Raw genomic sequence first — 102,615 nt, forward strand, 5'->3', positions numbered from 1 at the left:
TATAAATATAGATATACAGATATGAAAGTGCATGTGTTTGTGAATATATACATACATATATATATATACATACAGGTATATAGATATACATACATACAATATATACATACAGGTATATAGATATACCTACATACACACACACACACACACACACACACACACACACACACACGCATATTTCAAAACAAAAGTTGTGATTGATAAGGATTCTAACAGGGGAAATGGAAGGTAAGAGAAAGACCAGGCACAGGCAAGGAAAAGAAAGCACAGAGGCAATGGAACCTTCCAGAAAGAGTATGAGCTAAACAGGACTGGATTCAAATCCTGCCTCTGCTTCCATGGAAACATAAGCAAGTTACTTAATCATGCTGAACCTCAGTTTCCTCATGTGTAAAATGGGGATAATAATATTTACTCGATGGAGCTGTTTTAACGATCACTTGAGTACATTAAGTACGTAGCAGTGTGCCCAGAGAATGGGAGGCGCTGAGCGTGTGCTGCTGTTGTACAGCAGGCTGTTTGGGTAGCTGCATGTGGTGCTGCTTGTTTCTGATGTAAGATACTTGCAGGTGAGAGGGAGGCCAGGGACACTCTCTCACTATAGCTCAGGGATCACAAGGATTCCAGACCCCAGCTAAAGGAAAGAGCGAACTGCCCTTAAGCAACAACTCTCCCAATTTCAGGAGAAATCATGATCTGTGCGGGGCACTTAATGCTTAGCCATCTCATGGCCTGTCATTTCCCTCTAATCAGACATACTGTACTAGGCGACAGGCCAAGGTTATGAGGTCACTTTTTCTACAGTTATTTTAATACTCATCATTCTAGAAACTCTTCTGACTCTCATAAAACAAAGTAGCAGAAGGACTTTGATGGCTAGCACTTGTCTGCTGATTCACTGAGTGAACTTGGGTCAGGCACATAATCTTCCTTTTCCGGGTTTTCCAGAAACAGGATAGGCGGGTTCCTGTCCCCGAGCAAAAGCATCAGCACAGGGACGGTAATTCAGGGCCACCAATTTGGGTGAAGTGTCTGTCTGCATAATCCATTTTTCTCTCAGAGTTATAGAAGTAATTGTCCATCCATCTCTGGCAAAGGAGACCATTATCCTGTCCTTACTGAGATATGGATCTCATTTAGATGTCAGCTACGTTTATGAGCTCTCAATTCATTAAGCCATCAAGACAAACAGATGGTGCCTCACAATCAGTGTCACAGCAAAATGACGTGGAGGGCTTGGAGATGTCAACAGAAACCTATTTGCAGTGCCATTGAGTATGGCAGTGCCTTCCATAAGAGGCACCTCATTCTCAGAGAATTAGCAGGCTGTAAAAATAGCCCTAAATCATTGTTGGGAGAGACAGGGTGGGGGGAAGCAGAGAGGCCATCAGTATCCAAGGCAGTGGGGGAGAGGAGAGGAGGGTTCTGAAAGGGAGACTGTCAATGGTGGGTGATCACGAGAATTAAGAAGCCACAGGAGCCCACAGTCCCTGCCCAGCTACTGCAGCCCCAGTAGCTGAAATGCAGCTAGAGTCCCTGAACTCAGGTACTCACCTCTGCAGAGAGATAGTCTTGAGTCAACAAGTATCTTCCATGTGCAGCACACCATCAGGTGCTGTGGGCGAAAATGTTTAACAGAGGTTCTGATGCCAGGGTGCTTGTAACCCAACGTTCATGCATAACCACGGTACTCTCCATCATACCAAGTACCAGGAGCCAGCTGCGGAGCCCAGGTGGAAAATCGTGTTTATCCTTTCTGGTGGAAAGAGCCGTTCACCTGTGGTGAACAGAAAGCTTTTGCTTCCAGTGATCGATTCTTTCTTTGCGCAATCTAGTCAAATTACCTGTACAAATACAGATTATAAAAATAAGTCAATCTTTTCAGTTATATAGCTTATATAAGATTACAAATTTTCTAATTTTTAAAATCAGTATATAAACTACATAAAACTAAAAGACCAAGACCATCAAGGATTTACCCAATTCTGCTTACTCATTCTCTACTAAAAGGCACATTTAATAAATTATATAGGATATAAAATTATATAAATTTTTTTGTCATTGTATGATTTGCATTACCTTTTTCTTTTTTTTAATTTTTATTGGAGTATAGTTGATTTACAATGTCGTGTTAGTTTCAGGTATACATAAAATTACATAAATTTTTAAGACGAGATGGTTGTGTTGTTAATTCCAAATCCAATTATCTCCAAAGCAAGGGAATGAGGCAGGAGGGCTTCAGCTCAGTTAGAGAAGTTCCGTGCCCACCCCCACAACCAAATAACTAACAGGAAGAACAAAAAGGAATTCTGAGGAGCTTCAGTGAATCCAAGATCCATTTTTTAGTGACAACCGCAGTTTTTTGTTGGAAAATATTATCAGTGAAAACAGTCTTGCATCAACGGTAAAATGATGCAAATGTATTTCCTTATTTAATCTGTTTAAGTGCTTTCCTGTATAAATGATCCTCTGAACATCGCTGGGCCAGTTTGGTCAGAGCACAGTACTATGAGAGGGAAGGCACAGTCTCACCTCTGCCACCAATCTTCAGAAGGCTTGCCCCTTGTCATTCAGTTATCTGCCCACATGTCACTGGCTACATGTGCACAAAAGTAGGAGTAGCATCAAGGATTTACCCAGGTTTCATGTTCAGTTAGTGGGATGGAAAGCAGTTCTACCAACCAAGTCAGGGAATTTAAAGAGAAAGTACAGGATTAGGAGGAAGGGGTGTCCAGAGCAGGGGGAAGGAGAAGAGAGAGATAATTATGTTCAGTTACGGACGTGCTATGGAGTCTGAAATTTTATGATAGCCCTGACCCTAGTCAATTCTCCCTGGAGACTGGACTGTATGGACTATTGCTACTTTAAAGCAGCAGGCCTTGTCAAGGTGGTAGAGGGGTGACACTACAGCATGTAGCAGCCTTCCCTATCCTTAAGACCCAGGATATGGCTTCAATATAAAGAATATAATAAGCTACATACTGAATAGTCTTGTTTTCTGGCAGAGAAATGCTAATAGTCCTTTTCTAATGCATTCAACTTCACTACCAAGTACCTCAAATTCACTCAGCTCTTGAAACATCCTGCTCCAAAACCTTCAAGGGCCACCTAATATAATATTGTCCAAGTTCTTTGATTAGCGTTTAAGGTCCTCCCCAGTAAGCTTAGGCCTACTTTCCATTATTCTCTGACTCTGCTTCAGTCACAGATTTTTGCCTTTTCCCCACTCACTGTCCTCCATGCCAGAGCTACAATCCCATAGTCTACCTCTATTCCTCTGCCCACTGTTTCCTTTTTCTGGAATATTCTTTCAACTTATTTACATGCTAGTCATCCTTCAAAGCCCACTCATTCAAGCCCCTGTCCCAAGAAGCCTTCTTTGAAACTGCTCGCTCACTATGATATCTGCCTGGATTTCCATTCAAAGCACTTATCACAGACTGTTTTTGATAATTTTCTATACCTGTTCCTTTGACCTAATCAGATGATAAATTATTTCAGGGAAGGAACTGAGTCTAATTTCTGAGTCCTGTACAGGGCACAATATACATGTCCAGTATTTGCTGACTGTGACTCTCAACTGTAGTTTGAAAATAGTCATAGATATTACCCATTTTCTCAGAAGTTTTAATATTTGTTTTAGACAAAATTCCACAAAGATCACACAGTATTTTTTTTAAGGATGTCAAAAAACAGATAGTATAGCTTTAAGCTGAGCCTTAGCCCAAATCTGAGTTTAGAAGCCCATTTCTCTTATAGTGCATATGATCATGTGCGGACAGCTACCTGGAGCATGAGAAGTTACAGAGGCTCCCTAAAGAGGGGAAATTAGCAAAGCTGTCAGAGACTTCTTGTGCTGCCTTCCTATAAATTACAGGTGGATTAATTTAATACATGAGAACCCAAATAATTTTTTAAAGTCTTTTGCATCAATATTATACTTTGAAATAACACAAAGTAAGAAGAATGGAATAATATATGTTGTTCATTTGTCACCAATGTCTTATGAAAAATTATTATGAAAATTTTAATAGTTTAATCAGCTGTCACCGTTGTTTTCTTTTAACATGATACTGAATAAAGTAGCGAACAATCTTTAAAAAAAACTTCTGCACCATCTGATACAGATAGGCATCATCACCATTTACCAAGATTTTTGTTTCTACATATATCATTTCTTAAACAAATACGACAGGGTCTGCATCTTTCTGCACAATGCATGGCATAAGAATTTTTAAACTAATAGTTAACACTCTACATTTATTTCCCCATTAACCACCACTACTTTTATTCCCCACTTTACAAAGGAAGAAAGTGAAGCCCAAGGTCATGGCTAGTATGTGGCTAAGTTGGGACCAGCACTGGTCTGCCTGACCCCAAATCTCATTCTCTGGAAATTAGCAAATTAGTGAACATTATTTTGATTCATATAAATCCTCTTCAGGAATGAACATGCTGTGGTCACTGCTGCAGTTAGCCTTTGTTTTTCCAGAATCAAAGGACTTGACTTCTACTTTACTTTTTTTTTAATTTAATTAATTAATTAATTAATTTTTGGCTGCGTTGGATCTTCGTTGCTGTGCGCGGGCTTTCTCTAGCTGTGGCGAGCGGGGGCTACTCTTCCTTGTGGTGCCTCGGCTTCTCATTGAGATGGCTTCTCTTTGTTTTGGAGCACAGGCTCTAGGCGCGTGGGCTTCAACAGCTGTGGCACGCGGGCTCAGTACGTGTGGCGCACGGGCTTAGTTGCTCTGTGGCATGTGGGATCTTCCCAGACCAGGGCTCAAACCCATATCCCCTGCATTGGCAGGAGGATTCTTAACCACTGCGCCACCAGGGAAGCCCTTGCTTTACTTATGCATGACTTTCATATTCAAATCTGTCAAGCTCTTTTATCGCTTTAATTACCCTAAATGAGTTCCTGATCTTCCTACTTCCTTTTTTTTCCAAAAATTTTTTTGGTTGCACTGCCCGGCATGCAGGCATGCAGGATCTTAGCTCCTCGACCAGGGATCGACCCGTGCCCCCTGAAATGGAAGCGTGGAGTCCTAACCACTGAACCGCCAAGGAATTGCCCCCTACTTATCTTTTAAGCCCTCCAGCTACTGCATCAGTTGTCACTTCTTTTTTTTTTAATAAATTCATTTATTTTGTTTATTTATTTTATTTTTGGCTGCGTTGGGTCTTCGTTGCGGTGCGCGGGCTTCTCATTGCGGTGGCTTCTCTTGTGGAGCACGGACTCTAGGAGAACGGGCTCAGTAGTTGTGGCTCGCGGGCTCCAGAGCACAGGCTCAGCAGTTATGGCGCACGGGCTTAGTTGCTCTGAGGCATGTGGGATCTTCCCGGACCAGGGCTCAAACCCGTGTCCCCTGCACTGGCAAGCGGATTCTTAACCGCTGTTCCACCAGGGAAGCCCCTGTCACTTCTTTTTTTAACATTATTGAGGCCCTACTGAGCTCAAAGACTGTGTTCAAGGAGATGCCTGCATAAACCAGACAAAATACGTGCCCTCAAGCAGCTGAAAGTACTCCACATGACCAAAGTAAAGGGTTTTTAATTTATCGCCAGGGCTTGGGAGCGGCTCCAGCGCCCCACCGCCGCCGGCGCCCCCGAAGGCAGGAACATGCTCCCTCCTCACCGCAGCACCCCAAGGACCTGCCGCGGTTGAACCCCCTGATCCGCGGCCCCGCCCGGCCGGCGCTCGGGACACCGCCTTCGCGGTGCTCGCTGCCGCCGCCGCGTCCCAAGAGGAAAAGGGCGAGAGTAATCTCAAGTACCGCCGGGCCAAGAGTCCTCCAGCGTCCTCAGCGGAACCCCGGTCGCCGACCTCTCACCTCTGACGCGATCGCTACGTGACAGCCGGGTACGCGGAGTCACCGCCCACGCACGTCGCCCCAGCCAATCCGGAGCTCGCTCCGGGCCGCCCGACCCACCGCGTACAGGCCCGCACTCACCCGCCGGCACCGACACTGGCGTACCAGCCACTGGCTTCTGATTGGCTGAGGCCGGCTGTGGGCGAAACCGGGAAAAGCCGGGCAGACTGCTGGTGCGCGAGGTGGGTCAGCAGCTGGTAGGAGCCGGTAGGAACCTGCGACGTCGTGCAGTTGTAAGTGATGCATGCCGGGGTTTTGGAGCGGGGGACGCCGGGCAGTGGGATGGGAAGAAGTGAGGCCGCGCTGGGCCAGGCTGAGAGCACCTTGGGAGGGTTGGGGATCGCAGGACTGGGAGTGGGGGCGATGCCTGGGCTGAAGGGGGCGAAGTCTGGTTGGCGGGGCTCAGGCCCCACCTCGCGGTGCAGGGGAGGCTGGTGAGGGCGTACGGAGCCTATGAGGGGATGCAGCAAAGGCTTGAGGAGCGAAGCCTCGCGGATGGAGCTGGGGAGGGACGGGGCTGGGGCCGACTTCGGGGAACTCGTAGAGCGGGGTGGGTGAGGAGGGATTGAGAGGGCGGGCGCTCAGGCCATGGAGTCCTGACAAGGTCACAAGAAGAGAGAGGGGAGGAAAGTTGAAGGGTTGAGAGGAGGGCGTAAAACCAAACGACCTTCCTGCCATCGGCTTCATCTTCTCCCCGGGCCGCTATTCCGTTCCACGTTTGGCGACCTTCTTCGGCCCTAGGAAGGTTAAGAAGGACCCGGGCATGTATCAAGCATCTCTGCCGTAATTTACATTTCTCCCGAAAAAGTAAACCTGCCAGATTAGAAATTACAAAACATAGCAGGGGATTAGTATTGGGAGCAGCCGAAATGATTCGGCAGGTTTATTCGCCTCTTTTGTTTTACCTGTGCGGGAAGCAGTTATTTCCTTCTTCGGGGTAATCCCTATGGAAGGAATCTCTGCTTTCGGAAGTACCCAGACCGGTTTGGATGAAAAGTTATGATGGATTGAAGCGGTACCAGGCCCCAGCATGATAATCGTATTTGAGTTCTGTATACCAGGGGTTCTCTTGCTTCCCTGTGCACCAGAATCTCTTGAAGGGGTCTTCTTAAGATACAGATTCCTTGGGCCCTGCCCCAGACCATCTGAATCAGAATCTTCCGGGGTGGCGCCTTGCAGCTATTTTAAACAGGCTGACAGGTAACGGATGCAAAATCAAAATTTGAAACCATGGTTGTTAGATAGTAGTTCCAGTGACCAAAATGACGGGCTGTGAAGATCCTTAAGTCTTTTACATCACGTGATGCTGGGCAGCTCCAGTTCCCTTATGCCTCTTCTAGGTTTCCATGCATTTGGAAAGGTCTTCAGTAGTATCTTACCAAGTTTACAGACTACTTCGTGTTTTCCAAACTGGCTTTGAGTATCTGGTTATAGGTGCCTCTTTTTGTACCTGTTCAACTTTCCGACAGAGATCTGGGTCAGCTGCTGCAGGTGGATGAGAAAATTATAATAAAGGAAAATTCAGAAGTGGCGCTAGGGAAAAAGAAAAATCTTCAAATCACACTTGAAATCGTTAGATGAATTAAGTCACTGGGAAAGAAGGTTCCATTTAATTTTAGGCATGACTGACATTTTTTACAATTCAAAGAAAGAGATGTGGGCTCCTGTTAAGGAGTGGATTTTAAATGTTTTTCAGATTAAATACATACCAGCATTATAAGACAGATGATTTGGCAATATATTGTCAATCAAAAGAACCCACAACTGTGTATCAGGAGAGCTGGGTTCTAATCCTACCCTGCCAGAGATGTATTCCTGTTGTTGAGCAGTTCATTTTACCCTTCATAACTTTTTTTTTTTTTTTTTTTTGCTTCTGTAAAATAAGCCTATTGGCATGGATTAATAATCTGGGTTTTTAATCTGGGTTTTTACTCTCAAGTTTACTCTCAAGTTATATGATCTGTACTTACCCTGATATTTTAAAAGTGAACCATGGTGGCTATAAATCATGAATACTTGGGAAACTTCTAGGTGGTCATTAGGAAGAGAATTATCAAAATCTTTTACTCAGGGAGTGTTACAGATATATATTATGCTAGATATATAATTTGAACCACAGAGTAACAAATAACTTTGTGATATACTGGACTTCTAATATTCCCCTTTATTTTATCCTGAAATGTGCACACAAGGTGTTCTGGATCAGAGACAGATTATCATTAGTCACTTGAGACATAATGACCACATGGTTCCCTCACACCCTGATTCTTTCCCCAGGGACTACTTTCTGAAAGCCAGATCTAATGTCCTGTTCATACAAACTGCTGAAAGGTGATCCGCCTCCCTCCTGAAAGGAAAGAGAAGGGAACTTTTGCACCATTGACCTGTTGGACAGTTAAAGTTATCCAGATGTGAGAGATTAAAGGAAAAACTACCAACTTTCTTGCTTTTAAAGACAATTCCCAAATGACTTCTTAGTTTAGGAATAATTAAGGCAGAGGAAGAAAACATGCTTTTATATATGTAAAAGAAGGTGTTGGTTTTTAAAAGTAGATTGTGGTATATAATGGTTTTGTCTCTTGTGGTTGCAAGGCTCCAAGACCTACTCAGGTTATCATGTGTTCTTTCATAGATACAATATAAGAATTAAAAGAAAAATAAGCACTTGTGTACATACAGCTTGACATTTTTATTACTGACTCTACAAATGTGTATAATTGTTAGTTTTCACTAAATTTTCCTAATTACCTGAGAATAATTTTAATTGTTGAAAATATTACTTTACAATTTATTCAACAAACATTTTGTGGTCTACTTTATGTAATAAGCATCATGCCAGGCTATGGTATAGACACAAGCAGGACAGGTGTAACCTCCTGACTTCAAGGAATCTAGTGAGAAAAACAGTTAGACTTGCATTTATAAGAAAGAGTTATTATAGAGAAAGCATCGGGTCCTATGGGACTGCGTAACCAAAGCACTTATCATAAACTGGGAGAGTCAGAGAAGACTTTCCAGAGCAGGTCAGTTAAGGCAAGAAACCGAAAAATGGGAGGTCTTAGCCCAGAAAGAGTACCTGAAGGAAATGAAAAGGGAAGAAACGTTTTAGGCAGAGGAAGTAGCTTGTGCAAAGGCTTGGAGGTTTAGAGAGCATCTATAAGAAGTTTAATGTGATTAGAATGTGGGGTTGGTGAGGGAGGTTGAAGGAGGATTTGTGATAAAAACAGAAAAGTTTTTGAAACTATTGCCTTTGGGAAGTTTAGATTGGTTATGAAGGAAACTAATAAACATACTGGCCTAAAATAAATACAGTATTTAATCTTACCATCTAATACATTTATATAGTATCTTGTTGATGGTTTGTTTTGTTTTGTTTTGTTTACTGCACAGCGTAGAGGATCTTAGTTCCCTGGCGGGGGATTGAACTCATGCCCCCTGCAGTGGAAGTGTAGAGACTTAACCACTGGACCGCCAGGGAAGTCACCATTTATGTAGTATCTTGAAAGCCAATCTCAAATATTTCTCTGAAACTTCCCAAACTTTTTTATCCAAAAGACATCACACTCTAAATTCTCATTGTCTCTGCTGGCAAAGTGATCACACTCTGGCATGTCTATTTTAAAGAATCTAATTTGTGAAACATTATTTCAGTGTTTACATTCTATCTCTTCAAATATATAGTGAGCATCCTGAACCTTGAGCTTGTTGAACCTTGTATATAATAAAAGCTCAGAGAAAGTAAGGGTTTATTCAATTAGCAGGTAATGGAGCACAAAAAAGAAGAGAAAGTCTAGTCCTAATTTCTTCTATCTAGCTGTGTGATACTGTACAACTCATTGGGATTAAGGTTTTCTTCTCTGTCAGATGACAGAATTGGACTCTTCCCAATGAGGATGGGGGCTTGGAGGGACAATCTCACTTTTCAAACTAAGCACTAAGCCTCCCCTCTAGAGTTGGATTTTCTTTGAGGACCTTGACTACTACTAAACCCCTTGAATAGCAGAGTGTTGAATGAGAGCTGTTATTACTGAAGGGAGTGTTATGCACATGAAAAACCCAGAAGCTAAGGTAAGACTGTATGGGTAATGGCAGTTCACTTTTGAGTTTATTGTAATTGACGTCAATCAGAGTCTTGTGCAGTTATATACTATGTTTGACTCCCTTTTTTATCTATGGGTAAAGTTTATAGTCTGTTCAGCTCAGTCAGAAGGAAGTATGTACATAGTTACTGTGACTAAGGTGAAATTGAATTTGTTATTACTTTATTGTGATGAAATGCCTACTAGCGTCCTGTGTAAAAAAACTGACCAAAAAAGGAGAATGGAGCCTTGGTGCCTTTGTGATAGAAATGAATCTTTTTTTCTGCCCTCTAGTTCATATAATCAGGCCAGTATCTTGCCTTTTTTGGTACCACTTAAAGGAATAGTCTTATAAAAGAAGTATGCTTTTAACTGCAGAACCTCATGGAAATTCTATTTCAGGAAGATTCTTCAATCACCATGTCAAGTGACACAGATGTTTCTCTTTCTTCATATGATGAAGGTCAGGGATCTAAACTTATCCGAAAAGCTAGAGAGGCACCATTTGTCCCCATTGGTAAGTTTGAGTTTGATGGTCTAATAAGCTATTGTAAGCTTTAACACAGTAGAAGTGTGGTAAACTTGTTTGGTTCATCAAGAATTTCCTGAAAGCATTTTTTTTTGAATATTTTTTCATATCTTGAAATATGCTTAGATTGGTATGATGTAGCTCTTATTATAAAAATTCTTCTCTGTGTAGTCAGACTTCTTGTTTTAGTGACTTATTTCAGTGAATGTGTTGGGACCTCAAGACTACCATCAGTCTCAATGATTTGCTGGAAGGACTCACAAGACTAAGAGTTGTTATACTCACAGTTGTGGTTCATTACAGTCTCTACTATATTAACTGATTGCCTTTGGGGATGGAAGTAAGACAGAGAAGAGTTCCCCTGGCACTCTTAAAGGAATTTATTTACTGGCTTCACAAGCCCACATTTTAAAGATGATCTTAACTTTCTGGATCTGCTACTGTTTGCTTCCAGTTGTGGATTTTTAGTTCTGAGGGGGGAAAATTAAAAATTCAATTTGTATGTTAGCTGGTTAATGGTCTCCTAAAGCATCCTTATAAAAAAAAATAGAACGTTGATTGATGACAAAATCATCTTGATTCCCTGCCCGCATGCATCTGACATACTTGTGACTGTCTGTTTTACAGGAATGGCAGGTTTTGCAGCAATCGTTGCATATGGATTATATAAACTGAAGAGCAGGGGCAATACTAAAATGTCTGTTCACCTGATCCACATGCGCGTGGCAGCCCAAGGCTTTGTTGTGGGAGCAATGACTCTTGGTAGGTTCCTACAGGACATTTCAAATTTGTGGCTCCCCATTAATGGATTTCTTTGTAAATAAAACAAGGTAGATACTTTTAGCTGACTTTGAAGCAGTTTGCAAATATCACTTACATTCATTTTCACATAAAAACTGAATTAATAGAAATAGTTCAAGTAGTGACATAGTTTTACTGTCTATGATATAATCTTACTAAGGTTTTAAAGAAAGAAAGAAAAGATAGTACTGCCCATCACTGAGTTTATAATTTCTTTGACGAGTCTAGATATGCAAATAGGGTTGGTAATAAGATCCATCATCTGGGAGAGACATGATTGCTGTTTTATTGAGTTTTTGAAGGTGGAAAAGATATTACATGCTTTTATAGGCTTTATAATTAATTGACTTTATCTGGTATTATATAGCAAGAGTAACTCCTTTTAAGGTTGCCAGATAAATATTGATATTTTAACAGTCTGAGCTAGTCACACTGGCCTTGAGATACTTGGGAACTTGTGTAAAAAGAATTTTAGAAATTTGAATTGTTTAAGAAAGCAAGAATGTAAGCAGCCTGGTGCCTGGTTCCCCTTGTAAATATTGTATGCTAGCAAGGGTGCTACTTTTAGCTATTTTATGAACTGTTTTTAACTTTTTAACACTGAAGAAAATATTTAAATGCTTAACTAGCATTCTTTTTCTTTAGGTATGGGCTATTCCATGTATCAAGAATTCTGGGCAAAACCTAAACCTTAGAAGAGGAGATGCTGTCTTGGTCTCGGTGGTGCTTGCTTTAGTTAGACATCTCATATTGAGGTTATATGTTTATGTTGAAAATAAATTCTGTGGGTCAGACAATAACTTTGTAATTTGAATATTGGCTTCCTTTCTTGCAGGCTTGATTTGCCTGGTGACTAGTTCACTAGCTAAGTCATTCAGGGGAGTCAGATGAGCACAAAAACATGTCACTTTTAAATGCACTCGATATTGGTACAGTGTCCACCTTCTTAAACTCTTCTGATAAAATTAGTTGTAAAGAGGACAACATGCCAAACCTGAAAATGCTCCCAGTTGCTGCAGAATATCATACGCTTTTGATGTAATGTAGGAATCCTATTTACCCCAGTTAATTTAACTCTTTCTGACTGCCTTGTGGACTGAGTACTGTTTTTAAGGTCTGGCTGGCTCTTGAAGAACCCTTTCAGAACAGTGCACGGAATACAACATTATAAACCTCCCAGCAACTATGTGTGTGTTTTTAAACCAAACCTAAAGAGCTGGTAACAGCTGCTTTGAAGTAGTATCTGTTTCAGAATCATAGTTGTAAACATGAGAATAACTTAACTGTAGATCCCCGTTTAGCTGTTTTGTAATTGCAGAACTATAGTTTGCTGCTGTTATATTAGAATAATTTTTAAATGGCATTTTGAAATAGAAGTGTGTATTTTAAGTGCTAATGCAAAGGTAAATGAAAAATACTTTTTAAATGTGTGCAGTCTGTTTATTTCCTCTGAAAGAATCATAAATGTTAAACTAAATAAATCGCCTGTAATGGAAGAGATTTATGAGCAAGCTGGTTTGGTCAGACATTATACAAACTTTGGTATACTACAGAATGCTTTGTTGTACTTGTGAAATTCTCTTGTCTAACCTGAATTTACCTTCCATGGTGATAACATGGTAAATGTAATGTTATTAAAGTAAGTGAACACATCAAATGTCTTGTATTTATTTCAATTTGGAAAAAACTATCATTCTTCAAAGTAGCACAAGTAGTTCCAAGAAAAGAGGGAGAACATTTTATGCCTTTTGTAGGAGCCATAGTTAAAGACTATTTAACGAACAGGAATAATAGCTAACGTTTATTGAGCATTTACTGCGTGCCACACACTGCTCTAAGCACTTTTCATGTAAAATGTCATTTAAGTTTCCTAACAACCCTAAGAAGTAGGAGCTATAATCCTCATTTCATGGAGGAGGAGACTGAGGTATGAATAGTTTTAAGTAATTAACCCAAGGTCACATAAGCTAGAGAAGGTTGTAGGTTTGGGACTGGAACCTGGGCAGTCAAGCAGTAGATGCCAACAGAGACTTGAAATGTTGGCCTTTGTGAAGTTAATGCTGCGTGGCAGTGGTTACCATAAGTTAGTACTGTTAGACAAGAGGGTACGGCATGGTCTTGGCTCACTGCTCCACTGACTATATAACCTGGACCAACCAAGGTTTTCTCAGTTTTCTGCTAGTTAGAAATGAGAGACTGGACTATCTAATTTCTATAGTCCTATCTAGTTTATAGATCATTACATGGGTCTATGGGAAATGTGCTTTAAAAATATAAGCTATTACAAGGAACTCTTCTCAGCCTCCAGTAGACATTATAGGAGTTGATTGTAGCCAGTCCTAACAATTATTTCATGAAGGATAAGCCTATAGAAGAACAAATTTGTGAACAAGTTTCAGAAACTTTCTAATGGATGAGTACATTATTGATTTTGTTAAATAAATACTAATTGAGAGAAGCTGATCTAGACAAATGCCAGAGGATAGAAGAACAGGAGCAAAATGTTGAGACTGTAGTGAGCATATTAAGTGATCAGGAGACAATAAGTAAGGGTGCTTGCCTGAAGAAGACAGTGGTAAATTAGGGTGGATGAATAGGCTGGCATCAGATTATGGAAGTTCTTAAAAGTGGCTCAAGTGGATGTAACACTACTTTTTACTGAGTCAGACCTGGGTTCATGGTTTTGCCACTTAGGAGCCGAGCAGCCATGGTTTCCTCATCTGTAAAGTGGGGACAATGTCAGTGGCCTAGGGTTGCTGGGAAGATAAAATGCAATGGTGAACATAACAGGGCTTAGCATAGCACCTGATGCATTAGTAATCTCTGAATGGCTGCTGTTACCATTGTTACTGTTAGGCTTGGGAATGTGGCAGCACAGAAGGTGTGTGGGCCCTCCACTCACAACTTACAGTCTAGCGCAGAAGGCTGGCATTAGATCAGTGATTTCAAAAACCATGATAAATACTAGGTACAGGATGCAGCAGACTGGGGGACCTAACCCAGGGCTGGAGTCAGAGAAGGTATCCCCAAGGAAGTGGTGTTCTAACTTAAGATGATTTTTCGTCTTAAGTTAGAACATCACCTTAAGACACTGATGAAAGAAATTAAAGATGATACAAACATGGAGAGATATACCATGTTCTTGGATTGGAATAATCAACATTGTGAAAATGACTATACCACCCAAAGCAATCTACAGATTCAATGCAATCCCTATCGAATTACCAATGGCAGTTTTTACAGAACTAGAACAAAAAATCTTAAAATTTGTATGGAGACACAAAAGACCCCGTATAGCCAAAGCAGTCTCGAGGGAAAAAAATGGAGCTGGAAGAATCAGACTCCCTGACTTCAGACTATACTACAAAGCTACAGTAATCAAGACAATATGGTACTGGCACAAAAACAGAAATACAGATCAGTGGAACAGGATAGAAAGCCCAGAGACAAACCCAGGCACCTATGGTCAACTAATCTATGAAAAAGGAGGCAAGGATATACAATGGAGAAGACAGTCTCTTTAATAAGTGGTGCTGGGAAAGCTGGACAGCTACATGTAAAAGAATGAAATTAGAACACTCCCTAACACCATACACAAAAATAAACTCAAAATGGATTAGAAACCTAAATGTAAGACCGGACACTATAAAACTGTTAGAGGAAAACATAGGAAGAACACTCTTTGCCATAAATCACAGCAAGATCTTTTATGATCCACCTCCTAGAGTAATGGAAATAACAAAAATAAACAAATGGGACCTAATGAAACTTCAAAGCTTTTGCACAGCAAAGGAAACTACAACCAAAACGAAAAGAGAACCCTCAGAATGGGAGAAAATGTTTGCAAATGAATCAATGGACAAAGGATTAATCTCCAAAATATATAAACAGCTCATGCAGCTCAATATTAAAAAAAGAAACAACCCAATCTAAAACTGGGCAGAAGACCTAAATAGACATTTCTCCAAAGAAGACAAACAGATGGTGAAGAAGCACATGAAAAGCTGCTCAACATCACTAATTATTAGAGAAATGCAAATCAAAACTACAATGAGGTATCACCTCACACCAGTTAGAATGGGCATCAGAAAATCTACAAACAACAAATGCTGGAGAGGGTGTGGAGAAAAGGGAACCCTCTTGCACTGTTGGTGGGAATGTAAATTGATACAGCCACTATGGAGAACAGTATGGAGGTTCCTTAAAAAACTAAGAATTACCATATGATCCAGCAGTCCCACTACTGGGCATATACCCAGAGAAAACCATAATTCAAAAAAACACATGCATCCCAATGTTCATTGCAGCACTATTTACAATAGCCAGGACATGGAAGCAACCTAAATGCCCATCGACAGACGAATGGATAAAGATGATGTGGTACATATACACAATGGAATATTAGCCATGAAAAGGAACGAAATTAGGTCATTTGTAGAGACATGGATGGATCTAGAGGCTGTCATACAGAGTGAATTAAGTCAGAAAGAGAAAAACAAATATCGTATATTAAGGCATATATGTGGAACCTAGAAAAATGGTACAGATGAACCGGTTTGCAGAGCAGAAACTAAGACACAGATGTAGAGAACAAACGTATGGACACCAAGGGGGGAAAGCGGCTGGGGGTGATGGGATGAATTGGGAGATTGGGATTGACATGTATACACTAACATGTATAAAATGGATAACTAATAAGAACCTGATGTATAAAAAATAAATAAAATTCAAAACTTCAAAATAAAAAAAGTAAGTAGGTTTTTGTATTTTTATATTCAGGATCCTGCTATTCCGGGCAAAAAGTTATCAGCCTATTTCTAGTTAACGAGCAATAGTGACATCTGGTGGTGACAGCTGGAATTTGACTCCACACAGAAATCCCCAAAGTAGCCTCTGCTTCTGTACCACGGAGTCAGAACTTTGGAGTAGAGGACTGGTCATGCAGACCACGCCTCTTGCCTCACCGATGAGGAAACACTGCTCAGAGTTTCAGGAACTTGAAATTTAGGCTCTACCCCCATTAAATTTACAGCCCATCAAAACAAAGGCCAGAACAAAGCTGAATGAACAAAGTATTTTAAAGTTCTCATGTGTCAAATAGTGGAACTGCCAATTATTTATATACCTAATCCTGTTTGAAAGCTCTTCAAATTGAACGGGAAGTTGGAGAAAGGAAACCAAACATGCACCAACCATGACTTGATTGCCACTTTCTTAGTGAGTGATTTACCTGCTGTAAGTTCATGTAAGAGCCACTACTACTCATGTGTCCTGGCTTTATTCTTAGATAAAGAGAGCTTACTTTCCCCTTAGTCACTGAAATGGGGCAAAATAATTTGTTTTTAGCAAGACAAAAGTTAGGAAATTTTCTCCTAAATTCAGCAGTGATAAATAGTTCCAGAGTGGAGGCCAGCATCCAGTTGGTCCCCGCACAGGAACCCAGGAACAGGTCCCCTCTGTAGTATCCTGAGCTGCTTATAACATTGGTGTTAGGTCTTTTTCCTGTCCCCAGTGTAACTCTGAAGTGTCACACAGAGTAACTAAAAGTTTACAACGTGAGGTAGAAATGCCATCATCGTACCTTTCAGCTAGAGCCCTATGACCTAAACTCAGCTTATCTGCAGCTATACTTACTGCCTTCCCTACTGGTGCTCCTGAGATCACCCGTTCCTGTCAGGGATCTCCATCTCACACTGTCACACCCTGGGCTCAAACTCAGAAGTGTCTTTCCTTCCTCCTGTTCATTTATCACTATAAAGCCAGTCACCAAGTTCTGCCATTTTTCATAAGCAGAGTCCTTCATCACTCGGATTTGTTCTTTTCTTTTCCTTGTTGCCTAGGCCCTTCATCTCCTGTCCTGCCACCTAGCTCCAGCAGAGCCACTGATGCAAAAGCCCTGTGCTCACCACTGCCCCTGACACCTCTGCTTGGACTCTAGTCCTTTCCTGAATGCTCCCCCTTCCTGACAATTCAGTGCACTCCTTAAAGACCCAACCCAATTCTACTTTTGGTAAACTCTGAACCCTCCCAGGCCATGGTGAACTTTACCTTTTTACAAATCTTGCTATATTTGAGTTTAAAACACAATGCATGTTCCACTATGGTAACACTTTGTATAGTGCTTTGCTGTACATAAAGTGCTTTACTACTCTTTAAAGTCCCTCACAAAAAATGAAGTATGTATTATCCTGACTTTTTCCATGTGGAAAGCTGTAATTTACTCAAGTCCACACAACTGAAAAGTGAGAGAGCTGGGACCCAAATCCAGAACTTGAGACCCCTGGTCTCATGGAAAGACTCCATGATGGAACAGAAGGCAGGTACATAAAATAATGCCTGTCCAAGAAATACTTGTTCTTCCCTTCCCTTCATTTCCACCTTCCACTGCACACACATGCACACTTACTCCCCACTGAGGTCCCAAACCCAATACCTTTTTCCAATATACCGTAGCTGCTTTATCCTCAGGTGTTTTCATATATAAAAATCCTCAGTCAGTATTTGTTTTGGTCTTTATATAAGAAGGAAGCTGAGTGGAAGCAACTAGAGATTATCATACTAAGTAAAGTCAGAAAGAGAAAGACAAATACCATATGATATCACTTATATGTGGAATCTAAGATATGACACAAATGAACCTATGAAACAGAAACAGACTCACAGAGAGAACAGACTGGTGGTTGCCAAGGAGAAGGGGTTTGAGGGAGGGATAGAGTGGGAGGTTGGGGTCAGCAGATGTAAACCTTTGTATATAGAATGGATAAACAAGGTCATATTGTATAGCACAGAGAACTATATGCAATATCCTATGATAAACCATAATGGAAAAGAATATTTAAAAAATGTATATATAAATGAATCACTTTTCTGTACAGCAGTAATTAACAGAACATTGTAAATCAACTATACTTCAACTAAAAAAAAAAAAAGGAAGCTGCGGAGATTCCCACATAAGATTCCACTTACTGTGGAATAAGATAAGATTCCACTTACTGTGGAGGCAGTAAATTAAAAACTAGTAAGTACACAAGGCATTGGAGACCTAATCACCAGGGGAGAAACCAGGTATCACTGAGACAAGATGACTTTCATCCAAGTGTTTTGAAAGACGATGATGTGAACCAAGAGTGAAACTGAGAAATCTGGGGGGGAAATAGAAAATATATTACAAATCCATTATGCTTGGAGGAGAGCCACGGTAGATCTCAGCCATCAGAGAGGTCCCTTGGAACTAAGGACTAATGAATCTTGGCAGAACATTGAGTCTTCTAATAAAGTCAACATATGATGAATGACATCACCATATATACAAACACATCTTAGACAAAATTGCTCCATGGATAAAATAGGACTTGACTATAGCCAAAATGGTATTAAGTTAAAAGGCAGAGTGTGCGGGGAGCAGGGGACTCTGAGAGGCTGGCAGCCAAAAAAGAAACCCCAAATTCATGGGGAGATGAAGAGGCAGAACTGGCAGTGTGTATCCAGCACCTTTTAGCGAGAAGGAACTTGAACCTGGAGACCATGGACAATTTTTATCTATGGGTGCTTCTGACGGTGAAGTAGAATGTTTAATAAGGCTTAACCCTGGGTCAGAAATATTTCAACGCAGTTGGCTTCTGTTTGCTCTGAATCGCTCACAGTATCTTTCTGATGACTCTTGGCTTCATGGGTGTCTGATTCTGGGAAAGGAGCAGCTCTGGATATGGGTGACAAATCCTCTAGTGTAAACTAGTGCCTCAGTGTTCTTGTTTACACGTTAATCACTTAATACCATGGCTGGCATAAGTCTGGTCCCAAGAGACACTCCTGGTTTAATGACCAAATTAGATGTTGGACCTGTAAAGCTGAGGTCCATTAAGAGGAGAGCCCTGAAATGGGGAGAGCCAAATGGAGCCTTGGTTTTAAGCTGGAGCAAAGCTTACTCCCATTCTGAGGCAAAACAGCTAAGTCTGTATAACGCATGACAGCTGAAGAGCATTTCAGTTTACAAAGCACTTTCGTGACCTATTTGTTATCACAGGAATAAATTTACTATTGCTATTTTAAGAAGAAAGTTGGGACTTGGGACTTGACTAATGTCAGAGAGCTAAAGCCTAGGTATTCTTACTTCTGACAGACTTTAGTCAATTCAATTTTGCTTCTCATAGTAAGAGGAGAATCACTAACTGCTTATGTTATATTTACTTATCTGTGGGAGAGAAAATATTATTTCAGTGAAGGGAAATCTATTTGGTGATCTTATCATCTAAAAAAAGATAAAGATCCCAGTTTAAAGTTGGAGCTACATTGAACTGTGGGAAGGACGTAATTTAGCGATTAGGAAAAAGAGCATTTAGACCCAAACAAATATGCTCAACTGATTTAAAAAAAATTTTTACTATAAAACATACATAGCAATTTACTATTTTAAGCATTTTTAAGTGTACAGTTCAGTGGCACTAAGTATATTTAAAATGCTATGCAGAGTCCACCCTCGGGGCCCCGCGCTTGTCTGAGCCGTGTGGATGACAGGCTCTTGGTGCTCCAGCCAGGAGTCAAGGCTGTGCCTCTGAGGTGGGAGAGCGAATTTCAGGACATTGGTCCACCAGAGACCTCCCAGCTCCACGTAATATCAAATGGCGAAAATCTCCCACAGATCTCCATCTGAATGCCAAGACCCAGCTCCACTCAACGACCAGCAAGCTACAGTGCTGGACACCCCATGCCAAACAACTAGCAAGACAGGAACACAACCCCACCCATTAACAGAGAGGCTGCCTAAAATCTTAATAAGGTCACAGACACCCCAAAACACACCAGCAGACGCGGTCCTGCCCACCAGAAAGACAAGATCCAGCCTCATCCACCAGAACACAGGCACTAGTCCCCTCCACCAGGAAGCCTACACAACCCAATGAACCAACTGTAGCCACTGGGGGAGACACCAAAAACAATGGGAACTACGAACCTGCTGCCTGCGAAAAGGAGATCCCAAACACAGTAAGATAAGCAAAATGAGAGGACACAAAAACACACAGCAGATGAAGGAGCAAGGTAAAAACCCACCAGACCTAACAAATGAAGAGGAAATAGGCAGTCTACCTGAAAAAGAATTCAGAATAATGATAATAAAGATGATCCAAAATCTTGGAAATAGAATGGAGAAAATAAACGAAACGTTTAACAAGGACCTAGAAGAACTAGACAGCAAACAAACAATCATGAACAACACAATAAATGAAATTAAAAATTCTCTAGAAGGGATGAATAGCAGAATAACTGAGGCAGAAGAACAGATAAGTGACCTAGAAGATAAAATAGTGCAAATAACTACTGCAGAGCAGAATAAAGGAAAAAGAATGAAAAGAATTGAGGACAGTCTCAGAGACCTCTGGGACAATATTAAACGCACCAACATTCGAATTATAGGGGTCCCAGAAGAAGAGAAAAAGAAAGGGACTGAGAAAATATTTGAAGACATTATAGTTGAAAACTTCCCTAATATGGGTAAGGAAATAGTTAATCAAGTCCAGGAAGCACAGAGACTCCCGTACAGGATAAATCCAAGGAGAAACACACCAAGACACATTTAATCAAACTATCAAAAATTAAATACAAAGAAAACATATTAAAAGCAGCAAGGGAGGGCTTCCCTGGTGGCGCAGTGGCTGAGAGTCCGCCTGCCAATGCAGGGGACACGGGTTTATGCCCCAGTCCGGGAAGATCCCACATGCCGCAGAGCGGCGGGGCCCGTGAGCCATGGCCACTGAGACTGGGCGTCCGGAGCCTGTGCTCCACAAGGGGAAAGGCCACAACAGTGAGAAGCCCGCGTACCACACACACACAAAAAAGCAGCAAGGGAAAAACAACAAATAACATACAAGGTAATCCCCATAAGGTTAACAGCTGATCTTTCAGCAGAAACTCTGCAAGCCATAAGGGAGAGGCAGTACATATTTAAAGTGATGAAGGAGAAAAACCTACAACCAAGATTACTCTACCCAGCAAGGATCTCATTCAGATTTGATGGAGAAATTAAAACCTTTACAGACAAGCAAAAGCTAAGAGAATTCAGCACAACCAAACCAGCTTTACAACAAATGCTAAAGGAACTTCTCTAGGCAGGAAACACAAAGAAGGGAAAGACAATAACAAACCCAAAACAATTAAGAAAATGGTAATAGGAACATACATATCGATAATTACCTTGAATGTAAATGGATTAAATTCTCCAACCAAAAGACATAGACTGGCTGAATGGATACAAAAACAAAACCCGTATATATGCTGTCTACAAGAGACCCAGTTCAGACCTAGGGACACATACAGACTGAAAGTGAGGGGATGGAAAAGATATTCCATGCAAATGGAAATCAAAAGGAAGCTGGAGTAGCAATTGTCATATCAGACAAAATACACTTTAAAATAAAGACTAATACAAGAGACAAAGAAGAACACTACATAATGATCAAGGGATCAATCCAAGAAGAAGATATAACAATTGTAAATATTTATGCACCCAACATAGGAGCACATCAATATATAAGGCAAATACTAACAGCCATAAAAGGGGAAATCGACAGTAACAATCATAGTAGGGGACTTTAACACCCCACTTTCACCAATGGACAGATCATCCAAAATGAAAATAAATAAGGAAACACAAGCTTTAAATGATACATTAAACAAGAGGGACTTAATTGATATTTATAGGACATTCCATCCAAAACAACAGAATACACTTTCTTATCAAGTGCTCATAGAACATTCTCCAGGATAGATCATATCTCGGGTCACAAGTCAAACCTTGGTAAATTTAAGAAAATTGAAATCGTATCAAGTATCTTTTCTGACCACAATGCTATGAGACTAGATATCAGTTACAGAAAAAAATCTGTAAAAAATACAAACACATGGAGGCTAAACAATACACTACTTAATAACCAAGAGATCACTGAAGAAATCAAAGAGGAAATCAAAAAATACCTAGAAACAAATGACAATGGAGACAGGATGACCCAAAACCTATGGGATGTAGCAAAAGCAGTTCTAAGAGGGAAGTTTATAGCAATACAATCCTACCTTAAGAAACTGGAAACATCTCGAATAAACAACCTAACCTTGCACCTAAAGCAATTAGAGAAAGAAGAACAAAAAAACCCCAAAGTTAGCAGAAGGAAAGAAATCATAAAGATCAGATCAGAAATAAATGAAAAAGAAATGAAGGAAACGATAGCAAAGATCAGTAAAACTAAAAGCTGGTTCTTTGAAAAGATAAACAAAGCAGGAACCACCTTACAGCAAAAAAACACATTACAAAGGGATGAACAACCCAGCAGGAACAAACTCACACCAAGGGCCCACATCACAAAGGGGATGAGGAACCCATCAGGAACCACCTCACACCAAAAGCCCACATCAGAAAGGGGATGAGGAACCCAGCAGGAACCACCTCGCATCAACGGGCCCACATCACAAATGGGACGAGGAACCAAGCAGGAACCACCTTACAGCAAAAAACCACATTACAAAGGGGATGAGGAACCCCGCAGGAATCACCTCACACCAAAATCCCATATTACAAAGGGGATGAGGAACCCAGCAGTGACCACCTCACACCAAAGGGTCCACATCACAAAGGGGATGAAGAACCCAGCAGGAACCACTTCACACCAAAGGGCCACATCACAACGGGATGCGGAACCCAGCAGGAACCACATCACACCAAAAGCTCACATCACAAAGGGGATGAACAACCCAGCAGGAACAAACTCACACCAAAGGGCCCATATCACAAAGGAAATGAGGAACCCAGCAGGAACCACCTCACACCAAGGGTCCCACAACACAAAGGGGATGAGGAACCCAGCAGGAACCACCTCACACTAAATGCCCACATCACAAAGAGGATGGGGAACCCAGCAGGAATCACGTCACACTAAAAGCCCACATCACATAGATAATAAGGAGCACAGCAGGAACAACCTTACACCAAAGGTCCACATCAAAAATGGGATGAGGGGCTTCCCCGGTGGCGCAGTGGTTGAGAGTCCGCCTCCCGATGCAGGGGACTTGGGTTCGTGCCCAGTTCCAGGAAGATCCCACATGCTGCGGAGCGGCTGGCCCGTGAGCCGTGGCCACTGAGTCTGCGGGTCCGGAGCCTGAGCTCCGCAAACGGAGAGGCCACAACAGTGGGAGGCCTGCGTACCACAAAAAAAAAAAAAAATGGATGAGGAACCAAGCAGGAACCATCTCACACCAAAGGTCCCACATCACAAAGGGGATGAGAAACCCAGCAGGAACAACCTCACAACGAAGGGCCAACATAACAAAGGGGGTGAAGAACCCAGCAGGAACCACCTCACACCAAAGGGCCCACATCACAAAGGGGATGAGGAACCCAGCAAGAACCACCTCACGGCAAAAGCCCACATCACTAAGGGGATGAGGAACCCAGCAGGAACCACTTCAAACCAAAGGGCCAACAGAAAGAGGATGAGGAACCAAACAAGAACAACCTCACACCAAAGGGCCCACATCACAAATGGGATGATTAACCAAGCAGGAACCAGCTCACACATAAGGCCCCACATAGAGGAGTTGAGGAAAATGGCAGAAGCGTAAGGCGCGGAGATCACCTTCCTCCCCACAGATACATCCGAAATACATCTACTTGTGGAACTGCTCCTACAGAACACCCACTGAACGCTGGCAGAAGACCTCAGACCTCCCAATACGCAAGAAATTCCCCACGTACCTGGGTAGGGCAAAAGTAAAAAGGATAAACAGAGACAAAAGAATAGGGCCAGGACCTGCACCAGTGGGAGGGAGCTGTGAAGGAGGAAAGCTTTCCACACACTAGGAAGCCCCTTCGTGGGCGGAGACTGCGGGTGGCGGAGGAGAGCACAGCAACAGGGGTGCGGAGGGCAAAGCGGGGAGATTCCCGCACAGAGAATCGGTGCCGACCGGCACTCACCGGCCCGAGAGGCTTGTCTGCTCACCCACCGGGGCGGCGGGGGCTGGGAGCTGAGGCTCGGGCTTCGGTCAGATCCCAGGGAGAGGACTGGCGGCGTGAACACAGCCTGAAGGGGTTAGTGCACCATGGCTACCCTGGAGGGCGTCCGGGGAAACGTCTGGAGCTGGCAAAGAGACAAGAGACGTTTTCTTACCTCTTTGTTTCCTGGTGCGCGAGGAGAGGGGATTAAGAGCGCTGCTTAAAGAAGCTCCAGAGACGGGCGCGAGCTGCGACTAAGAACGCGGACCCCAGAGACGGGCATGAGACGCTAAGGCTGCTGCTGCTGCCGCCAACAAGAAGCCTGTGTGCGAGCCTAGGTCACTGTCCACATCGCCCCTCCTGGGAGCCTGTGCAGCCCGCCACTGCCAGGGTCCCGTGATCCAGGGACAACTTCCCCGGGAGAACGCACGGCGCGCCTCAGGCTGGTGCAACGTCACGCAGGCCTCTGCCGCCGAAGGCTCGCCCCGCACTCCGTGCCCATCCCTCACCCGGCCTGAGTGAGCCAGAGTCCCCGAAGCAGCTGCTCCGTTAACCCCATACTGTCTGAGCGAAGAACAGACGCCCTCAGGCGACCTACACGCAGAGGCGGAACCAAACCCAAAGCTGAACCCCAGGAGCTGTGCGAACAAAGAAGAGAAACGGAAATTTCTCCCAACAGCCTCAGATGCAGCGGATTAAATCTCCACAATCAACTTGATATACCCTGCATCTGTGGAGTACCTGAATAGACAATGAATCATTCCAAATTGAGGAGGTGGACTTTGAGAGCAAGATATATTATTTTTTCCCCTTTTCCTCTTTTTGTGAGTATGTGTATGCTTCTGTGAGAGATTTTGTCTGTATAGCTTTTCTTCCACCATGTGTCCTAGGGTTCTGTCCGTCCGTTTTTAAATTATTTTTGTTTTTTAAATCTTTTTCTTACTAACTATTTTTTATTTTAATAACTTTATTTTATTTTATCTTACTTTATTTTATTTTATCTTTTATCGTTCTTTCTTTCTACTTTTTCTCCCTTTTATTCTGAGCCATGTTGATGAAAGGCTCTTGGTGCTCCAGCCAGGAGTCAGTGCTGTGCCTCTGAGGTGGGAGAGACAACTTCAGGACACTGGTCCACAAGAGACCTCCCAGCTCTACGTAATATCAAACGGCAAAAATCTCCCAGAGGTCTCCATCTCAACACCAAGACCCAGCTTCACTCAACGACCAGTAAGCTACAGTGCTGGACACTCTATGCCAAACAACTAGCAAGACAGGAACACAGCCCCACCCATTAGCACAGAGGCTGCCTAAAATCGTAAAAAGGCCACAGAAACCCCAAAACACACCACCAGATGTGGACCTGCCCACCAGAAACACAAGATCCAGCCTCATCCACCAAAACACAGACACTACTCCCCTCCACCAGGAAGCCTACACAACCCACTGAACCAACTGTAGCCACAGGGGACAGACACCAAAAACAACGGGAACTATGAACCTGCAGCCTGCAAAAAGGAGACGCCAAACACAGTAAGATAAGCAAAATGAGAAGACAGAAAAACACACAGCAGATGAAGGAGCAAGGTAAAAACCCACCAGACCTAACAAATGAAGAGGAAATAGGCAGTCTACCTGAAAAAGAATTCAGAATAATGATAGTAAAGATGATCCTAAATCTTGGAAATAGAATAGAGAAAATGCAAGAAACATTTAACAAGGACCTACAAGAACTAAAGAGGAAACAAGCAATGATGAAAAACACAATAAATGAAATTTAAAATACTCTAGAAGGGATTAATAGCAGAATAACTGAGGCAGAAGAACGGATAAGTGGCCTGGAAGATAAAATAGTGGAAATAACTACTGCAGAGCAGAATAAAGAAAAAAGAATGAAAAGAACTGAGGAGAGTCTCAGAGACCTCTGGGACAATATTAAACTCACCAACATTTGAATTAAATTGTTCCCAGAAAAAGAAGAGTAAAAGAAAGGGACTGAGAAAATATTTGAAGAGATTATAGTTGAAAACTTCCCTTATATGGGAAAGGAAATAGTTAATCAAGTCCAGGAAGCACAGAGACTCCCATACAGAATTAATCCAAGAAGAAACATGCCAAGACACATATTAATCAAACTATCAAAAATTAAATACAAAGAAAACATATTAAAAGCAGCAAGGGAAAAATAACACACAAGGGAATCCCCATAAGGTTATCTTTCAGCAGAAACTGCAAGCCAGAAGGGAGTAGCAGCACATATTTAAAGTGATGAAGGAGAAAAACCTACAACCAAGATTACCCAGCAAGGATCTCATTCAGATTTGTTGGAGAATTAAAAATCTTTACAGACAAGCAAAAGCTGCGAGAGTTCAGCACCACCAAACCAGCTTTACAACAAATGCTAAAGGAACTTCTCTAGGCAAGAAACACAAGAGAAGGAAAAGACCTACAATAACAAGCCCAAAACAATTAAGAAAATGGGAATGGGAAGATACATATCGATAATTACCTTAAATGTAAATGGATTAAATGCTCCCACTAAAAGATACAGACTGGCTGAATGGATACAAAAACAAGACCCATATATGTGCTGTCTACAAGAGACACACTTCAGACCTAGGGACACATACAGACTGAAAGTGAGGGGATGGAAAAAGATATTCCATGCAAGTGGAAATCAAAAGAAAGCTGGAGTAACAATTCTCATATCAGACAAAATAGACTTTAAAATAAAGATTATTACAAGAGACAAAGAAGGACACTATATAATGATCAAGGGATCAATCCAAGAAGATATAACAACTGTAAATATTTATGAACCCAACATAGGAGCACCTCAATACATAAGTAAAATACTAACAGCCATAAAAGGAGAAATTGGCAGTAACACAATCATAGTAGGGGACTTTAACACCCCACTTTCACCAATGGACACATCATCCAAAATGAAATTAAATAAGGAAACACAAGCTTTAAATGATACATTAAACAAGATGGACTTAATTGATATTTATAGGATATGCCATCCAAAAACAACAGAATACAAATTTTTCTCAAGTGCTCATGGAACGTTCTCCAGGATAGATCCTATCTTGGGTCACAAATCAAGCCTTTGTAAATTTAAGAAAATTGAAATTGTATCAAGTATCTTTTCTGACCACAAGGCTATGAGACTAGATGTCAATTACAGGAAAAGATCAGTAAAAAAATACAAACACATGGAGGCTAAACAATACACTACTTAATAACAAAGTGATCACTGAAGAAATCAAAGAGGAAATCAAAAAATACCTAGGAACAAATGACAATGAAAACACGACAACCTAAAACCTATGTGATGCAGCAAAAGCAGTTCTAAGAAGGAAGTTTATAGCAATACAATCCTACCTTAAGAAACAATAAACATCTCAAATAAACAACCTAACCTTACACCTAAAGCAATTAGAGAAAGAAGAACAAAAAACCCCCAAAGTTAGCAGAAGGAAAGAAATCATAAAGATCAGATCAGAAATAAATGAAAAAGAAATGAAGGAAACGATAGCAAAGATCAGTAAAACTAAAAGCTGGTTCTTTGAAAAGATAAACCATTAGACAGACTCATCAAGAAAAAAAGGGAGAAGACTCAAATCAATAGAATTAGAAATGAAAAAGGGGAAGTAACAACTGACACTGCAGAAATACAAAAGTTCATCGACATTACTACAAGCAGCTCTATGCCAATAAAATGGACAACCTGGAAGAAATGGACAAATTCTTAGAAATGTACAACCTGCCAAGACTGAATCAGGAAGAAATAGAAAATATGAACAGACCAATCACAAGCACTGAAATTGGAACTGTGATTAAAAATCTTCCAACAAACCAAAGCCCAGGACCAGATGGCTTCACAGGCGAATTCTATCAACATTTAGAGAAGAGATAACACCTATCCTTCTCAAACTCTTCCAAAATACAGCAGAGGGAGGAACGCTTCCAAATTCATTCTATGAGGCCACCATCACCCTAATACCAAAACCAGACAAAGATGTCACAAAAAAAGAAAACTATAGACCAATATCACTGATGAACATAGATGCAAAAATCCTCAACAAAATACTAGCAAACGGAATCCAACAGCACATTAAAAGGATCATACACCATGATCAAGTGGGGTTTATCCCAGGAATGCAAGGATTCTTCAATATACGCAAGTCAATCAATGTGATACACCATATTAACAAATTGAAGGAGAAAAACCATATGATCATCTCAATAGATGCGGAGAAAGCTTTTGACAAAATTCAGCACCCATTTATGATAAAAACCCTCCAGTAAGTAGGCATAGAGGGAACTTACCTCAACATAATAAAGGCCATATATGACAAACCCACAGCCAACATTGTCCTCAATGGTGAAAAACTGAAACCATTTCCACTAAGATCAGGAACAAGACAAGGTTGTGCACTCTCACCACTCTTATTCAACATCGTTTTGGAAGTTTTAGCCACAGAAATCAGAGAAGAAAAAGAAATAAAAGGAATCCAAATCGGAAAAGAAAAAGTAAAGCTGTCACTGTTTGCAGATGACATGATACTATACATAAAGAATCCTAAAGATGCTACCAGAAAACGACTAGAGCTAATCAATGAATTTGGTAAAGTAGCAGGATACAAAATTAATGCACAGAAGTCTCTTGCATTCCTATACACTAATGATGAAAAATCTGAAAGTGAAATTAAGAAAACACTTCCATTTACCATTGCAACAAAAAGAATAAAATACCTAGGAATAAACCTACCTAAGGAGACAAAAGACCTGTATGCAGAGAATTATAAGACACTAATGAAAGAAATTAAAGATGAGACAAATAGACGGAGAGATATACCATGTTCTTGGATTGGAAGAATAAACATTGTGAAAATGACTATACTAACCAAAGCAATCTACAGATTCAATGCAATCCCTATCAAACTACCACTGGGATTTTTCACAGAACTAGAACAAAAAATTTCACAATTTGTGTGCAAACACAAAAACCCTGAATAGCCAAAGCAATCTTGAGAAAGAAAAACGGAGCTGGGGGAATCAGGCTCCTGGACTTCAGACTATACTACAAAGCTACAGTAATCAAGACAATATGGTACTGGCACAAAAACGGAAACATAGATCAATGGAACAGGATAGAAAGCCCAGAGATAAATGCACGCCCATATCGTCACCTTATCTTTGATAAAGGAGGCAAGAATATACAATGGAGAAAAGAGAGACTCTTCAATAAGTAGTGCTGGGAAAACTGGACAGCTACATGTAAAAGAATGAAATTAGAACACTCCATAACACCATACACAAAAATAAACTCAAAATGGATTAAAGACCTAAATGTAAGGCCAGACACTATAAAACTCTCAGAGGAAAACATAGGCAGAACTCTCTATGACATAAATCACAGCAAGATCCTTTTTGACCCACCTCCTAGAGAAATGGAAATAAAAACAAAAATAAACAAATGGGACCTAATGAAACTTAAAAGCTTTTGCACAGCAATGGAAACCATAAACAAGATGAAAAGACAACCGTCAGAATGGGAGAAAATATTTGCAAATGAAGCAACTGACAAAGGATTAATCTCCAAAATTTACCAGCAGCTCATGCAGCTCAATATCAAAAAAACAAACAACCCAATCCAAAAATGGGCAGAAAACTTAGCCATTTCTCCGAAGAAGATATACAGATTGCCACAAACACATGAAAGGTTGGTCAACATCATTAATCATTAGAGAAATGCAAATCAAACTACAGTGCGATATCATCTCACACCAGTCAGAATGGCCATCATCAAAAAATCTTCAAACAATAAATGCTGGAGAGGGTGTGGAGAAAAGGGAACCCTCATACACTGTTGGCAGGAATGTAAATTGATACAGTCACTATGGAGAACAGTATGGAGGTTCCTTAAAAATCTAAAAATAGGGCTTCCGTGTTGGCGCAGTGGTTGAGAGTCAGCCTGACGACGCAGGGGACACGGGCTCGTGCCCCGGTCCAGGAAGATCCCACATGCCATGGAGCGGCTGGGCCCGTGAGCCATGGCTGCTGAGCCTGCGCGTCTGGAGCCTGTGCTCCACAACGGGAGAGGCCACAACAGTGAGAGGCCCACGTACCGCAAAAAAAAACCCCCAAAAACAACAAAAAAACCCAAAAATGCTATGCAACCATTACCATCATCTGCCTCTAGAACCTTTTCATCATTCCAAACAGAAACTTCATAGTCTTTAATAATAACTACCCATTTCCCTCTTCTCCTGCTCCCTGGCAATCTCTATTCTAGGAACCTAATATAAGTGGAATCATACAATAGTTGTCCTTTTGTGTCTGGCTTATTTCACTTGGCATAATGTTTTCAAGGTTCATCCATGTTGTAGCATGTATCGGTACTTCATTCCTTTTTATGGCTGAATAATATTCCATTTAATGGATAATACCACATTTTGTTTATCCATTCATCTACAGATGGACATTTGGATTGTTTCCACCTTTTGGCTATTGTAAATAGTGCTACTATGGACATTGGTGTACAAGTATCTGTTTGCTTCCATATTTTGGGAATATACTCAGAAGTGAATTTCTGGATCGTACTCTATGTTTAAATTTTTGAGGAACTGCCAAACTTTTCTACAGCAGCTGCACCATTTTACACTCTCACCAGCAATGCATAAGGGTTCCAATTTTTCTACATCTTGGACAACACTTTTTATTTTCCATTTTTTTAATAACAGCCATCCTAATGGGTATGGAGTGTTATCCCACTGTGGCTTTGATTTGCATTTCCTTAATGGCTAGTAATGTTGAGCCTCTTTACATGTGCTTATTAGCTATATGTATATCTTCTTTGGAGGAATCTCTTCAAGTCCTTTGCCCATTTTTGAATTGGGTTGTTTTTTGTTGCTGTTTCTGAATTTACACAACTGATTTTTGACAAACGTTCAAAAGCAATTCAGTTGAGGAAGGATACCTTTCAATAACTACTGCTGAAGCAATTGGACAGCCATAGGTCAAAAAAAAAAAAGAATCTCAATCTAAACCTCACATCTTACATAAAAATTATGCCAAAATAAATCATGAACATAAAACTCTAATGCTTTTAGAATATCACAGGGGGAAATCTTTGGGATCGAGGGCTAGGCAAGGAGTTCTTATACTTGACACCGAAAGAAAGGAATTGGTAAATTGGACCTAGTCAAAATTTAAAATTTTTGTTCGGTGAAAACCCATGTGAAGAGAAAAGGCAAGCTACAGCATGGGAGAAAATATTTGCAAACTACAATCCAACAAACGATTAATATCTAGAATGTATAAAGAATTCTCAAAAGTCAACAGTTAGAAATTGGGCAAAAGACATAAACAGACACTGCACCAAAGAGGATATACAGATTGCAAATAAGCACCTGAAAAAAATGTTCAATATCATTATCCATCACGCACATTATAACCACAATTAGAAGTCACTACACACCTATTAGAATGGCTAAAATAAAAAATAGTGACATCAAACACTGGCAAAGATACGGAGAAAGTAGATAACTCATACACTGCTGGTAGAAATGTAAAATTGTACAGCCACACTACAAAATAGGTTGACGGTTTCTTACAAAGCTAAGCATGTTATTATCATACAACTGGACTCTTGGGCATCTATCCCAGAAAAATGAAAAGTTAAGTTCCCACAAAAACCTGTACATGAATGTTTATATCAGCTTTATCTGTAATAACCCCAAACTAGAAACAGCCCTGATGTCCTTTGACCGGCAAATGGTTAAACAATTTGTGGTACATCCATACCATAGAAAACTACTCAGCAATAAAAAGGAACAAACTGACACATACAACAACTTGGATGAAGCTCTGGAAAATTATTCTGAGTAAAAAAGTCAGTCCCCAAAGGTTATATATTATATGATTCCATTTATATAACATTTCTGACATGACAAAATTTTAGAAATGGAGAACAGATTGGTGGTCACAGGGATTAGGGCCTTTGGGGGTGGGGAGGGAGGGAAGTGGGTGTGGCTACAAAAGCCCAAGAAGAAGAATCCTTGTGGCGATTTAAGTGTTCAATATCTGAGGATGGTGGTGAATATGCAAGCCTAAGCATGATAAAACTGTATAGAACTAAACACACACACAAATGAATACAAGTAAAATTACCAACGTCAATATTCTGGTTGTGATATTGCATTAGAGTTCTGCAAAATGTGAACTGGTGCCCCACCTTCATGCACGTCTGTGGGTGGATGCCTTATGAGGAAAAAAAGAAAGAAAAACAACCGTGAGATATCTGAAGACTTTCTAATTATAAAGACCTGGATATAGCAGTGACTTAAATTGGTAAGTGTCTTTTTAAAAAACCCAAACATACAAGTGTTTTCCACTTTGAAAATAAACCATGTTCACTATATTTTAAATCCTCTAAAATGCAAAAATAAAAACACAGCACTGCAATTCCAGCATACGAATACAACCATTTTTAACTTTAACATTTCTATGCATTCCTCCGCAGTCTTGTTTCTGTTTCTAGAGGTTTTTAATTTTGTTTTTTGTTTGTTTTGGTCGCGCCATGCAGGGCATGCGGGATCTTAGTTCCCCGACTGGGGATCGAACTCGTGCCCTGCAGTGGAAGCGCGGAGCCTTAACCATTGGACCGCCAGGGAATTCCCTCCGTTCTTAGTTTTTAAAAACACAACTTCATTTACTTAGCAATTACTATTTCGTGTCCTGCCTTTTTCACTCACCGTCACAAAATAACCTTTCCCCCCACACTTCCACATTTTCCAAAGACATTCTGAATGGCTACGTTAAATTTCTTGGTAGGATCATTCACCTTAATTTCTCCCAGCAGGACTGCGGGATGCGTATCTCTGCGCAGAACGTTTGGCCCACAAAACTTTTAAAATATGTTCCAGAAGCGGACCACTGGGCCAACTTTCAAGTCTCATACACAAGACGCCCTCATCCGTCAGCCCACCTCGCCTATTTACTTACCGCCTCAACCCGGACCATCTGCGCCTCTGTCCCTTTCCGAACTCCCGGCGACCTCTTGGTTGCCGTAGACTCGTGAGGACGTCACGCAGCGGCGTGGCTGGTTTCCCTGGTGACGGTTGCCGGGGCAGCGCAAGAAGGCGTCTGATAGAGGTGCCCGAGCTGCTGCAGCCCAAGAAAGCAGCAGCGGAGTGACCACTGTAAGTGCGGGGGGTAAAGGTACAGAAGGGCCCGGGCTGGAGCTGGGGGAGCCGGCAGCCACCGGGGCCCTGGCCGGAGCCAGGGCTGCATACCTGTGTAAAGATTTATTAAGCTGTACACTCAGGACTTATGCACTTTACTATGTGTAAATTATAATTCAACCTCAAATTATACCTTAGTTAAAAACAATAATGATGTCTGAGCCCCATTCCTAGGAATTAAGATTTTAAATGGTCCAGGGATGTGCCCCAGCATTGCTATATTTTAGGAACTCCTAGAAGATTCTAATGGTCAGCCAGAGTTGAGAGCCACTGTTTTTAGGGACAGGAAGGAGCCAACTGTTGAATCTGAGTGATGGGGGGGAGTATTCTGATGCCATTCGAGGTCTGGTGGCACATTTAGGCATGGGAGGGTGTGTACAGAGCTGACGCTTAGCTCGGCTCAGCTTTGGCTTTCAGGGGACCTGAAGTGAGGGTGGGTCTTCCAAGCTTCCTCATGGACACATGCAAAGATAAGGAGCCAACTCCAGGCTTGGGGGTTGTAGACAGGGCTGACTAAGTGCTGAGCACTCTTGGGAAAGGAGCAGTTTGTGGAGTTTGCTTAGGCTCAGGCTTCTTTTCCTACTCCAAGGGCAAGATGGCAGAGGATGAAGGCTCACAGGACACCTTGAGGCTCCAGTTCAGGGCCATGCAGGAGATGCAGCACAGAAGGTTACAGAAGCAGATGGAGAAACGGAAGGAAAAAGAACTTAGCTTCCAAAGCAGAGCTGATGACCAAAAAGAGCACGTGGAGATCTCTGATGGCCTCAGCGTCCTCCAAGCCGGGGAGCAGAACTCAAAAACCAGCTTTGAGCAGAGGTAAATGCAAGTTTGGACTCTCCCAGGAGCACTACAGGGAGGTAGGGAAGGTGGGGGAGAATGATTGCAGACAGTTCGACAGGCAGGTTGACCAGATGTGTGTTTATCAGCTGAGACCCAGAAGTTTTGACACAGAGATTGTTATTGAAGACTCCTGCATCGGATAAAGGGACATAATTTGACATGAAGTGTATTCAAAAACCACTTAAAGTCAAATGGAAATTTTGAAACTCATCAAGGTGTAGTTTATTCACTTGAATTTTCTTACGTAGTCTCTCTTTCATGAAAAATGTGTTTTGGTTTTTGAGGAGCTGGTTGGCTGGTTCTGATGATTCACAGCTGATCGCTACTCCAAACCTCATCGGTGACTGTTCTGTGTCAATTTCCCTTCCCTGACACATAAAGACACATAAACATACCCGTCCTAAAGAAGCAGTTTATGGATTCCTTGCTTTTATATGGTTGGTGAAACAGTTGAAAGGAGTCCAGAATCTTCTCATTTTGCTTTAAATTTGCCAATGTCACACAGATGCATTGATTTATATTGGTTGTTAGAAGCAGGAGTCTGGATTGAAACAAAATTGTTTTCTAGTCATTTTGCACACACATAAAAAAAAAAATCACAGCAGTTGTTGAGCTATCTCTTTGCTTCTGGTTTCACCCAGAATCTGTCTTCTCCATCTGCAAATTCTACTTTTCATGGTTTCTCGATTTTCACAATGTTCTACTGAAAAATGCTAATTAGGAAAAGATAAAGATTTCTCAATAACTGAAAAAATTCATACGGCTCCTAAATATTAGCTCTAAGTTAACCCCAGACCTATTCCCAAATGATCTTTCCCCAAGTCAGAGAAACTGGAATTTGTGGAGACTTGAGCTGTTGGTAGAATAACACCAACAATAATAATAGCTGTTAGTTAATAATTACTGTTATCTATAATTTCCGTAACTTATTTACTTCCTGAGCAACTGCCTCTATGGAGCTGGCTCCATGCCTAATGGTAGAAGTGATCACAGACCCACCAGTCACATGTTCCTCATGCTTTAAAGTTCTAAAAAAATGACTTGCAAGACAATTGTAATATACAAAACTAGCCACCTATTCTGATCTCCTATTGGGTTTACCTGAGAGACCCAGAGACCTGGTCTCAACTTAAGGCTTAGACAATTCCTCTTTTGTCTTCTAATATACATGTGCAATTAAGGCTATAAATTTCCTTCTACGTATCACTTTAGCTGCTGTTCCCAAGTTTTCATACATATTGCTTCTACAGTCAATCTGTTCTAAATGCTTCATAATACACATTATGATTTCTACTTAACCCATAAATAATTTAGGAGTGTGTGTATGTGTGTGGTTTTTTTTTTCAGTTCCAAGCATATGATGGGTTTGGAGTTCTGTGTTTTATTTTATTTTTGTTCTCTGTTTAGGATTGATTTCTAATTTTAGTCAATTCCCATTAAGAAAATGGTCTGTATAACGTCCATTATTTGGAATTTGCTAAGGTTGCCTTTGAAGTCTAAATTATAATACATCTTTATGCATGTTCCATGGATGCTGGAAAGGAGCATGAATTCTCTGGGTGGGGTTTTATATAGCTCTGTTGAATCCGTAGTAAACCATGTTACTGAAAACTTCTTTCTCGGGCTTCCCTGGTGGCGCAGTGGTTGGGAGTCCGCCTGCCGATGCAGGGGACACGGGTTCGTGCCCCGGTCCGGGAAGATCCCACATGCCGCGGAGCGACTGGGCCCGTGAGCCATGGCCGCTGAGCCTACGCATCCGGAGCCTGTGCTCTGCACGGGAGAGGCCACAACAGTGACAGGCCCGCGTACCGCAAAAAATAAATAAATAAATAAAAAATAAAATAAAATAAAATAAAAATTGGCACATTAAAAAAAAACTTTTCTCCTTTCACTTGTGCGTGTGTCCTTAATCGTTCAGTTTTGAGAACAGCGTGTTAAAAATCTGCTCACTGAGATTCCCTTAATTTCTCATTCCTATTTTGTACAGACCAGTTCTTATCTCCACCCAGTGCCCAACCAGTACAATAAACCTGGGCTGTGGAGGCCTGACCCCTGCCCATCGGTTCCTGTGATTCTGCCTTTGCCTTGCAGGATGCTTGAAGACGAGATCGAACGGCTTCGGGATCAACTCAGGGAAACGGTGGATGAGAACGGGCGGTTGTATAAGTTGCTGAAGGAGAGGGACTTTGAAATCAAACACCTCAAAAAGAAAATAGAAGAGGACAGATTTGCCTTCACAGGTAGCTCCACCGCTGTTGCGACAGTTTCTGCTCTGAAGTCCAGGTGGGCTGGCCCAGCTGCCATGGAGGCAGCATGGGTGACCCCGCTGGGACTCATGACAAGAGTTCTCCGTGATGCTCGCTACATGTTCCGTGGGCCAACGGCACCCATTGTATCTGGATGCTCTGGCTCAAACACTGTATCATGGACGCAAAAAAGCCCCAGTGGAAGTAGGCATTTACTCTACACCACTTGCTGTTGCTGCTCCAGAAGGGTGGACAAGACAGGGGAGTTCGCTGTTCGGGGAGGATTTTCTGGGATCCAGCAACATGTACAGTGGACCTTGGCCCTTCAGATCGGAGTTGGACCTTGGTTCTGTTGCTGGAGACCTTGACCCTGTGGGTCTGTTAGGGACCTTGGCTTTGTGGGCCTGGAGATGACCTTAGCCCTGTGGGTGTGAGCTGGACATTGACCACTGACCCTGTGGTTATGAGCTAGACCTTGTTCTTACAGATCTGGTGGGGACCTTGGCCCTGACTGTCCTCTGCTCGATGTATGCCCGTTGAGCAATTCCCAGGCGGCTGACTGAGAAAGCACAAAGTCAGTGTCAGCAATCACAGAGGGCATGATGCCTCGCCTGGCCTCTGCCAGAGCGTCTCTCTCTGCCTTTGCTAGGAAATGACTTTAAGAGTAGGTGCACCCAGAGGACCAGTGCTGAATTGAAAAGCAAGGGGAATCTGGTATCTTAAAGGCTGTTGTGCTTCCCTCCATTCTTTGGCCTCTTCTGTCTAAAACAAAACCACACTGAACAGATGATAACACCTAACCTGGCTCGGGGTTCAGATGCGAAGGGGCAGCTTTTGCAAGGGTGTCGAGAAGTTGATGGGCTCCGGGGAGAGCGGGAGATGCCTCCTCACCCCAGGAGACCTGGGAGACAGGGCCTGCTCCCTCTTCTCCAGCCTGCCCCACATCCTGTCTTCTGCCGCTTCTGCTGGTGTGCTCATGGCCTCATCCGATTGCCGGCCCCGAGCCTCCCTCAAGACCTCTTAAATCCAGTCCTCACTCAGAAGTCCGCATTTCTTATTTCCAACTTCACGTTTTGAAGAGAAAAGTCTGACAGTATCAGTTCACGTTTTTAAACCAGGCCACAGTGACAGGCTGCTGACAGCTGAAGAACTGGTTTTCCTTTGGGTGGACTTTTAGTGTTTGCTTTAGTTTAGTTTTTCTATTTCTTTGTACAATTTTTTTAGTGATTGCGCTAGTGCTTACAACACACATAACTTTTCACGGTCTACTTAGAATTAATATCTTACCACTTCAAGTGGAATGAAGAAACTTGACCACCATATAAGTCCCTGTACCCTCCCCCCTTATATTACAGCTTTTACATGTATTATGTCTGTATATGTTGAACATCCCGTCGGACTATGCTATCATATTTGCTTTCAACCATTATACGTTTTAAAAAACTGAAGGTTGCAAAATAGTCTATTATATTTACCCAGATATTTTAGCATTTCTGTGCTTGCCCATTCGCTGATGCCCCAATTATCGTGGGGTTGCAGCTTCAAGAGTGAGGCTTGTCTGGAGACAGAGTTGGGAGAGAGCCCTGGCTTGCTCTCAGCCCCACTTCCTGCCCTTCGGACTAGAGAGGGCTTCTCGTAGACTTCTTTCTGATGTCTAGTTCCAGGATTTGTAATGCGTTGGGGTCCTGGGAGGAAAACATAACCAGAGAACTCACCACTGGACCATTTGTATTTCTAGGTTTGGTTTCCTTCCCCAGGTTCTTCCTCCTTTTCTCCTGATGTGTCCTAATCCTCTTCAACAGACACGAGGTGGCCGAGGGCAGCTACTCATTGTTGCCCAAATCGCTGCTGAAGGCTGTTCGATGTGTGGCCTGTGTTTTTAATTGACCTTACCATTTCCCTTCATTTTAGGGACGGCTGGTGTGGTTGGGGATGTGACTGCCACCAAGATCGTTGAGCTGTCCAAAAAGAACCGGGTGCTGATGGCAGAGTCCGAGGGTGCGAAGACCAGAGCGAGGCAGCTGAGCAACCGCATCCGGGAGCTGGAGCAAGAGGTGAGGGGCCTCAGGCGCCCCTGCCCCGGGCTCCCTGTACCCCGCGCCACTCCTCCAGAGAGGGAGCACACTTAGATGCTGTAGGTCCTTCCCAAGGACTGGTGGGTCAGTGTTTGCAATGAGTCCCTCAGTCTCTGTCATATCCTGAGAGGGGAGAGTGTCGGGAAGCAAGGAGGACGCAGGCGGTGGAGAGATAGCCCGACATAGCAAGGAGGACGCAAGCCTGGAGCCTGACCACCTGGGTGTGAATCTCAGCTCCACTACTGACTTGTGTTGTGACTTGGAGCCAGGTATAAGCTCTCCGTGCCTCAGTTTCCTCCACCTGTCACGTGGCAGTCATAACGGCACTCACCCCAAGGTTTTCTGAGGATTAAATGACTTAACACTGTAAAATGCTTAGAACAGTGCCTAGCAGGTAGTTAGCTCCAGAAAGGCATTGTTGAATAAATTAACAGGGATCCTTGCTAATCTGAAGCTAGAGCCAGGAGCGTTCCACCAGTTCGTCTCACTTTTGTCCACCTTCCTCTTTCTGCTGCCCCTACCTTCCCACAGCTGATGACAAACCCCTCCAGTCAAGAGAGGGCACAAGACCCAGCGGTTCATGGGCCCTCAGGAGCTAGAGTGAACCTACGCAGCTTCTCCTTATGTGGCTGGAGGAGCAGAGGCTGGCAGAGGTTAAGAGGTTTTCTCAAGTCACACAGCACGTGGTGGAGCCAGATTTCAAATCCAGTTCTGTTGCTCTCCAAAGTCCTCCACAGTCACTACACTTGGCATTGAATTAGACCTTCTTTATTCTATAACGTATTTTTTGAGAACCATCGCAGGCTCTGGGCCAGGCCCTGGGGCGACTGTGGGGAGCAAAATAGTCCTGGTCCTTGCCCTCCTGGAGACAGACCAGCATCGAGGGCCCCTTAGAGGGGGGAGTATGCACAGTGGGTCCCTGGAGGATGAGAAGGGGCCAGACTCGGAGGGGTGGGGGAGAGGCCTTCATGCAGAGGACCCAGCAGGTACAAAGGCCCTGAATAGGAATAAAGGCCTGAAAGGGGACCAATGTGGCCGAGCTTGGAGCAGGATGAGGTCAGAGAGGTGGGAGGGCGGGTCGTGCCCAGCCTTGTCGGACAGGGATGGTCTTTGTGTGAAGGACAACTGGGAAACCCTTAAAGGGTTGGTTGGCTGTCTGTATACGGCAGTGGTCTTGGCCACCAGGCCGTGAGCCTGAGTGGCAGGTTTCTCAGTGTCTCTGACCTTGTCTCCTCAACTGTAATGTGAAGTCCGTAGTTCCTTTTCTCTCCGCCTCCCAAGGCTGTTGTTAGATGCAGACCACGGTTGCAGAATCATTATTTACTAAGCTGTTCGTGAATCCTAGGCTGCGACTGGGGAGTGGGGCAGACAATCAGTTAAACCCTCTCCCATCGCAGAGTGCCTTGTGAAGGAGAGTTCTTCCATTCATGGGCCTTAAAATGAGCTGAAGGGACGGACTGCTGCGATCCGTGAGCACACATCCGACGGCAGCACCAGAGCCCTTCACTCAGGCGCCGCAACTGCTGAGCAGAATTAAATATTAAGTGCCAGGTTTGCTTTTTCAGCTGCAGATGGCCCTGGCCAGGCTGCCAGCCAAGGGGGCCACCGACGCAGGAGCCAAGCTGCTGAAGGCCCAGATGGGAGACAGAGCCTTGGTATGAATTCTCTTCTGTGCTGGGGAGTGTGTGAGGCAGTCATGGGTTTGGGCCTCCCCTCTTCCATGGGGGCGTAGGTGCCTCTGTCCGGCATCCACCCCATTGCTGAGCCAGTGCCACCATTGCAGCATCCTCAGAATAGCCATCAGGGGACAGTGACCAAGTCTACTGTCTGAGGCCAAGAATGCCCCAGTGAAGGCTGGTGAGGGGTTAACTCTGATTTAGTCCCCAGAGAGGGAGGTCAGGAGGGGCCTGAGGACCCGGAATCCTAGAATTTCACGACCAGGAGGGAAGGAAGACCTGATCCAATTAGCCTCCTGCTCTCAGCCCAGCTGTAAAGGATGTCCGTTACAGCATCCTTACTGGAGAGACATCCAGCCTCTCTACCTTAACCCGGGGACGGGGAGCTCACTCCTCAACGGAACCCTGGTTTTTGCTGGGGCAATCCATATTGTAAGAAGTCTTCCCTTTGTGGAACTCCAAACCTACAGTGTAAAAGTGACTGTTGGGAATGGGGCTGTTCCCAAGATTCCAGTTTTTCTGAGCCAATGAGCCTCCATGAAACTCAGGGTGTGGGAATTGCAGCTCCGTGAAAGGTGGCACCAGTGGGCCACCGGGGAGGAGCACGGAGCCCAAGCCAGACAATAAATAGCTCAGAGTCTCAAGAACATCCCAGGAGGCCTCCCCTTGGTCTTCTTTTTTTTTTTTTTGGCCACACCTCACGGCTTATGGGATTTTAGTTCCCCCACCAGGGATTGAACCTGGGGCCTCGGCAGTGAGAGCACCAAGTCCTAACCACTGGACCACCAAGGAATTCCCCCCATGGTTTTCTTAAGAAGCCAAATGAGTGGGTGGAACGGAATCCAAGCCTCAGGACTCCTAGTTCAGTGCCCCTTTTCCACCCAATCTTCGCTGTTGTCTATGACTCAAGATCAGGCCGTCTTGAGGAGAATACTGCCCTCGAGGGATGGGCCCCTCAGCTTCCAGGTCAGGAGTGAACATGTCTCCTGAAGGCTAGTCTTGTGTAGATCTGTCTCATTGCTGGGGAGGCAATGGAGGGGCTCCGCCCTCAGCAGACGCTAGACTGAGTGTCATTCAGTGCCTTTCCCAGCTCTGAGGGACGCTTCTAAGCTGCCCCTTGTTTATCCATACCTCTGACTGGGGCTGTCCTAAATGGGGAACTACTTGTTCAGTCACTTGTTGAGCCTGACAGAATGTTCTGAGCCCTGGAACACAGAGAATCAAAGACAGGCCCACTGTCCACAGGGGGTTCAAGAGGGGAGATGAGTAGGCATATTAAAGGAAGGAGGGGGACAGGGCCTTCAGAGAAAGCCCCTAGGCCCTGAGTTCACAGAGGGAGCACACGCTCCACCTGAGGCAGCCAGGAGGCGGGATGGATGAGGGCTTCCTCAGGTGGCCTTGCTGGAGCAGGAAGATGGGGGTGGCCCTTCCAGCAGAAGCAGTACAAGCTCAGAGCAGGAAAGCATCAATATTCCTATTCTGTTTGTTAGCTGGGCATCAGCTGGATAACGTCTGGCTGCAGCCCAGGGGCCCTGACGAGGAAAAGGGGAACATATCAAAACAAAACAAAGTCACCTGTGGATGGAGGCCTTGACGGTAGCTGGAGTAGGAATTCCAACTTCATTCTGTGGCTGCAGGGAGCCTGGGAGGTTTCTGACGGAAGAATGCGTGGCGGGTTGCAGTCTCCATTCCTCAGGACACGTGTTTTCCCGGGCATCTTCTGATCAGAGAGAGGACAATAGCCATGTCCCCCTCGTTAGACTGTTCAGGGCGACCCAAGCCTGGGCCATACTCCGGAGCCTGCAGGCTCACCCCAACATCCCAGTCCAGAGCTCCAAGCACATTCCAGAGTGGAGCTGAACGCCCTCACTCTGCGTGGGGCCTCACGAAGCTGTGGTGTGAGTGGCCTTGGCGCTATCTGCTCCCGTGGACACCATTTCCGGTATCGCCTGAGAGGAAACAGCCCGGGGTGGGGGAGGGGCGTGCCCAGGCCCAAGACACCCACAAAGCCCGTGAAATCTCACTCTGGGCAGAAACAGCTCTGAAATGTCAGGAAGGTAGGGTTGGCTCAGTTTCCTGGGAGGGGAGGTCTGGGGCCTGGCAGCGCAGAGGGGGTGATGCCGTCACCAGAACACCATATGGCCCTCAGCCGCCTTTGCCAGCTGCCCACCCAAGCCAGGCTATGCCCCCCAGCATCGACCCCCGTCAGAATCTGCCCCAGAGGCCACCCTTTACGTGCGTTATCCCATCAACACTCACATGTACCCCGGAGGCTGGCATAACGCGCCCCCATTTCACACAAGAGAAAACGACGCTCGGAGACAGTCGTTGCCGCCCGGGTCTCAGATCCGGATCCAACCGGTGTGCGCTTCCGTGCCCTCAGGCTCCCAAATGCTCTCACGGCTCCTGCACCGCCAACCACCAGAGCCAGCAGGGGGCTCATGGCGCGGAAGATCTGACAGGCAGGGAATGTTGCTTCCCAACCCAGGGCAGATTCAAAGCAGCACCTTAGCAGGGGAGCAGACAGGCTCCCAACAGCAGTGGAGAGGAATGGCATACAGCCAGGCGGCGGAAGGATACGCAAAAATATAGATGAAAGATGCGGCTTCCCTGGTGGTGCAGTGGTTGAGAGTCCGCCTGCCGATGCAGGGGATACGGGTTCGTGCCCCGGTTGGGGAAGATCCCACATGCCGCGGAGCGGCTGGGTCCGTGAGCTATGGCCGCTGAGCCTGCGCGTCCGGAGCCTGTGCTCCACAACGCGAAAGGCAACAACAGTGAGAGACCTGCGTACGGCAAAAAAAAATATATATATATATAAAGAAAGATGCATGTATGTTTTATGTAAATTCCCAATTTGCAAATTCTGCTCACACTGGTTACTCTGTTTAGCCTCCTGGGGGTGCTATGAAAAAGCAGCCGTTTCCTAGATGAGAAGACCGGATGAGTCCAGGTCTTCTGGGGCCTGTGTGCAGGTCTAGTTTCCTTGACCAGTGGTTTTCAGCGGGGCTGCCCAGGGCCTCTGGGGTCCATGGAACTCCCCAGACCCAGTCTTCTAGGATCTTTCACACTAGCGTTCACAGGAGGTTTTGTCTGTGGCTACTAAGGAAAGTTCAGAAAGCCACTGCAGTACCCATCCTGTTTCCCAGCAGTCTAGTCCACCTGATCTGTTGGGACAGGAGCAGATGGTCTTAGGGTCATTGCCTGATGGGACACACAACCCACCAACCAATGTTTCTGTCACCACGATGCCCTGGCATCAGCAAAAGCTTATATTGGGAGAATCAGCCAGTGCAAAGGAAGGACCAGGCCTGTAATGCCACTTCTGTCACCCCAACCAGCTGTGTGCCTGTGAGGCCATGTTATTTCCCTTCTCTGGAACTTATCTGCGTCACCTATGGAAAGGGTTTGAATGGGCTGACCTTGGAGTCCCTTTAATGCCAAAGTTCTGAGGATTTCAGGAACTTCTATTTAAGTCATAAATGGGGAACACATTTGAGAAAAGTTTCATCCAAATAGTTTAAATGAAATATTGTTTTAAAAAAAGACTTTGCTAAGAGTTCCAGCAGGCAGAGTTTTCACGGTTCCTGCAGTTCTTCAAGCCACAGAAATGGAGCATTTGGGGATTAAACTGGGTCCTTATTTCTATTCAGTGAGCTCATTGCCAGGAAAGGGAGCCCAAGGCCCAGTCTGACAATTCTAGGAGAGGAAGGCCCCAAGTTGGGATGGTCATGGCCCTCCTGCCAAGCTGGGGCCGCCTTCGCTAAAGGAGCCAGCGCCCCTCTTCATCCTGAGTGAGGATGGATTTGCTATGATGCCAGTCTCTGAGCACAGCAGGGCCCACAGCCTGGGAGTGTCTGGGAGTTGGGAAGCAGCTTCATCCAGATGCTCCCTGTCTGCGGTCACCACCCACGTCCACCCCTGTGCGCCACCCTCGGGGCACAGGGCTCAGCCCCCAAAGCTGGGCTGCCGGGATCCACATCCACGCTCCCCCTTACCTACCAGGTCCCCCAAGCCGAGGGGTCACCCCCCTCCAGCCTCTGCTCTGCATCGGTAACGGAACCTGCCTCAAAGGGGTCGTGAGGATGAAATGAGTTCCTCCTTGTCAAGCACCTCGTGTGGTACCTGCGCATACCTGGGTAAACGGGGGCTGTGATTATTGTTACTATCTAGGCCTCAAATGACTGCTCTCCCTCCTGTCTTTCCCAACTAGCAGGACAGCCCAGAGGTGAAGCTCTTGCAGGACAGGCTGGCGGCCACAAACCTGAAGATGAGTGACCTCCGCAACCAGATCCGGGCTGTGAAGCAGGAGCTCCGGGTGGCCCAGAAGGTATTTCCCGGCCAGGGTTCGGGTCCTCGTGGGTGGGCCTGGGACTGGGAAGGTCATGGCTGGGACAATGGCTTCCATTCAGGAGCTGGGCCCCGTGAGCACCATGCTGCTTGTTCTGGGTCAGGCTCAGATCCAGTAACTTCCTTCCAGCCCTTGAAACAGACCCATCAGGTGAGGGTGGTTGCCGGCTGCCTGCATGACCCTGCATAGAGGCCCTTGTGGTGCCCGCCCAGCCCTGGATGGAGGAGGACAGTGCTGTCCACCCTGGAGAGGCCCTTCCACCTTCCCTGTGCTACGTGCACCCCAATAGATCCTGGGCATCTCCTTAATAAGCCACCTTGGACTTGGAAGCCTACCGAGACCCGTCTCCTGCCCTCTGCTGTCTATGATATGAGAAAATGTTAAGGTTGTTTGTGTGTTAAAGGCCCCTTTCAAAGGAAAACGCTCCGACTTGGGAGGCAGGCCCAGCTGGTTCATTATTTATTTTTATTTACATAGTGAATTCTCTGGCATTTGTACCACCAGCAGTGGTTCCTGCTGGAACCACTCAGACCAGCCAAGATTTCCAAAACAGAGTTCTATTGTGGAAACAAGCACCAGAGACTTGGTACGCTAGATGGGTTTCCGTGACAGGCTGCAGAGGGGCCCAGGGCACAAGCTGGGGTGTACTGTTTCCACCTCAAAGCCTCGAAGTTGGGCCCGAACACCTCTCTGCAACAGCCACAAAGCTGGGCCCTTCTGGAACCAAACATCCCCAGGTGACATTCGGTAGCCCCCCACTCCTTGCTGCACTCAGACATGGCCCCTTGTCAATGGCTTTGCACGGAGGGCGAGGCCCTGTGGCCGTGTCCTCCCTGGAGCCATCCAGAATGATGTCCGTTCTGGGTGACGGGTGAACAAATTTGGAGCAGGTCTTGGTCAACTTTGTGGTTCACTCATCCCAGAATGTGTCAAGGACAAGGGGCCCCACCTGGGCATTGACAGCAGTTCCTTGTCTGCCCTAAGCATCACCAAGAAGTGCTGGGGATGATGGGTTCAATGCTTTCCCAGGGAGAGCTGCTCGTGGAGCGTGGTCAATTGGCCTTTGAGGCGGGGAGCGGGGGAAGGGGGAAGGCTGTGCAGGTGGAGGCCGGGCCTTCGGGGAGCCCCACGCACCCAGCACTGTTTCTGCACGTGCAGCAGCTTTAGGGCTGTGGCAGAGCCCTCTCTCCCCGCCATACGGAAGGCCTCACCTTTCTCAGGTTTTAACCAATGAGATTGGGGAAGATGTGAACATCCAGCAGCTCCTGTCCTCACCTGGGACGTGGAGGGGTCGAGCTCAACAAATTCTCGTCTTGCAGAGCAAGGTGAGTGAGTCATCAGACTTCTCCTGGCCCTGAACGTAAGGCTTGAAATGCCCCAGAAAGACCCACGCTGACCCACATTAGAGACACAGAACCCGAAAATGGCCTTTAGGTTCTGCAGAGCGCACTTGCAGGGCTGTTGTTCTACGTTCTCCCCAGCCAGCCTGATTTGCATTTGTCATAAAGTGAACAAGCATTTATATAATACTACATACCAGGCACTGGCGCTCAACAAATACCAGAGCCTCTGATTTATTTTACTCCAGGCAGATTTTTTTCCCCTGGTTCATGTAAATTTGCGTGACTGTTGTAGGCTTTTCCCAGTTTTGTCCAGATGCCTGTAGGCTTTTGAAGGTTTTAATTACCATCCCCCCCCAAAAAAAAACTTAGCCTGTCTCCCTCTTTACGCTCCTAGAGGCTAGGAACAGGGGCTCCGCAGCCGGACTGCTTGGCTTCAAATCTCAGCCCACCACCCACCAACTGTGTGGCCTTGGGCAAGTTGCTTCGCCTCTCTGTGCCTCAGTTTCCTCCTCTGTGTACTGTGGATAACGACAGTGCCTACCCCGCAGCGTTGCTGGGAGGACTGAATGAGTACAGATGTGTAAATTGCTTACCACAGGGCCTGGCATGGAGGAAACACCGTCCGAAGGTTCGCTGTCCCAAGAAACCAAGAGTCACACAAATAAGTGTGTCGTTTCCACTATTTGCCAAGTGCATTGCCTTCATTCCCAGGTTCCCAGGTGGCTTTTCCCCTCAGGGTCTCCTGTGGGATCCCTGAAGCCAACACCAAGGGGGAGAGGTCTCTGAAAAACTGTGGTTAACGACCAGTGTGTGGCCTCGTGGTTCAAGAGACCTGAGTCTGAGTCTGGCCTCAGTCACTGGTCTCTAAGTTTGGTGTCTTTGGGCAAATCTCTTCATCTCTCTGTGTCGCAGTCTCCTCGCCTGTAAAATGGAAATAATAATGCCTTCCTTGTAGGGTTGTTGTGGGTTAAATGAAATATCGTTTGGGAAGTGCCCAGCACAGTGCCTGGCCATAGTAAACACTCAACACATTAGTTATTATTGTGAGTGTTGTTAAGCTGTGAACAAACGGTTCAATAGTACTGTGTTCTTTAACGTTTAAATGGAATTACCACACAGTGCCACACGAGGGCACTGAAATGTGCCTTCAAACCCATACTGAGGCCCTTGACCAGGGATCCTAGTGAATTTTGCCCCTGGCTCAGGTTTACCCAACTTTGTTCCATCACTTATGTTGCGTTGACGTGGAAATCAGGGTTAGAAGGACCCTGGGAGTTATCCACTTTAAACCCAGTGTGATCAAGCCGTGGTTCTGTCGGATGACATCCACCTCCCCTGTGCCGAGGGCTTCACCCAGGCCATTTTGGGGTTTCTCGAAGCTGCCTAATCCTAGAAATCACCCGTAGCACTTGTTTAAAATGCAGATCCCCGCGTTCTTCCCCTGGAGCTCTGACTTGTTGGTATGGAGTGGGCCCCAAGATCTGTCATCCCAAGAAGCGTCTTGGGGACTCCCAGGCTCAGACAACTTCAGGGTACGGAATTCTCATAACAACATGATGCAGCGTGTTACTCACAGGCCTCTCCACAGATGAGGGACCTGAGATTCAGAGACGTTAAGTAATCTGTGCACAGTCACACAGCCGGCGAGGCTTTGAGCTGGTCTCCCCGCTTCCAAACCCTGCCCGCCCTCTGCAGCACCTCCTCCAAGTGGCCAGGAGCCCGTAGCCTCCCGAGGAGCCCGCCCGGGCTTGGGTGGCCTGTCAGTTCTTCCTGGTACTAAGACCTGCTATCCTTTCCCTCCCAAGTTCCTGGGGCTACACATCTGCTTCTTGGCCTCAGAGATAGGGTGATTTTTCTCATTTACTTTGAAGTCTCTCTTTTCCAAGCGAAACCTCCCCAGTGTCTCCCCTTGTTTTGCTCAGGATGCCACCGCAGGTCCCTCCCATCCGTCCCCCACCCCAGTCCCTCTCCTAGGGACCTCCACGTCCATCTGGAACCGTGTTGTCCTCTGTCTGGTGGGGTCTCCTGTCACATCACAGGGCGGCCCCTCTGAGGGTCGAGTCTGACTGCAGACCTGTTGTGGAACCACCCTCAGGTTCGAGAGCTTGAGAAACAGCTGGGACAGACTCGGAGCCGGTCGGTAGAAACGGCCAGTGATGAGCTGTCTGTCTATCCCGATCCAAGGAAGCTGTCGGCACAGGAGAAAAATCTGCGGAGGATCCACAACCTGGAGAGGGAAAAACAGGAAAGCTGGGAGGTAACGTGTGCCTGGCAGGGGGTCAGGGGCGCCTGGGGCCAGGAGACCACGACCACCCCTGTGAGGACTTGGAGGCTCTGAGGTTCGGGGTCACCTCTGTGCATGTTCCTCACGTCCTGTCCCTCCACCTTGAGCTGCCTGACGGGTTCCTCACCCAGAGCCCATTTCATGGACGTCGGGTGGCCGCATTCTGGCTGTTTTGGAGATGCTGGACCTGAAACCAGCTCTTGGTGGAATGAGGCACTTCGGTTTGAACCCTAGGCTTGGCGCTGTCCACCGAAGCATGGCTTTTCTCTTTTTGCCTCTCAGGCAGGGATTGAGGGTCCTCGGGAGGACACACCCAGCGTTGGCCAGTGGGTTTCCTCTCGTGTCCGAGTCTGGCCCCTGTGTTCTCGGGCTGTCATCCATCTGGGTCACGTCCATCATGTGCTTGGGCTGCCTGACACCCCGGGAGGCCGAGGCTGGGAGTCAGGACTCAGGCCCCACTGACTTGCCCTGTGACCTCTACAAGTCCCCTCCCAGCTCTGGCCTCACCAGCGAGTGAGAGCGAGGGCTCAGCCGTGGCCTGAGTCCCACTCAGCCCTGCAGCCCGTGACCGTGCCCTCTGGTTACAGAAACTTGCAGCGGAGCGGGATGCCCTCCAGAGAGAGCTCGAGGAGCTGAAAAAGAAGTTTGAGGGCGTGAGGTCCCGGAACAAGGTGCTGTCGAGCGAAGTGAAGACCCTCAGGAGTCAGATGGGGACCCTCGTGGAGAAGGGCCGGCATGACGACGAGCTCATCGACGCCCTCATGGTACAGCCACCTCTGGGACCCCTGCCCCACCCAGAGGCCTGTGACCCAGCCCCAGCTCCCCCGGAGCCCTCCCTCACCCCAAAATGCCACCTGCATAACCCGGGAGCTCATTGCCTCCACTGGGCCCAGCCCCGAAGCTTGGCTGCAAGTACGGGAGCAACTCAGAGGCTGCCCGAGGGCCAGTACGGGTCGCGTTATGTGAGGTTGATGCCGGGCACAAGGCACTGCACCTGTGGACCCCAAAGGAGAAAGAAGAGGATGAGGGGGCAGCAGATGGGATTACACCCTGGGATATTTCTCATGGAGGAACGGAAGGGACGACGGAGCGGGGCGCTGGTGCATATCCTTGTCTGTGTGACAGCATACAGCACCCCCGCTTCTGGGCACGTGGGGTGTGGTTTATAATGGTTAGTCACCAAGATAACCCTTAGGGACACATAATCCCATTGCACGGATGGGGAAACCAAGGCTCTAATTGGCTAGATAAGTCATCCAAGGCCACACAACTGAATTCAAACCTCCTTTGATTAACAAAGCCGCACTGCTTTCCTGACCCTAGCCTGGCCTTTTCCCTCTGGGGCCTGAGCCACCCCAGGGTTTTGGTCTCTGAATTCCTAGCTGTGCCCACAGGCCCCTGCTGTGGTCATGATTGGCTTGACGGTGGTGCAAGGGGGAACTGATGCTGTCTTAGGCATGCCTTGGTCCATAATAATTCACCAGGCAGTGTGGTGGGCAGGGCACAAAAGACCTGAAATCTGGGCCCCCTCTGTTCATACCTCACTGTGTGATTCTAGGCTAATTGCATCCCCTCTCTGAGCCTCAGGTCTCAGTTTTTATTTTATTTTTATAAATTTATTTATTTCATTTGTTTATTTTTGGCTGTGTTGGCTCTTCGTTGCTGTGCGCGGGCTTCTCATTGTGGTGGCTTCTCTTGTTGCGGAGCACGGGCTCTAGGTGCACGGGCTTCAGTAGTTGTGGCACTCAGGTTCAGTAGTTGTGGCTCGCAGGCTCAGTAGTTGTGGCGCACGGGCTTAGTTGCTCCGCAGCATGTGGGATCTTCCCGGACCAAGGCTCAAATCCGTGTCCCCTGCATTGGCAGGCGGATTCTCAACCACTGCGCCACCAGGGAAGCCTCAGCTCCCAGTTTTTAAATAAGGTGTGGCCTGGATGTCCATTGAGGTCCCTAGGGCCACTATTCTTTGTCACTGAAGGTGCATGGTGAGAGCTGCAAACAAGCCCTAGCCCTGCCATTCACCAGCAGTGTGTCCTGGGCTCTCTGGGCCTCCATTTCCTCCACAAAGAGGTGAAGACAACGCCCTCACCTGTTCCAGGTCGCCAATATGGTCCTTCCCAGCCCCCAGGCAGAAAGCCTCCACCCCAGAGGTCTCCTTGGGAGCATCTCCAGGGAGGGGGCCTCCATCAGGTGCTGAAGGATCCGTGGTGAGGGGTCCAGGTACTGCCTTCAAAGGTGGTCTTCCAGCACAGTGGGATAGGGCTTCTTTTTACCCACTGGCTGAGGGGCCACCATCTGAGCTGTTTTCTGTTGTCCCGAGAGCCGCTTAGATGTCCTTCTTAGCCTCGATCTCAGGGAGAAAGAAGTTGAGGACAGGAAAACCTGGTTGAACCCCGCCCTGAGGACAGGCAAGGTGTTCCTCCTGCTTCTCAGGGAAACACTAACGTCCCACTGTTAGGTTCCCGAGGGAGCAGGGAAGGGGTGGGAGCTGCGGGTGGGAGGAGGCGGTCATCTCTCGTGTCCTTCTTTACTCAGGGCCGTGGCTGACCCTCACCCACCCTCCCACTTGGCCCCGCAGGACCAGCTGAAGCAGCTACAGGAGATTCTGGGCAGCCTGAGTCTGCAGGAGGAGAAGACGCGAGCGTCCAAGCACCACTTGCACCAGCAGCTCAACAATGAGGCTCAGCAGAGCAGCAGCCTCGTGGCCCAGCTGCGGGCCACGGTGGCTGAGCGGGAGGCCAAGGTGCGGCAGCTGGAGGTGGAGATCGGGCAACTCAGTATGCAGGTGAGTAGGGCGCTGGCTCAGCCCAGCATCCATTCCCAAGTCCTGGCAAGTCCATCCAGTATCCAGAGAAACCTCAACCACCTCCGCTTCTCCCCACCTGCCTTCACTTGGGCTGCGCCACGTCCTACCTGGTCCCACTTTGGCCCCCTGCTTCCATCTGGCTCCCCGGCCCATTGTGCACACACCTTTCCTCTCGAAGGGACACACCAGATTGTCTCCCTGCTCCACATAAAACCTGTCTGTGGCTCCCCATCACTCTCCGCTTCACCCAGTCCTCAAGGGTTCGGGCTCCTGCCAGCTCACCCTCTCCCTCCCCAGCTGTGGCCTTCGTCCTCATGGTCCAAGATGGTGGCCACAGTGCCAGCCTTTACGTCCACATTCCAGGCAGTGGGATGGCAGAAGGGAAGCCACGCTCCTTCGTCCAGTTTGCAGGGCGCCATGTGACTAGCTCCTGCTGCCCCCCCAACCCTGAATCTTCTCTTCACTCCCCACTTTCCACAACTCTGGCCATGTGAATGCCATTTAGCTCCTCCATGGCCTTACTTTCTCCCTACCCTGGGCCTGTGCACATACCTGAAGCACACACCTTCCCTTTCCTCCCCCTCAGCCTTTAGATCTTATTAGTCAAGAGCTCCTCCAGGAAGTTCCAGGGCTCCCATTCTGGGTTACGTGCCCCTCCTGGGCACTCTCCTAACTCCCTGTACATTCCCAAGCCAAACTTTGGTCGTGCTGTGTGATCAATTTCCTGTTTTCTCCCCCAACCTCTCCTTGAGGGGGAAAAGACCATGGTGCCTGGCCCAAGACTGAGCCCACAGTAGTTGCTCAGTCAATGCTCGTCTAAGGAGTGAGCTCCCGAAGATGTTTTCCCTCGGCCGAGGCCTGGAAGGGACAGCATCTTCACCTCACCGCTGTCCTGGCTCCAGGCACACAAAAGAAGACTGATTCTCACCTCAGAGGCCCCCGGACAGCTGGGGCCAAGCGCTACCCACCAGACAAGCTGGCACACACTGAGAGTTTTCTCAGGATGGGCAGGGCTTGGGGGACAGGCCAGGTTGTTTGGGGCTCACGCCAACTGGTCCACCGTTGATGGCAGCCTGACCTCCTGCTGGGGGTCCTGCAGTGCTCCTCCTTCAGCCGGCCCCACCAGCCATCTGGAAGAGGGAGGGATGGGGGAAGGTCTGAGTGTCTCCAGCTGACAAAGGCCAGGGGCCTCAAGTCACACCTGGCATTCATCCATGTGGGTGGGGCTACCTAGAGAGGTGGGCCTGTCCCCATACTTCCCCCTGGGACCTGAATGTGGAACAACTTCCTGGCCCGGTCACCCTCCTTTGGCCATGAAGCTCCCTTTCTGAAGAGAGGCATTATTAGCTGTCATTATAATGCAAGGAGCGTCTTCACCAAACAGGCCTCGCTTTGCACTCCTGCAAAGAAGCCTCTTTCATATCTCCCGAAAGCCCCAAAATCCAGCCAAGGCCCCCTCCTGCCTTCTCCAGGCCTCTGAGCCAAAGCCCTGAGAAGGGAACCCACATCTGTTCCCTGCAGTATCTTCGGAATAAAGGAGTAGGCGAGGGGTCCAGTGGGCCCGAGGTCAACCCGGCCTCCGCCAAGTTCCCCGAGGACCCGGGCCTGACCAATTCCCCGGCCTCAGCAGGCGATCACGCTGGCAGGCTTGGATCTTCTCGGTAAGAAAAAGTGGGAGGGGTTGGAAAGTGAATAGTAATTATTCAGAAGAAAGGATGGGAAGCCACGGGTGCAATTTTACGATGCCTGTGGTGTTGTCCTCCCAAAGTGGGGCGGGGTTGCGGGGGGCTTCCGTCAGCCCTGCCTCTGCATGAAGGAGCCAGTTAGGTCCAGATAGTATTACTTCAAGAGCGTTTGGTTGTAGCTCCCTGTAAATTCCTCTCCCAGCTGGCCTCGAATCTCACCTGCTTCTAGGATTCTCAAACACACCTGTGTTGGGTTGTTCGCGGCTCTGATGTCCCCTGCTCCTGTCTTGTTTTAAGCAAGCGAGGGTTCTGGAAAGGAGGGCAGCAAATCCACAGGGCTGCTGCAAGGGCCGGTGCTGGCCCCCTCCTCTGGCTCCCCAGTGCCCTGCTGGCCCCTGCTCCCCTCCCAGCTGGGCCCAGCCTGCCTGCTCGTGGTGATGTGCCCATTCTGCCTCCGCACAGCTCCGTGACCAGCCTGGGCCACACACTGGTGGAATCTGCTCTCACATGGCCTTCCCTGCACAGTCCTCACGGGCCCTCACCCAGGTAGGAACCCAGGCCCCCCACCCCGGGCCCTCACAGGCCTTCCCATCCTTGACTGCTCAGTCAGTATTGCCATCCCATGACAAGGATGGGAAACTGAGGCCAGGCCAAGTCCAGGGACTCTTCCAAGGTTCCATAAGGACATAGAGGGTCAGGGAGGTCCAGTGCCTTATCCAACGTGATAGGGCAAGCGGCTTCAGAACTAGAGTCTCGGTCTAGTGTTCCTTCCTGCTACCACAGAGTTAACACGAGGAATCTTCCAGGGCCTGGAGCCCAGCACCTTCCCTTGCCTCCCCTTGCGCGTTGAGAGTCCATCTCTAGGGGAAGAATTTCACGTCATATGGGTTCCCACTTTAAGCCACTGATATCCCCTCAGCTCTCTGGCCCCCTCTTTGTTGACAGAATCAAGCCTTAGGGCTTAAATGGGCCCTTGTTCTTCCTGCCAGCTCACAGACAAAGGGTGGCTTTGTCCTGCCTCGGAGCCCTGTCCCGAGCCCCACCCACTGTCCACTGGAGCTGCGCTCCGGCTGTCAGCTGCTTCTCCCACCCCTCGGGCAGGTCAGTTCAGGTTCCGGTCGAGCCTCTGAGGGGCCCTCATCTCATGTTTGACTTGCTGTGTGGCTCCGGCAGATGGGTCCTCCTTGGGCTGCTATTCCCCAGGAAGTGCTTGGGATACTTCTGGCCTGACACTTGGTAGCACAGGTACCCGTGGGCCAAGGCCACCCCTGCAGATGCCCCAGCCAGCAGCCTGGGGTCACAAGGGCACTGGGAGAGAGGGGCCCAACTCTGAGCCTCAAGGGCCCATGCCACACTCTTCCAACACCACAAGGAAAACAGACAGGCTCTGTCACTCTGAGGTGGTTGTCACAGTAGTAGAGGCAAGAAGATGGACAAGATGCCCCCAAGGTCCCTTCCAGGCTTATGTGGCCATGACCTTTGCACTCCACAGGGATACAGGAGCCGATGTGCCCTGGGCTGCCCAGACTGCTGGTTCTTAAGCTTGTTTCTTCCACCACACACAAATATTTACTGAACCCAACCGTGTGCGGGCCCCTGCCCTCACGGAGCCTACAGTGCTCTCCCGTCAGCGACAGGACAGACGTTCACGGGGTGGGAGTGACCCCAGAGAGTGTGTCTGTCAGGGCTGGCGTGGCGGCTCTGATGGGGTGTCTGGGAGGCAGGCGGGGCAAGGGGATCAGCTCCTCCCCCAACACGTGAGGTCACAGGGGTGACTGGCGTAGGGTTCCCCACTGCGCTGTGCACGCGAATCAGCTGAGGATCTGCTGGGTTAGATGCAGGTTCTGATTCCGCAGGTCAGATCCTGCAGGAAGTAGGATCCTGCAGTTCCAACAAGCTCCCAGGCGATGCCACAGTCGCTGGCTCAAAGACCACACTGAGCGGCAGGGCCTTAGAGTGTATTTAGGAGCCGGAAAATGGAGGAGCCTGTAGTCCTCAGAGCCCATCTCAACCAACCCCTGTTTAGAGGGAGGACTGCGGCCCCGCCCTCCCCATGTCCTGTGATTCTGGAAGAGCGAGTCAGCATCACCAGGGTCTCCCTGGGAAGGGCGAGGGCAGAGCAGAAAGCAGCTTGGCACTCGCACATGGGCTCTGGGGGCTTGGGGTGGGGGGCAGAGCTCACCTTGGGTCCCAACCCCAGCCAGCAGGTAAGGCCCAGTGGTGAGGAGGGAACCGGTGATGGGCTGGATCAGGGCTGGAGAAAACTGACCAAATTACAAAGCAAGTGTCCAGGGTCCAGGAAAGTGGACTGGGCTTGGGGCCATGCCAGGAGATACAGGAGGGCCAGGACAGGCTGACAGGGAGACAGAGGCTGGGCCTACCTGACACTGAGAAGGGTGGTCAGGTCTCAGGCCACACAGGTTCCCAGGGCACCCCCAGGTCCCCAAGAGCCAACTTCCATAGCCACCAGACTAATTCCAGGCCCCTACAGGGATTGGATGGACGAAGGTGCTGATGAAACTACAGCCCTGCTGGGGTCTGGCTCTGGAGCCAGCTAAGTGAGGTCTAGAGACTTCAGCAGGCCCAGGAACAGTAAACTGAGAAGAAGCCAGTGGAAGAGGCCGGGAGGGGCTGGATTGGCTTCTTCTCTCTGAGGACCCCTGAATGTCCTTCCAGCCCCTCCCACCACCATAGGGATAAGCATCTCTTCAGGTAACCCTTAAATGACCTCTGCCCGCACCTTGGTCCCCAGGTTCTCGGACTCCCCAGAACAAAAAGCCTGGCAGACACAGGTGACAGAGTTCAAAGCCCTGTGGCAGGCCGCTGAGGTGGAGCGTGACCGGCTCACCGAGTTCGTCACCGTTCTGCAGAAACGGTAACACCTGGTGCCAGGGATGCACTCTCACGGGCCTAGGTGGGCTAAGGGTGGGCAGCCTGGCCCAAGGGCATCCCTCTTGGACAGAGGCCAGGCCGCGTCCATGACTGGGTCCACCTCACTGGTGAGTCTGGCTCCCACAGTGTTGGCCCCGGGCATTCCCAGCCACATCTCACGTGACCCTCAAGTGCCCCTCTGTCTCGGGGACCCGTTGTCACACTTGTGGTTTGCCCTGTCCTACGTGCCCCCCCTAGGACAGTTGCATGCAGGTGGCTGTGAGGTGGGCATCTCAAGGGAGGGACTCTCTGCAGTAGGTAAATCTCTCTGCAGTCGGATCAACTCACCAGTAATGAAGATCTTGCGTGAGCATGGCACGGCACTCGGTGTCACTGGCGGCTTTGGTGGGAAGAAGTCCCAGGCTAGACTGAGGTCTGGAATTACAAAGAGGAAGAGAGCCACTGATAGATGGGGAGCTGAGACTTCCCTGGTTGGGGGAGGAAAGTATGTGGCCCAAGGCAGTGGACCAGGGGGTTTGGTTTCCTCCAAGGGGTTGTTGACAGATTTCTATTCAGATAAATCAGTGTTCCTTGCTCAAGTGACCCTTTTGGCAAGAATTGTAGGTGCCCAGGCCAACACATGGCCCAACCATGTGACCTCCGCACTGAAAAATATCAAGGACCACACTGAATGTCTGCCTGAACAGGCCGTGTCACATGTCAGTCAGGGCTCTTTGGTGACAGACAATAGAAACCAATTCTGGCTAAATTAAGGGAAAGGAGAGTGTGGGAAGGTGCTGGCCGACTCCAAAGTACTGCCCTCCTTTGCAGGGCAGAAGAGGAGCCCAAGAAGATCCAGGGACCTTGGTAGCAGGAACCCTTGAGTGGTCTCTCCTGGGCCACTGGAACGATGTAGGCCCAGTGGCTTTCAGTTCTTGTGCCAGTGGTTTCTAGGAGAGAAGGTCTAGCTGGCCTGGGGTGGCTCACACATCCAATCCTGGACACAGGCCAGGCACCCTGACTGGAAGGACCTCCAGGTGCTGACATAATGGAGGAGGGGTGGGAATTCCCTGGCTGTCCAGTGGTTAAGGCTCCGCACTTCCACTGCAGTGGGTGTGGGTTCGATCCCTGGTCAGGGAACTAAGATCCTGCATGCCGTGCAGCGCGGCCAAAAAAAAAAATGAAATGGAGGAGGGGCAGCTTGCCAAAGGGAAAGATGGAGTACAGTCACCAAAGGAGCTGGGGTGCTGGGATGGCCACTCCCTAAGCAGTGAGGAGTGGTCAGCTTTGTTTTCTTTTCAGTAGAAAAGAGAGGATATGAATTGCAGACATGCTCAAGCAAATGAGAAAAAGTAACATTAATTCTTTTTCTGTCATTGAAATATAATGGAGGGCTTCCCTCCATTATATTATATGGCGCAGTGGTTAAGAATCTGCCTGCTAATGCAGGGGACACGGGTTCGAGCCCTGGTCTGGGAAGATCCCACATGCCGCAGAGCAACTAAGCTTGTGCACAACTACTGAGCCCGCATGCCACAACTACTGAACCCCGTGTGCCTAGAGCCCATGCTCTGCAACAAGAGAAGCCACCGCAATGAGAAGCCCGTGCACCGCAACGAAGAGTGGGCCCCGCTCGCTGCAGCTAGAGAAAGCCTGTGTGCAGCAATGAAGACCCAATGCAGCTAAGATTAAAAATAAATAAATAAATTTATTTTAAAATAAATAAATTAATTAAAAAAATATATATATAGTGGATAATACAAGCCTCTAACCTATCCAATGGAAGAAATATACCCAATTATGACTTTCTCTCTCAATTCCTTTGAGTTTATTTAATTTATTTAATTATTTATTTTGGCTGCGCTGGGTCTTCGTTGCGGTGCGGGGCTTCTCCAGTTGCGGTATGTAGGATCTTAGTTCCCTGACCAGGTATCGAACCCCGGCCCCCTGCATTGGGAGCGCAGAGTCTTAACCACTGGATCACCAGGGAAGTCCCTCCTTTGAGTTACACCTGAGCTTTGGGGCGGTGGATTTGTGCATCAAGGTGACTTGGTTATCTACTGCTGCACCATCCCAAACCCAGTGGCCTCAAATACGATGGTTTATTCTTTCTTACCATCCTGTGGGTGGCCTAGGTAATTCTGTTTCACATCATGCCACCTGGATCACTCACATGCCCCGTTCAGCCAGCTCAGCAGGGGCACCTCCATTCTCCTGTACGTGGCCTCTCTCTCCGTGTGGTGCCTCATCTTCCAGGGCCTCTGGGATGAGGGTGGGGCAAGCAAGGCGCCTAGGGCACAAAATTAAAGAGACACTCACTCTCAGAGTCACGCGTGTGTGATTCTCTCTCAGCTGATACCTAGAGCTTTGGGGGAACTGAATTTTATTTAATTTTCATTAGTTTTTAGTTTTTTTCATTAGTTTTTGATGGACCTTTAGGTTATTTTAGTCTTTTGCTTTTGCAAATAAGTTTCAAGGAACACGCTTGAACGGGTTGTGTTAGTAGCTGTATACTATGTTGGCAAACAGTTTTGTGTTGGTAGTTGTATTCTTTTCAAAATTGTTACCATTCTGTTCCTTCTTGACTCTTCACCAAGGTGGGAAGAACACTTCCTCCAACACTGCACGTACGTATCCAGGCTTCCGCTCTGATTTGCATGTGTGTATGTACGTATGTAATCCTTTGCTTGGGTGAGATCTCTTGGGACGGTCCTGGCCTTCTAGCTGAGCCTTCAGTAGCACAGAAGTCTGAAATGCCATCCCTAACCACAAGAAGGACCTTAGCCCCAGCCTCAGTGAAAGTAATCAGACCCTTTAGTAAAATAACCAAATAACAAGTTCTTCAAGGCCCATGAATTCATGACAGGCATATACAGAATAATAATAATAATAACAAACAGAAAGCAATCACTAAATCCAGGAAAAGCAAGCAAATAAGAAACTGTAATCATGAGTATACTGCCTGTCTGAATAATCTTCCTAACGTAACCCCTTGTGGTAGACAGGATTTTGTCCTCAGTGCCCTTCACCCCACTCTTGTGCCTGTGAATACTTTATGTTATATGGTAAAAGAGACTCTGCAGATGTGATGATCGTTATGGACCCTGAAATAGGAAGATTATCCTGGATTACCAGGTGGGCCCAATCTAATCACTTGAGCCCTTAAAAGCAGAGAAATTTCTCCAGCCCGGGCCAGAGAGATGCTTCAGAAGAGGTTAGAGTCAAAGCATGAAAAGGGTATCTGGCTGGCTTTGAAGATGGAGGGGGCCAAGTAGCCTCTAAAAGATGAAAGTCACCCAGCTAACAACCAGCGGGAAACAGGGATTTCAGTCCTTCAGTTGGAACTGAATCCTTCCAACAACTTGGACGAGCCTGGAAGCAGATGCTCCCCTGGAAACTCCAGGTAAGAGCCCAGGTCAACCAACACCTTGATTTTGGCTTGTGAAACCTGGAGCAGAGAAACCAACAGAACCTGCTGAACTTCTGACTTACAGAACCATGGAGCGATAAATCTGTGTTGTTTTAAGCTCAGTTTGTGGTAATTTGTTACAGCAGCAATAGAAAACTAATACACCACCTAACACTAATTGAGCCAAAAAATGGTAATATAACTACATCGGGAGGTGAAGAGGCGATTCTGTTTGGCAAGGAGAGAGTACTAAAATAAAACTAAGTTCTCATGTTGCCTGACAGGAAGTCAAAAGATTATATTTAAGACTTAAAAAATTAGCAGCATAAGCATCTGTAGAAATATGGCAGTAGTGGAAGAAACAGCTCAAAGCGGTAGAAGTGGTTGCTTCTGGAGAGCAGAAATTGGGAGTGAGGAGGGGTGGGGAGAGGCTGTGTGTTGTTTTGTTTTTGTTTTTTTTCATTTTAAGCCTTGGAGAGAACGATATGGTTTTAAATGCACATTCCTATATTACTGCAAGAAAAATCAAGAAGAACGAGTCCCATGCCCACTGGTGTAAGCTGTGCCCACCTCTCTGACAGCCTGAGCAGGTGGGGTGCCAGGGCTTATGGCAGACCCTGCTCTCTCATCACCAGGGTGGAGGAGAGCAACAGCAAGCTTCTGGAGTCAGAGAGGAAGCTGCAGGAGGAGCGGCACCGCACCGCGGTGCTGGAGCAGCACCTGGAGAAGATGCGCCTGGAGCCTGGGAGGACGTCAGCTTCTCAGAGAGCAGCCCCCAGGAGCAAAACAGGTGGGGCTGAGGTGGGGCCGGCCCGGGGTCACATTGGGCCCACGGTGCTCTGGGGCTCCTGGTTCTGACTCGGGGGCCAGGGGGGAGAGGACACACAGCAGCAGGGGCAGGCAAAGCTCCACCCTGACGGAGGGGCTGACCGGTGCTGCTGACTGGCTCCTCCCTCTTTCCTGAGCTCCTTACCTTTCAAGGGCAGGACCCTAAGGTTGCTTGTGTCACTTATGCTTTCATCCCATTGGCCAGATCCTAATCACATGACCACACCAGTTCCAGAGGACGGTTTAGTTGTCCTAAATCAAAAGGTTAGTTCTAGGGCTTCCCTGGTGGCGCAGTGGTTGAGAGTCCGCCTGCCGATGCAGGGGACGGGGGTTCGTGCCCTGGTCCGGGAAGATCCCATATGCAGCGGAGCAGCTGGGCCCGTGAGCCATGGCCACTGAGCCTGCACGTCCGGAGCCTGTGCTCCACAACAGGAGAGGCCACAACAGTGAGAGGCCCATGTACCTCAAAAAAAAAAAAAAAAATAGGTTAGTTCTACTGCTCTAACACAGTGGTTCTTAAGGTACAGTCTCCAGACCAGAAGTGGCAGCGTCTTGTGGGGCTGGGGAAGTGAGGGTGTGGGATGCCAGAATCAGAAGCCATTTCTGGGGAGGAAGAACCTTCGGTGTGAAGAGGATGAGCCTGCCTCTCTCCAACATCCCCATCCCAACCCCTCCAGGCTCAGGAGTAGAGGTGTTGCCCCCCAACTTCCCTGCCTCTCAACACCCCAGTACTCCCCCGCCCCCAGCCAAGGACACTCAGATTTTTTCCCAGCGCAGAGATCAGAACGTTTCAGGAGGACATTCCAGAAGTAGGACACAGAGGGGGAGTGGTGTCATTCTCCCACCAGCAGGGCCAGGGCTCCAGGGGCCTTCCAGGAGCTGCTGAGAGTCCAGGCTGGGGAAGATCCTGGGGACTTAGCCCTGCTGGGCTTGCAGAAACAGGTCCCTTAGGAATGTAGTGTCTCCAGGCCACGGACTCACCTCCTGCCACATGGCGGGGCTCCCAACTAGGGACGGCTAAGCCACAGCAGGGAAAACCACTTTGGTCCTGCCTGGACAGGGAAGGGCAACTGCCTGGGGAGAAAGTGACCATGTGGCTTCTGTCCATGCTGGCCTGTGACATGGGAAGAGCACCGCCCCTCTTGGGGGCATAGCACACCCCTCCGCCTGTACAATAGGGAGCCTGACTGTGCAATGTGGTCCCCCGTGGCAGTTCCATGCCAGTGGGGAAGAGAACAATAAACCAGCAAAAGATGGTAGGTCAGATGGAGGCGAGCGCTGTGGCTTACAGCTGAGTATAAGGGGACAGGAGGTACAGAGAGCAGCTGTCTTCTACGGGGCGGCCACCCTAACTGATGAGCTGATGTCTGAGCAGAGATGGTGGAAGGGGGTGAGGATGTGGCATAGATAACAGAGGGAAGAAGAAGTGCAAGGGCCCTGAGGTGGGCGCACGGCTGGAGACTTGGAGGTAGTGAGACTGGATCATGGGGAGGGGAATATGTGGTGAGGTAGGGAAGTCACGAGGTGCTGAGGAGGTGGTCCCATCACACAGGCCTTGAGGGCCAAATGTGTATTCACTGTGGCCTCACAGAGCTCTAGAGGCAAGAACTATTATCCTCACGTTACAGGTGAGGAAACCAGCTCAGAGAGGTTGATGATTTACCTGGGGCCACACAACAGGAAGTAAAAGCCAGGTCTGCTGGTGCCAAGTGATTTCCCCTGCGCCATGCCACCACTGAGGGCCTGTTCAGCACAGACGTTTTCTGATGCTGTGACAGTGCTTGAGTTCCCCACCAGGTGGGCTTTGGTTTCTTTTTCTAAGCACTCTTTGTCCCCTGGCCCCAGCCACCGTGGATTCCCTGTACGTATGGATGGAGACTGGAGGTGGGGGACCCAGTGGTAAGAGGGCATCAGATGCGGTGACAGCCTAGACTCAGACTCGACCTGCAGGCCAGGCCTCAGGCCCAGCTGCCTTCCAGAAACTTATAGAGTGCAAATATGGAGAGAGTAGTGAGAGGAACCTCCTTGGTACAAAGCGGGCAGTCAGGGCCTGGAGGAAGGCAGCCCTTGTCCTGCACCTTGAAGGAGGTCTGATGTTTCAACAAGTGGAGAAGCAGGAAGTGGACAGTTGCGGGTGGGAGAAGGAAGTTTTAACACAGGGCCATGGCCTCACCACAGAAAGTGGCTGCTGCTGCCCCACAGGTGTGCCCACCTCTAACACCAGGCACAACCCAAAGGAGAGTGAGAGGAAGGACCCGTCTTCTGCACAGATCTCCAATGTGCCCGTGGAATCCCAGATGGAGGAGCTGATCACCAGGTGCTCCCTGCCCTGTCTTCCTGAAAGGGTGGTGGTGTCTGGGTGGAGGTGTTTTGATAGGCAGAGGGATCACGTCCCTCCCCCTTTGACTTCTATTTGCCCAGAAGGCTGGTCCTGCTGGGTCCTGGGTTCTAGGCCTGTAATTCAGTAACTGGCCATCAGAGGGCAGAGAAACCCAGCCATAACCCTAAAGAGCCCATGCTTCCCAAGAGAAGTTTTATCAAGTGTGGGTCACTGAACCCACTTTTCTCATTCAATTAAACCTTTTTTAGGTCAAATGCAGTGGTGGGAAAGGGGGAACCTCTATAAATTAGTACTCATGCCTGAGGCAGCCAACATTTGGGGGAACGACTGGGTACCAGGCCCAGTAGCTGTGGCTGGGCCCAGACAGGAATCCCACATGGTATTCTCCCAAGGGTCCCTGAGAGGAGTTCAGAGAGTACCCTGAGTCTGAAGAGCTGGCAGCCTTTCCCAGGGCCCTCTACACGCATGCACACACACTCACGTGTGCCAGCTGAGCCGCGCTGAGCCCTCTTCTCTGTGTGGTCTAGGCTGGCCATCCAGGTGGAGGAGAACGAAATGCTGAAGGCTGCCCTAAGCAGTGCCCTCCGGGGAAAGGAGGAGGACTTCCGAATGTACCATGAGACCCTGGGCCAGGTGAAAGGGGTCTTCCTGCAGGCCCTGCGGCAGCAGAAGGCAGACAAGCGCTAGGATGGCGGCCCAGTGTCAGCCTGGCTGGACGGGGCAGCCTTAGGCCTTGAGAGGACGAGGCTCTATCTGAGGACTCCATCTGCTCCTGGAAGCCAACCTGGGGCAGCCAGCTGGGCCCCTTCTCCTAGAAGAGGCTCTCCAAGGGCAACAAGAGCCAACATCCCATGGCAGGAGGGCAAAGGAGAAGCCCTGGGCACGCTTAGCGATGGCAAGCGAGGAGGCCAGTAGCCTGTCGGCTTCAGCAAGAGCTCTGGGATGAGAAGCCGGCTGTGAACGGACAGATGCAGTCCCTTGGGCAGGTGCTCACTGCCCTTGTCCTAGAGCCTAGCGGGGGACCCTGCATGCCCACAGGGCTCCACATGTGCAGGAGAGCCCAGAGGGCTCCAGGCTGGGAGCATCCCCTAGGCCGCCCAGCCCCGCCCCACCTCCCTCACCAGAGCATCCTCACACCCCACTCCTACCTCCATTGCTCTATCTGTGGGCATCCCCACCCTCTACAGACTTGGGGGCACCGTGCTCCTAGCCACCTTGTCGGCCCACCCCTTAGGGTCCTTCCTTAGGTGCAGACCCTCAGGCTTGTAATAATAATGATGATTTTCATGATCACCACAGCTCCCAGTGAGTGGGCACCTACTGTGGAAACCCGATCCCATCTAGACCTCTAGTAACCCAGGGGGTTGTCACCCTGTTTTACAGATGGAGAAACTGAGGCTCACAGAAAGACACGGAGCTAATATTTAACCCTGGCCTGCATGCCTGCAAAAGCCAGGGTCCTCCGGCAGATCCGAGTACCCAGGGTGGGCGTGCCTAGCCAGTGCTGGGCAGCTCTGTCCCCCTGCCAGCTGCCCCAAGAGGCACCTCTTTTTGCTTCCAAAAGGCTGCAGCTGGTGGGTGCTGGTGGCAGAGGGCAGAGGTGGGGCCGGCTTGGAGCTCTGGGCAGGGGCATTTTGAGGCAGTGGGTCCAGGCGAAGGCATAGTGTACCTGCCTCACCACAGCACAGGGGTGAACTGGGAGGGCTGCTGCAGGAGAGCCCCCAGGCCCCTCTGTGACTGCCGCAGTGTCACCCCTCTCAACTGCAGTTACTGCCATGGGGAGGGGTGGCTCCACGGAGGGTAGCCACACACCCCGACCCCAGACACCCTGGCCACACCTGGGCACACAGGGGCCCGCACAAAGACACAGGTGCACACAAATACCTAGACTCAGAAGCATGAGTCATATGTGGACACACATGTTCCAGCAGACAGTGCTGACTCCACACTCACGGGCCCTGCCTAGCCATTTCCCTTCACGTGGGATCAGAGAAAACTTCCTTCACAGGGAAACTGAGCACCCTTTCATCCTCATGGCCTTCACTACACACACACACACACACACACACACACACACACACACACACACACGTGTGTGCTTAGAGCAGGTCTGCTCCATTCCCCCAGCAGAATCCCTCTTCAGGACTCACTGAGTTAAAAGGTGCCAAGTGCTAGTGCAGCGGCTGGCACATAGTAGGCGCTCAATAAACGCCAGCCCACAGTATTACGTCTATTAGTTCCACAAATACTTGTTGAGCAATTACTCTGCCCTAGGCAAGGGGGTGCCAGGTGAGGCAGACTCAGTCCCCGAGCTCCTGGAAGCCCCAGATCAGCTGGGGAGACAGATTCCCAGGCCACCATCTACCGAGCCAGCTGGCCATCAAGCAGTCATCGAGTGCCAACTGCATACCAGCCTCTCCAGGCCTGTGAGGGGCCCGGAGGCGAATCTGACTTGCTGCTGCGGCCTTCAGGGAGCTGCCTGTCCAGTCAGAGAGGCGTGGGAAATAGAGCGCCGCGACGGGGCGGGATGGGTTGGGGGTATGCAGAGACAAAGCCGCATCTCAGAGCCTCCCACCTTTCCTGTTGGCTTCCGGGCTCAATGCCCAAGTCTGGGTGGGGTGAGGCTGTCCTTCCAATCTCCCTGGGGTGTGGGTGGGTAAGGGGGTGGGGAGGGGAAGGCCCAGGAGAAGAAAGGGTTGTCAGAAGGACCAAGGGCTGGGGCCCTGAAGGTGGGCCAGGCACGGAGCGCGGCAACCTGGTCTGTCCAGGTTAGTGCCTGTGGTCCCTCCTGAGCAGCACCGCCTGTCCCTGCGGCCCCGAGGAGGACCTCCCAGCCCTCAGGCAGGTGGGCAGCAGGTGGGCTGGACCTGCCTTTCACAGATGGGAACGCTGAGGTCCCTACCTGGAGCCACAAGGTGATGGGAACGGGAGACGGGTGCCTGGAGGGTGGACGAACAGCAAGCAGTGAGGCCGGGGGTGGAGACGCCTCACGTGAGGACTCTCCCTGGCCGCACGCCAGGCTGTGGGCCTGGGCGCTCAGGTTCCGACACTGACAGCTGAGACCCGGCTGAGCCATGGGTGTGGCTTGGCCACTGTCCCCTTGGGGGCCTTTGGGGCACCACAGCCCAATTGGACAAGGCTGCAGTCTGGCTCAGGCTGATTCAAGCCCCAAACACGTCCCCATGTCCCTGGGCCCTCCCCTGCTCTCAGGAGGCCAGGTCAGGGGGGCCTGCAGCAAGAGGACTCCTCTGGGCCCTCGCATCCGGTGGCCAGAACTAGCCTCCCCATCCCCTCCTCCAGCGAGCTCACGGCCACCCCACAAGGAAGTCTCTGCCCACGCACCCCCTCTCCTGCACACACACCGTATCTCCTATAGTCCCTGAGCCTTACACACACACACACACACACACACACGCCATAAACAACATACCACACACACACACTTTCCCCGACTTTTTACTTTGAGCGACAACAAGAAACAAATGAAAAGGACTTTGAGACTTGAGAGAACTGGCCCCCTGCCCATCTTTCCCAGTAGCCCTTGCTGGTCTTAGCCCAGTCACTTCCTGCCCCTCGTTTTGTGGGCACCAGGTGCCCTCCCCTCACCACCCCTCACTCGGGGGAAGCTGGCCTCAGGCTGTCCAGCCCCAGGTCCAAGGGGCCTCCCTAGCCCTCTACCCGCCTGCCATCCCCACAAGCCAAGCTCCCTACAGACCCCACCGCACGCGGTGGCCCGGTGGACCCCTCCTCCTGCTGTGTGTGAGCGCTGCCCGTCTTGGCCTCTGGAGCGAGGGGTCTCAGCCTCTCTAACAGCCTCTCTTTATGAGCAGTTCAGTGAGCCAGGCCCTGGCCACGGAGTGAGCCATCGAATCCCCCCAGGAGCCCAGTGAGGTCAGGGCCGGCAGTGTGCCCATTTCCAGATGAGTATCTGAGGCGCAGAGAAGTGGGTTGCCAGCAAGGCGGAGCTCAGGCTCGAGTCAGCTGGCTGTACCTGCGCTCCTAACGGTGAAGCCAGACCACCCCGTCTGCCTCCCAGAGCCATTCTCCTGGAGCCTCACGAGGGCACCAGCTGCATGGCCGGCTCAGGCTGCTCTCAGCCAGCACCAGGTGTGGGTGAGCTGGGTTCTTGCCCCCGCAGGGCAATCAACTCCAGAAGCTCCTGCGGCTGAGCCAGTGACTTAATCTAACCTCCTGTTCGTCAGTTTCCCCTTCTATCAACTGGGGAAAATGGTAACAACCACTTCCCTAGAGGTTGTGGTGACATTAAAAAGAGTTAATCCAGGTACAGCCTCAGAACTGTGATTAACTTGTTTCTCCTCTAACAACCACTGACTCTACCTCAGGACTCTACTCGGGTGCCCCACCTCCTCCAGGAAGCCCTCCTTAACGCCCACAGTCTGGCTCAGGCACACCCCCTCCCCGACGCTGGCCTCCTCTAGCACCCACGATCCATGACTGCAGCCCACACGCAGCCCCTCCAGTGCAGTAATCACCGTTCATGCTTCTCAGGGTCAGGGACCCGCCGTGCAGGCCTCCGTGTCACTCTGTGGGGAGTGTGTGCTGAGAGGAAGCTCGGCGCCTCCGGGTATTGTGGGAAGGGAGGGCACTCTCCCTCCCAGGCCTTGCTCAGGCCCTGGAAGTGCCCCTGCTGAGGGTCGGGGTAGGAGAACACTCCTTCCTCCTCCAGTCTCCGCTGAGCCTGTGACTGGGCTCAGAGGGTCAGCACGGGCTCCAGGACCTGTCTTGTGACTCATGATAGTCCCACAGCTCCTTCCACCCTCCAGACCCTGTCCCCCACGCACATGCATAAACAGGCCCTCACAGGCTCTGAGATCCTCATCCCAAAGGACCCCAGAGTAGCTGGATCCCTGGGTGGCACTGGCCTTGGGGAGGTCGTGAGGGACCCTGGCACACTGCCCACCATGGAGCTCCAAGGTCCTGCGTCCAACCATGCATCCGTCCAACCAGCTGGGCTCTGAGGCCACGGTGGGGTGGCCTTCAGGATACCCCCTCTGCGTCAGGTAGGCTGCGCTGACGCCTCAGCTGCCCCTTCCCCCCACTCCCCTCCCCCAGAGGAGTCCTGCTTGCTTAGGAACAGTGCTGTCCGCCTCCACCCTGCCGTGGAGAGGATGTCAGCCACTCCAAGGACCCACTCAAGTGACCCTGCTAGCTCCCCTCCACCTGGTCAGCTCCCTATGGGACAGGGCTGGGGTATGGGGCCCACATGTCTCTTGCCAGTTACAATTCCACTAGGCAAGTCAGTCCACCCCCAGGCACTGATGCCTGGCCAGCCAGGATTCTCTGCATGATGAAATGGACCAGGGCAGGGGGCTAGGTGGGTGTGCCATGGGACAGCCGTTGGGAATTCACATGTAAAGGTGTGCGCTGGAATTCATGGAGCTGCACGTGAAAGTGTGTGCATGGTATGAGCATGTGTCTGCATGGTGGGGGCGTAGCTCACAAGCCTAGAGAGGCCAGCGGGGGCCACCTGGAAAGCTTCCTGGAAGAGGAGAGTCCTGGCCAGCAGTGAGAAGGAGACACAGGCTGTACGGACCAGGGGAGGGAGGTCGAAGTGAGGTCCAGGTGTCCCTGTCTGAGCCTGTGCCAATGGCCACCCCTTCTGCCCCTCCCCAATCCTCCCTGCAGCTCCCTGTGGCCAGCAGCTCTGCAGCACTCAGCTCTGCTCCACTTCGCGCAGCTCCGCTCCAGAAAGGCCACCTCCTCCCTGCCCTCCTCCTCCCCCACCCCTCCTGCTGTCACCACTCACCGTTCACAGCCTCGAGGGCGTGGGGACCCCAGAGCTGGACACACCGCACCGGGGCCCCAGAGCCCAGCTGGTCGGACGGTCGCACGGTCGGACGCAGGACCCCAGAGCCCCGAGGTGGGCAGTGTGCCAGGGTCCCTCACAGCTTCCTCAAGGTCAGTGCCAGCCAGGGATGTAGCCACTACGGGGTCCTTGAGACCTGTAGAGCCCACCCCAGGCCCCTCATCGCAAACCTCAGGCCCCAAAGTGGGCTTTACTCCAGGTATACCTCAGGCGGGCAGGTCAGTGGGCAGGGGGCACTCCTCTGTCCACAGGCTGGCCCAGGTCTGGGGTCTATCAGGGGAGGGACCAGCCCTGGCCTTGCTCACAGAGGCCTCACAGGGGACACCCGGCACCGGCCACGGGGAGCTAAAATTGGAAAGTGGAGAGTGGGAGGCAGCTGACAAAGCTATTTCGCAGGCTCTTCACCGTGCTCCGGTTTCAAGCTTCTGCTCCCTTAACCCGATCCTCAGGGCCTCCCTACCCCCACCCGGCCCGTGGGGAGGTGCGTCAGCCCTCAGGCCGGCGGTGTAGAAGTCAGGTCCGGCAGGCTGCTGGTAGGGGCAGGGGCAGCGGTCTTCTCCGATCAGAGACTGCAGGGGGGCTCACTGAGAACACTCAATCCTGTCCCTGGTCCGCTGTGTGACCTTGACAGGTCCCTGCCCCTCTCTGGTCCATGAGCCCTCCATCTGTGTAATGGGGAGAATGCCGACTGTGGCGGCCCAGGAGAGCCGGTTTCGGAATTGGTGAGGGAGATATAGAGGATCTGGGGCGGGAGAGAGGGCCATGCCAGCCACCTCGCTCGGCCCAGCCTGAAAGGATGGCCACGGGTCAGGCCGGAGCAGGATAGAGAGGGCACAGGTGCTAGCTTAGGTCCCAGGGATGACCCAGGAGGACTCCTGGGGATGAGCTAGGCCCTGGTAGGAGGGAGTGGCCAGGCTCACCCGGAGCCCAATGCTGGTCAGCACCTTGGGCAGCGGCCAGCACACTCCCCGGTGTCTGCCTGGCCCAGCCTAGCCCCACACCCCCTACCCCAGGGCACTTCCTCAAATAGCACAGCCTCCAGCTGGCATCCAGGGCCTGGATACACAGAGCACTGAGAGAGTGGGCAGGTGTGGCCACGGACACAGGCAGGAACCAGGGATGTGGCAGGCTGGGGCTCAGGGGCTGGTTGGCGTAATGGGGGTCAATGAGAAGCTATCGGCTAGACCTCCCTCCTCCCGTGGGGAGGTCACAGGAAGTAAAGGCAGCTCAGGAGGGTATGGAATCAGAGAAAGGGGCCCGGAGGAGGGGTGGATTTGTCAGGAGTTGAGAGAGACTTCCTGAGGGGAGTGGGAACCCTAGGGGCCAGAAATATGACTGAGGTGATGCAGAGGGAGTTTCTCCACAAGAAAGTCATCTGAGACCTTGGAGGAGCAGTTTGAGCAGAGGGTGGGGACCGGCCCACCTGAAAGGTATGGAGCAGTGAATGAAGGTGTAGAAGGCCGGCTGAGTGAAGACAATGCTTTCAAGAGCCTTCAGCGGGAAGGGGGAGGGGCCGAGAGTAGCGGCTAGGAGGGGGCACCAAATGGCAGGGGGCCTGGGAGGAGTGGGACATGGGCGGGGAGAATGGTGGCATGAGATGCCCAAGGGGCTGTCTCTCTTCAGAATGGGGACCGCTTCACCTCAGTGGGGACCATGAACTGGGCTAGGCAGGGCCGGGGGGCAGCGGTGCCCTCACCCAATCTGTCTCCCTCAGCCCCATCCAGGCTATGGGCGTCAAGACGGCCTTGCCCGCAGCAGAGCTGGGCCTGTACTCCCTGGTGCTGAGCGGGGCCCTAGGCTATGCTGGCCGGGGCCTCTTTGAGGCTTCACAAGGTAACAGCTGGGCCCCGGGACAGAGGGGTGGGACCGTTCTTCCGCTGGGGGTCTCAGGGCTCCACCCAGCAAGGCCAGAAACTTAGAGCTCCAGACTCAAGGGCAGTCCCTAGGCCTTGGGGCCAGGGGGTCGAGTCAGATGCAGCCACAGGGAGACTCAAATGCAGAAGCACTGACAGAGACCTGGGCAGAGCCAGAGAAAGAGAGAGAGTGTGTCTCAGACACTCAGGGATACAGAGACCTGGCCCCAGACACACAGTGAGACCCAGAGAGAAGCAGAGGCGGAGAGAGACCCAGGCCCTCTCCCGTCCCCCGAGGGTGGCATCAGCCTCGCTGTAGAGGCAGGTGTGGGTGCGAAGCGCCCTGAGACCAGACTCTGTTCTCAGGTGGGGCCCACAGGAAAGCCTTCCGGGAGTCTGTGCGACCTGGCTGGGAGTACATTGGCCGGAAGATGGTAGGTCCCCCACAGCGCAGGGTCCCTGACCGGGGTCTCTGATCCCTGGCCCATCTCTCCTGTCCCAAACCCTTCCCCGCTCTCCCCTGTTCCCAATGGTCCCACATAACAGAGGGCTGGCAATGGGGAAGGTCTCTGGCTTGAATTTTCAGCATCTTCAGTTTCTCCACGGGCCCCTCCTCTGTCCTCCTGGGGCCAGATCAAGCCTGCCTCAGACCCTGCTCATTTAGGAAACAAACCGAGACGGGCTTCCGCAGGGCCTCCAGCACCATCCTCCCCAGGAACAACGCAGTAATGGTGGAATGTCAGGCAATGTGCTGGACAGAGGGGGAGCTCGGAGCAGCAGGGCAGCCCACGTGGTGCCCCTCATTCCTCTCCACCTACCTTCCTGGTACTTCCCTCAGAGGGGAAGGCAGGGACCTCAGCCGTTGCTCTCCTCTAATGCACAAGAAGACTCTGGGGGCAGGGAAGGGGTTGAGACGCTGAGCAGCCCAAGCGCCAGCCCACTCTGCCCCCACCCACCTTAACCTGCCTGGGCCTGCCCCAGGACGTGGCTGACTTCGAGTGGGTGATGTGGTTCACCTCCTTCCGCAACGCCATCTTCCTCGCTCTCTCCGGACACGTGCTGTTTGCGAAACTCTGCACTATGGTTGCCCCCCAGGTGAGCTGGACCTGAGCCCCCCCCGCCTCCCCCTCCCCCTCAGCCACAAGGGTTGCGGGGAAGCCATTGGGCTCCCACCTCCGTTCACATGGAGAGGTAGACGAAGCCTCCTCCCTGCCCACAGCTCCGCTCCTGGATGTACGCTGTGTACGGGGCCCTGGCGGTGGTGGGCACGATGGGCCCGTGGTACCTGCTGCTGCTGCTTGGCCACTGCGTGGGCCTCTATGTTGTCTCACTCTTGCACCAGCCCTGGCTCTGTCTCGGCCTCGGCCTGGCCAGCCTCGCCTCTTTCAAGCTGGACCCCCTCATCTCCTGGCAGGTGTGTGCTGGGGCGGGGCAGGGGTGGAGGGTGCAGGGATAGGACCCCAGACCTCTCACCCCATCCAAAACGTTTGCCTCCTAAGTCTCCCCAAGCATTTCCTTCACTTTCCCACCCGTCTTCAAGCCTCTGACCATGGAGCGTGCCCTGCCCACAAGGTGGTCGCCTCCACCGCAGCAGAGACACGTCCAGCTCCTTCCCTGCTCTGCCCCAGCACTTATGAAATTGGCCCTCGGTGGCCAGTGTTGACGGGCGCTGGCAGAGAGGGTGACGGCAGGACCAGGCTGGGCCCCTGCAGGAGGCTGGGTGGGCTTCCCGGAGGCAAGGGGCCCCCTGGTGAGCTGGCGGCCTGTTCTCTCCCATCCAGAGCGGGTTTGTAACAGGGACTTTTGATCTTCAAGAGGTGCTGTTTCACGGGGGCAGTGGTTTCACGGTGCTGCGTTGTACCAGCTTTGCGCTGGAGAGCTGTGCCCACCCTGACCGCCGCTACTCCCTAGCTGACCTGCTCAAGTACAATTTCTACCTGCCCTTCTTCTTCTTCGGGCCCATTATGACCTTTGATCGCTTCCACGCTCAGGTGAGGGGACACCCTGTGGGCTCCCAAGACAGGACTGCGCCCCCCCCCCCGGGCGGAAGTGAACGCCCCTCAGACCCCAGAGGGGCCCGTGTCTCCACTCTCAGCGTCGCCAGGATGAAGCCGCGTCTCCCCTCACCCTCGCATCCCCAGACAGCTAGCTCGTGACTCACCGCTCAGACAGGGCTCCTCGCGCAGGGCTTACCTCCCCCACTCAGACCCTAGCCGTCCCTCAGGTGAGCCAGGTGGAGCCGGTGCGGCGAGAGGGCGAGCTGTGGCGCATCCGGGCCCAGGCGGGCCTCAGCGTGGTAGCCATCGTGGCCGTGGACATCTTCTTCCACTTCTTCTACATCCTCACCATCCCCAATGACCTCAAGTTCGCCAGCCGCCTCCCGGACAGCGCCCTCGGTGGGTGCGCGCCGGGCCCAGAACAGGGATGGGGTCGGGGCCGCCACTTCAGAAGGACGGACCCTCTGCGCCCCAACGGCGGCGGAGTCACAGCTGGGGAAGCTGGCGCCCCGGGGGACAGCACCTATCGCAGGGTGGGGGAGCGGGGATTTAGCCTTTGAAACGCGTGGGACTTGGAGGTAGGTTTGCCCCGTGACGCCGGGCAGCGGTACCAGACAGAGGCCGCCCACCTCGCCGGGGCCTGGGGCTGATTTCCCCAGCCGGATAGGGTCTCCCTGGGGCCAGCCCCTCCCCCCAGGACGTGGGGGCGGGGCCTCCGTGGGGGCGGGGCCTCCGTGGGGGCGGCCGGGGCGCAAGGACACCCCCACCCCCACCCCGAGCTGGGGAGAGAGTGTCCGTAGGGGAGGGCGGGGCTCCACGCCTCCCCTGGATTTGGGAAGACCCGGGGCGGGATGGGGGACGGGAGGGGAAGGTCGGTGTGATGCCCCCCGGGCCGTGACGACCCCCTGTCCCCAGCTGGCCTAGCCTACTCAAACCTGGTGTACGACTGGGTGAAGGCGGCCGTCCTCTTCGGCGTCGTCAACACCGTGGCGCGCCTCGACCACTTGGACCCGCCCCGGCCTCCCAAGTGCATCACAGCGCTCTACGTCTTCTCCGAGACGTGAGTGCGAGGTCCAGGGACTCGCCTCCGGGATCCCCACCTCCCCTTCGCCTCTTGCCCCAAGCCCCGGAGCTCATCTCCTGGCTGATTCCCACCCGTATGCTCTCCTCCCACAGGCACTTTGACCGTGGCATCAACGACTGGCTTTGCAGGTGAGTTGGGGTGGGGTGGGATGTCACAGCCATCCCCCAGGTGGCTGAGCAGGGCCGTGGCCAGGTGGGTCCACGTCTTCAAAGATCACCTCTGGGCCAGAGGAAGCAGGGACGGAGGGAGGAGGTCATGGCAGAGGTCGAAGTGAAAGACAGAGGTTTGGACTTGGGTGGGGCCCCTGGAGGTGAGAGAAATGGAGTGGAGACACACAGCAGGCAGCCTGGACAGCACCTGGCCGTGGATTGAGGGCATCAGGAGGGAGAGGGCGATGACTCCCAGGAAGTCGTGTGCCCGGAAGGACTCTGGTTGAAGGAGCTGGCAGAAGGGCCTGAAAGGAGCGGTCAGAGGAGCAGGAGAAAAGGCAGGACCGTGGGACACCCTGGAAGCTAAGGGAAGACCATCCTGGCATGGTAGGGGCAACTGGGTCAGATGCTGCTGGTGTCAAGGAAGCCAGAGACTGAGCGTGAGCGTGGGTGGCATGGAGGTTCTCAGCCTTTCCCCGGAGAGGCAGGGGCGGGGAGGAGTCGGGGCTGGGGACGTGGAGGACAGAGGAACCGCAGGGTAGTTCCCATGTGGACAGCTCCTGGAAGAAGCCTGGTACTGAAGGGGGACACACAGAAGTGGCCGAAGGGAGAAGTGGGTGTTTTAAAGACGGGAAATAATGGGACATGCTTGGGTGCCGAGGGGAATTATTCAATAGAAAGGAGGAAGTTGGCAGCGCAGGATAGAGGGGTGATTGATGGAGTGAGCTCCCTGAGAAGGGGAGGAGGCGATGGAACCAGGCAGAGCTCTGGCTTCGGCCACCGAGGAGGAAGAAAGGCCAGTGTGGATGCAGAAGAATGGCAGGTGAGTGTGGAAAGGTGAGGGATTCCTCCTGAAAGCTTCGGTTTTCTCCATGAAGTAGGAGGCAAGGTCATCAGCTGAGAGACGCAGGGTTGGGGATGGAGGGAGGCACACAGATGCTGCCTCTCTCCTCCTGCCTAGATCACCACACCCATTCACGCGTGCAGGAGAGATGAGGTGGAGTAGCCACGGCAGAGCCTGAGAGAAGATGCTGGCCAGAGAAACCGTGGCACTGACAGCTCAAGTGGGGTTGGCGGTAGTGGGTTTACAGATTCTAATATGTGAAGGTGTGGGGTTTTTCCCATCAGGGCTTCGCTTCCTGGGTGCAGGTGAGGAGAAAGTGGGTGATTGGGCTTTCCCAGATGGGTGAGAAGGAAGAAGTGAGGGAGAAGGGTTTTTAGGTTATTTGTAATGATGACTCATTGAATACAGTTAAGAAGGGTGGTAAAAATAGGAGGGGGTCACAAGATGAGGAAGGTGGGGGGGAGGTCAATGAGATTGAAGAAGTGGAGCTAGGGACTCAGGTCAGGTGGGGGGGGCAGGGTGAAGGATGGGAATTAGGAAGGAATCAAACAAGTGGTGCAAAAGTTGGGGTGTGGCCATGGGAGTGGGTGACTGAGGTGGAGTGGAAAAGAAACCATTGGTGAAACGAGGAGGTCAAGGAACAGAGAGGCTGGTTATGCAATAGGTCTTCTATTGAATTTATTTAACAGATATTTATTGAGTATCTACTATGTGCCAGGCACTGTTCTAGGCACTGGGGATACAGCAGTGAACATGACAAAGGCTGTGAACTCATGGAACTTACAGCCTAGTGGAGAGAAACAGACCATAAACAGGTTAAAAAAAAAGATAATTTTAGAGAGTGGTAAGCGTTATGAAGAAAATAAAAGAGTGTAATGGGGTAGAAGCTTCTTTAGTTGGGGTTTGGGTAGGCCTCTGTGAGATGAGCTGAGACTTGAGTGATAACGAAATTTGGAGAAGGGAATTCCAGGCAGAGGGAACAACAGGTGCAAAGGTCTTGAGACAGGAGCCAGCTGTGTGTGTCTGAGTATCAGAAAGACCAGTAAGGGGACAGCATAGTGAATGAAGGGGAGAGTGGTGGGTGATAGGTCAGGGTGGGAGGCAGAAACCAGATGACGTGGGATCTTCTAGCCACAGGAAGGTGGTTGAGTTTATTCTAACTGTAATGAGGAGCTATCGCGGGAGGGTGCGATTGTGGAAGTGAGGTGAGCTGGGTTACACTGTTAAAAGATGCCTCTAGCTGCTGTGTGGACAACAGACAGTAGGGGGCAGAGGCAGAAGCAGGGAGATGACTTAAGAGGCTCTTGCAATGATCTGTGTGACAGGAGATGATCCCCTGGACTAGGGTGGTGTTAGTGGAGGTGATAAGCAGTGCTCAGGACCGAGTGGAGCCCGTATAGCATTTGCTGGTCTGGATGTGAGTGGAGAGGGGAATTGAGAATCCAAGATGGTACCAAGGCTTCTGGCCAGCAACTGAATGGATGGTGGTATCATTAGCTGAGATGGGAATGAAGTAGGTTTGGGCAGGGATGGGGGAGTTGGTCCTTCATTTGAGATGTCTGGTAACAGTTGGATATATGAGTCAGGAGAGAGACTAGAGAGACAGATTTGGGGCCTGTCAGCATAGAGACAGTATTCAGAGTCTGAATGAGATCGCTTGGAGAAATGAAGGCAGCTAGAGAAGACAGGAAGTTCAAGGCTGAGCCCTCCACATTTTGAAGCTGGGTAGAAGAGAGGCAGCCACCTGAGGCCCAGGGTGTTGAATGTGCCCAGGATGATAGCGTTGAGGAAGCTGCCCCCGTGGTGTATCCTTTGCCCGTCTCCCACCTGCCTTTCCCCACACTCCCAGCGGCCCCTTTTCCCGCCTTGCCTGCAGGTACGTGTATGACCACGTCGGTGGGGAGCACTCTGAGGTGATCCCAGAGCTGGTGGCCACTGTGGCCACGTTTGCCGTCACCACTCTGTGGCTCGGACCTTGTGATACTGTCTACTTGTGGTCATGCCTAAACTGCTTTGGCCTCAACTTTGAGCTCTGGGTACAGAAGCTGGCAGAGTGGGGGCCCCTGGCACGAATTGAGGTGAGCAAGGAAGGTCTGGGGCTGGGTTGTCTGGGGCACTGGAGGGGGTGGCACTACTGCTCTCTGGAGTCTTCCAGCCACACTTGGCTGCCAGGCCAGGACTTTCTCACTACCACCCCCCTCCGGGTCGTCGGGGCAATGGCCCCCTCTGTGGGTACCTGGCCCTCCCTTCCCTCCTGCAGGGTCGGGGGGCACCCAGGCCTGGCTGCGTTGTTCAGGCCCTGCCCTCTCTCCAGAGTTCAGTTTCCCATCTTTTAACAATGAGGGACAGCTGACCGGGGACTCTCAGGGACACAGGCATATCCCCAGGACCCAGGTGGCCACCTAGGCAAGGCCTCTGACCCGCCACGTCCTCTTTCCCCTGGGCCTCTTACCTCACTGCCTATGTTGTCCTGGACCCAGCAGGCCTCTCTGTCGGAGCAGATGTCCCGCAGGGTCCGAGCCATCTTTGGGGCCATGAACTTCTGGGCCATCATCATGTACAACCTCGTAAGCCTGAACAGCTTTGAGTTCACAGAGCTGGTCGCCAAGCGCCTGCTACTCACAGGTGAGGGACGGGGGATACGGAATATGCCAGGTATCGACCTCAAGGACTGTGACCTCCTGAAATGTCCCCACCCCACCGCAATTCCCCAGGGACTCAGCAGGGAGGCACAGTCAAGCGGGGAGAGAGAAGAGTCACTGGGGGAAAGGGGAGCTGCTTCCAGGCGCGCATGACCTCTTCCCCACACAGGGTTCCCCCAGACCACGCTGGCCGTCCTGTTTGTCACCTACTGTGGTGTCCAGCTGGTGAAGGAGCGAGAGCGAACCCTGATGCTGGAGGAGGAGCAGAAGCAGGACAAAGAGAAGTCGGAGTAGGGGAGAGGGGGAGACGGATGGGCTCTGCTCAGCTGTTCCTGGGAGGGGCCCGACTGATACAATAAAAGACTTTTTACCGCGCTTTGGCTCTCCCCTGCCCCTTCCTCCAGCAGTCTCCTGGCTCCCCGTCCAGGCTGGATGAGGAGCTGGAGGTTCAGGGAGGGGGCTCAAGCTCTTGGCGCAAACAGGACGTGTAGGAGACACACGTGGAGGGCAGAGACCACCGACCTTGGCAGCCCAGCCGCTGAACACGGAAGCCCCAGGTCTTCAAACCACCTGGTCGCTGACGCTTGGAGCACCTGACCCCAGACCCCGAGCTGCTGGCTCGGAAGGCACTTTATTCTTCTTACAGGAGACTTACCCAGGCTGCAAGGTGCACTCGATGGGGAACCACCCCCCCATCTGACGGGCGAGGAGACTGAGTTCTGTGGAGAGTTTACGGGCACACACAGTCGGGCTGGGGCTGGGCCGGGATGCAGCCTGACCACCCCCCGAGGTTCTGCCTCATGGACCAGGAACACGCGGGATATGGAGACACCGGAGTTTCTCGTCCCTGCCCGAAAGGCTAGCTCCAGGCAGCGAATTCCCTTTCCTGGCTGAAGCGGCCCCTCGGGCACTGTGACGGGATGGGATACAGGTGGGCTTTGCCTCTCCCAGACTCCTCCCTGGAGCCCGCATCCCAGAAGGCCGGGCCTGTGTGGGCTGCAGCATGGGGGGCGCGCAGTCAGGTCCTCTGGGCGGGTCACAGCTTGGTCAGGCGCAGCACGTTGAGCCGTACAGGTAGGAAGGTCGCGCCAGCGGCATAGGCGATCTCCCGCAGGACCCCCTCCCACTTCTTCTCATCCTCATTGTACCTGGGGTGGGAGGAGTGCAGACACGGACGAGGAGCTCGGTCAGCCAAGTCCTGGGTGGGACCCAGCAGGGAGGGGTGGCTGGGTGCAGTAGGCCGCCCCTGGGGAGTGCCGCCCCCCAGCCTCAGGCCCATCTCCAGGAAGGCCAGGTCTTGGAGAGCGCCCACGCTCTGGGAAAGGGGTCCCACCCCCAAAGAACACCTGCCCTACCTTCCAGGAAGAGCCCCCTCTCAGGAAGCCCACACTCCTTGAAGTCCACCTCCCTCCAGGAAGGTCTGCACCTCCCCAAACCCCTCCTCTTGAGAATTTCTGTACTCAACTCTCCGAGAAGTGCCCCCGGGGTCCTGCCCTCCCAGCAGCACTGCCCTCTAGAGGCTGCCTGCAGCACTGAGCATCACTGAAGGTTCAGAAGCTGCCCCAGGCTGCCGAAACCTCTCCCCTCCACCCCCAGCTAGGACCAGCCATAGAAGCAATGGCTCTGAGAAGCTGGGATCCAGCTACTTCTCAATCCCGACCCAGCTCTCCCCGTCAGGAGGGAGGGGAGAGGGAAGAACTGGCTGCCTCTCAGGGCCTGTTCTGCTCCCTGGGGCCCGGTTCTGTGGGTCTGGGCCCTAACCTTGGCACCAGGTCCTGACTGACACTGTCGATGCCCCACAGGGGGGCGTGGTACCATGTGTGCAAACCCAGACTTTCCCAACAAACTGGAGAGACCCTGGGCTGAGCGAGGCATGTCTGCTGCCCTGTGCCCACAGGATTTCCTGGAAGAGGGATCAGCTCTGCCCACAGATGAGCCTGCTGGGCGCTGCCTCGGTGCCCAGCTGGCCTTGCTCACGATTCCCCTCACCTCCCTAGGGCCAGGCTCACCTCCAGATGTCGTTGAGCTCTGTGGGAACCAGCTCCCCGGACTCAGTCTCCAGTGTGGCAAAGCCGCCGATGGCATAGAGCGTGCCCGCCAGGCTGACCAGGCTGAGCGAGCTGCGCTCTTGTGGGAAGGCCTCAAAGGGCGCCCACCTGGCAGGAAGGAGGGGGCGTGAGGAGGTGCCTCACCCGCCCCCGGGGGGCCGCAGCGAGCACAGTGACTGTCGCCCGCCAGCACTCACAGCTTCAGCTGCACCCTGCAAAATCCGACTCCCAGGCACCCGTGCTCCCAGCCCAACCTGCTTCCTGACCTCTCGGGAATGCCCTCTGGTCTTCACTTCTTCCCCATTCTCTTGCCCCTCCCGTTTCCCTCCACTGTCCCCTTGTCATTCCATCTAACCTGCCCCATGAAACCCACCAGGGCTCTCCCCAGTGTCCCGCCTTTGCTCCTGAACCAACTCCAGCTTGCTACCTCAGTGACCATTGAGACCGTCCCTTGCACTCCTGCCCCGTCCCTTTTCTCCCCTTCACGGCCCAGTGACTCTCAAGGTGCCTTCACTCCCCTCCCCTGGCTCCCGAAGTTGGGTCTTCATCCCTCCAAAACTGCTCTCGGGTCCCCAGCCACCACAGGGCTCTGGAATCCAGGGTCCACATATGCACTTCTGCTGATGTGACTTTCTTCATTTCCCACCTCCCAGCCTCACCTCTTGGGATTCCTTGCTGAATAATGCATCTGCCCCTGCTGCCCCCAGGGCTTGGGCCTCGGCTTCTCCCACTAACATCCTCTCCCTGAGGGAGCTTGTCCCCTCCGAGTACTGTCCCCCCTCCCCAGATCTCACCCTCGAGCTCTCTCTTTGCCCTAGTGGGCTCCTCCTGGACACCCAGGCACCTCAAATCCACATGTTTTAACTCGACCCTCACTTTTCCTACCTAACTTCAACAGTTCTTCGATAAATGACCTCCTTGGGACTTCCCTGGTGGCACAGTGGTTAAGAATCCGTCTGCCAATGCAGGGGACACGGGTTTGAGCCCTGTTCTGGGAAGATACCACATGCTGTGGAGCAGCTAAGCCCGTGCGCCACAACTACTGAGCCCGCGTGCCACAACTACTGCAGCCTGCACGCCTAGAGCCCGTGCTCCTCAACAAGAGAAGCCACCACTATGAGAAGCCTGCGCACCACAACGAATAGTAGCCCCCGTTCGCCGCAGCTAGAGAAAGCCTGCGCGCAGCAACGAAGACCCAACACAGCCAAAAATAAATGAATAAATTAATTAATTTAAAAAAAATGACCTCTCACCCTCACTCAAAAGCATCCACCTCTCCCTCTCACCCCCACCATCCAATCAATTGCTACATCCTGTTTCTTCTGTCTGCTAAACTCTTGCTACTGAGTATGGTCCATGGACTGGCAGCGTCAGCATCACCAGGGAGTTTATTAGAAATATACTCTGAGGTCCCTCCCCATACCTGAGAATCAGAATCTGCAGTCAGAGCGTGATCCCCAGGGATTCATGGGCACATGAAAAGCGCTGGCCTAAGTCTTTCTCCAGTGCATCCTCTCTGCCCCATCCCTGCTGTACCCCCAGCTCCAGACCACCATCACTTCTTGCTATACAGCTGTACCCCTGCCTCCTAGGAAATCCCTAATCTCTACATGAGCTGCCATGAGGCATCTTAGGAAAACACAGAAGGGAGCTTAAAACCCGTCAGAGGCATTTCATTACTCTCAGGATAAAGTCCCTCAGCCCGACTGCGCCCTCTCCAGCCCCAGTACCCACAATCCCCACCTCCCTTCACCCACCACACACTCCATCCAACCTGACCAATGCCCTCTCCTCCAGTGAGCCTGCCTTTTTTCTCCTAAATGCCTTGGCACCAGCCTTCCTTTGCCTTTGGGCATCCTTCTCCCACCACCTCTTTAGCTAGTGAGTCCAACTGGTCTGCCAGCTCAGTTTTCTTCCCGATCTCCCAGGGCAGGGCAGCTTCTGTCTCAGTCACTGCTGTATCCCTAGCACCAGGCCAGTGCCTGGTACGAGTCTCTGAATGAGGAACCTGGCATCTCCGGGGAGCTCTCTCCTGCAGACCAGGCTGGCCACAACCCTTGTGGGGGAAGCCCACCTCACTGCTGATCAGAGTAGAGGGGCTAGTTCTGTGCTGATGTCCAAGCTGCACGGTGGAGACTCAAGACAGAGGCTATGTTTCCTGCCAGGGCAGACACAGAGAGGTCTGACATAGGCCCAAAGCCACACAGCCGGGCTGGTACAGTGGGGCCCTTCGTCCCTGGCTGTCCAGTGGAACGGGGGCAGGGAGGGGGGAAGCAGCCATACTTGCCGTCCACGATGTTGTACACCTCAGCTGAACTGGTCAGCCCTGTGTCTGTGACCCCAGCAGCCACAAAAATGCGGCCGTCATGGATGGTGGCCCCGAAGAGTGAGCGGGCAGTCTTCATGGGGGCCAGCTCCCTCCACTCGAACTTCTTAGGGTCATAGACGCACATCTTGTTCAGGCACTTCCTGTGGCGGGGCGGGGTGGGGGGGGCGCGCAGTGAGTGAGAAGCAGGAGGCGGGAGCAGAGCCGCCTCTTCCCTTGGCCCAGTCCCTCCAGCTGCCTCTCAAGGCAGTCAGGACAGACCCCTGACAGCCTCGGGGAGACTCTGCTTCCGTTCTACCCGCCGACCCGGCTGCTGCACTCCTTTCTGGCCCGCGCCTCACCTGTCGCTACCCTTGCCGCCAATGACGTAGACAAGGTCCATATGCGAGAGCACAGAGTGGCCGTACACGGCATAAGGCAGCGGGTCCGATTCGCCCCATTTGAACGACCTAGAGGGGAGGGGAGTAGGGCGCTCTCAGCCCCCGTCTCTGCATCCACCCACCACCCAACACATATTGGGACGCCCCCGATTCGTTACCGGAACTCCCAGACCTCTTAGCTCCTCGCTCCCACCCCACCTGCCAACCGCGCCCAGCCCCTACCCAAGCCCGCCTCCGCCCCTAGCCCTGGGCTCTCGCTCCCCCGCCACGCCCCGCCGCCGTCCCGGACCAGCCCCCAGGCTCCTCGGGCCCGCCCCCAGGCCGCGCTCACAGCCTGTCGTAGCACATGACCGAGTCCAGGCTGCGCTCGTCGTCCTTGAGCTCTCGGCCGCCGACCACGTAGATGGAGTTAAGAGCCTCTCCCAGGCCGAAGAGGCAGCGCGGCGAGGGCAGCGGCGGCATCCCCAGCCACTCTGAGTCCAGGTGGTCAAACTGCGGGCCGGGTGGCCAGTCAGCGACCGCCCCCCACGTCCCCCACCAACCCACCGCCCCAGTCCCAGCCCGGCCCCACCGCGGCCCCGTCTGGCCACCCCCAGGTCACAGAGGAGTCCGGGTCTCCAGGTAGGGCCAGCGCAGACTGCAGGCGGTGCCTGGAGACAGTGCCTCTCCTCCTATCTGGCTGAGAACAGCCGACCGTCCCACCCCGCGTAGGTGCCGGGAGACCACCGTTATAGCACCGTGATGGGGCATCCCATACAGAGCTGAGAAGGGGCCTCTGAGAGGGAGGCCCAGCTGCCGTCCTGGCCTTCCCCAGTACAACTCCTGAACTGAGGCCTGCCTGCTCCCTGTTTTCCACTCCATCCCACTGCACAGGAAACATCCAAATACAGCCACTCACCCCTTAAAATCTACAGTGTAAGTCTGCGACCCTGTGTACCCCAACAGGTTTTTTTTTTTTCCTTTACTGGCGCACCCCTGCGGCTTGTGGGATCTCAGTTTCCCCACCAGGGGTTGAACCTGGGCCCCCGGCAGTGAGTGGAGTCCTAACCACTGGACCGCCAGGAAATTTCCCCCAACAGTCTTTTAATAACCATACTAGGGGCTCATCTTTTGGGAGAGTTTTCTGAGGGCTGAGCACTGTGCTGTTGAACACTTTATAACCTTCAGACAACCTTATCAAGCAAGGAAGAGTAATATCCCCATTTACGAACAGAGGCCCAGAGAGAATAAACAATGTGCCCATGATGTGCCTCGGCTGGTAGAGACGCCCCCCCTCCCACCCGCCCCAGCTTAACCCTGGCACCACAGGGCCCCTCACCCTTCTCAAACCTGGTCAGGCCTCACTCAGCACACCACTCACTGCAGGCTCCTTCCCATCTCCGTCCCCTGCTCACTGGTTCCCAGCCTGAAGCACTGCACCCTCCCCTCCATGTCTCCAAATTCACCCAACTAGCAAGGCTCACACCTGCATGGCCAGTCACCAGAAAACCATTCCTGCCCTCTGAGATCCCACTGTCACATTATAACTTGGACTGGGCACCCCACTCTCCTGGTCCTTCCTAGGCCTCAGTTTCCCCATCTGTGCAATGGGAAAGCAAGGGAGGATGGTCCCTCTGTTTGAGACACTCCGTTCCACATTCCAGTCCCAGCCTCATGCATAGTTGTTGGCCAGGACCCCTACACTGACCTTGTTCTTCCTTCTCACTGTCCCTGACCCCACCTGCTGTGCAGAGCTAGGGCCTCCAACATATCAGACCATCCTGAGGCTGACATCTCCCTGAAACTGAGACACCAAAGTTGTGCATCTTATTGTCAACTGCCTGTAACTATCTTCAGCCTTCAGGCAAGCGGCTGTCAGTCATCCTCCCCGGTCTACATCTCAGCCTAGACCCAATGACATTCCCCAACAAGTAGACACGGGCCTCTCCTGGGCCCCAGGGCTGCCCAGAAATCAGAACTGGCCACGACCCTCCCAAGGCTGGCCAGGCACCTGCAAGAAGTAAGCACTCATGGGGTCCTCTTTGTTATCCTCATTGTAGAAAAGGCCCCCAGCCACGAAGACCTGGTTCTCCTTGGTCACTAGACTGACGTGGTTCTTGGGGATCTGGGTGGAGAGGGAGGCACAGTAGCACTCGTTGGCTGCCGGGTCATAGGCCACGGCGCCCTCCTCACTGATCATGAAGATGAGGTCCTGTAGGAACATGCCAAAGCGCAGGGTGTCATTGAGGATCCCGGGTAGGACGCGCTCGGCCTCCTCTTCATCCTCCTCCGCCTTGGCTTCGGCTGTGCCCTTGTCAGTGGCCTTGGCCCCCGCTGCCTCTTTCCCCTTCTGCTTCTTCTTGCGCAGCACGGTGATGCGGCCCTCGTGTGCATCCTTCACCATCTGCACCTTGCGCAGCAGCTCAGGCTGGGCACGCACGAGAGGGTGGCGCTCCACGCGGCTCTCTAGGAAGGCGCGCGGCAGCAGGCGGCAGCGCACGCTCTCGAAGACGGTGGGCAGCGAGCGCTGGCGCTCGGCCTTCCCCTCGGCGTCGCCGCTGCTCGCCCATCTCATCACCGCCTCGAACACGGCCTCCTCCTTCTCCACGTTGAGGCCATCGCTGGAGATGATGGCGATGAGCTCGTCAGCCGAGAGCCCGAGGAAGTCGGCGTCGCGGGCCACCAGCGAGAAGCGCGCGCAGATGAAGTCGCGGGCGGCCACGGCAAGGCGCGCGCAGTCGAGCAGGAGGCCTAGGCGGAAGACCGCCAGGCAGTTGGCGAGGCACAGGCGCTTCTGGAGGAAGGACACGCAGATGGTGAAGATGGATGGGATCTGGAAGCGGTGCGCCGTGGCGAACAGGTCCTGCACGCTTGCCTCGTCCAGCGCGATCTCTGATGTGTACAGGTAGTGTAGCACCTGGGCCACCACGTCAGGGGACACCTCCTCCAGGCGCAGCTCGCCCGCGCGCTCGGGCTCGGCCAGGAAGCGTGCCCGGAAGTAGGGGCTGCAGGCAGCCAGCACCAGGCGGTGGCATGGGAACTCACGCTCACCCACCCGCACCACGCAGTCGAGGAACTTGCCGTGGTCTAGCATGTCCTTGAGCCCGTCCTGCAGGAGCGTCTGCTGGTACAGCCGCTGCTCCTCCGCCTGCTCCAAGCCCGACGCCATGGTGGGTGGCCTTCTCTCCGCACTCCCTGCCTTCTTGCTGGGTCGCGCACAGTCTACGCAGCTGTCGGAGCCGGACTATATATAGAGGTGGACTGGGCCCTGTAAGGCGAGCTGCCTGGCCTCCTGCACATGACGCAGAGGGGACAGCTGGGCTGAGGCCCCCTCCCAGAGCAGTCTTGACTCAGCCCAGGGGCTCATGGGATAGGGGTGGGGTGTCTCTGTCCTCCCTGAAAGATGAGGGCCTCGCTGTCTCATTTCTAAACGGAGCACAGAGAGGCTTTGACGTCTTTCCTTGGTTGGGTGATACCTCTCAGGGGAGGGGATGACCCAAGCTCCGCCCCTCAGTCCAAGGAGAGGGAAGCCTTTGAGTCCCTCTTCCAGGGTCTCCCTTCCTTCATGCCTTCTCCGCCTTTCTACCCAGGTGCCTCTAGCCTCCTCCTTGGAGTGTATCTTGCTCCAGCCACCCCTGGACGCAGTGTGCTTGGGTTTCCTGCTCAATGAACTTGGGCATGGGGACCCTGTTGCCTCAACTTTAAAGTGGGAAGACTTTTCCCCTTTCTGCCCCAGCTCTGAGAGCCTCCTTGGACTGTGCAAGGAAGCAAGAAGGTACTTAAATAAACAAGGTCACCACTTTCCTGGGGGTCCTGGGAAAGCCAGATCCCTCTGTTGAGCCTCAGTTTCCCTTCCTACACAGTGAAGAGATGGGCGAGTTCAATTTTAAGGGCCTCAGTTCTTCTGAGATTCCCAAGCCCTGAGGTTCTGTGTCCCTGCGAGTACACTGGCACAGAGTTTAACCCTGTAAGTCGTCAGACATGCCAGAAGATTTAATTTCATAGGATTCAACTATTCTAGGTGTTTAAACCCCCAGGGATCAAAAACCAAACATAACACTCAGTTTAATATTCCAGGAAATCTGTCTATGCTCGGTTCTTGGTCCATACTAAGCTTGGCCTGAGCCTCCGCAGCCTTGGGGCCCCTGCACCCTGGCTAGCATGTAGGGAATCGGGGTAGAGGTCTGGGACAGCCGGTCCCGATGCCCACCCTGCTGTGGACCTCTGACCACCCTCCCCCTCCCCCACACATGCACACACACATCAACCTCAGCCGCCAAGATTAACTTGTTCCCAAAGTGCCAGAGGGTGCAGCTGTGGGTTAAATTTAGCCCCCGAGACACTGGTGTGAACCGCTATGGGGCATTCTCCCACCATTCTTCTGAGTCACTTGTTTATAGCCTCAGGCTTGCGGGGGGCAGGGGGGATTGGCGAGGGGGCCTCAGCCTGGGCCAGGACTGAGTCACCTCCCCGTTCTGTGATCTCAGTGATGTCACTGCCTGTTCTTCTGATCAGTGCTTTCAACCTGCTTGCTCACCCCACCAGCAGCTTCCAGAGGGGCACAGCACCAAGGCAGTTCCTGGAGGTGGTCCTGTCTGTCTTTCAGAAAGGGCAAAGGCTCACCCAGGGGCCTCCAGCCCGGCCCTGGACTGCAGGGCACTTCCAGTAAGAAGCATCAGTGAGGAGACCAGGCTCCGAGAGGCTCAGCAGCTTGGCCAAGTCACACAGCTGGCAGGTGGCTGAGCCAGGATCCGAAGCAGATCTGCCTACCTCCAAAGACCGTGGGAATCCCTTTCTACCTTGCTGCTTCCTGCAAATAACAAAAAATGTCTGTTAGGGCTTCCCTGGTGGCACGGTGGTTGAGAGTCCACCTGCCGATGCAGGGGACACGGGTCCGTGCCCCGGTCCGGGAAGATCCCACATGCCGCGGAGCGGCTGGGCCCGTGAGCCATGGCCGCTGAGCCTGCGCGTCCGGAGCCTGTGCTCCGCAACGGGAGAGGCCACAGCAGTGAGAGGCCCGCGTACCGCCAAAAAAAAAAAAAAAAAAAAAAAATGTCTGTTAGTCAGAGTCTCATTTACCAAAGACCAGGACAGAAGGTACTGACTGAACAATTAGCTTATATTTATCAGATGACTCAATGACATATTTTTAGATTATGATGAATTCCATGGTGCTCATTTCCTACCAGGCATTCTACTAGAATGTTTACAAGTGGCACATCCATTCATTGAGAACCTACTGTGCACTCTTCTAAATGTTGAGGATTCAGCAGTGAACACATCGGGCAAGAATCCCTGTCTTTATGGAGCTTACCGTCAGTTGAGGGAGGGGGCAACAAATAAATATATAAATACATACAGGGTGTCAGATGAGAACTGCTACGGTGACAGGTAGCTGGGAAGGGGGCATGGGAAGTGACAGGTGCAGGTGGTCACAATTTTAAGTGGAACAGTCAGGATGGACTCACTGAGAGGACTACACCTGAGCAGGTTCAAGCCAATGCAGAGGAGCTTTCCAAGCAGGGGAACAGCTTGAGCAAAGGCCCTGAGGCAGGAGTGCACCCCTCATGTTCCAGGAACAGCAAGGAGGCCAGTGAACAATGAACGAGGAGGTGAGTAGGAGATAAGGGCAGAGAGGTTGTGGTGGGGTATCATGTCTGGCCAGTGTACAGACTTCAGTTTTTCCCCTCAGTGAAATGGGGAATCACTGTTTATTTTTAAATTATAATTATGGGAAATGCATGTATTTCCAGAGAGAGAATGATATACTGATCTCCCATGTACCCAGCATCCCATTTCAACAACTATCAAGTCATTAAGTCATGGCCAATCCTGTGTCATCTCTGCCCCACCCACTCTGTTCTCACCCAAGGACAGGCCCAGGGATCGGATGTGGGAGGGAGGAAGCAGGACTCCAGGGCTTGTAGTTGAATCAAAGGAAACTGTCATCTCACTTCATCTTTTAAACGTTACGGCGCTGGGCTTCTCAACAGAAACACGCCAGCATCTAAAAATCTGAGGGCGATGATTTCCAGCCTGAATTCTAGACCCAGGCAAACTCATTCCTGTGTCAGGGTGAAAGAAAGAGTCAAGCTCTTTGGAATTTAATCCCCTGAAGTGGTCCTGAGGAGAAGGTAAATTTCAAGGTTAGGAAAAAGGAACCCACCAAGACATAAACCTTCTAGAAGTTAAAGATCTCTGCAATGAGCTGAAAGGGATACAGTCTCGGCAAAGTGGGACAGGGAACCACTGGCTGGGGGATGTTGTTAGGCATTCTCAAGTCTTCTCACGGGAGCTGGTTGCAGTGTGTGCACCCCAGGGTTATCTTGCTGCACGGCTCCCTGGTTACAAGAGTGATGAAATCGATGGAACACCCGCCGTGTTTGCACATATTGGAAGGAAAACTGAATTTATAGCAAAGGGTTTGGGAACGCAGCAGTGATAAGCACATAGAAACCGAAGCAAATCACGCTTAAGAGAGACAAAAGTAAAACGTTGTGCAAGAAAGGAAATGGAATCATATTCTATTATATGGCTTGGTTGAGATCAGTGTTTACACACTCATAATAATGTACACACTAAATATTACTCTAACCCCAAATAATAATATAACCATGCTGGGAGGAAGGAGGAAGGGAAAGTGTGTGCGTAGCGTTTGTGCATGTCATGGGAGTGATGAAGAAATACATCAATAGCTGATGCCTAAAACTGAAAAAAATCAGGAAAGTAGCATTGGAGGTGTGCTTTCTGTGGGCACGAGAACACCAAAAATACCAACTGAATTGGAGCCGCTCGCCTACCGGGAGTTGGAGAGGAGCAGGTGCAGGGGACTGCAGGTTTTTGTTAAAAAACGAACGTTCTAGAAGTATCAATATTTGGCTTCTTCAACTATGCCCAGGTAAAACGTTAATTTTAAAAAAATAGATATTTTCCCAGGGATTCTATAGAAAATAATGCTTGTGGCATCAGGCCGTTGCTCACAGCACGGTGGGGTCGAAGGGAGGAGGCCATGGGGAGAGGCAGCAGACAGACCACCGATGGACGGGTAGAAGAGGAGAAACAGAGAGGAGCTGAATCCCCACAAGACACTGCAGGAGCAGCCAGGCCCGCAGGCCTGACAGCAAGCTTCAGTTTTAGGGTGACTTGAGCGAGCCCCTGTTCCCTTCAGAGAAGTGGGACTGTGTGGAAGGCAATGTCCCCATCCTGGGGATGTGTATGCCCTCTCTGGCTGGTTAGTGAACCCACCCACCAGCCTCCTCTCCTAGCCCTTCCCGGTTATTCCCCTCTCCAGGTATCTGGGACCAAGTGCCACATACATGGTGGCCTCAGTCACCGTGTGTCACCACAGCCTAGAGTCCTATCCCGCACAGAGCCAGTGCTCCAGTGAAATAATTCTTGGAGGTCCGCAGGGAGAGCCGCCTGCTCCCTCCTCGGAGTCCGCTACCTGTCTTCCACCTGCGATGTCCTCCCGGGTGCTGACATCTGGCTCCTTCAGACCTCAGCTCCGACTCTGGATGTTCCCCAGGAGCCCAGCCCACCCTCAAGGGAGGGAGACGGGGTGTGCAGATGCTCGGGGCACGAGTGTCCACGTGGTCTTCGGCCAAGCTGTCAGGTTCCGCGCTACCCTTGCTCTGGTCCAAGTCTCTTCAGCCAGTAGTCAGGGCGGCAATGTGTAAAGAAGAGGCTGGGCCAAGGGACAGTTGTACTGCCTTTATTCCCCTTCACTCTTCTCCTCACCCTCCTGCTGTCGCCCACACACTCTGGGGCTGTGGGGTGGCCACATGGGGCCAGACATCAAGGGTCCGCATGCCTGGGCACAGCTGTTCTGCCACCGAGCCCCCCGAGGGGTGCTGTGTTGGCCGTGGTGGAACGCATCAGGATCGGAGGCTCAGGTTCTGCCCCCGGCCTGGGTTCCTAGGGCTTGAGGCCCACCTCATCTCTTTGGCCACTCACCTCCAGCTGGCCCAAGACCAGGGAGTACAAGGGGAGCCGGGGAGAGGGCAGGCCCAGGGTCTGGGCTTGAGGTCTTGGCCAAATGGGCTGAGAAGTCCAACTGGACAGAGGGACGCCCTGGCAGATCTCCAGTGGGAGGTGATGATCCCAAGCCCCCTCCCCCCAACCAGCCCTGGGAAGCGGGTATGATGCCCAGTCCCCTCACTCCAATACCCAGGTGCTTGTTAATTTGTTTTAACAATTAAAAAGGAAATGTAAAAGCTGGTAAAACGAGAACCCCTATCCATACTGGCACTGCTGAGGTACCATTATTGCTTCAGACCCTTGTGGCCTGGCCAGAAAGGAGCTCCCACCAACACTGGCCCAAGGGGAAGAGAGCATTAGCACCAGGGACACAGGGTTCCTGTCCCCGCTGGGGTAGGGGTCTCCCAGGAGAGGGGTTGGCCGTGCCCACCTACAGCTACAATGACCATCTGACCAGTGCCCAGCCTGCTGTCTGGACCCCTCTTGTGTCCTGAGAGGGGAAGTGTATAAGAACAGGAGACCCAAGTCCTGGGACAGGGTCTTGCTACCAGCTCCCCACACCCATCTCCAGCCTCTGCTTGTCAAAGTCTGGCCTCATGGACCAGAGGCCCAGCCTGACCAGGGCCCCCTAGGCTCACTAAGGCTGCAGGGAGGGAAGCAGGTGACAGGGCCACCAGCCCCTATGGGAGAGCCCAGCGTCAGCAACAGGGGGTGGAAAACTCATTGGAGTCCCAGCCTACAGCCCATTGGGGGAGATCAGACTTTTCTTAGGAAAATGTGGGCCAGCTCTGAAGCTGTCAGGCACTGGGACCAGAGGTTAGAAATAGCAAAGGGAAGGGGGAAGCAGGGAGGGGAGGACCCTGAGGACGTCATGGAAGCCCAGAGATCACAGGGTGCAGGAGAGGAAAAGAGCTACAGTAAAGCAGGAGCCTGAGAGACACGGCGCTGACCCCATAAGAGGCTGGAATTCCCAGCCTCGGCGTGGGAGGAGCCTCAGTACTGGGAGCCAGACAGGGAGCTTTCCCCTCTCGCGGAGGTACCACTTTTTCTCCCCAGAGGACAGCAGGGGCGTCAGAGGGTGCGTACATAGACTCTGGCTGGCACTGTTCCTGCTACAGCCCGAAACTCAACCGGGCCAGGGCACTGCCCCCTCTAAGCCCGGAGAACCATCTGGGCTGTGTGGCTTGGATTCTAAATCCTCAAATCACTCGGGCTCCTTGGGCTTGCCCACATCTGTACATAATAAAGTGCTTCGTTTATTGATGATTAAAATGTCCCCAGCCCCCTGCCCCAGTGCCATGGGCCTTACAAGGAAGTCAGAGGGGTCCTGACCCCCTCAGCCCTTGGGCTGATGGGGCCAGTCCCCCCCCAACCCGACCCCTGGGCTCAGGCCTCGTCCCACTCCAGCCATGCTGGGAAGGTGGTGATGCGGGGGCAGTCGAGGGGTTTAAGGTGCAAAGAGTATAACAGACAAAACTGTATAAACACAATAGGAAAGAGCTTAACTAGGAAACAGGTAGCTTATGGAACCTTCCTCCCCATTTCAAAGGCAGGAATGGAGACGTTAAATGACAACAAAAAAGGATGTCCTATTAGTGCTGGCCTCGTGAGGGCAAGCGTTGCGCACAGGCTGGGTGGGGCTCTCCCGGTACCCCCGACCCCGACCCCCAGGGCCTGATCGTGCAGGCTCCTCGCTCCACCCGTGAGCACAGAGGCGCAGGAGGGACGAGGCCGCTGGACACCAGCCAGGGGCAGGCTGTGGCCAGGCCCAGGGAGTGGCTGAGGCCTGTGCTGCCTTCCAGGAGCAGAGACAGACACAGACACAGACGTCTGTAGCGTGGGAGATTCGGCTGGGGCAGCTGCTGAGGGATGGGCTGCTCCGTGAACAGCTGCCCTGCCCCCTGCCCCACTGATAGCACCTTGAAACCTCAGAACATCTGCCCGGGCCTGCTCCTTAGGGCCCTGGTCCCTGGGGTCCACCCATGTGCAGGGGCTCCTGGGCTGCAGTGCCTGTGGGAGCCAGCCCGTCTGCCCACCCAGGGCCTGGCCCACCACACCCTGAGGCCCGGCAGCTCTTGGGGACACCTTCCCCAGGGCCCTCGGTGCAGCCGGGGGCAGGTCGGGGATGCCGTGGGGAAAGCAAATGCCTGGGGTCCAGCCCCCGCCCGCCCCCCCTCCCCACGGGGCACAGCTGCGGTCGTCGCACCTCGCCACGCACGCCCACCCCACACAACCCCCGGCGTCCGGGCCCAAGTCCCCGCCTCAGCATCCGCAGCCCTCACGGTGGGCCCGCGAGTCCTCCAAAGGGGGACGGCACCCCAACTTTTCCCCAAACCCTCCGGGATGAGGGGCGAGCGAGGGGGCCCAGGACGGGCGGGGATGAGCAGCTGAAGGTGACCTGGGCTGGGCCTGGCCGCCCCCCTCTGGCTGAGGCCTCAGCGGAGCAACCAGTCACACCTGCTCCCCAGGTCCCTCTACACCCGTACCTGCTGCCTCCAGCGCCCCCCTCACCTGGAGGGGGGTGCCGTCAAGAGTTTCCTCTCTTTTCGTTTTCCTTCACTTCCAAAAAACAAACAGACAAAAGTAAAGGCTTCAAGGAGCCGCTGAAAGGGGGCACTTGGGAGTGAGGTGTCCTCCGCCAGCTCTGGGGGCTGCCAGCCTGCACAGCCCCCAGGGTCAGAGGCCCCGGGCAGAGCGTGTCCAGCCAACTCTGGAGGTGTTGCTCCCCCCCGCCCCGCCCCACGAGGACGAGTGGAGGGTCCTGGGCCCGTGCAGCAGGCAGGCGGTTAGTTGTTGGTGTTCAGCCTCCCGCCGGGGCTGGCAGCGGTGGGGAAGAGCGGCGGCGGGGGAGGCAGGGTCTGGGGCAGCCCGGGCAGCAGGGGGAGGGCCTGGGGCGGGGCGGGGGGCAGGCCCGGGGCTGCGGGGGCGCTGTCGCCGGCCAGGGGGTGGCTGACGCGGAAGCACTTCTCCTTGTGCGCCTTGAGCATGTTGGAGAAGCGGAAGCGCTGGCCGCACACGTCACAGGGGTAGGGCTTCTCGCCGGTGTGCGTGCGCCGGTGCCGCTTCATGTTGGGCCGGCTGGTGAAGCTCTTGCCGCAGATCTCGCAGATGTACGGCTTCTCCCCTGCGGGGTGGGTGGTGATGGGCCGTGGGGAGTCGCTGGCGGGCCGCTACGCCCCCACCCCCCACCCACGCCCTGGGCCAGCCTCCGGGCGTCCACGGAACCATCCCGGCCCGGCCCTGGCACTCTCGGATCCTTGCCAGCCTGTACCAGCCTCGCCCGACCTGGGGAGGCAAGGAGGCCGGCGCTGGGCCTCCTAGCGGAGAAGGGGGCCCGGCCCGGTGCGGAGCCCCTCCCCGTGGGGTGGCCGTACCTGTGTGGGTCTTCATGTGCTCATCGAAGTACTGCTTCATGTTGAAGTCCTTGCCGCACCACTGGCACATGAATTGCTTGTGGCCGATGTGGATGCTCATGTGCGACCGCAGCTGGTACTTGTACTGGAAACGCTCGTTGCAGTTCTGAGGGCGGGGTGGAGGGTGGGGGGGTGAGACCCGGCGCAGAGCAGGGGAACAGCCTTCAGGGAGGGAAGTGCTGGCCCGAGACCACAGGGCTGTGGGAAGGACTCACATGGGGAGGGGCTCCTGGGCAAGGAGGTGTGGATGCAAAGGCCAGCCGAGGTGCTCCTGGGGTGGGGCAGTGCACGGGCACAGGTGGAGAGGCCGTGGGCATGCAGGGCCCAGGCAGGAATGGGGGTCAGGAAGTGGGAAGAGGCCACAGAGTGGAGGGAGCCCTCATGCTTAAGGCCCTCCATCCTTCCTCCTGGTCCAAAGGCGCCCCACCTCATCCCCACCTGCAGCTCCATCTCTGATCTCTCTGCCTAAGATGCTCCGTTCTCCACCTCTCCAGAAAGCCTGCCCCATGGTTCCAGCCCATGCAGACTTCCCACCCTGGACCTTCAGGGGTTGGGTTAGGGTGGGGTGGCAGGGGTGTGGGGGGAGGTGCAGGTGGGCAACCAGGTAAGGATGGAGTGGGAGGCAGACATCAAGGAGGGGCCCCTTTCTTTCTGCATCCTATTCTCCAGTACCCCAACCCCTGGTTTTCAAGCAGCTGCTCTGATCCCCGCCCCCGTCCAGGATGGCTCCTGGGGCAGGAGGAGAAGGGAGCTCACCTCGCATCTGAACGGCTTCTCCCCGGAGTGCTGCAGTGAGTGCACCTTGAGAGACATGCTGCGTTTGAAGGACTTCCCACAGGTCTCGCAGGTGAAGGGCATGTCCTTGGTGTGGGCTACAGGGCAGGCACCATGGCCATGACATCTCGGGGGGACCCATCTGGCTCCTCCCAGGGGACCCCTGCCTGACCACCCCCGAGATCCGGCCCAGATCCCGCCTCCCAGGACACCACCTACCCTGGGGCCTGCCCCACAGCCTCTGTCCCCCAGGCAAGGCCCCTTCCCTCCCGGCTAGGTCTCTCTGTTTGGTCAGACAGGCATGGAGGCCCTCTTGGTTCTTTCGCGTCTGGCCTCACTCCCAAAGCTTCAGGGAAAGATAGAAGGATTTCAAGTGGGACTGGCCTTGGCTCAAATCCTGGCTCAGCCACCGGCTCCCTGCATGGCCAACGTGTGCCTCAGCGAGCCTCAGCACCCTCTTCTATAAAAAGAGGGTAGAGTGGTCTTGGGCCTCCAGGGTGGCTGGGTTTTACAGACGGTGGCACCTGTAAAGGCCTCAGCCTTGGGTCCCATGCCATCCAGAGGGAGTTAGTTACCTGCGCTCCTCCCAGAACAAACTCCAAGGAAGATCTGGGAGGAAGCAACTGGAGACACGGAGGGCCCCCCTCAGAGTTCAGAGCTGGGGAATCCAAGCCCAGGAAGGACCACCAATCCTGGGTTAGCCAGCATGCTTCTGGCCGATACCTAGACCCCGGGGTCCCAGCTCCCAGTCAGTTCATGCTGGAGGCCTCTAGCACTGTCTGGTAGACAACGGGGGTAAGGCCTGGCCAGGGCACACTGCTCCTCCTTGGCTACCCCTCTCTAGAGCACCAGGCCCCAAGCGGGCAAAGAAGGGAGGGCCACCTGGACACCAGACTCCCAGGCAAGCCCACCTAGAGCGGAGGGAGAGCCATGCCCAAGGCAATGAAGTGGCCCAAAACACACTTGGGGGCCTCCTTACCGTGTCCAGGTATGACCCCTGGGGGAGGGTTGCATTCAGAGAAGCCTGAAGCCCTATCAGAGGCACAGCTGTCCTCAAACTGAGACTGGGCCTGTGTCAGCCCCTATGGCACTTCATGTAATTTAGAAAAAGGTGCTCTGGTGGACACAGCCCCATGTCAGGATGCACAGCCTGGTTGGCAGTGTGCTAGCTGGATTCTGGTCCCCACCTGCCATCTTGTCCAGGAGTCCTTGTGCCATGTGCAACCTGCCCAACTCTGCATGGCAGCCCTGGCCCCAGAGGCTGTCCAGGACACACCTGCCACTGCAAGCAGCCCCCCACCCCCTACCTCCCAGCTACGAGGGGCCTTCTCACCCCTTCATATTGCCCTTGGATTGTGAAGTGTTTCCCAGAACACCCAGCAGCTGGCCCGCATGGACCTCAGGCTCCATCCCTCACCAGCCTGGACTTACCGACCATGTGCTTGCGCACGTGAGCCATGGTGTAGAACTTCTTCTCGCAAATCTCACAGGAGAACTTCTTTTCTGCGTAGCCGTGCACAATCTTATTGTGCTCGTGGAGGGACCAGAGCTTCTTAAAAGCTTTGCCACACGTCACACACTGTGGGGTGAGAAGACTTTAGGCTCTGGGTCAGGACCATGTGACCTAGGACTAGTCACTGCCCCTCTCTGGGCCTCAGTTTCCCCACCTGAACTGTGCTGGAGAGAGAGGCCTTGATGTCCAAGGACCAGCCAGATGTGATGTGCTGAGAGTTGGGGGTGGTAACTCCCTAAATACTTACCCACCTACCCACCCACCCAGGGTGGGTCCCTCATCCTGAACTCACTAGGGTCAGGGGCCACCTCTTCCAGGAAGTCCCTCCTCTGTGCTCATTTCAACAAGGCATCTTTCTACAAAGAAGAGACACATAACTGGCTGAAGGACCACAGTGGGTGAGGAGGCTACTCAGTTCATGGAGAAGTCCCTCAGATAACAGGTCCTGGCAGAGCTGGGCCATTTTCTCTGCTGCCTCCCCCTGCTGGGACCCATGCCCTGACACCATGGAGATCCCCAAGGAGACAGATTCCAAAGGACTGGGGACTGTAGGAGGTACAAGGGCCTATCAGGCAATAGACGGTGGCGGGAAACTTGAGGGCCACACTCCCCTCCTCCTCTTCTCCTGGGCCCTTGTCCTACCCATCCCTGCAGCAGGCCAGGGCTCGGGCAGAAACTGGGTCAGGGTGCCCAGGACAGAAGAGGTACAAGCGTCTTTCCCCTTCAGGAGGGAAGCTCAGGTGTGTGCACACGGAGAGTCAAAGGGCAGCCCAGCGGGCCGGCAAGTGGGAGCGTGGGCACGAGGGTGGGGCAGGCATCCAGGTAACCCCAGATAACACTTTCTCCACAGGGCACTGCAATTAGCAATTAGTTCAGGCAATTAGCACCCGCCTACCTACTGCCCCCCAACCTCACTGCCAGTCAGAAAAGGCAAAAACCAGCCTGGCTGGCCCTGTGCTGCCTGCACCCTGAAAGGCCGGGCTGGCCCAGACTCAGGCTGGCTCAAGGCTTGGCAGCCAGCCCAACTCCCCTGTTTGGCCCCGGCAGCCCCTGTGCTTCCCAAACTGCTCATCTGGTCCCTTTTCCCAGGCCCAGGCCAGCTGGTACCTCCAAAGAGCTGAATGCAGGGGTTTCTTCCTGCTCTGCTGCCCCTTGCTCCTTTCGGCCTTTGCAGGAAGTGGGAAATGGCGCCCCCTTCTGGGCAAACCCTTCCTCCCCTCACCTGTGCTTTCGTGCAGTGCACAGTCTGAGAAACTATACATGGTGGCCCTGTTGGCCTTGCAGCAGCCCAGAGATTTACCAGAACACTGACTCATCCCTCCTCAGAGCTGGCTGTCCCCCAGCCTCACGTGCTCAGACAACTCTCATCCTCCCGAGTCCGGGCTCCCCTCTGCCCCTCTGGCCAAGGGTACTGTTTGTTCTACCCCTATCTGCACGTCTCTGCACGTGCTGAAGCTCAGCTCTATCCACCTCCTCCAGGAAGCTCTCCCTGACGTTATCCCTTGAGCTCTCGCCACCCTGGGCTCACCCTTGGGCCTGGGCTGGTCCCACTGTCCAGGGGGCCAAGCCTGGTCTCTGCAGACTGTGTGGGCAACGCAGGTAGCAGGACACTGGGTGCCCGGGGCCCAGTTCCAGCCTGGCCCAGCCTGGATGGCTGCCCCTGTGGGCCCCGTGAACCCACCCCGAGGCCCACCTGGATGTTGCGCTCGCAGTCTGTCTGCCGGTGTAGCAGCAGTTCACTCTCTAGCAGGAAGCGCTTGCCGCACTGGTCGCAGATCTGCATGCGGCTGTGGGTCACGTTCATGTGCTTCTCCAGGTACCAGCGGTTGTTGAAAACACGCGGGCACTTCTGGCACGGATGGTGCTGCTTCTCCTCCAGCTTCACCTTGGCCCCCAGACCGTCAGCGGCCTGTGGCCCTCGGGCTGGGGCAGGAGACCCTCCTGCAGGTGGCTTTGGCCGCTTCCCACCTTGCCGTCCAGCCTCCTCAGGCTCAGGGAGGCCCCGGCGCCGGGCAGACCGCGTTGCCATGCGACTGTGGGGAGGGGCGTCTGCCCCGCTACCGCGGCACCCCGGCCCCTGCCTGCCCCCCGCCTCCCCATCCTCCTCCCCCTCCTCCCCCTCCTCCTCCTCCTCCGAACTCTCCTGACCCTGCTCGCTGTGCCCCTCCCCCTCCTCCTCCTCCTCCTGCTCGCTGTGCTCCTCCCCCTCCTCCTCGTCCTCCTCCCCCTGACTGCCGCCCTCCTCCTCCTCCTCCTCCTCCTCCTCCTCCTCCCCCCCTCCACTGCCACCGCCCTCCTCTTCCTCCTCCTCCTCTTCCTCCTCCTCCTCCTCGTCGGCCTCCTCATCCTCCGAGTGTCTCTGCAGCCCGTCCTCCCCGCCCAGCACCATGGTGGCCGGGCCTGTGGCGGCGCCCGGCTTCCCCTCGGGCCCTGTGGACACGTGCAGCGTCTGGTTGTTGAGGTTCACCTCCACGATGATCTGGGACTGCTCCCGGTGACTGTAGGTGCCAGAACCCCCAAGCTCCTCCTCCAGCTCCTCCCCGCCCTCCAGCTTGCACAAGCTCGCGGGGGGCCGGCCGGCCTCCTCGACGCCACCCTCCTTCTCCTCCTTGAAGAAGGGCTGAGCCGGCCCGATGGTGGCAGGCACTGTGCCACCTGTGGCCCCAGCCCCGTCCTCAACGCGCACCGAGTAGGGGTCAGGGCCCTCACGGGCGTAGATCTTGGGCAGGCCCGGGGCGTCGGCCTCCTGCTTGATGTCACAGTAGTAGGGCGGTGCGGCCGGGGTGCAGCTGGCGGCCGGCTGGGCGAGGGCCACGGCGCCGGGGCCCGGGGTACCGAGGGAGCGGGCGTCCAGCAGCTCCTGGCAGGATGCGGCGATGTCGGCCATCTGCAGCAGCGAGGCGGCGCTGAGCACCTCGTGGACGTTGGCTGCGTTGACCAGCAGCTTGGACGTGTAGATGAAGTTGAGGATCTGCTGCAGGCCGCCGGGTGCCAGCGCCTCCAGGGACAGCTCCACGCGCTGCAGCTGCTTGTTCTGGGTGAAGAGTGAGTGGAAGAACTGGCTGTAGGCGGCCAGCACGCCCTTGTGGGCCGGGAAGACGCTGCGCTGGGGCACCAGCACCAGGTCCACGTCGCACAGGTCAGGCTGGAAGAGGCGCTGCTCGTTCAGGCGGCCCATCAAGCAGGCGAAGTGCAGCGCCACGTCCTCCACCAGCGAGAACTCGGCCGCCGGTGAGTCCGTCGTCTTCTCAACCAGCAACTGGGGGGCAGAGGGCACAGGTCAGGTCAAGGCCATCTGGGAGGTGGCCACCCACCCATCACTCCTCGTTCCATGTTACAGGGAAGGTGCCGAAGCCCAAGCAAGGACGAGGGGGAACCAGGATTCAAGCCCGAGTCTGCTGTTCCTCAGAGCTCAAACTCGGGTCATGACCTTCTGAGGCTGCAGGTCAGCCCCTGGGTCAGTGGTTAACTTTTCCTGGCCTCCAGCTCTTCCGCTGTGAAATGGGAGAAGTCATCCCAGAAAGGGGAGGGGAAGAGGAAGAAAGGGGAAGGAAAAGGTTCAAGGGTGACCAACGGTCCAGGTGGGCCAGGAACCTAGGGGTTTCCTGGGATGCGGGACTTTTGATGCTAAAGCCAGGGCTGACCCCAGCAAACCAGGACTGGGTTGTCTCCCCAGAGGCATCCCTTCACCATTTCTGGGCCCCATGGATCCTCTCTTCCACACTCACTCACATACGAATAAAGCCAAGCCTGCCTAAGCCCAGACGGCTCAAGAACACGTCGGGCTCACTGCTCTGCCTCTGGCCACTGCACCCCTGGGGCAGCACCCGAGAGAACCCCTCAGCTCACCCGCAGCAGCCCTCAAGGTCTAGGCCTGAGGCCTTGCAGAGGCAGAGACTTTTGTGAAGAAATCCAGGCCCACGGCCCCACTGCCCTGTCGGAGGAGGCTGGTGAGGTCCAGCCGTCCCCTCCTTCCTCGGCCGGAGCTCGGGCCAGGCTGCTGCCTGTGGCCTCAGGCCTGGCGGCAGCAGCTCCCCACCACACCACAAAGGACACAGCTGTGTTACCTGTCCACCGTGCTTGAGGCAGGAGGCCCCTAAGGCTTGTCCCAAACCCTTTTCTCTCTAGGTCCCCAGACCCCAGGGTCAGGTGTGACCCAGGCCCAGAGGTTCCGAGATGGCCTCCTCATGGAGGTCACACCACTGGGGGCTTCTGGAGCCTGAGGGAGGCCCTTGGATCTGGTGGGTCAGATTCCTAGACCCTTGGGCCGCATCCAGTACCTGTGAATTGCCCAAAGTAATTATTCCTGTTTGCACCACAGTGGCTTCCCCAAAAGGTGGGCAGCACAGACAGGCAGGCTGCCCAGTCCCTTGCACGGGTCCAGCGCACAGCAGATGTTCAATTAACATCTGTCGACTACCTGCCTGGCTGGACCAGCCCCGCAGGTTCCAGGTTCTGGCCCTCCTCAGGCCCTGTCCAGCTAAGTCAGAGCCTCCTACATTTGAGGGTACCTTGCTGCACTGCAAAGACATCAGCTCCCCGACGCCGTGCACCTCTCTGGAAGCCTTCGGATGAAACCCCAGTCCTGTGCATCCACAGCCCACCCCTCCCCTTCATGCCAGTCCTTCCGGTCACCTGAATGAGAGGATCTACCCTGGGCCTTGGGATGAGCCTCAGGGAGCCTCCAGGGGCAACCTGCTGACAGATATGCCCTGGGTTTCACCCTTCACATCCAGCAGCCCAGGACAGCACCCATGCTCCCCCCACCCCCTCTCTCACCACCGCCTCTCTTGAGTTCTCCCCAACACCTCCTTCCCCCCAGCCAAGCAGCCACCCATCTGCTCGTCTGTCTCGGGGCTGCTGGCCCGTCCAAGCCTGATCAATCTAATGGGGATAAGATGCCAACCCCCTCCCATCTCCATCCACTGACTCATTGTGATTCATCTTCTGGGACCAACCCCTATTACATAGATGGGGAAACTGAGGCTCAGAATGGGAGGGTCCCACAGCAAGCAAGAGCAGAGCCCCTAGACTCTTAGCTCTGCTAAAGCCACCCAATCTGTGCTGGACTAGACACTATTCCACGTGGAACTATTTCTTGGCCTTTAATGACTTAAAAAGCAGGATGAGGCATGTGGGGACCCTCCCACCCAGGGGACCAGCTGTGCTTCCCCAGACCCCATCACCACCTCTGGCGACCTGCACCCTCCTTCCCAGAGCTGCTGCCACCTTCGAGTCGGTGAGGGGTCAGGGTGCAATTGGCTGTAACGGGTTCCTCAGGGCCTCCAGGGGCCAGGCAGTGGTGGGGAAGTGGCTTGGATAAGGACCTGGCAATGTCGGACCTGTTGTGGGGTACCCACCCTAGGGCACAGGGTTCTGGTCCACTGTTCCCCCTTCACAGAATGCCCTCCAGTGCCTGCCTGCCATGGGGCAAGGGCAATGGCTGACACTTCCCTTGTGCAGCTCTGGTCCCAGGATCCAGTGAGGACCCCTCTGGCCTCAGCAGGGGAAGAAGGGTTAATCTAGGGGGTAGTGCTGCCCCAAAGACTCCATTTCCAAGGCAATACTCCCAGCCCAGCCAGCACCATCCTTGGCCCTTGAGGGGCCCAAGAACCTTACAACCAGGCAGCCTGACTGGACTTCCTTGACCGGGCACATAGATGCTGCCTAAGTCCATAACTGGCAGCCCCTCAGCAGGGCGCAGCTACCCCCTAGCCTAGTACCTCCCACACAGGGCCACCAGCTGTGTCTGCCTCTCCAGCCAGATGTGCTGGCTCCCTGAAGCTGCAGATGCCCCTCCCCATCTGGTTGTGCCAGCTGCAGCCACACACCCCACCCCCAAGTCCAGGCCAGCCCAGCTAAGATACAAGACCAGGGGAGTGGTCAGGCACTTGCGTTGCCAGGGCGTTTCATGCCCTCAATCCTCCCCCCAAGCCAGGCTGGGGGAAGGCCAGGTGCCAGGGACACCTGCCGAGGCTGCCTTACCATGGTCAGACCCTTCCACTCCTAAGGGGCACTCTGCCTCACTGTCACGAAACCACCAGATTCCTACCCTGCCCTGGCATCTCCCTGGAGGCCCTAGGATGAAACCTGGGCGTCCATCTGCACACCCTACTCCTATGTCAATCCTTCCATCGCTGGGCAGCAGTGGGTGGGCCCAGACTGAGCAAGGGGGCACAGGCTCATGACTTCCAGCCTCCTCCTTTTAGGGAGGAGGTGTCTATGCCAGCCTTCTCTCAACTCAGGCCATCCGTCCTTCCGGAGAAACAGGCCCAGAGAGGGCGGGAGACCGGCCCAAGGTCACACAGGAGTTTGGACCGGAGCTGCAGGCGTCCCCCACATTCCGCTCGGCCCAGGAGCCCCGAATCCCCAGGCAGGGCGTCTCCAGCGCCCACGTGGCCCAAGGCCCAGGCGGGAATCCGACCTCCTCCCTCCCCCCATCACCCAGTCCGAGGGCGGTGCCGTCCGGGCTCAGAGAAGCGCCCCCCTCCGCCAGTGCCTAGCAGGACCTCAGCCTCTCGTGCCCGGGCCCCAACCCCAGGAATTTAACCCCTTCCCCGCCGACGGCCGCGTCAGAGCGCCGCATTCCCAGCCCGCAAGGACCCAGAGAAGGGGTCGGGGAGACCCGGAGAGGGGTAAGATCCCTCACATCCCTCCATCCCGAGCCGGCCGGCCGTGCGCTCCAGAGGGCAGAGCGCGCAGGTGGGCGGATAAGCGGGGGGACAGGCAGGGCCTTGCGTACCATGGTGCCGTGGCGCTGGGGGCTCACAGGGCCCCGCGGGATCGCGCTGCCCCCGGCGGCCAGGCCGGGGCCGCTCCATGAAGAGCCGCGCTGGGGGCCGCCCCCGCGCAGGGCCCCGCGACCATGGCCCCCGGGGGCGCGGCCGGGCGGGCTGAGGCGCAGGGCCGCGGCGAGTCCAGCCGCCGAGCAGCTGCGGCCCCAGAGCCTCGGGCGCGGCGGGCGGGGGGCGCGGGGCGCCGATTGGAGCCCGCGCGTCAGCTGGGGCCGCCGTCTGGACGCTTAAAGGGCCAGGCCGCCCTGCGCGCCGGCGGGGGCCGCGGACACGCGTGGTGCGCGCCGTCCCGGTGCAGCCCGCCCCTCCTCGGGCCGCCGGGGCCCCTGGCCAGGACCCGCCGCTCCTATCCTAGCGGACGGACCCTGGCCTCACCTCTCCCGCGCCGAGCCCCCTTTCCTCCGGGAAGTTCGTCCCGGAGTCTAACCTCGGTGTCCTCCAGCTGCGCCACAGAGGCGGGGTCGGAGTAGGAGGCGGCCCTGAAATCGGTAGGCTGGGCTCCCCCCCGGCCCCCACAATCAGCTGCGGGAAAGGCTTACCCCTGCTCCCCTGAGCGACCTCACACTGAGGGACCGAGTCCCCGTATCCTAGCCGCGTCACCATCCCCACCCTCCGGCCTGGGCTGCTCAGACTTTAGGGTGAGCCTAAGATCGACAATTAGCCTGGCCGCCCCCCGCCCCACCCCCCCCAGGACAGCTCAGGGTTTGTTTTGGTCTGTACCTCCAGGACTTGGTTCTGGTCGACCCCTATGACCCCTACC

The 102,615-nt window shown here is 52.3% G+C and overlaps 5 protein-coding genes and 2 long non-coding RNA genes across 9 annotated transcripts in view; 3 read left to right on the forward strand and 4 right to left on the reverse strand.

Annotated features, from left to right (window-relative positions):
* LOC132432192 (uncharacterized) overlaps nt 1–5,824 on the reverse strand; it is a 33,526-nt gene extending 27,702 nt beyond the window's left edge. Inside the window, exons 1-2 of one of the 2 annotated variants that reach the window (XR_009520859.1) lie at nt 5,775–5,824; nt 1,555–1,844 (exon numbers count right to left, since the gene is read on the reverse strand). This is a non-coding gene — a long non-coding RNA (uncharacterized lncRNA). Of the gene's footprint in view, nt 1–1,554; nt 1,845–5,635 lie in introns of both variants that reach the window. The other variant, XR_009520858.1, reaches the window with a different exon arrangement.
* A 142-nt stretch (nt 5,825–5,966) lies between these two features.
* HIGD1A (HIG1 hypoxia inducible domain family member 1A) lies at nt 5,967–12,953 on the forward strand. Of its 2 annotated transcripts, none has more exons than XM_060022252.1 (4): nt 5,967–6,103; nt 10,352–10,466; nt 11,106–11,240; nt 11,925–12,953. In XM_060022252.1, the coding sequence occupies exons 2-4, from the start codon at nt 10,370–10,372 to the stop codon at nt 11,972–11,974; spliced, it is 282 nt and encodes a 93-aa protein (XP_059878235.1). In that variant the 5' UTR covers nt 5,967–6,103; nt 10,352–10,369; the 3' UTR covers nt 11,975–12,953. The 2 variants fall into 2 exon arrangements, with proteins under 2 accessions (XP_059878235.1, XP_059878236.1); XM_060022253.1 differs by lacking the exon at nt 5,967–6,103 and adding an exon at nt 6,886–7,062.
* A 21,148-nt stretch (nt 12,954–34,101) lies between these two features.
* Nucleotides 34,102–63,045, forward strand: CCDC13 (coiled-coil domain containing 13). Its single transcript, XM_060022254.1, has 15 exons — nt 34,102–34,322; nt 36,438–36,586; nt 38,504–38,646; nt 40,233–40,322; nt 44,554–44,670; nt 45,912–46,016; nt 48,130–48,291; nt 48,906–49,082; nt 50,894–51,100; nt 52,643–52,782; nt 53,269–53,352; nt 55,559–55,681; nt 59,722–59,876; nt 62,117–62,231; nt 62,783–63,045. The coding sequence occupies exons 1-15, from the start codon at nt 34,102–34,104 to the stop codon at nt 62,940–62,942; spliced, it is 2,148 nt and encodes a 715-aa protein (XP_059878237.1). The 3' UTR covers nt 62,943–63,045.
* LOC132432198 (uncharacterized) lies at nt 47,380–56,158 on the reverse strand. The gene is made up of 3 exons (XR_009520860.1): nt 56,026–56,158; nt 52,050–52,251; nt 47,380–48,261 (listed from the first exon to the last, which is right to left on the reverse strand). It is a non-coding gene; the product is annotated as an uncharacterized lncRNA (long non-coding RNA).
* Nucleotides 63,046–69,809: 6,764 nt separating the features above from the next.
* Nucleotides 69,810–77,144, forward strand: HHATL (hedgehog acyltransferase like). Its single transcript, XM_060022257.1, has 11 exons — nt 69,810–69,915; nt 70,302–70,369; nt 70,917–71,030; nt 71,155–71,349; nt 71,717–71,926; nt 72,160–72,331; nt 72,848–72,992; nt 73,109–73,144; nt 75,886–76,087; nt 76,493–76,634; nt 76,821–77,144. Exons 1-11 carry the CDS (start codon nt 69,810–69,812, stop codon nt 76,943–76,945), a joined length of 1,515 nt encoding a protein of 504 aa, XP_059878240.1. The 3' UTR covers nt 76,946–77,144.
* A 518-nt stretch (nt 77,145–77,662) lies between these two features.
* KLHL40 (kelch like family member 40) lies at nt 77,663–84,553 on the reverse strand. Its single transcript, XM_060022255.1, has 6 exons — nt 83,396–84,553; nt 81,737–81,897; nt 81,367–81,474; nt 80,983–81,168; nt 78,661–78,807; nt 77,663–77,799 (listed from the first exon to the last, which is right to left on the reverse strand). Exons 1-6 carry the CDS (start codon nt 84,551–84,553, stop codon nt 77,688–77,690), a joined length of 1,872 nt encoding a protein of 623 aa, XP_059878238.1. The 3' UTR covers nt 77,663–77,687.
* A 6,042-nt stretch (nt 84,554–90,595) lies between these two features.
* ZBTB47 (zinc finger and BTB domain containing 47) lies at nt 90,596–102,111 on the reverse strand. Its single transcript, XM_060022268.1, has 6 exons — nt 101,804–102,111; nt 96,755–98,320; nt 94,980–95,127; nt 93,531–93,646; nt 92,736–92,880; nt 90,596–92,485 (listed from the first exon to the last, which is right to left on the reverse strand). The coding sequence occupies exons 1-6, from the start codon at nt 101,804–101,806 to the stop codon at nt 92,148–92,150; spliced, it is 2,316 nt and encodes a 771-aa protein (XP_059878251.1). The 5' UTR covers nt 101,807–102,111; the 3' UTR covers nt 90,596–92,147.
* Between the last annotated feature and the right edge of the window lie 504 nt (nt 102,112–102,615).

The sequence above is a fragment of the Delphinus delphis genome, chromosome 10, assembly GCF_949987515.2.
Source record: "Delphinus delphis chromosome 10, mDelDel1.2, whole genome shotgun sequence".
In the NCBI taxonomy this organism is placed as follows: domain Eukaryota; kingdom Metazoa; phylum Chordata; class Mammalia; order Artiodactyla; family Delphinidae; genus Delphinus; species Delphinus delphis.

What these genes read in the sequence shown, in the direction of transcription:
- HIGD1A (XM_060022253.1), top strand. Translation starts at nt 6,901, where the DNA reads ATGATAATCGTATTTGAGTTCTGTATACCAGGGGTTCTCTTGCTTCCC. An exon ending in GGCACCATTTGTCCCCATTG is followed by an intron (nt 10,467 to 11,105) that starts GTAAGTTTGAGT and finishes TCTGTTTTACAG; the next exon opens with GAATGGCAGGTTTTGCAGCA. An exon ending in TGTGGGAGCAATGACTCTTG is followed by an intron (nt 11,241 to 11,924) that starts GTAGGTTCCTAC and finishes CTTTTTCTTTAG; the next exon opens with GTATGGGCTATTCCATGTAT.
- CCDC13 (XM_060022254.1), top strand. Translation starts at nt 34,102, where the DNA reads ATGGCAGAGGATGAAGGCTCACAGGACACCTTGAGGCTCCAGTTCAGG. An exon ending in AGATGGGAGACAGAGCCTTG is followed by an intron (nt 40,323 to 44,553) that starts GTATGAATTCTC and finishes TTTCCCAACTAG; the next exon opens with CAGGACAGCCCAGAGGTGAA. An exon ending in AGCTCCGGGTGGCCCAGAAG is followed by an intron (nt 44,671 to 45,911) that starts GTATTTCCCGGC and finishes CACCTTTCTCAG; the next exon opens with GTTTTAACCAATGAGATTGG.
- HHATL (XM_060022257.1), top strand. Translation starts at nt 69,810, where the DNA reads ATGGGCGTCAAGACGGCCTTGCCCGCAGCAGAGCTGGGCCTGTACTCC. An exon ending in AGTACATTGGCCGGAAGATG is followed by an intron (nt 70,370 to 70,916) that starts GTAGGTCCCCCA and finishes GGCCTGCCCCAG; the next exon opens with GACGTGGCTGACTTCGAGTG. An exon ending in TTGATCGCTTCCACGCTCAG is followed by an intron (nt 71,927 to 72,159) that starts GTGAGGGGACAC and finishes GCCGTCCCTCAG; the next exon opens with GTGAGCCAGGTGGAGCCGGT.
- KLHL40 (XM_060022255.1), bottom strand. Translation starts at nt 84,553, where the DNA reads ATGGCGTCGGGCTTGGAGCAGGCGGAGGAGCAGCGGCTGTACCAGCAG. An exon ending in TGAGTGCTTACTTCTTGCAG is followed by an intron (nt 81,898 to 83,395) that starts GTGCCTGGCCAG and finishes CCCGGCCCGCAG; the next exon opens with TTTGACCACCTGGACTCAGA. An exon ending in GAGCTCAACGACATCTGGAG is followed by an intron (nt 77,800 to 78,660) that starts GTGAGCCTGGCC and finishes CTCCCACCCCAG; the next exon opens with GTACAATGAGGATGAGAAGA.
- ZBTB47 (XM_060022268.1), bottom strand. An exon ending in ACTGCGAGCGCAACATCCAG is followed by an intron (nt 95,128 to 96,754) that starts GTGGGCCTCGGG and finishes CTCACCCCACAG; the next exon opens with TGTGTGACGTGTGGCAAAGC. An exon ending in CGTGCGCAAGCACATGGTCG is followed by an intron (nt 93,647 to 94,979) that starts GTAAGTCCAGGC and finishes CCTGCCCTGTAG; the next exon opens with CCCACACCAAGGACATGCCC.